The sequence below is a fragment of the Peromyscus eremicus genome, chromosome 16_21 (assembly GCF_949786415.1).
Source record: "Peromyscus eremicus chromosome 16_21, PerEre_H2_v1, whole genome shotgun sequence".
NCBI lineage: Eukaryota > Metazoa > Chordata > Mammalia > Rodentia > Cricetidae > Peromyscus > Peromyscus eremicus.
Genome location: NC_081432.1, coordinates 24,583,959 through 24,728,137, shown reverse-complemented (window position 1 = coordinate 24,728,137; position 144,179 = coordinate 24,583,959). Strand labels below are relative to the sequence as shown.

The following is a 144,179-nucleotide window of genomic DNA, read 5'->3' as shown; positions in this document are numbered from 1 at the left end:
TGACCCTCATTCTTGACTGGCCCAACAACTGATCTGAAGAGCACACTCATCCTGGGGATCAGCAGAGTGGCTAGAGACCACACACACCCCAATCCATTACTCTCAGGCCCCCTGCTTCCAGATCTACTAACGGCTTCTCAGGTCCACCCTCTGGCTCCACCTACCTTATCTCCTGATCGTCCTCAGAGTGATGATGTATGGGGCTATCAAAGGTAATTAATGCTGTACTTACAAAGCCATCCCAGTGTAATTATTGTGTAATTGGATCATAACTAGGCAATTCCCCCCAAAGTGCCTATTGCCTATTGGAGAAATCCAGGGACGTTTTTAACAAGTGATGGATGGCGGGTGCTGGAACCGCACAGAGAGACTGTGATAGTCTGAAGATGCTCTAATGGGGGGTCAGAGCTTGCATGCAGCCCTGGGTGGAACAAAGAGAGAAGGGAAGCAGATGTGCCCTGCATTCTTCTGGAATCCAAACCTGCCAGACTGACCGGAAGCCCCCTCTGCTCCTGGCTCCCCATACCTTACGAGCTTCTGCCCCCAGCCCACAGCCGGTTTCTAACTCCTGTCCCACTCAGTATCCTGGGGCCTCTCTGTTTTCAGTGAGCCTGCTCAGGTCACCTCCCCCAGCAAACCCTGCATCGACCTTTTTTCTGAGTAAGCAGGGATTCTCTCTCCCCACCTCACATCCACACGCTGTTGTTGACCACGGTAATAGGGCAGCTAGCAGTAACGGCCAACAGACAGACAAGTTCATAGCTAGCACCATCTAGGTGTAGCTGGAGAGTCCCAGAAGACCCAGGTCCATCCCCGGCTTGGTCCCGCCCATGAATTGATGATAGACCACTTTTGCACACCGTTGATGCCCAGACTTGCCTCTGCAGGCCACTGCTCACCTATGTGACCTGAACTGAGAGGGTCAAAACTTCCTGGAGCCTCGGTTTCCTGACTGGTTAAGGGGATGATCATAATTTCAGGCCCTTTGGAGTTCCTGATTATAAGCAACAGACACCCACACTAACAGAAAGGAATAGAACTGGGTTTGTAGGTCAACGGTAGGGCACTGGCATGGGCAGGGCTCTAGGTTCAACCTCCGACACCACTTAAAAAGTATTTTTAATTTTTAAAAATTAAATAACCTTCCAGAAGGCTGTAGGACCCACAGGAGGTTATAAGTCAGACTTGGGAATCTATGTATGAAGAAATCACAGAAATAAAAACCATCGTGCTGGCAATGATCTGGTGTTGGAGAGTGTCCCCTCCCCTCCCCCTAGGAAGACAGGGTAGCAGAGTGATCAAGACCATCCATGGGGTGGCATGTGCTCCTTGCCTGGGCTGGTGGACCACAGGTGTCTCTCACACACTCTGCCCCTCCACAGGCGTGCACCTCCCCCTACCCTCTGCCCCCCAGGCTGGAGTGGAGACAGCCCCCTGGGGTGGACTCAGGTGACCACATCACACTGGGTGTCTTTATTCTTATTCTTTCACTGATAAATTGTCCTCGTTAAATGAATGTGCCCAGCTTCCCACAGAAACCCCAGTTCTCTAAGGCTCTGGTCTAGGGCTGAAATCACCTCTTCCCACCCATCTACCCTGGCCATGCCCTGTGGGGGGAGCTGCAGTGTCACAGAGATGTCTGATGGGTCAGCTTAGGTCTGGCTCAGGTCTGTCCCCAGAGTAGACAGAGGGAGGTCATTCCCCACTTACCATGTGACAGCAAGTGCCTGAGTTGGCCCTGCCCCAGGGACCAGGAACAATAAGGGTGGGTGGGTGCCCAAAGGGAATTCTGGAAAGGTATGGTGGAGTGGTAAGATATATTCTCTCTTGAATCCTTCTGGACCAGCATTCTCAACCTTCCTAATGCTGCGACCCCTTATCACAGTTCCTCGTGTTGTGGTGACCTCCAACCATAAAATTATTTAGTTGCTACTTCGTAACTGTAATTTTGCTAATGTTACGAATGGTAATATAAATATCTAATAGGCTGATTATCTGATACTCGCCCCCTGTGAAAGCGTTATTTGACCCCCAAAGGGGTCACGCCCCACAGGTTGAGAACAGTTGTTTTTGGACTATGAGCAGTGTTACTTGGAGGCAGTTCCCCGTTCTCTGCCGTGACGTCAGTGATGACAGCCACTGCCCGTGGGCTTGTCAGCCAGAGCCCTGGGACCTCAGAGCCACGGATAGCCTCCTACCTACCACCTTTAGCGGCCACTTCCCAAAGTTCTCCCACTCTACAGTGTTTATTGAGCAGCTTCTATATGCCAGACCCTGCCCTGAGCACTGGGTTAAGCAGAAAGTGGAGACCTACAGACATTCCACTGTCAAAGCAACAGATGTGGTCACAAGATAATGTGCAGTGGAGCCTACCCTGTCACCTGAGGAGCCACTAAGAAGTCTGGTATTCGATGACTCAAGTCACCCTACCCTAAAGGAGTATACTTCTTCAGCATCTGTACCCACAGAGCCCCAAAGCATCCCAATCCCCGAGCACCCGTCCTAGCTGCTCATCATCAAGCCACCAAACGTGGTGGCCATTGGATGGGTGGGTCGGGGTAGCTCAGAGGATGGAGCACTCCCTGTGGGCTTCCTGGAAGAGGCTGAGGTGATGAGGATATCTCATGGTAAAGAGATTCCACATGATATCGCCTAGACCTGTGACCACACAGCACTCTTTGGGCTCTTGGGGAAGCTTCCAGGTGTGGCCTCCATGGAGCTGTCTAGGTAAGGGGTTCAGACATGGCCAGCCTCCTGGCCTCTGTTGGAGTCTGCCTGGAGCACACCATGCCGGAGTTTGGGAGGAGCTCTCTTTGTGTGCAGCACACACACACCATCAGACCTAGTCTTGGCCACCAGGCGCTTCGCCAGGAAGCGCGAACACTACGCCTATCCAAGAGCATGTCTCTTACCCTGCTTTCAACCCTGTCTGTAGTACACTTCCTGGTGCGTTCAATCTATTTTCTCTCTCTAAAAATAATACGCTTGAAAGCCGTTCTATTTAAGCACAGAGACTGCACGTGTAGCGTTGGTGAGCTATCTTTAGAAAAGGCACACCAGGGTTCCCGCCTGTCTCATGTCCCGGACCTCGGAAGCAGAGCCTGAGGCAAGGATCTAGGCCACAAGATGCACTGAGGCAACATGTCTGCAGGGACACCTCACGGGAGGGAGAGGAGCCAGAGAGGAAGGAGGCTGAGAGGGGATGAGGCACAGCACAGGCGTGGCCTGCCCTGCTGAGTCACAAGTAAGCTTCATCTCATAGAAGGGCTGTCACCTTCCCAGGGTCCGACCCCCTATGAGGTATCAGACCCTCCACAGGCTGTGACTCTGACTCCCCCATCCTACGGTTTCCTTCCATGCTTGATCTGCCCATCTGCCTACAGGGGGAGAGGAGAGAGGAGGAAAAGGATAAGGAGGAAGGAGGACGGGCGGACAGAGGACACACAGCCTCTAAAATACAGTCGGAGCAGGAAAAAAAAAAAGAAACTTGACATAGAGAGAGAATGAACACCAGGGGATCCCAGTGCCCAACCCCAGCTCCCCCCCCCACACACACACACAGCCCAAGTCCTGAGTCACTTGTAAGTCTGGAGGCTGCCGGGAGGAGCGACTGTGGGAAAAGCCAGGCGAGGGTCTGCCCACTGCATGGTTCCCGGAAGGTCATCTCCCTCAGTGAGAGCCACCTTCCTTCCAGGTGGAGGGAGTAAAGTCACTGGTCCTGCCTGGAGGGCCAATAAGGAAAAAGGACCATAATTGGCTCAGAATACAACCGAGATCAGAGTGGGAGGGGTAAGGGAAGGAGGGGTCTTTCAGAGAGGAGCTCCAGTCTCTCATTCACTCCCTGCCCCTACCCCCGCCCCCGGCATTTAATATCCATCAACACCATGCCAACAGGACTGTTACGCCCATCTTACAGATGAGGAAAAGTGAGGCCCAGAGCCCCAAGGCTATCCAACTTGTAAGTGGCACAGGCTGCACTCCAAATGGCCTTCACACATTAAATTCCTGTGCTTCCTACTATGCCAAGTGGGACTAGGAATTAATGAGGCCGATGTTTCAGAGGCAGTGAACCGACATCATAAATAACCTCAGAGGCCTTGGGCTTCCCTTTTTAAATCACTGTTGTAGCAAAGTCATGGGCATACAAACCATGCTATTCCAGCCTTTTTTTTTTTTTAATATCTTGTGAACATTTCCCTGTGTCATTAAAATATTCTTTTACTGGGCCATCATTTTTAATGGCTGTATGGTATTCCATCACACAGAGGACCCATAATTTATTTAACCAATCTCTGGGTTGGCCCTCTGAGCCGTTTCCGGGCTTTCGGCCTCATAAACAAGGCCGTGATGAGCATCTTCAGACATAAATCTTTGCATCCTCCATATATTGCATCCCTGCGGCAGGAAGGGTGCATTCTTCCACACGTCCCGAGGTTGTTCATTTTCTTTCCCTTGTTCTCAAAGATGATTAAAAAATTTTAACCCGAAATTGTTTCCATAGCCTATAGGTTATCAATCACATGATGTTGGGAGGCCACCTCTTTTCTCTGATCTTTTGCATGCCCATGTATCAAGCAAGGGTCCAGGTGAAAAGCAAGTCTTGTAGGCTTCCCGGATTTGGTTGGGACCACCCTTAAGAGACACACAAGGGGCGAGAGGTGCAGCTCAGTTGGTAGATTGCTACAAAACTTACATAAAACCCCCTAGATCCCGAGCACCACATACTCTGAGCATGGTGGTACGCGCCTGTAATCCCAGCATTTAGGAGATTGAGGCAGGAGGATCAGGAGTACAAGGTCATCCTCACCTACACAGCAAATTTCAAGTTGGCCTGAGCTACCTAAGACCCTGTCTCAAAAAAATAAAACTTTTAAAAATAATATACAAAATTAAAAGATGCCTAGGGAATCAGAAGAGGCATGGATGAAAGAGGGATCCAACTGCCACTATCCTTGATTGGGCCAAGCTTGGAGAGGGACACGGAGAGGCCACAGAACAGGGAAAGAAGGACATGAGGTAGAAACAGGATGGTCCAGCCTGGGGTACCAGGAAATGGTTCCCAGAAACAGCAGCATTTATAGGATGGAGGGAGAAAACACAGGCATTCCAGTAAGAGCTAGAGAAAAGAGGGAGCCATCCACGACCTCCAAGGCCAGTCAGTGCAGGGCCGCGGAGGGAGGACAGGAGGGGAGAGGCTGAGAGCTGGCAGGCCGCTGGCAAGCCAGGTGTAACATGGGAAAGAAGGGCTGAGGCAGGAGTGTGCCCAGCTTGCAGAGAAGCGCAAAGGAAAATGAGAAGAGAGTAAACTCAAGAGCTGGGTGCCACAATGCCCATTTGTGGCCGTGGGGGTGCAGCCTGCCCAGATGTGCAGTGAGAGCATGTGACTGTCCCATTCCTCATAACCGGCATGGCCAGCCAGGACGAGGAGGCTGCAGAGAAGAGGGTCAGCTGTGTCAGGGTCGGAAGGTTGCAGGGAGACAAGACAGGCCCCGTAACTGTCGCCTCTCACATGCCACACTGGCCACCCAGCCAGATAGTCGGGGTACACACTCACCCACAGGGGTAGGTGCCCCTCCTGCTTGCCTGTGTGAAGGGTGGCCTTTTGAAATGCTGGCACTGGAGTCCACAGGTGACCTTCGAATGCAGCCCAGGTGGGAAAAGTCAGTCCCCCACCCCCACTTAGTAGATTCTGACCTGAGGGGGACACTGGGGTACAGCTCAGGAGCCAGGATGGTACACCAGGCTCTAAGCTGGCCCTTCCACTGAAGGCCTTAACGCCATCACCATACTAGGGTGGCAAGGCACCCCATGTGAAGATGGGGAAATGAGGCATGGACTCCTCTCCCAGGGCCACACAGCCAGCCCCTAGAAAAGGTGCTTCTCCCAGAGCCTATGGCCCACCCAGTTGAAGGCTCCCTAGGTTCATCTGATGCTGGTGGGAACCCCAGGGCAAAGACTAGGCCCAGTGAGATGTCTCAGTCAGTGAATGTCTGCCCCACAAGTGTGAGGACTTGGCTCCAATCACAGAGCCCATGTCAAAAGCTGCAGATGGTGGCACATTTGCTTCCCCCATGGTGGGGAGGTGGAAATAGCCCTGGGGCCCGCTGGCTAGCCAACCCAGACTCTTCACTGATCTCCAGGCCAACGAGAGACCCTGTCTCAAAAAGCAAGATGGATGGCACCAGGGTTGATCTCCGGCCTCCACATGCACACATTTTAAAAAGGAGAGACAGAGACAGAGAGACAGAAAGACAGAGACATAGGAGAAAGAGACAGAAAAGAAAGCGAGACATAGACAGAGAGAGAGAGAGAGAGAGAGAGAGAGAGAGAGAGAGAGAGAGAGAGAGAGAGAGAGAATTAAGACTCCCCCTGCCACCACCACAAACACCAGTTCGCTGACCTCAGCTAATCAAACACAGCAGCTCCCTGCCTCAGTTTACCCATCTGTACATCAGGGCGTAAGATGTTGAGCTCACAAAGAGATGTGAGAATCACAGAGGATGTTTTGAACGAACACAGATGTGCAGGGCCTGGCAGGCGGTGCCGGTGTCCTTATTAACGCCATTAATATCACAGCCAGGTGTGCATCTCCAGTCCACCAGGTCACGTGATAAAGAGCAGCGGATTGCTAATTTCCCCTCATGCTTGTCTGGCACTTGAAGCTCCTTAGGACCCTTCCAATCTGTTATCCTTTAGCCATCCCATAATCTGCCCTGGACTTGACACAGGGGTCACCTCTGTTGACACACCGGAGTCAGAAGTGAACACAAGGAGTCAAATCCAGTGTCTCCTCCAGCCCAAGTGGAGTTGCCGTAGAGGGCTGGACACGGGCAGCCTTGCGGCACAGGGAAGACAGCGCCCATCAGACCTGCAGGTCCTGCTGTGCCTCTCTGAGTGATGCCCGTTCTGTGGACTTCGGTATTCTCGGTTGTGAACAAATCTGAGAGCGTCTGAAAGAATACAGATTCTGCCGTCTGATAGATACGGGCTTAGCCAAGGCTGTCCCCTTTCCTTGTTTTATTTATCCAGGGAAGCAGCGCTGAGACAGAGTCTATGTAGCCCAGACTGACTTTGAACTCATCATCCTCCAACTTCTGCTCCCAAGTGCTACGGTTACAGGTTTGGGAGGGTGCCAGGCTGGGAGTGAGCTGGCCAGACTGTACAAGGCATAATTGACATATTGAAAACTGGGTCACTGTTTTCTGGAGGACCTGTCCCATCTTCTCCCCCCACCACTAGCCTGTTCCAGTCACACCCCGACATTTGCTGTGTTTGTCATTTTAATGTTCGTTTGCTGTTTTAATAAGTGTCTGCTCATAACTTACTGTAGCTTAATTTACCTGCCACTGGTAACATCTTTGTTGTTTTCAGCTTTTTGTGTTTTGAGATGGAGTCTCACTGTGTAGTCCCGGCTGGCTTAGAAACCCCTATATGGCTCAGGCTGGCCTTGGTCTTGCAGCCATCCATCCCCCTGCTTCTGTCTCCCAAGTGCTGGGTTCTCTGTGCATGTTTAGTGAATATCCAAGTATTTCACCCAATTATAAAACTGGACTCTTTGTCCACGGTATTCTGTTGTCCAAGTATTCACGTCCTTTCAAACACTCTTTCCACATCTATGGTCTTTTCACATTCTTACTTTTTCTAAGCTCAGAACTTCAACTCTCTCGCACACGTTACAATTTATTGATTGCTTTCTATTCCTAGATTGCTTGCTACGTTTTTTATTTTAAACTTTTCTCACCCTGCATCTGTGGAGATGACCACACAATTTTATTTTTCAGTTTAGTTCCCGCATGGCACACCATTGACTGATTTTGAAGTGGTTTGCTAATCTTGCGTTTCTGGGATATGCCTCATTCGCTCATGATGTATTAGTGTTTAAAAGTATTTCATATAAACTTTCATTAAAGATTTTCATATCTATGTGTGTGGTATTAACCTGAATTTCTGTTAGGCTTTGAAGCATTTATCTTCTGGTAACAAGATTATCCTGTGGTTGAAAAATGAGAGGACTAGTCCCATGTCTATGCCAAGCTATTTTTAAAAACATTTTAATGTGTTGGTGTATATGGTGTGTATGTGTAGGCATGCATGTGTGTATGTGCTCATGTGTGTGTTTGGGTATGAGTGTGTTGACACAGGCCTGTGAAGGTCAGGGGACAACCTTTTGTGTGTGTCCTCATTCTCCACCTTGTCTGAGGCAGGGCCTGTTCACAGCTGGACACTCCTGGCCACCTAGGCCTCTGACTCTTGGGAATGATCCTGTCTGTCTCCTCCCAGCTCACTGTAGGAATGCTGGGGTTACAGATGAGAACCCCCATGCCTGGCTTTGTGTGGGCCCTGAGGAGCCAGACTCCAGTCCTCATACTTGGGCGTGTTCACTTCATGCACCATGCTATCTCCCTAGCCGCTCAAGCCGTTCTCATAGAGTTCTAACTGCTTGTGTTAGCCTTCTGTCTCTGCGACAACATGCTTCATCTCTGAACTCACACCTCAGGGAGACCACAGGTCAAAGACGCTGCTTGCCACCTACCCTTCTCCCATCCTAGGTCCCAGGGGAGGGAACCACCAGGGCTCACCCCTGAAAACTATATATATATATATATATATGTATGTATCTCCTTCAAGGAAATTCCCAGGACCACACCCAGGATGCCACTCTCTTCAAAACAACAACAATGGCCACTGTCTGGGTATGACCTAGCCTTCCTGTACCTGTGTGCCTTGGTCCCCTAGGAAGAGGATTCTTGAAGTGGGGAAGGGGCACAAAACCAAGGGCCAGCCAAGGAACCCTCTATCCCCTCCTGTCCTGGTCCCATCATCTTGAACTTCAGCTCCCTCATCCTCAGATGCCAAGCTGTTTCTTCAAAGCCAAGGGCAGGTATAAGGCCCAGGAGTTCTGAGCTTTGAAACCAGGGTACCAAACTCACATCAGCCTCATCCCACGGTTCTTGCATGGAAAGTATGTATGAAGTCCCTCACTGAATAACGGGGTTTCCCCCCTCCCATTTATTGGTTCATTCTGTATGTGGGTGTGCATGTTCCACAGCGTGTGTGTAGAGGTCAGAGGACAACATAAGGGAATCAGTTCTCCTCCCTGTACTATGTGGGTTCTGGGAATAGAACTCAGGTCACCAAGTGAGTGCCCTTATGCACTGAGCCATCCCGACAACGCTGGGTATTGTTTTAACTTTGTCACTGTGAATAACATCATCTGTAGTCACCCCATGTCATCCTGACTCTGAGAGAGATGTGTCACACAGTCAACTGCTAATTCTCACGGCATATGGAACAGACATCATAATGACACTCGGACAAGTGGGAAACTGAGGCACAGAGATGTGGGCTAATTTGGGTGGCGCTCCAGAACAAGGAGACCAGCAAGGCTGCCCAGCTTCCGGCTCAGGGAGAACCAAGGCACCACGTCCGAAGTCCCTCAGCCAGCCCAGAGCAGAACCACTGAAGCTTGCTGGATCCTTGGAGTGGCCTCTCTGGCAAAGCTCCAATGAATGGGAGAAGCTACGTTGTTCCCATGGAAACCTAACTACAGTGAAAAAGAAACCTGCACAGACAGCGTCAGGTGTGGCTGCAGGAGTCGCTGGAGTGGGACCTACCTCTCACACAAGGTGCACGGCACTCTGGAGTTTACACACTCTTTCTTGTGTGCACTGAGTTTTTGACTTTGCTCCAGCAACAAGCTGAGCAGGCATTACTATACCTGGTTTGCAGATGAGGAACCTGAGGTTCCGAATAGTGACACCTGGCCCTCTGATTATCAAGCATTACATGGATGCCTCTGACAGGGACATGAGATGGCTAGCCGAGTGGCCCGAGGTGACCATCACAGGACCTGCCGGATCTCCACACCATTGGTCCAAAAGGTAGTCCTGAGTGGGGAACGGGGGGGGGGGGGGGAACGACACATGAGCTCAGCTGGGCCCTCTGAACCAGAGCCTATGCTAAGGACCTGAATGAGGCAGGATGTGCAGGGAGCCCCAGGGAGCAATGACCTGGAGACCTCTCTCTTTGGCACTAGCTGACACTGAGGTGGGCCAAAGGGGCCCCAGGATCTCTCCCACCGGCAGTAGTATCTATCTGGAGCCAGGCAGAGGCCAGTGGCCTTTTTCTGTCCTTTGCCCCTTTGACGTGAGCTCAGAGCAAGGCCTGGGTGGGACTGTCCTGGGAAACCTGGAATCGGAGCTCCCAAGGCAATTGCCAAGACCGACTCAGGCCATGCATGGCAGCAGCAGAACAGACAGCCGAGGACATCCTCTGAGCCCGGTGCTCTGAGGCCTCTTGGGAGGTCCACAAGCATCAAACGCGTGTCTGCCAGTTGTAGTGACCAGGTGGGCCAGGATGACAAGTGGGAGCGGACTCAGGGCCAGCTGAGAGTTGTGTCTGTCCTGCTTCTGCCTGAGCAGTCCACAGTAGCATCCCCATCTGGTAGACAAACCAAGGATCTGAGATGCTGTGACTGGGCCAGGCACACAGCTGGCCAGAGGCAGGCCACCAACCCAAGCAGAATGGACTCACTCTTGCTCCCCCGCGCCCTGCTTAGTACCTCTCAGTGATGAAACACTTTCCCCGGGCCAGACCGTCCACTGAACGCTTTCTGTTCATACTCCTTGGATTCCCGTAATCAAGCCTTGAAAATCAGACTGTAGCAGAAAGGTTAGAGACGAGGGAATGGCACAGAAAGGCTAAGTGGCTTGCTGAGACTCACATAGATCGGAATGTTTGACAGCCCAGGAGGCAGGGGCCTGAAGTTGATACGAGAAGCCGAGTCAGGCCAGCTGGGGAATGCACCAGCCATGAGAGACAAGTGGTTGAAACACAGTAGAGAGGTAATCCTGGAGGACCTTCTAGAGGAGGCAGACTCCGCAGAACACAAGGGCCACAGCACAGTCTCTGTGCTTGGCTCCCCCTACTCTGTTACTCCCAGGCCTCCGGAAGCTTAAAGGAAAATGCATGTTTCTGGTTGAGCATCCAAACCTGGCAGGTCAAGATCCTGTGTTTCCACGGCAACCGTATCCTAACAGCATCCAATAAGGACATTATTTGGCTGCTAGTAAGCACACAGGATCTTTTGATTTTTGCCGAAGGTACTGAGAGTCTCCCTCCCTCCCTCCTCCTCTTTAAGAGACTCTCTTTCTCCTTGGAAAAATAGATGCTGCCCCACCAAAACATGGGGGGGGATGGAAAGGAGGGAAGTCTTTATACAGAAGAGGAATAAATGGGGGGTATCCACACTAGTAAGAACAGAGGTGCCCAGTCAGTGCTTAGATAACAGGAATATCTTCATTTTCCAGAGCAAAAAAAAAAAAGTAATTGCTCACTAATGGTGCAATTCAGAAATTAATTTATGCTACCACCTCCAATACGCCATCATTAATCAGCGGGCCGTGGGCGGTGGGAGGAGGTTCACTAGGGTCTGCTGTGTTCAGGGTTTGACCCGTATTTGATGGAGAGTTCCATGCTGTGGAGGGAGCTCTCAGCTGGGACTTGGGTGGCTCTAGGTCACTGCTTGTCTGAGTGTTGACCAGAGCTTACCTTGAGCAGAGCTCTCCCGGCTGGCTTTCCCGGCTGGCTCTCCCGGCACTGCCCAGTCCATCCGCGCACAATGCTCACATAGGCAAGATCCTGGCTGTAGCAGCCATGACAGCTCCAAGCCCCTCAGTTCTGCCCACTGTCCCCAGGTGTGGTCTCTGGGGCTCGGCAGAGCACTTGATTGCCAAGGCGTGAACCTTCAGGGAGATCTCCATAGTCCTAGCACTGCTAAACAGCACCCCACGCGTGGTTCAGCTCCTACATGGACTCTCTGGGCTAGCTAGGAGGAGGCAGAAGGTTCACAAGAGAAGGTTCACCTCGCCCACCCTCTGTACCTCCAAAGCCTAGACTACAAACTGGTCTTCAGTGGGTGCTTAATAATTGCTTGTTGTGTGAGTAACAGTTTGGTGTTAGGCTACTAGAATGTGTAGAGTCAGCCAAATAGGAGGGTCCCGTGATAACGGGCCAAGAGCCCGGGTGGGTTTGACCTGTAGGGAATGGAGGGCAGAAGGGAAAGGGCCGAAGGGGTCAAAGGTCAGGTTGGGGTCTATGGAAAAGATATGCCCTGGTAGGCCACCAGGCGCTGGAGCACAAAAGCACAAGGGGGTCACTTCAGGCTGGTGGTGCCAGTCCCACTCAACGTGTCTCAACATACTGACCATCTCAGGGACTCCTCCCCAGAACCCACAAAGTCAGCTAGAGTTGGTGCCAACCATATCCCTCCCAGCTCTGACTAAATAACTGAGAGAAATAATTTAGTTAGAGGGTGGGAGGTTTTCTAAGATTTGTTTTAGTGTGCAGACGTGTGTGCGCATGCGCAAATGTGCCTACAAAAGTCAGAAAGGGGCATTGGATCCCCTGGAGCTGGAGCTGCAGGCACCTGTGAGCTCTGTAAACCAAAAATGAGTTCTCCACAAAAGCTGCGAGCGCCCCTAACCACTGAGCTATCACTCCAGCCCCAGGAATTGTTTAGCTCACCGTTTCAGAGAGGGATGGGAAGGGATGGGAGCAGCATGGAGCCCCCAAGGAAAGACCCCCCAGTGATCCACTTTTCCTCCACAGGGTCCCACCCCCCACTTTCACTGACTCCCGGTATCCCACGGTGCTCTAACCCTTTCAAGGGACCGCTCCACTCATTAGGTCAGAGCCTCTGGGAAGCTAATCGTCTCTGGGGATGTCTTCACAGATACCCCCAAGCATGGGCTTCATGATCTAGGCATCTCTCAGTCCAGTTGAGTTGTTGACAATAAAAAAAAAAAAATCAACATCACACTATTGTTCCCTGTTTCACAGGTGAGAGGTGGCTAAGGGGCACCCTGGTACAAGAGCCAGTTGTGACACCAGACATTGTCACTCCAAGCACCTGCATGTCCACATTCTGCAGCATCCACAGTGACGAGCGAGCTGCTAGGCAGGAGGTATAGGTAGGACTTCTGGACAGAGAGAGGAAGTAGGAGATGAATCCAGCCAGGGGTGCAGGAGAGGCCAAGATTCAGAATGAGTCAGACACACAAAATGGGAGAGAGGTAAAAGCCACACGGTAGAACGTAGATTAATTAAAAAAAAAAAATACGGGTTAATTTAAGTTATAAGAGCTAGTGGAACAAGCCTCAGCTAAGGCCAAGCTTTCATAATTAATAATAAGTCTCCGTGTCGGTAGTTGGTGCTGGGGGTGGAGAAGAAACTCCGACTACACCCACCCGAATCTCTCCTGCTGTTGGCGAGGAACTGCAGAGGCATTGGAGGAGAGACGTAGCATTTGGTATGGTTTCCCTGACGACACCAACTGCCCACAGCCATTCTTACCCATGACAAATAGTAATTATAATCCTTGATGCCAATGGACACTCAGAGCCGTTCTCCATACCCAGGGCAGGGGGAGGCAGAGGGCAGGGGGAATCATACAAGCTTCAAAGCCTGGAGAGCCTTATCTAGGCTCCAGCTCTACCCCACCCCTGTCCCCTCATCAGTTAAACAAGAGTTCAATGTGCCAGACTCCTGCTAGAGGAAGCAGGTGAGGCTGCGTCCATCACTTCAGGCTAGTGAGTCTCTTGGTTTACGGCCCCCACCCTCCCACCACACTGACCTCCAGTGGGCACTGAGTCATCTCACCAAGGTATGATGGCACAGGCCTATTACATGACCGATTCATCACCTGCCCAGGGCTACAGATGCTGTCAGCTCAGAACGGCCCCTCAGGCTACAGCTGCCTCCCTCAGCACCTGCTCGGGCTGTAATCACAACCATGTTCCACATAGCCAGCCACACGCACACACCTACTTAAGCCAAAAACATAGATGCACACACCTGTTCACAGAGCTACGGCTGCCCTGGGACAGCCATGAAAGATGACCTATCAGTGCGTCTTCTAATGACGCTCAACCCTGGGGGAGGGGGAGTTGGTGAAAGTAAGCAGGAATATCACCTGGGCCGACCCCAGCGTCATCTGCCTAAGCACCCTTTCACATTACACAACTCCTCATCCTTCCGTCCTCCCCAGGGGTGCTCCTTCAACAATGAGACTTGCCAGTGAGGGACCTGAGGGGAGATCTCAGAGGATAGGAAGCTAGGTACCACAGGGACCCACAGCAGGCCAGTGGGAGGGAGGGTGAGTATGTTAGGAGCTTGTGCCACTGTAGTCTGTGAGGTGGCCAGGCTTCACTCCCCGGAGACTGAGTCTCCAATCCAGTGTGCTGGTCCTACTGAGACTCCCACAGTGGTCCTCCTCCTGAGGAAGCTGCCATTTTAGAACATGAAGCTCTCACCTCAGAGTTCAAGTTCTCTGCAGCGTAGCCTCAGAAGGGAGGTGACTTTGAGAAATTCAGGAACTTTGGTCTTCATCAAGCACAAAGCAAAGGAAACAGCTCACTTCCCCTGGGTCAAGGCCAGCTCCAAGTTGGGGGGGGGGGATGTGTCACCAACTCATGTGACAATTGTAAGCAGTTGCCCGGGAGATACTGTCCTCCTCTGTGCCATGGAGGAGGAAGGAAGGACAGTAGGTGATCTTTGTTGAGTCCTGCTTCAGAGCCCAGCCACACACGTGGTGGCCACAGAACAAGGGCAGGAGTGCTGTACACATTATCCTGTTCTGAGGTCTGGAGCTGTAATTTCACAGCAAGGGCTGCTGATTGTCCTCCAACCATTCACATTCATCAGTGCCCAGCCTCATTCTGGCAACAACCGGGAACCACTGGGGAACCAGAGCAATCTCAGGCACGGCACGGTCCCCACCCTGTCTCCAGAAGAAGACAAAACACACAAGACTGATTGATGGGCGTGGTTGGGTTGGGTTTGACCTATTACACGATTTGCATAAAGCAGCCCACCGCTTCCTGGGAGAGGCTGGGAGTTTCTGAGCCCACAGAGCTAGAGGGAATTGGTGGGGGGGAAAAAGGCCCTTTCTCTGTCCCCTGAAGCAGGTGATGTGGCCCTGGGGTGGGGACGAGAGCTGGAAGTAAAGAGAACAGCCCACACAGTTATAAGGATTGTGGGTAAAACAGTCCAAGCTGGTCCCAAACAAGTGTCTCGTCTCTGGCCACATTGATGGGGACATGTTGGGTTGTGGACCACCTGAAAGAGCCAAGGACCCACAAAAGCTCCCCCCAGAACACAAGGTCACTGGGAACCTAGTATGTGGGGCATCAGTGATGAGAACAGAGAAACTCCTGAAACCTGAGTGACCAGAAACCCCCTCCCCTTCTTTGTGACCCCCTCTGTCTCCCTTCCCCTAATTCCAGAGAGCTCAGAAGCAAAAAAAAGGAAAAAAATTCACAAGGCTAGCAAAGAAGACTCACCCTCCATTCAGGGGTCAGACATACAATGTGTCCAGAAAATGGGATGGAAATGCGGGCTGACCCTGAAAGTAAGACCCAATACAGAAGACAACAAATAGATCAGAAACGACGTAGCCAGTCCAGGAGGCTGAGAGACAAGGAGACCGGAGAGGACTGAGTTGAAAGGCAATGATGGAATCCTGTCCCATGTGCATCCCACCAAGGCTACCCCCTCTGTGTTAGAGAATTCCCCTGGGTGCCCGAACAAAGAGCACCAAGGAACTCAGTGGGTTTGCTCAGCTAAAGTTTACTTCTCAATCCGGCCAATGTAGCACGCACTTGTGATCAACACTGGGGGAGGCCTGAGGCAGGGGGATTGTGAATTCAAGTCTGGTTTGGGTCATACAGCAAGACCCTGTCGCAACAAAACCAAACCAAAATATATTTCCCCTTCGTGTAAAATCTGACCACAGCAGGCAGCTTTCTTGGCTGGATCTCTAGAAAGCAGTGACTCAGGGATCCAGGTTCCTTCCATCATCTTGAAGCTTCAAGATGACGCTGGCATCAGCCAGGTGTCAGTCTGGGAAAAATCTCTTAGAGGCTTATTCACCTAACACCAGAAATACCACACATACCTCCTGCTTACGTTCTATTGGCTGGAAAAAGTCACAGGACCAAGTTAAGACTTCAGTTCAGCTGGGAATTATATAGAATGATTACTAGCAGTCATGGTGCTGTATACTGCCAAGCTTATCAGCGGCTGCCTGTGAGCTAGGGGCTGTGCAAGCCCTGGGAAGACCACGGGAAAGGGAGGACCCAGGGCTTGTCCCCAGCAGAGATATGTCTGCGGTGCACTAGGCAAATAAATCAGAATAACATGACCTCAGCCTATGTGGGAAGTGCAGAGAAACCCAGGTGAGGAACTCCAGAGCTCAGGTGAGGTAGAAGTTTCCTCCTAGGCATGCAGGACAAAAGAAGCACCCAGGAGCCCTTGGCTCATCTGGTGCTCAGAGCTCTTTCCCTCAACCAGTCCAGATAGGGTCTGCCTGTGGAAAGTACCCATTCATTCATCCCATTCTTCAAGCTCAGTAGGTTAGGAGAGATGACCCATGTGCTCTATGACTTTGGACAAGTCAGTAAAAGTCAGCCCACTGATTCCCTCCCCCACCCAGGCCTTGACTTCCTACTGCTTGAATAAAGCACTTAGAAAGTTCTAGAAGGCCCTGTAACTCTAGTCTATGACTGATCAACCAGAAGCCCCTCCTTTCTATATCTCACCTGCTCAGTAGAGCAAGGCAAGCTGGACTGAGGAAGGGGAGGGAAGGCTGGGCTGGGACCAGGTGCTCTCAGGAGGACAGGGGTAGCAGGAGAAGCAGTTTGTCCCCCACCTTTCAACCCAAGCTTGTCACTAATGAAGCCTGACTGTGGAGTAATTAGCCTCAATCATAGTCCACATTAGGCAGACACAGCCTCAGTATGGTGGTGGCAGTTCTAGGGACGTGGAGCCCAGGGCTTTGAACACTACATTACGGCAGAGGATATGTCCTAATGTCATTTAATTACCTCTAGACAGCCTCAGATGTAATTGAGCCTAAATGCACTGGCAGGCGAGGAGGCTGATGTGTGGGTAATGATGGCACTTTGCAAGACAAAGCTGGCCTCAGTAGGCAGGGGCAGGAGTAAAAGCAGAAAGCTGAGGTAGCATCCAGGCCAGCACCCCTTTATTCCCCAAACCTGGAAGATCTTGACACTAGGTTGACCAGATGTCTTCATATATCTACCTTAATCAGTAGGAAATTGGGGGGCAAGCCTTTGCCTTGGCCCTCTCATCTAGAGATCAGTTTCCCTCTTTGTGCTTCCATTTTGTTCCCCAAGAATGGCAGATAACATGGAATGGGGATCAGTGGGTAGAAAGCCTTGCATGGTTGTCCTTTCCTGTAATTCTAGCATTGGGATGTGGAGAGAGGAGAACCAGGAGTTCAAGGCCAGCATCAGCTGCATACAGAACTCAAGGCCAGCCTGGTCCACATGAGACTATCTCAAAAAACCAATAACAAAAGTCCTGCTTTACTAGTAGAGAGATGGGAAGGGTCTGCAGGTGGAAGTCGGGGAAGGGCAGTTTCAAGGGTCAATGATCAAGAGGATAGAGGTGACAGTCCTCAGGGATGCTGCCTAAGATGAGGAGGAAGTACTCTGTGCTATCAATCTGAGCCCTGAGCCTCAAGGGTAGACTCTACAGATGGCTGCCGCCATACAGCGCCCTCTGGAGGCCCGAGAGCCAGCAATACAGCAACCTGGGATGCATGGGAGGCTCTCCAGGGAAGAAGCACATTGGCCTCACTTGAGTGATCCCAGCTTCTAGCATGGAGCCTAAGGGGATATTCTGTGGCATGAGTATGTGACTGGATGCCATTCACTCACGGGTCACCTCAACATGTTCCCTTCTGGACTTCAGTGTCTTCCCAGGGACATGGAGCCTTTGAGGCACAGCTCATCTTCTGGGGTGGAGATGGCAGTAGCAGGTAAGCCCCAGACAAGTGGGGGGGGGCAGCTCCACATGGGGCCTACTTTCTGTCTTGCCTCTTGAGTGAAGTCTCACAGACCATCTCAATCCAGACTGACCTCCTGAACCATAAGCAGCAAGGGTTCTCTTTCAATCCCTGTCTCTTTCTTAGACCTGCCATGGCCCCTCTGTGGATGCGGCCATCTCTAGCTATGGTGCTTCTGATGTCAGGGATGGCCGCTATGGGGGGGGGGCTAGTTGTTGGGGGTGTCCCTGATTAATCACGAGGTGGGGACATGATCTCATGTGGTGACAGAGCAGAACTGAGGGTGGGGAGTTGGCCCACACTGAATTCAGAAGGCCAAGCAGCAGCACGTACTACCACCAAAGACCTTCATGCACTTGAAACCTATAGATTAGCCAATGAGAGGGAAAGGCTTTGGACGACAAGCCACCTTCTCGGGGCATGCGCTCGTGGGTAGGAGAGGTGGCCAGAGACCTCAGGCTACCAGGCAAAGAACAGACAGGGCAGATGAGGGGGTGCATCTTTAATGGTAGTCCAGAAGTGGGGACTCTACCATCCCTTCTACCACGCCTGACCACAGCAATGTAGTGAAGGCTCATGGGCATACTCTTCCCTCCCTCTGGACCTCATAGGATCTTTTTAGTAATCTCTGTCCATGACTTGCTGTGTGACTTTGACTAATTCAATAACTCCCTCTTGGTCTGCACAAGGACAACAAGCCATTTGAACCAGGAAGTTACTATACACTTCTAACTTTGACATCCATTCTGCTGGTCACACAAATGGGACACTGAGAGGTGCTTGCTCCCCTGGGGGTCCTTGTCCCTCTGTCCCAGAGTTCCCATGTTCCCCCGCTAAGGGCCCAGCAGTGACTGGGATCCACAGTGACATTGAGGAACATGCAGCTCTCTATCCTGCCCAATGGGCCATGTGCCAACACCTGCCTCCCTCCCCAGGGCCATCTGTCACTGTCTTGACATGTTGGTAGGGAGATGGCTTCATTAGCTCCCCCTGAGCCATCCATCCTTGGGTGCAGAGAAAAATGAAGCTCTCCTATGCCCCCTCCCCTGCATCAGCCCAGAGAGCTCAGAATTCTCAGGGCTCAGGGGCATCTCTGTTCTCTGCACAATTCCTCCACCCAAGGGCATAGGAGGAGAGATGCCTCACCTCTGTCACCATGCCCAAAGCACCCACTGTTAGGGGAGTCACTGAGTGAGTTCAGCCTCCATGTGTCTATTAAAATGCACACAGCCCTGGCAGGAGGAAGAATGGCATAAGCTTGGGGCCAGAAGACAAGGTAGTCCTACCCCTGCCATGGGACCTGGGTGACTACCTTCCCCTTCATAGGGGAGCCTCAGTTTCCACATTTTCTAAATGAAAGACTATCTAGAATTATAAAAAAGGAAACAACTAATCAAGTCTGATCATGACTTGAAGCCCCCTTTTTTTTTATTGTCTCAAGACAAGGTCTCCCCGTGCAGCCCAGATTGGCCTGGAATTCACGATGTAGACAAGGCTGACTTTGAACTTTCAGAGGTCTGCCTCCTCAGCTCTGAGATTAAAGGTGCGCATGGCCTGGCACGGCCTCCTGGAGAGCTACAGAAGACACAAGCCTGGGCTCAAAATCCTAGCATAAGAAGCTAGAAACAAGGGTAAGGTGAAGCCTTTGTTGCCCATTGAAGAGCCCAGAGGGTCCATTCAATCGGAGATCAGAAGTGGAGAATTCTAGGAGGGAGCAGGGCAGTGGGGATGATGAAGGACCAAGGAGCATGTCTGAGACCAGGGTGAAGGCTCTCTTCACTAGAATGAGAACTGCACGAGAGGCTGGAAGTGGCCACAGAGCGCGTTTGGAGCCTGGCTACAGAATCCATACCTTGTTCTTCTAAGCAGAGAAAAACTGTTAAGAGCTCTGTGGAGCAGAACAGGCTTGAGCCTGAGAGTCCCGAGAGAACACCTAATCCAGCCCTTCACATCACAGGTGGAAACCCGAGACCCAGCAGGAGGATGGAACGTGCTGAAAGCCAGCCGTAAGAACCACTGCTTGACACAGTAAGCTTAAGCCACTGTCTCCTCCATGTCAGAAGTAATTATGTGCCCAGCCACTCCAGCCTGGGGACAGTAGATCCCTTTGACAGTACACAGGCTGTGAACAGCTCCTCTTGGATCTGCAGGAGCAGTGGGGAGGTGCGTGGGGCGGGAGGGGGAGGTGTCGATGTCAGCACCAAAGCTCATGGACAGTTCCAGGCCCAAGGCATCTCTCCCAGTGAGATATTTAGATCTTTGCAGATGTATGCAAACTATGGACACCAGTCTCCTAGTTTGAGCCCTGGAAGGGAGCAACTTGGAGAGGGTGGTATGTTGACTTCTGTTATCAGTGGGCCCAGATGTAAAATGAATGCCTGTGATAGTTATCCATCGCTAATAATAAGTGGCCTGATTTGTCAAACAGGGACAAAATCAAAGATGTCAATTAAGAAGAGGGGGAAAAAAAAAGAAAAAGCCCAGCTGTGCTTCTGCTGTGCAGATGCTTGCTGGAGAAACAGGCTACAGAACTTGAGACCTGCAAGACCTCACCCCTCCAATCCCACTCACACCTTCTTCCCCGCCCCCCCCCCTTACCACGTCGGCCTTTCCTTTGTCTCCATCTCACTAGCTCTCCCTTCAGGTCTGGGCCCCACATCTTACTACACTTTGTCCCTCTACCCCTTTGTCCCATTCTCTCCTCCATCTTTCCTCTTCTCCCTCTCTCCTACTCCACTGAACTGCCTATCTGTCTCATTTTGGCTTACCAGTCCCCTCTCCCCCACACCAATTCCCTCTTCTCTCCTCCCCGGATGCTCCTTTTCTCAACTGCTGGTTGCTCCGGCCAGTGCCGTTCCAGACTGGCCTCTTTCCATAATCTCAGATCATAAAGCATATCCAGAGTCTGTTTCAGAGTAAACAGACGTAAACCGTGGAAGGGAAACTGAGAGACTCAACCCTGGAGTTTCAGTCACAAGCCAAGCCAATCTCTGAGGGGTTTCCCTTCGGAAAAGAAATAAAATCCCATCCTAGAAAAACCACTGGACCAAACCTCTGCCACCTAGATTTGTCACCTGCACCTAAATCTAGGCAAGGACTTCTCAGCTCAGTCCTTCTTTTCCTGGCCCCACACTAGTCATGCCTGGGTCTGGAACCTCCAGTGCAGATCTCTCCCTCACAGCTGAGGGCTCTAAGCAGCACCAATGATCCTCACCCTGCCTCTGGGGTCACTCCCATTGAAAAAATCGCAGGGAGACAGGCCCCTAGCATGGAAACTAGCCCCAGAAGCCATTGCACTGTAAGTGTGATCCCAGAAGCGGAGAGGGGATAAAGAGGTGCTGCCTAGTGGCATCATGGGAAATTGTCAGCCTGTTCTGGAGAACATAACCCCCACCCCCAGACATCCCAAGTTGGGGGTGCAAGAGATGCTTGAAGTTCAAGTTTATATACCATGTCTGTGTTATCTGGGGTTGGAGCCTTTGGGAGATAATTAGAATACCTGAAGACATGAAGAGTGGGGCCTAAGGGACAACATGGTGCTTTTAATGTGAGAAGAGAGGTCCTGGGCAACGTGTTAGTTCTGTCTCACCAGGTAACGCCCTCATCATGCTACAATGCATCATGTCACCAAGTGTTCGTGACAGGCTTTTGGATTTCCCAGCTTCCAGAACCGTGACCTAAACAAACCTCTAGTCTTTATAAATAATCCAGCCTGTAGTGTTTTGTTACAGCACCAGAAAACAGACCCAGAGGCGGGTATCATAAAGAGGTGATTGTCGCAGCCACCACCGCCAATGCCCACAGGTCTGTAGACACTCACTGGGGGCTCAGTTGGCGCTCAAGGAGTCCAGGAGTCTGTGGGTTAACCCTGTGGAAAATGGCTCTGGGATGGTAATCCAGTGACACTTTCTACAAACCTGCATCTTGCTCCTTTTGACACTTGCAAAACTCATGTGTGTCCATCCATAGGCACGCATGTGACAGAGGTGTGCCTGTGGGGGTCAGAGGACAACTGGCAGGGGTCACTTCTCTCTCCCTACCTTGTGGGTTCTAGGGATTGAGCTCAGGTCCCCAAGCCTGGCAGCAAGCCCCTTTACCTGGAACATTTCTCGCCTTTCATGCCTCAACTCAACTTCCAACAAGGAAGGTCACTGCCAACCCCCCCAAGAAAAAGTTACTCCTTCCTCCCTGGAAAAGCTCCCAGCTGACCTGAGACAGCCTCTGTCTGTCTGTGTGACCCACTGCGGGGCCTTCTGGGTCTCCTCTCCCACAAAATGGTAAGCTCCTTAGGGTGAGAGTCAGTCTGTTGTAGTGGGTAGCCATTCCAGCTTTGATCTGGAAGTTCCAACCCCCATTGAGACTTCCCTATTGGCCAATCTGGCAGAGGCAATTCTTCAGTTGAGGTTCCTCTTTCTTTTCTTTCTTTTTTTTTTTTTCTTTTCTTTTTTTTTTTTTTTTTTTTTTTTTTTTGGTTTTTCGAGACAGGGTTTCTCTGTGTAGCTTTGCCCCTTTCCTGGAACTCACTTGGTAGCCCAGGCTGGCCTCGAACTCACAAAGATCCACCTGCCTCTGCCTCCCAAGTGCTGGGATTAAAGGCGTGCACCACCAACGCCCAGCTGGTGTCTAAATAAGAAGGTTCTAACCTAATACAAGACTATAGTCTGTCTCGCCTTTGGTTGTCAGAGTCTGTGTAGCTCGGGGGTCACACATGTGCGCATGTGGAGACCTCAACCTCAAGGTATTGCTTGGGAGCCATTCACCTTGGTTTCTGAGACAAGGCCTCTCACTGGGACCTGAGATTTGCCCACTGGGCTATGCTGTCTGGCCATGGAGCTCTACTAATTCACCGGCCCTGCTTCCCCAGTGTTGGGGTTACACGTGTATATGCCACACCTGGCTTTTTTACATCCAACTCAGGTCCCTTACCTTTCCTTCGCCAACCAAGCCATCTTCCTAGCCCAGGCTTTGTCTTTGCGTGGTCAGGACAACTCCCTAAGAGCTGTATCTTGTCTTTGCTAAGGTGGGAGGAGGCAGCACTTAGGGGCCTCTCGCATGGGCATGCTGGGCTCTGGTCTGGTCTTGGGGTCTTTCCCCCATGCTCCAACAGTTGAGCTCATTGAGTTCAGTGGCTGTGTGTGGTGGTCTGAAAGAAAATGCCCCCCAAAGGGAGTGGCACTTTTAGAAGGTGTGGCCTTGTTGGAGGAAGTGTGTCACTGTGGGGGTGGGCTTTGAGGTCTTTTTCTCAAGCTTCACTTAGTGTGACAGTCAACCCACTTCCTGTTGCCTGCAAGAGGTAGGACACTTGGCTGTTTCTCCAGCACCATGCCTACCTACACGCCGCCGTGCTCCCCGCCATGATGGACTGAACCTCTGAACTGTAAGCGAGCCGCCATAATTAAATGTTTTCCTATGTAAGAATTGCTGTGATCATGGTGTCTCTTCACAGCAATAGTAACCTTAAGACACTGTGATTTCTTCCCCTCCACCTACACCAGAGTCCTCTGTGCACCCACTTTGTCCCACGTGACTAGTGGAGACAAACACTGGGTTTGAGCACAACCGGATGTGGGCCCTTGAGCAAGGACAGGGGCTTTGGTAACATGGCCAGGGCCAGGGATCGTCAGGCAAGATCTCTTCCAGGGCCCACAGTCTGAGTACCAGAACGCTGAGTACCACAGACCTGGCAGTGAACCCAGATCATCCCTGCTCCATCCTGCCCCTCCCCGCAGCGTCCCCCCGCCCCTCCCCACCCCCCAGAAGGGTTCTATTAATAACTTGTGATACCATTAGCTTTTGCTGTCACCAGCACTGACAACTCGGAGCTGTCTGCAAAGACACAATGAATGAGAACTCTTAATTAACACCTCCCTTAACGAAATAAATTAATTTTATGCAGTCATGATGTCAGCGATGTGACTTGCAGAGATGGCTGAGGCGACTTGGACCCACCTGGCAGGGCCTCAGGGTGCACCAGGCTGGCTGGCTCTGTCAGGAGCCTGGGAGCACAGGGCATGAGTGTGGCCGCTCAGGCCAGCCTGGGGACGTCACAGCAGCGGGGCAGTGACACAGTAGAGGACCAGAGCAGAGGTTGGGGACCAATGGGAGCTTCTTCCAGCTCTGCCTGGGACTCCTGAACCACTTTGCCTCTGTTTCCCCTCTGGAAAATGGGCTTCATCGCTTAGCATACTATGTCTCAAGATTGTGAAGAAGATTAAAAAAGGTGAGATAGGAAGGAGTTTAATATACTGTAGAGTGCTGTGCACAAGTGAGATACCGTGGCAACCACTTCCTCTTGCTGCCAGAGTCAAAAGGAGAAGAGCCCTGCGTTTTCCTTGCCACACACGGACGAGACAAGATGGTCCCTGGAAGCCCCGAGTTTCTCTAAGGATACCCCAAAGACAAAGGGGACGTATCTGTGACCTTGACCCTCAGAAAGCCACTCTGCTGACAGGTGCTTACTACAAATGAGGTCCTCACCGTGGCTACCTTCCATCCAGCCCTTCGAAGGGAAAATCTACTCTTGTCTTAGGCTGAGTCTGCCCTGAACTGAAAGAGCCTCAGTCCAGCCCAGTCCTTTCCACGTTCAGGACCCAGGTTCACCCCACCTTTTACCCTTAAGCCCTGGACAGCCTCCACCCCTCAGCTCCAAGGTCAGCTCACGGGCGGGACTCACCCTGGGAGAGGCGGAGGCCTGCTTCCCCAGAGTTCATGCTGTCCTCCTACAAAAGGGAGTGTCCTCCTTCCCAGAGCCTGCTCAGCATTTAGCTGTTATTAGCCATTCTTCCCAGTTAGCACCATCCCCAGGCATCTGTGAACAGAGACATCTAACAACTCCCCTTGGGTCACACAGCATAGCTGTGGCCAAGAAATGTCTGAGATAGCCAAGCAGAGACCCTCTAGTGCCCCTTTGGGCTAGGAGGAATGCTGTCCTTATATCCCTGTTCTCACTTTCCTGGGCTAGGGGTGCAGTGGTGGCTAATTCATTCTCTCATCCAGCCACTCCAACATTTCCTGCATACCACACAGCTGGCCAAGTCCACAGGGGTCAGAGACTGACAAAACAGGCATGGTACCTGCTCTGCTGTGCACTTAGGCTGGGAAGAGAGAGAAAGTCCTTGGTAACTGCAGTAAGCATTCCACAGTAGCTGCCTCCCTCCCTCTGACACACACGCACAAGCTCCAGGCTGGCAAAGGGAGGGCATGCCCTGGAAGGAGCTGTAATGGGCCCAGTGGGGAGGGATGGGATCACTCTGTCCATCTGCACCGCTACCTGAAGAGAGGCATCATTGGTGGCTGTGGGAACACCGAGTGCTGCATTAGTAACCCAGTCCACGGGGGCAGAGGAAAGCAGTGATGTCACCCTGTCCCCAAGCCCACAGCTGACCCACGGTGACCTCACCTAGAACCCCACATCTCTGCAGCCGCAGCTGAATGGCTAGACAAAAGCCAGACCAGGGCGGCAGCCCCTAAACTTTCCCCCGTGTGAGCCCAGAGTGCCCTGGCTTGTGACATCAGCAGATCACAGACCCTTCCAGCTTGGCTTCTTGAAATAATGGAGCCTTGATCTCACGTTCCTTTTGAAGAAGCTGCCCTGTTCAGCTCACTGATTTCCCAGAAGCCTCCTCATCCCCTCAAACTGAAGTCACCCCAAGAATTTCAGAGGCAGAAGGCAATAGACCCTTGTTGCTCTCCCCATTTCTCATGAGCAGCTGTGTGGCCTTGGCCAAGATCCTGACCTCAGAGCCCCTAGCACCTCCTCTAAGAACTGTGACAGCCTACAGGACCATCTCACAGGGCTGTAGCACCCTTAGCTGTTCTTGGAGTGAGGATAGCCTGACTCTCACAACGGAGATCTAAGGTACATAGTCACATCGAAAGTTTCTTTGCCCAGATCCCACACAGCTCTTCTTCTGGCTGACTTCAGGCCTCTGCTGCCATTCCCTGGAGGATGGAACACTTCTCTACTCAGAGAAGGCTGTGTAGGCTAGTTCTGTGCCTTCCTGGGCCAGCTTCATGTCCCAAAGACCTACCTAGTCCTGGTGACTCCCACACCTGTGACCATCACCCAAGCTGAGCATCACATTCTCTGGGCTTTTAAATGTGGGCATCTTGGTAAAAGCAAACCTGAGGACCGGGTCAGCACAAGGTGTCCCTTCCCATTTTCCCACATTCCACTGTCTTCCAGCCCCTTCCCTCATACATGAGCTCTCCTGATGTCTAGAGCCTCCAAGCTCTACTCACAAGGCACTAAAAGAAATCACATCCCCAAGGAGCATTCCATCTCCTGGCTCTGTAGATCGAGAACTACAACTACTGACCTGAACTTCTCCAAAGACTGACTTCCTACAATAGAATTGTGGACATCAAGGTGTTTTAGAGACACCTTCCAGGCACACAACCCCAGGGTGCCCAACTCCTATTGCAGTGAGATTTTTTTTCCTACTGAGACAAAAGATGAATGTTCTGGAGTCTCAGCTTGCTCTTAGACAGGACACTGTGGCTTTAAGGAGCTCTGGGTTGGAGTGTGAGTGAAGAGCATTGATTTGGGGGTGGGGGGTCCTTCTGGAGATTTGGATCAATGTGGCAATCACCCGGCAAGGTGGGACAAGGCCGCTGGGCTGCAAGCTCCTCTGTACCCCAGACTGCTCTTGCCTTTCCTGGAAGAGGGCTCTGCTGTGTCAAGAGACTCATCCTGTACCCTAGGCCTCTTGTGACAGGCTCTTGAGAGGTCCAGGGCCTTGTCAACAAGGCAGGGCCACAGACTAGGCTTGGCTTAGTGGCAGGACGCCAATTTTCTGGGCCACCGGGTTTTTAGAAACCCAGAGGGAGACCCTGGAGACTCTCAATGGCCTGAAGATCAGTAAAGTGAGGGCAGAGAGGTGTCCATCATGGCCTGCGTCTGCCCGCTGACCATGCTGCTGGACCAGCAACTAGACCAGCTCATCTCAGTGCCCTCTAGTGGACCCCCAACTCCATGCCCCCAACACATACCTAAGGAAGACAGTGGCTGTAGACAAGCATTTCTCAACCTGTGGGTCATGACCCCTTTGGGGGAATTGAACAACCCTTTCACGGGGGTCACATATCAGATATTTACATTACAATTCATAACAGTAGCAAAATTACAGTAGTGAAGTAGCAATGAAAATAATTTTATGGTTGAGGATCACCACAACGCAAGGAACTGTATTAAAGGGTCGCAAGCATTAGTAAGATTGAGAACCACTGATCTAGAAGAACCTGGGGACACAGAGGTGTCTCTACAGAGCCCTGGAACTGCCTGGAAGAGACTCCGCAGACTGGGGCTCTGGCTTGTCTTTTCTGCTCTTCCCCTGTGCTGTGTGACATTGGATGAGTCCCCTCTCCATTCTGGGCCTACAAGTCTTGTCTATAGGAGGTAAACCTGGAAGGCAGGAATCATCAAGTAAGGTCAGGTAGGGTGACTCAGGTCCTAGGCTGTGATACCAGTAAGGATTTTCCAAAAGCAACATCCTGTGTTTTGGGAGATGTGGGCCTGGTGTCTGAGACAGGGTCATCTGCAGCCAGGTCCCCAGTAGGTAAGAGTCCTTTGAAGATTTGACCCCAAGCTCATTGGCTCTAGCTCTCTCCCCTGACTCCTGGCTGTGGCTATAGGATATTGAAGGAGCTCAGCTCTGCCCTGATGCCTTCATTTGAGCCCAGATCATGGTAGCTGAGCCTTGAGATTCCTCTACTTCCTCAGACTTTCACGGGCTGTTTCTAAAACATATCAGAAGGGTCCAGCCCTCCCTGAAGACATGGAGTTGGGAGTTAACATTGTTAGAGGCTGCTAATAATGTTAACTTAATAAGGCAGACATGGTTCCGCTCAGGACAGGAGCAGCAGGGTGAACTCTGAGTCTGCCAGGGAAGGTTTCTAGAGAGCTGAGGACTCCCCTAAGTTTTTGGGATGGGACCAGAAGGTGGTCAAGTGAAGAAACCAGCAGGTGCAGGGGTGAGGGTGGGGATAAGAGACACAGACCACGGTGCCTGGCAGGCACCACAGCTAAACGAAGGGGTGCCGGAGCAGAGGAAGCCTGCCAGATGCGGGCAGGAGTTCGCACTAGCTGCCGCCCCCAGCATTGTATCAGCCAAGGTCTGTCTATCCTGCCTGGCAAGCAGGGGTCACCCTAGACCACGGATCTGCGTCTCCCCCTTGTTCTTCAAGAGGCCAGAGAGCCAGAGAGCTAGCTTCCCAGCCTCCACTATTTCCCCGAGGTCCAAATTTCTTTCCCTCGTTTTTCTTGCTAAGAGACGGTTTTTAAAAATGAGTCCCCGAGCTCAGCCCTTGCCAGCCTCGTTAATTTCGCGCCCCACCTCATTTGTTCCCGAGGACCTACTTTCTCCTCCCAGCTGCCGCCTTCCTCCCGCCGGCTATATTCGGGTTTCTGCTCCGTCCGTCCTCGGTAACCTTGTGGGCCACTTTAGAGTGCTGCATGTGTTTCTCTCTGCCAAGGAACTCTGGATTCAGAGGAACCGCAGAGGTCAGGCATCGGCTCACATCCAAGCCCTTCCTCACACCTGAAATCAAGATCCCTTTTTCTGTGTGCCGAGCCCAAGGTGATCAATGCAGGTCCCAGCTGCATTCCTACAAGGGCGGGATGCTTGCTGGCCATACAGCCTGCCTCTCAGCACATGGTGCCCTGCACTAAACCTGGCTTCTTCCAGGAAGATGGAGGCTGCTGGAGCCTCATTGTGCTCCCTTGACATGGTTGCCTCTGAGTGCTCTGTCTGTCTGTCTGAGCCTAGGCTGCGGGGGGGGGGGGGGGGGGGGGGGTGTCACATCTTCCTTGGTAATATTTGAGACCTGATGTTCTTGGGTTGAGCAGGGCAGGGGACCAAGCACCATCCTTGGCTTGTATCACAACTGGTACCAAAATATCCATCGCTGCCCCTTCTGGAGCCACTGCACTGGAGAATAGTTAGGGATCTAGAAACATCTTCCCTATGTGAGCTGGAAATTGCCTCTGGGCTCCCCCTGCCCTGGAGTCAGCAGTGCCTTTAGAAAGCACTGAGAGGAAGTAAGACTCCTTTTACTGAGACAGACCTACAAGACACTTAACAGCCAGCCCTCCGCAGCCTGATGGCATTACTGCCCTGTCCCCCACCTGCTTTTCCACCCTGAGCACCCCACCCACTCCCTCTCCATAAGAAAGTTTGACCCCATCCAAGGGGGTGGAAGCCTGGAGGACAGTAAGGCGGCTGCCACATGCCAAAGATATACAAGCACCTAGCACAAGCACCTAGCACAAGCACCAGCCTTGCTCCGGCTGGAAGTCACCAGCAGTCCAGTCCCAGAGGGCATTTTCTATAAATGTCCCTCAGGCTAGTGTTTGAGTGACCGACTCTCAGGCCTTGACGGTGAGTTTAGCATTTGTTGAACGTTGGTTCCAGTGTTTTCTCTGCCGTGGAAAGTTCTTTGGAACCTACAGGGGCTTCTCTTAGGAGATCTGTCCCTTACAGGCTAGTAATGCTCGAGTTCCTTCCTTCAGGGGGGAAACATAAACAGTGTCTACCCCTCTCTCCTAATGTCCCAACAATAAACCAAGGTACGATTTCACCAACGTTCACTCTGGGGAACCAATGAGTATATTTGGCCTATTTACAGGCAACTGGTGAGGGATTCCAAGGAGCCTGCGTGGCCTTAAAGAAGCCATACTGGACAATCTTCACCCATCATAGATGACTCCCCCAGTTCCCCCCCATGGATGTGTAGATGGAATCCTTCCATGCTTAGTATACACTAGCACTTCCCTGAGGCAATGTGCATTCAGGGTAAAATTGCGTACGGCTGGTTGGGAGGAATGGCTGGATACACCGGTCCCTGACCTGAAGGTCCCTGACCCACCCATCCCTCCTTCTATAAAGGAATGCCCACAGTCAACAAGCCATGATGATCTTTTACAAGAGACCCAACTGACCTGATGATGGTGGCGGTTTTGCCCCATAGAACACCGCAACCTCTGTCCTCCAGCTCCTACATTCTCTCCATCCCTCTCTTCTGCAAGGGCCCATGGTCCTCAGAGGGAGGAAGAGAGAGGTCTGACTGTCCTCCAACTCCAGCAAAGTACGGAACCCTCTCACTACAAGACACAAGTGAGGAAGAGGATGAAACATGGGGAACTATGCAAACAGACTGGCTGCAGTAATACCCTGCGGCTGCAAACACAAAACTGGTACAAGCTAGTGCACCTGGCCTGGCACGTCCATCACGAAGCATGCCGGACCCAGCAACCTTAGTAATAACTTCTGGCAGGCACTACAGGAGCTAGCTTGAAGGGACGAGACCCTTTTAGTTCAGCCTGAGCCTTCTTTCTCCAACTTCTGTGAACAACGCATGTGATGCCTTCAGCAGCAGGGCCTCGGCATCTGGTTCTGGAATGCAACCAAGAGCAGTGAGAGCAGCCTTTACTGACCCTCCCCAGAGCAGGAATTCTCAACAAACTTACAGCCCCTGGAAGCCCCTATTACCATTCACACAAGATACCCTCACTTACTCCTTAGCATTTACAGGCCCAGGCTGGTGCAGAACTCTTCCGCTTGGCACCCGTGATTTACCCAATCATAAAATTCCCATGAATGCTACAGCTACACCTGGCCTTTGTACCCTTTGTAAACGAATTTCCCATGCCTGCTCTTTCACACGCACTCCCGGGTCTTTCAAATGGGTTCCCCAACCTTCCATGCACTCAAAGGTTGGCATTTTGCCATCTGCATAGCAAATCCTTCTTTCAGAGGATGGGCTCAGCATCCCGAGTGGCCATTCCCATCACGAATAGTAGGGCTACCAAGATAACCCCGGGGAAGCACTCTGGAAGCTTGTTGTCATCCGTTCTGAGCATGGGTCGGGTGATTACTGAAGTCCAAAACCAAGATACCACACTAAAGTCGAAGCTAAGATCTAACACGGCACCGAAAGATTCCACCCATTTGTATCAACTGCTTCCTCGACTGATCGATGTTGGGGACAGTAGCGTGGACAGGAGGCACTAACTTCATGCTCCACAAACCTCAGTCATTCTCTCTGGGCTTTTCCATTTTAACGTTCTGGGGCTCTTCCATGGAGCCCCCTACATTTCTCCACTGGATGAATGCAGTGGGGCTTACTCAGCAGCCCTACCCTACGAGGACCAAGCGAGAATGAGGCCCCCACTCTTCTCTGCTGCACCCGCTGGTTACCTGGGTCCCAAGAGGCCCTGGGTTGGCACTGTGGCTGTGACTGTAGCTGCAGCTGTTTGCAGGCGTCTGCCACACCTGGCTGCCGGGGAGGCCCTGGCATCCCCACACCTAGCATAACCTTTGGCAGGAGGGCTATGCAGCCTGTTTAGCCTGGTGTGGAGGTGATAATTGCCCATCCCTGGGATAGGCTTAATCACCTTCAGCTGTGTTACTTTATCATGGATGCCTTCCTTGAACTGTTCCTCAGGCTTTAAAGCCTCCCCAAATCTCTTTAAAAACAATTTGGTTTTCTTTCCCGCCTCCCCTTAGGAACTTGGGCTCAACACAAATCTTTTGCCATTTGCCTTGGAATAGCCAAGACAGACCTCTCTTTCTCTGCTTTGCCCTTCTCTTTTCTCTAGGCTGCTCTCACTCTTTACACTCTTTACATGGTAGTTTAAGTCACTTCGAGCCCCCAAAGCTTTTCCTACTTGATAAAAATCTGTGACACAAAAGGACTCAGCAAAGCTGTTGACACTCCATGCCGGCCTGGCTGTCCTCATTGAATATGGTTCCTCAGGTTTCTGATGAACACAGTCTTTCCTGTGAACTGGGCTTCAGGCATCGCTTTTCTCAGTCCTAGATCCCTCAGTAGTGTCTGTCCCTACTTTATTGTCCTCCAGGCCCTGCTATCCACGGGGACCTCCACTGGTGATCACCAAGCATCTCTGATGACTCCTGTGAGCCAGTCCATCCATCAGGAACCAGATCCCCCTTTGTCCTGCCTGTCCTCACGCGTCAAGGACAGATGTGTGGTTATGTCGCTGGGTTGCCCATCTGCCTCCATATCCCACAGCCTCACAAGCCAGGCTATGTGCGATCGTGTATTGCTTGTTTAGAGCGTTCCCCTAACTCTGCAATTTTAGTCCTGAATATTCCGATTACCAGGGTCTCTCACACCGGACTGTTGCCCCTGTGTCTGCACGCTGGATCACTTTTTTTTCCTTTCTCTGTGTCAAAGGTTGGCCTCCAGGGTTGTCTTCTGTTGCCTCTATTTTGCTTCTTCCCTCTTGGCCACCTGACTCCTAGATTCAAGGTTTGGGGGTTTCCAGAAAGAGCTCATTAATACAGAAATGATCTGGATTCTCTGTCCACTTGGGCCTCCCAGCTGTGAGAAGGACCGAGCCAATACCTCCATCTCCCTGCTCGTCTATCCAATATCCCACAGGATATCAGTTGTGTGTCTTTTTCTCATTGCAAACCCCGCCCCCCATACCTGCAGTCACCCTCCATGCTGCCCCCTTGGTCTCAGATCCGTTATTACCCATAGCACGGCCAGGTCACCTCTGCAGCTGATTGCTGCTACTTCCACCCATGGTGTGCTCCTCTCGGGGCTTGCAACATTTGCACTAGACCTTTGGCTGTTCTCAGAACATCTCTATACTCACAGCACAGACCCTACCCATCAGGCAGATGTGCCATTTCACACCACCTAGAAGGTTTCCCCAGGAAAGCTCCTGCTTAGGGGGGCCTCACCTTAGTTACACATCTCACAACCATCTGTTTTGACCACGCCAGTGCCATGACTCCCCATAAGGCACACTGCAGGGGGACCCACCCCCACTTTTACCCCAAGGTACTCTTGAGTAGGGAGAAGTGAAAATATTTAGATAGAAATATAGAGGGAAGAGAGGCCGATAGAAACACAAGACAGCCTCGGGAGGGCCTGAATCAAAACCCACCAGCCCCTTCTGTCTCTTCTAAAAGGCTTTTTTAAAGGAATGCCAAGGGGTGAAGCAAAAGACCTTCCCCCAGCACAGCCAAGTGCAGACCCTTCCAAACACCTGGTGACCATGCCCATGGTCAAGCCATGCCCTCATGCAGCCCTGCTGGGTAAAGCAAGCTCAGATCTCACTAGGGAACCTCTGTGGGCTCCCACAGCACACTTGCCACATGCCACACAGGGACAAGAAGCCATGTCAAATTTCCCTCAGCAGACACTCCACTCTTAGCCTCAACTTCAGCTCTTTCTTCCCAAACTCAGATCTCAGTTTCCCTCAGATCCTGCCTATGCCGCCAACTGGAGCTAACTAAAACTCCTCCTCCTGGGGAGATGTAAAGAGAGTCCACCCCTCCTCCTACCTTCACAGTGATAAACCAAGACATAGTTCCACCAAAGGTCACTCACTCTGGGAACCGTAGGGTTTATTAGGATGACCCACAGAGCAATGAGCAGGGGATCATGGGAGGAGTGTGGGTGACCTTAAAGTGACTTCAGTGGAAGATCTGAACCCAGCATGAATGATGGAGCCCTCCCCCTTCATCCTGCCATGCCGAAATCTCTAGCCCTTCCCCTAGGCCCATGTGCAATTAGGGGGAAAAAATTGCATACAACGGGCCAGGGAGGCTGGCTGGATACTCAGGTGGGGGTCCTTCTGTGAAGTCAATAAACCCAGCTGTGATGATCTTTTGCAAGCAGACATCACTGATCTGCTGAAGATGTGGGCAGTGTTGCTCAGAGGTTAGTCCTGTACAAAAGGTAGTGCAAGTCGCAGGTCCGCTCATGAGGAAGGGGCTGGCAAGGTGGCTTGATAAGTAGATAAGGCCCTTGCTGCTAAGCCCGAGTTTGATCCCTGAAACCCAGATGGTGGAAGGAGAGAACCGACTTCCACAAGTTGTCCTCTGACCTCCAGCTGCACACTGTGGCACCTGTGTGGGCACACATGGGTGCACACACACACATCAAATAGATGTAATAAAGAATAATAAAGTGCCCCCACTGGAATCCTGTAGACAAATCAACATGTCACCCTACTCCCACCCCGCACCCAGGACCTCAGCACGAATGATTGACACTCAACTGTGGGGGGCCTACCTGACCCAGCTGCCCCAGAAGAAGAGAAGGGTCATTTCAGCCTAGTCCTCCTGCTGGAACTGGGATGTGAGTGACAGAGCTACAGGGCCTGGCTGAGGATGGCCTGAAGGAAGCCTGGGACAGGCCACCCACAAGGCACTAAGCCCTCTCTGCCCAGTTGCAGAGAAGTAGAAAGAAAGCACAGTAGCTTTCCACAGGCCAGCCACCTAAGCTGCTCCCCAAGCACCCACAGACAGAAAACGAGCACCTGAGAGGACTGGCTGAAAGCCAGGGAGGAAGCAGGAGGGAGCTGTGCTCCAGCCACACACCCAAACGTGCTGTGGGATGTCTTTCTGTATGCTGTGAATATGTGTTGCTCTGATTGGCTGATAAATAAAGCTGTTAGGCCTATGGCAAGTCAGGTTATAGCTAGGTGGGAAACTGGAGAGACAGGAAGAAGAAAGGCAGAGGGGAGAGAGACGCCAGCACCACCAGGAGAAGCAAGATGTGAAAATACTGATAAGCCACGGCCACGTGGCAACTTATAGATTAATAGAAATGGGTGACGTTATAGGAGCGAGCTAGCTAGCGAGAAGCTTGAGCCATTAGGACATAGAGTTTGTAAGTAATGTAAGCCTCTGTGTGTTTACTTGTCTGAGTGGCTGCAGGATGGGTGGAACACAGGAAAATTTCTGACTACACAAACTTCTGTTTTTCAGCTTTGTTTTGTATTGTTGAGACTTACTTATTTTATGTGTGGCATCTAGCCTGTATACATGTCTGTGTACCTTGTGCCTGCCTGGTGCTGGAGGAGGCCAGAAGAGGGTGTTAAATCCCCCACAGCTGAAATTACAGATTGTTGTGAGCCACCAGTGGGTGCTGGGAACTGAACCCAGGTCCTCTGGAAGAGCAGTCAGCACTCTTAACCACTGGGCCATTTCTCCAGGCCCTGTTGTTGTTTTAAGACAGGGTCTCAGAGAGCCCAAATGACCTCAAACTTTCTACGTAGCTGAGAATGACCTTGAGCTGGTTGTCCTGCCTTGGCTCCCCAGCTCTGCTCACATACCTTGCTGTTAAAACATCCTACCACTTCCCATGATTCCATTCAAGAGCATTTGCAAGCACTGGAAGGGTCTTCATGGCTGGCTGATAAGCATTTTGCTTGGCCACTCACACCTCCCCCATCTCCACCTCCAGGTTCACTGCATGCTCTTATCTATCAAGGCTTCTAACCCCTTGAAGACCCTGTTCACAGCCCTGGGCCACTTGGGCCAGTCCTTTGCAGCAAGTGACATATGTTGTTGGTTTTTCTTTTACTCTAGCCCCACGTTGGGTGCCAAAATGTTGTTGTTTCTTACTCTTTTGAAGGGCCCACCACCCAGCTCCCAAATAAATCACACATAGAGGCTTATTCTTAATTATAAATGCCCAGCCTTAGCTTGGCTTATTTCTTGCCAGCTTCTCTTGACTTTAAATTGTCCCATCTACCTTTTGCCTCTGGGCTTTTTCCTTTTCTTGCTTCTGTGCATCTTACTTACACTTACTCTGTGGCTGGCTGGGTGGCTGGCCCCTGGTGTCCTCTCCATATTCTCTTGTTCCTTCTCAGATTTCTCCTATTTTTCCTATTTCTCCTCTCTGCCTGCCAGCCCCACCTATCCCTTCTCCTGCCACGCCATTAGCCATTCAGCTTTTTATTAGACCATGGGGTGTTTTAGACAGGCACAGTAACACAGCTTCACAGAGTTAAACAAATGCAACATAAACAAAAGTAACACACCTTAAAATAATATTCCACAACAGACATATGCCCTTCATAAGCTGGTGAGAAGCCAACCAAGGATGAATACCAGCACATACCTGACTGTCCCTCAACTGCTGTCACCCTCACCCCTGCTTGATTCCCTAGGAAACCCTCTCCAAATCTCTAGGGCCTCAACTTACCGTTTACTGAGAGGAGGCAGAGTTTGGAGTCTGGGAACAGGGGGCATGGCGTGATACAGGTGCACACACAGCTCATGTCACTTGATGGTGGCCAACCACAAAGGGTGAGGAGACTGGACATGTGTCCCTGCATTTTACTATGCCTGGGCCCAGGTGACTCTGCTCTCAGCAAATGATCTCCTGAGCTCACTAGCTAACTGGCAACTGGGGGTATCCTCTCCCCATAGAAATGCTTCTCTGCCAGTGCTGCCCACCAGAATCAGAGTAGGACCCACAAAGGGACCAGATCTCTATGCACCAGGCCAGGGGCAGAGCTATTCAAGGCTCCCTGCTTTATGAACTCTGATGCTCAGTAGGGGTTAAGAATTATTGGTCTAGAAATGGCCAATAAGTCCTGGATAAAGAAAAGAGGACCCTAGGTCATACTGTCAGAGGAAGAGCCAGAATGCATGACCTCTGTTCCTGGCCCTGAACTAGAGATGCTCTCAGAGGCCCTGGGTTCCCTGGGATGGGCAGGATGCCCCTGAGGGAGGGGTGGGGCCCAGAGGGAGGGGCGGGGACTGCCTCCTCTTTGCTGCTGTCTTCCTCTTGCCTGGGCCCCAGATTGAGGCTGCCCTCCCCCTCCCCCTCCCTGTGTCCCCAGGCTCCTCCAGGCAGTAAACCTGTCTTATAAAAACCCATGAAAGGCCTGGCTGTCAGCCACAAAAGCCTTCTTGGTCCCGTGCTCCGGCCGCATGTGGCTCTCAGCAAAAGCAGGAGTCAGTGAGATGCAGGCATCCAGAGGCCCTGTAAATCTATCCAAGATCTTGTTTATCACTTCCCGACATGTCTCTAAAAGCCACTCCGCTGAGTTTACAAATTATGGAATTCATTCGATGTTGGGGACCTGGCTTCTAGCCTGGGTGAATCCAGCAGGGGAAGACAAGAGCCTGAGCTCAGCTCCTGTCCAGCTGGGTAACCAAATCAGGACAAATGTTTCTTCCTCTGCCTCTCTATCTGTAAAATGGGGGTGCAGGCAGCTGGACCAATGAAGCCCCAGGTGGGCAGACCCTGCTGGAGGCTTGGCTCAGATAAGATGCTCAATAAGCGAAGGTGACGTGATTAGGTTCTACCTAGAGTAAGAACTGGGTAACGAGTGGGGTGGGTACCTGATGCACAACTGAGCCTGAGGCTCCTAGCTTCCTCTTGCACAGTCCTGTGGCAGACCCTCCCTCTGGATTAAAGCCAATCCCACAGAGATATCACCAGCATCTTCCTCCTCTTCCTCTTTCCACACAGCCAGCAGTAGATAACCTCTCCGTGGGGCACAGCCAGATTTTGTCTCTCCCAAACTATTTTTGTGCTTAGAAATTCAAGCCATCCACGAACCGATCGGTTAAGGTTCGCTGGCTCTTACATTAACAAATCCTTGTTGATTGGTGATGTCTGGCTTTAGAGAGTGTGGGGCGGCCTCAAGTATGATCTCACACTCTGCCATCTCTCAATCCTACTCTTCTTATGCACAGATTAGGAAGCCGACATTGGTGAAGGACACATGCCAGCCTGAGAAGTAGGAAAGGGTAGCCTGCGATTCCTTGTGCATCCCCTATGGACCACACAGGCCAGTGGCCATGACACAGCAGTTGCTGGGTCCTCTGTTGGTTCCAGTTGTTTGGAGGGGGTTCTGAGATCTGGGGGGTGCAGAATTGGACTGGATCTGGAGACTCAAACAGCCAAGAACAACCCCAGGGCAAGTCCCTGGGGCAGCGACAATGGAGGCCTGGGAAGCAATTGGAGTGCCAGGCTGCAGGCTGTGGAGCCTCACCCGATCCATCCATACCGGAAGTTAGGACTACTTGCGGTGCAGAACTTTCTGACCATCACCTGCAAGGCAACCAGGGCCTCTTGTGGGTGGAGCTAGAGCCCCAGTGCCCTCCCACCTGAGCAGTGCTGGGGACTTCCCAGGGTACTGTCAGACCTGCAGCCTCCAGCAGCCGCTGGGAGCCCCCCCCCCCCCAACCCCCGAGGAAAACAAACACAGCCCATCAGCCTGCCCCAATCTATAAAGGAAGAAATAAAAGAGGGCAATGCCCTGCCTGGAGGCCATTCACTCCCCTTCCCCAACTCATGGATAGGCACTTGGTGATGCAAGTGTCTTTTCTGGGGTGACCGAGGCAGAACCGCACAGCGTCCTTTTCGGCTTGCATCTAGAGTGAGGAGTGGTTATCCTCTCCTGTGCGCCCCCTCCTCCTCCCCAGCATCCTCTAGCCCATCTACGATGCGCCCAAATTGTGGGGAGGGTTACTAGTGTCATCCCACCCACCCCCACCACAGTCTCGCCAAGGTGGGAGCCCCTCTTCACAGACTGAATCGAGGCTCAGAGCAGTTGTGGGTTCAACAGCAAGACTGTGATTTAAAACCTACTTTTGCAGCCTCCCGCTTCCAGGACTTTGGGCTCCCCAGCCTCCCGCACCCAACCAAGGACTCATATGCTGTGACTATGCATTCATGTGGTGATAGCCTGCATCTCTAAAAGTGGGGGGGGGGTGACGATGGAAGCACCCACCTCCAGGGAGACAGAGGGAAGTGGGGTGGTGACCGGAGTGTCCGGAGTCACACTGTTTGACCATCCTCTGTTTCTGTCCTAGCAAGGCCAGCCTGGTACAAGATGCTGCAGGCTTAAGTGATACACTGTGCTGTACCCAAGGCCGGGGTGGAAGAGGCTGGGCTGCCCTAGTGAGGCTTTGGGGATTGAGGGATGCAGAGAGAGGATGGATGGCTAAGGCTTTTGTTTCCAAGCAGGGTTTTGTGCGAGTGGAACCTACGAGGTGGTTGGCTTAGGGCTGAAGCTAAGCTAAGACCAGATCCCAAAGGCCAGGCCTGAGAGTCTCTGCCCTTGAGCCCAGGTCCAGCCTGGCCACCCAGGAGCCCATCTCTTGAATACGTATCTCCATGGGTTGGTTGGTTTGTTTTGGTTTAAGACAGGGTCCCGCTGTGCAGCTCAGGCTGGCCTTGATCTCACAATCCCCCTGCCTCAGCCTCCTCTAATGCTGTGATCACAGGTGCGTGCCTTTCATATCTGGCTTCCTTGGGATCTTAACCTTGTATTCTTGGGGCTTCTGTCAAGCTTAAGTAGCTGCCACCAAGCAGCAGCCCTGCAGGGAGAGGTTAGCCTATGACAGAGCAGGGGAGCTTCCGCCAAGCTCCTTGGCTCTCCCACACAGGAGAGTGACGGTGAAGATATTGAAGAAGGCAGGATTGGATGAGGGAGTGCATGAGTGTCCCAGCATCTCCATCCCTTCATCTGTGAACTGGGATGGTGGCCATTAGGAGATAAGATTGGCATGTACATCACAGCCAGCACCAAGAATACCACGCACAGTGAGCACTGGAGAAGTAGTAGTTATTTAGGCAAAGGCCTTTGCCCTTTGGGGATCATGAGCTAATTGCTTTCCCACGGTCGCCTGTCACCCCCAACTCCTGCAGGAACCGCAGGTCAACCTCTAGCCTCTGAGACTCAATCACTGTCTAATAACTCCCCGGGGCTCTGCAAGCGCGTGCCCATGCACAGTACACGCACACAGATATTGAGAGTAGAAAGCCGAGGAAGTTGGGCTGGCCCGGGTTGGAAAGCTTATATCTGCAGATATTTCTGAGTTTTGTTTTAGAAAACACAGTAACCATGGGTGACACAAATCGATGACACCCAGCACCCACCCCCCTGGGTGGCAGGAGGAGGAGATCACAGCCTGTACCTGCTCTTATGAACTTGGCAGGGATCATAGGCCTCCTTTGGGACCCAAAGGTCCGTTAAGGATAGAGTCCCTCCCCTCCCCTCATATCCCCCCCCCCCCCGAAAGAGACAAGGCAGAACTTGAGGCCTAGCACTTAGGATTCACTCCGCCCCGCTTCTGGAACCAGATACAAGTTTCCTGAGCCCTGACCCATGTGCCCCTCATCACCTCTCTCTCCATACCTGTGATTTCTTTGTCCCCATTAGAGATCAAACCCAAGGCTTCATTCACTGCCAAGGGCCTGGGGGTCTGGATGAGACCTCTGTGCCTCCAAGGAAGCTGGCTCAGGGGACAGTTACAACTGAAGGTAGACTCGGAGGCTGCTGCTACCCCAAAGAGCCTTGCTCCGATGACTTCAGACAAAGAAACAAGGAAAATGAGGGAGACGGGGTCCCCAGTCGCCTGTCTTTGCTCCTGATAGCATCACATTTGTCCTACTCTGCTCAGCCCAGAAGAGGGAAAGACCCAGGGAAAGGTGACGCATGGGTGTTACAGAAAGGAGACGATTCCTTCAGAGAGCGGGGAATTTCTCTCTCATCTACTCCTACCCATGCCAGCCAGCCCAGCACCCACAGCTCTACCTAACTCCTCACCCAGCTGGAAGTCCCACCCCAGGACAGCGCCAGAGCCTGGGCCCTCGGGGTAGCTTCATGCCCACCCATGATCAGAGAAAACAAAGCGTCCATGTGGACGTATATGACTTACGGCTTTAATCTCCCTGATAGAAGGCCTTTAAAGATTATTTCAGGGATGAAAAAAAAAATAATCCTGGGTAATGAATCAGGGTCTTAGGAAGCCGATAAGCAGGCGGGAAGCTGGCGGGGCCCAAGTTCCTGATTTAATTAAAGTCTCGAAGATACTCCCTGAGACAAAATCCATGGAGGCCATCAAGGTGATAAAAAAGACTCCAGGTCCCTTTAAAACCAATTCACCTGCTTCGTGAATCTTCTCTTGAGTGGAAAGGGTGGACAAGGCTACATCTTTAAGGACCCAAGAAGGGATCACTGTAGATAGCCAGCTTGGGGCTTGCTAAGAGGACCAGGGGGGCCGTGGGGGGGGGGACAGAAGGAACTACACACAGAGCTCAGGAGCCAGACGCAAGTCAGAACCCAGAGGATGCGGGAAACAGGTCGGATTTGGAGTAGGATGCTGTGTGCCTGTGGACTGTTCATTATCCCTCTCTGGGACTCAGTCACCATATCTGGTATCTGTCAGTGAGGGAAGAGGGTATTTAGGAAGTATTCTAGAGCTGGTTTTCCATGTCCAGAATCACATGTTCCTTAGTCAGGAAGAAGGAGGTGGGCAATGTCTCTCTGTAGGTGAGTTCCTCTCTTCCAGGGTTGGCTGGGTACCTAAACTACAGCCAGGTCTGCCACTAGGTTCTGCAAAGGCTCCAGAGAAAAGCTATAAGGGCTGAACCTGGAAGGATGGAGGGGGAGAACCGTGGTAGAAAGTCTCTGTGTCCTCAGCTCTAGCCCATCCTCCTAGAGGATGGACAGACAGACAGGTGTATGAGTATCCAGAGCAGGTGACCATGAGTTGACATTGGCAGCCCTCAGCCTTAACAACAGGTTGGGACTCTGGGCTGGGTATAGGGGTGTGAGTGACAGTGGCCCCTACCACTGCTGCAGGGTGGCTGGATGAATTTCAGATTGATGAAGAACAGTATGGAGTGTGTTTGTGTCCGAAATGCTGCATTTATTTGCCACCTCTGGCAACCCTATGCTTAAGTCCCCTGCACCCCACGCCTGGCCCAGAGCTGCCTCAGAAAGAAGCCCCATGTAGCTAGTGTGGACGGCCACCCCTTGAGGACATGGCAATGGAGCCTCCAAGGAGCTGGTGGGGGAGCAAAGAGTAAAACTGTAGGCTGGGATGGGCCAACCACAAGCCTGGTCACTGTTCTGAAAGTCCTGGCTAACGCCAGGGCAGCCAAGCACTTGGCTGCCACCTAGTGGTCAGATTGGGAATGACAGGCTGTGGCGCCCGGAGCCGCGGAAGTGTCCTATTGGCTCATTAGTATGTCCTATTAGCTTGTTAATATTTTCACCCACGTGACAGAAAGAAAAAAAACAAAGCTAAAGCTCAGGGTTGCAAATTCATCTGCCTCACTGTCCCTTTGGAGCTTAACAGGCTTCTCAAACTTCAAATGGACTCCTATCCTTAGCAACCCTCTCTTCTCTCCAGTTGTTCAAGCTGAAGAACTTGTGCTTTATAAACACAAGATCCCACTCACCACTGCCACTAGCCCCTGATCCCAGGGGACACCCATCACATTCATCACATGGGGCTTCTGGCCAAGGACAGACAGAGGCTCCCATGCTTCCCCCTCTCACCCCTGGGCCTACCTCCGGGCCTCCCGATGGCCTCCCTACATCTATCCTGGACCCTTCAGCCTCCTTCCTGTCTACATCTCATTTGAGGGCAGGCCACGTACCTCCTCCCTACTGTCATGGCGCCTTCACATGGCAAGTGTGATTCCAGAAGGGGTGTGTGTGTGTGTGTGTGTGTGTGTGTGTGTGTGTGTGTGTGTCAGAGAGACAGAGAAAGAGAGAGAGAGAGAGACAGAGACAGAGACAGAGACAGACAGAGACAGACAGAGACAGAGACAGAGACAGACAGAGACAGAGAGACAGAGACAGACAGAGACAGAGACATACAGACAGATGAGGGAAGGAGGGAGGGAGGGAGGGAAGAAGGTAGGGAGATCGATACTGTGCAGGATATAGGTCAGGAACTGTATACCTTGTTTTTGGAGAAAGGTCTCTCAATGGCCTGGGCTTTGCCAAGTAAGCTAGGCCGGCTAGCCAGCTGGTCCCAGGGACCCACATGTCTCTGCCTCCCCAGGACTGGGGTTACATGCACGTGTCACCGTGCCCAGGCTTCCCTTCATGGGTTCTGGGACTTGAACTCGAGTCCTGACACGCTTGTGCAGACAGCACTTAACCAGCTGAGCTGTTTCCCCGCCCCAGGAATTTAGCAGATATTAAGCAGAAGGTGTCACAGCTCCTTGCTGCTGGGCCCAGTCGGCAGCCTCAGCTGGGAAGACAGAGAGAGGAACTACCACATTCTAAGGCCACAGCGGGGGTAGCCGGGCCACCCTAGGGAGGGAGCCCTTCATCTGAGCTCTCCAAGATGACTTTGCTCGTGAAGCATGAAGGGAGGGGAGACTCAGAAGGAAGGATTCTCTAGGAGGGAGATGGCAGGCAGCGAAGGAGAGCCCATCACTGGACCCCCAAGGGGCGGGGATCACTAAAGGGGTTAACGTGGCCGGGGAGGGCATGGCCACAATCTAGTTCACTCCAAGAGCCACCAGGGCAGGTGAAGGGAGGGACCTGGAATTGGAATGTAACAGGTGGGTGGAATGCTCTGGCCCCTTCTTCAGGAGCCAGGCTTACCAGCACAGCTCTGGCCCAACAGAACAAGGGAACTGCCCCACAACCATGGGATCTGCTGCCAAGTCCAGGGAAGCATGGAGGCCGCGAGTGTCTTCTTCCTCGGGGTCCCCCAGCTAGGGAGGAACTCCAGCCAGCCCATTCAGTGCCGAGGGTTCTGGGCAATGGCCACAATGGCAGAGCTGGCCAGTCCAGAAGCAAGGGCAGCGTGAAGAACCTCAGCTGTCCTGCTGTTCCGGATGGGGCCACCTCTCACCGGGGGGAGGCCTCAGGAGCTCCCAGAAGCAGTTTCCAGGGAGATCCCAAGGGAACCTACAGCTCCCTGCAGAGAAATCTGGGAAGGCTCCCCAGAGGAAGGACAGGGGAAGCATCAGTGCACTTTAACAGAGGACAGGACCGTGTTTGCCTGGCCTGTGCGGTACCCACCCTCAGACAGGCTCAGGGGGAAGGCACTGAGGTCCAATAGAACATGGGAGACCAGAGGATTGTGCAGCCAAACAGGAAGATGGTTTCTCGATGATACCAAGGCTGCTGCAGCCATGCTTTCCACACACATACACACACCCGAAAAGTCTTCCCAGGAGGCCCCACAGAACTCAGGAAGCCAGAACAGGAGTCATCAGGGGCTGGGCGGTGTGGCAGGGGATAGAATAGGACAGAGGTGACAGCATATAGAACACTCTGGCATCTGAGCTGGGGACACCTAGTATTCTTCTCTGCCTTCCCCTCCCCTTAATGAGCCTCAGTTGCCACATCTGTTAACAGGGCACATGGTCCTCTGGTCAGGTGCCAGGCCTGCCAGAGGGGACCTGGGAAGGCTGGCATTAAGCCAGCCCTTCACGGAAGGCCTCACATCCTTCCAAGGGAGGAAGCAGGATGGGCAGGTGTTCCTTTATGCCCCCTCCTCCCAGAAACCACAATGGTCCCATTGTATGCCACCCATTGCCTTCCTTACTGGCCTGGTAGGAGCTTGAAACGTCCCTTTCTCACCTACAAGCCCACAGAGACTGACCTGCACCCCAGGTGCTCACTCTCCAAGGAGTCCCATGTTCTTCGCTCATCTCTGTTTGTTCCCATTTAGCAGAAGGAAAACCGAGGCTTCTTTCCCACTATTAAAGAGCTGGAAGGTACCAAGCATGGGGACGCATGCCTGTCATCCCAGGACCAGGGAGGCAGAAGCAGAAGGCTCAGAAACCCAGGGTTACCCTTGGCTAGATAGAAAGTTTGAGGCCAGCCTGGGCTGCATGAGACCCTTTTTCCAAATGTGTATATGTATGTATGGATGGATGGATATATGAGTCAGTCTGAGTTCTGCCCTCCCCCCATATTTCTCAGTAATGAAGATGCTTCCTGGGCCCTGCTCATCAGCCCAGGGAAAGTCCTTGGGGAAAGCCCAGACCCATAGGCTATCTCAAACACCCACAACAAGTAGGTTAGCCCAGGTTGGCCTGAACTCATACTGTACTACAAACACACATGATATTCAGGCTAGCACAGCAACACAGGCATCTCAGAACTTGGGAGTAACTGGGAGTATTCACTAACCTAAGAATGGCTAGAACTCAGAGGTCAGTGCAAAATACAGAAGCTAAGTATGGTGGCACATGCCTATAATCTCAGCAATTGAGAGACTAGGGCAGGAGGATCATGAGTTCAAAGCCACCCAGGAAGGAAGGAAGGGAGGGAGGAAAAAGGGAGGGAGGGAGGAAGGAAAGAGGGAGGGAGGGAAGGAAGGAGAGAGGGAGGGAAGAAGGAAGGAAGAGGGGCGGGCAGGTAGGATGGCTCTGTACATGCGGGGTTGTTGATTGTCACAAGCATGTCGCCATGTGAACACGCAGGAAAAGATCACACCACTCTGTGTAAATGTCTTCAATTGCTGTGTGTCGGTCACTTCAGTAAACAAATGAACTGTACCTGCACAATATTTCAGACAGTCAGGAAAGAATTTACAACTACCTGCTGCATTCTGCTGATGTTAATTCCAGCCGAGGTTCCCCCATGAGAACTCTGCTCCCTCTGAGCATGCTCAGTGCCTCCTCCCAGCTGCCTTTCCCAGCCTGGACTTTGGGGGAACTGGTGTGTCTGACAATGCCCTCCCAGGTGGGCGGGGCCTGCAAGGGATCAGTAGCTGTTGCTGGGCTCATCTGTGGACCACACACTCTCTCATCTGGCATCTTTTTACGCTTGTTTTTTCTTTTTAGTTTGGTTGCTTGGCTTTGTTTTATTTTATGAGACAAGGTCTCCCTGTGTAGTCCTGACTGGCCTCGAACTCACAGAGATCTGCCTGCCTCTACCTCCAAGTGCTGCATTAAAGGTGTGCACCGCCATGCTCGGCCTTGTTTGAGTGTTAACTGTTTATTTTGTTTTTTGAGATTATAAACATAATTATATCATTTCTCCCTTCCCCTTCCTCCCCAAACCCTCCCATATGCCGCTCCTTGCTCTCTTTCAGACACATGGCTTCGTTTTTCATCAATTGTTGTTAGGGGTGGATGTGTGTGTGTGTGTTGGTAAAAACACAAATACAACCTGCTCAGTCTGTATAATGTTACTCATGTGTGTTTGGCATATCTATCGTTGTTGTTCTTGTTCAGCTCATGTTTTGACAGTCATGTTGGTGAGAATTGAGGGATGTAACTTCTAACGTGACTAGGAACCACAATCTCACAGCAAACTCACTGATCCATCCGCTCTTACTGTCTTCCCACCCCCTCTCCTGCAAGGATCCCTGAGCACCAGGTACAGGCTGTTCTGGTTTTGAGACAAGGTTTCACTCTGTAGCCCAGGCTGGCCTCCGTTCATGGAGATCTGCCTTCCGATTGCTTGGATAGGCATGAGCCTAGCCTTCATTTGCTTTTATGACTACCCAGTGAGGTGTCACAGAAGGGAAACTGAGGCAGAGGGGGGTTGACATTTGCCTGAGAGCACATATCACGCTGCAGACTGGTCAGGACTAAACCCAGGGCTATCTCAGATGTGAATATTGTCTTCTTGGACTTCCCCTCTCCTCAAGAGCTGTCCATCTCTACAACCTCCAGAAAAGGTCCATCTGACTGAACACATTCCACATTCAGAGTCCAGGGAGCCTTTAGGCAAGTCAGGGAGCCCGTGAGAGGGAAATAAAGACTGAAAAACACATCTGTAATCTGGAATGTTGAGGCAGAAGGATTACCAAGGGGCTGGCGGCCAACCTCATCTCTACACAGCAAGTTCCAAGCCAGCCAGGGCTACATAGCAAGACCCTGTCTAAAACGCATGGGGTGGAGAGAGAAAGACAAGAAAAAAGAAGACACATTTGTAAGTCATAGAATCAAGAAACCCAATAAATGACTCAAATCCAGAATACAGAAGGGGTGGGACTGAGGATGTATCTCAGTTGGTAGAGTGCTTGTCTGGCATGCGCAAAGTCCTGGGTTCCAGCCCCATGAACTGGGCTTGGTGGTATCTGCCTGTCATTCCAGCGCTTGGGAGGGGGGTGAGGTCAGGAAATCAGAAGTTGAAAGTCACCCTCTGATACATCACTGGAGGCAGTCTAGAGACAGAGAGACAGAGACAGAGAGAGACAGAGAAGAGAAGAGAAAAGAAGAGGAGAGAGAGAGAGAGACAGAGACAGAGACAGAGACAGAGAAGAGGAGAGGAGAGAGAGAGAGATCAAGGAAAAATCTGACTCCAGCAAGACTTGCAAGGCCTCTCAACACAGGACGGTACAGCTATCTAACAAGTAAAGTGCTACCAGCGCCATGGACAGTCAAGGAGACAAACTAAAGCAACTGAGCAGCTGTGAGAGGCCATTACGCTTTAAAAAATAAAAATAAACAAAAAATAAATAAAAAAAAATTTAAAAAACCGAATGCTGCCTCCAAGTGCTAGCAGGGGTATGTAGAGCAATGGGGACTCCCCTGCATTGCTGATGAGAGCGATAATCATCCCAACTGCCTGGCAGACCAGTAGGCAACAGTCACTGAAGCTTAGACCATGACTATGTATGATCCAGCAATTCCATCCCCGGCGTTTACCCAATGGGAGTAGAAGGAAGTGACTGACGAAGGACATGCTCAAAAACTGTCATCGAAGCTTTACCCATGGTAGCCAGCAAAGGAGAGCAACCCCGATGCCCAGCTCCCATAGAGTGGATACATAAACCATCGTGTGATCTTCTGGTAAATACCACACAGCAACGACCAAGAATAAAGGTCGGTGCAGGCCCTGAGATGAGTCTCAGACATCACTGAAGGCAAGATCGTTCAGAATCGAGAATGTTCTCGGTGGTCTCTCGTGGGAAGCTCACAGATAGGTGGAATTAATTCTGAGTTCCAGTCTAAGTACTGGGGGAGGGATTATTGGCTGGGCATGAGGAAGTTTCGTAGGCTATCAGGACCCAAATCATGATATCAATCATGACATCTATCAGTATCTTGAACCCAGCATCACTCGGGTTCTATACCTGTGAAAATCAGCTGAGGCCTCTGCTTTAGATCTGAGAGCTTGATACCAAGGAAAAGCTCCAGTAAAGCAGGTTTGGTTTTGTTTTTTAAACCTCTTCAGGGGTTGGAAAGATGGCTGAGCAGTTAAGTAAGCACACTGCTGCTCTTGCAGAGAAACCACTTGGGTTTGAATCGCAGCACCCACAGGACTGTTCACAACTGTCTGTAACTCCAGTTCATTCCAGGGGATCTGGTGCCCTCTTTTGGCCTCTGTAGGCACTGCACACACACGGTACACATACGTACATGCAGGCAGGCACTCAAACACAAAATTTAAAAATAATTTTCTAATCCCTTCAGGTGTAGATAGAAACTGGAATAGGCAGGACCAGAGGGACCAGACAACCACTGCATCCTCCCAAGTGAGGAACAGAAACAGGTGATTGACATGGACAGCCAGAAGAAGGTGGAGCTGTGTAGTGGGTAGAGAGGCTTCCCACAGGGCAGAAAGGGCTCAACTGAAGCAGGTAGGGTCCTATACCATTGTGTTATGTCAAGAAATCATCTAGAATGGATCCCCATCCCGTCCCCAGACTGAGGAGTCTGTTCAACAAGGGTAAGAGGCCCCATCATCCTGAGTATCCTGCACTGAGAGCTTACATGGAGACCTTGTTTTCCCATTTTACAGAGAGGTACATTGAAGTTCAGAGATGAGGTAGAGGCTGGATCCAATCTGTCACTGGCTGTATGAATAGTCCCAGCACACCAGAGGTGAAGCCCACATGGGAAGGAGAATGTATCTGACAGAAGAAGGGGACTACTGAACAGAAGCAAGCCAGGATCCTGGCAGTCACAAGTAACCTTCAGTCACATACACACAAAGGTACTTCTCCTGTTCCCGTGACAAAGAATAGTCAGCTAAGAGATGCCATCCAGAGAGCCCAGTACACTCACCCAGCAGATAGATTCCCCTGCCCTGTGCGTCCTGGGAACTGGAAGAGGAATCATTGCCTGGTGAGTGAGGTCAGGTAACCAGGTCTAACCCAGGATAGAGTTAGGAGAGAGGAAGAAGCAGGGACCCAACAGGCTGAGTGGAGGACAGGGCAGAGGATGGAAGGACCAAGCCAGGGCCTCAGGAGGAGGTGGGGCTGCCAGGGGCCATCAGAAGAGCACTCAGATGCTGACCTGTGGCTGTGAAGTAGGGAAAAACTCAGGCAGCACACCTTCTGGGGGGCGCTGCCACCTACCAGCTGCCTCGCCCCTCCCTGACTCAGACCTGGCTCCTCCTTACTCCAGCTTCGCCCCTCCCTGCACCAACTCAGACCCAGCCAGCTGATTTTGTCCATCTTGGTGGCAGTGTAGGAGGGTCAGCGGGGCCCATGTGGGAGTTCCCCAGAGAGACTCCTCCCAACGGTGTGACCTAGAGCCTCCTTGCTACCATCTGGGCACTGGACTCCTCGATCTTGACAGCAATGCCCAGGCTCTGAGTTACCCAAGCATGTCTCCAGCCCACACTCCACTTGTACAAAGCAGCCCCCCTCTGCAGCCCTTCACCCCTGCCCAGCATCCCACGCCCCTGTGGAAAAGTGGTCGATTCCAGTAGCCTCCATCTTTCTCTACAAAGGATCCAACTAATTACTGTTCCCTGTATATCCATCCCTGGGGCCTTACTGCCCCCCCCCCCGCCCCGGCAACTAGTCTTTTAAGTTCTGGGAAGAGGGGTAGATGCAGAGGTGGGTAGAGGGATGCCAGGGGAGATCCATCATAGGGATCTCCTGGGACTGGCTGGGCTCAAACCAAGCTGTGCCTGGAATGGTGACCTGAGGCCCATCACACAGCCTCTCTGAGCTCATCTGTAAGTGGGGTTGGAGGGGGTGACACTTCATGACTGGATGCCCTGTGATGTGAGAAGCTCGTCCAGCCCACTAATGGCCTCAGAGTCTCCATATACTACGGAAAGACAACAACCTGGAGCCAGAAGACAAGGTATCCTAAGTGGGATTCCAGCCTCCTGAACTCACATCCAGAAAGACACACTGTCTCAGTCAGTGTTCTATTGCTGTGCGGAGACACCATGGCCACGGCAACTCTTATCAAAGAAAGCATTTAGCTGGGGCTGATTGGCAGTTTCAGAGACTTAGTCCGTTATCACCACGGTGGGAAGCATGGTGGCACACAGGCACACATGGCACTGGAGAAGCAGATGAGAGTTCTATGTCCAGATCTGCAGGCATCAGGAAGAGAGAGAAACACTGGGCCTGGAGTGGGCTTTAGTAACCTCAAAGCCCACCCCCCAGTGACACACTTCCTCCAACAAGGCCACACCTCCCAATCCTTTCAAATAGTGCCACTCCCCAAGCATTCAAATACATGTGCTTATGGGGGTCATTCTTATTTAAATTGCCACATGCCCCATGAGCAATTGAGATGGGGGGGTGCAATATGGAGAGACCCTAAGGCCAAGTGAAGCCAGTAACCAGCCTCTATCTCCTAGGCTAGCACTCCTGGATCAGAGGTGGGGTAGGAGGAGTTCAGAGGTCACCTCAAGTCACTCCTGCCTCCACCCACCAGGGCACCTAAGCTGTCAGGCAAAGCTAGGCACAGACAGAGGCAGCACAAACCACCAACATGGATCCACCGAGGGGCATGGAGGAATGGTCCTGGCAGAGCTGGAGGGGGCACCTGCAGGAGGAAGGCAGCCAACCCAGGCTGGGGCAGGAGGGTGGCAGCCTGTGCCCATGTCCTCAAGGCCCTCTCTTCTTCAGAGGTGCTAAGCTGTGATTCCGCTGTCACTGCCGCTGTGACAGCACCTCTGAAGACCACAAGAGGGAGAATGGAGGTGAAGGTCACTTGAGTCGAGGCCCCTAGACAGGCGGCCCCGAACCCAGCAGAGCCTCCTTGGGTCTTGAATGCCAACCAGCTGCCCTGTGGGTACTCAACCCAGCCCCTCACGCAGGTGGGGGCCCTGCTGGCGGCCCTGCTTAATGAAATCAATAAAACACCGCCGTGCAAGCCTGGCTGAGGGCCAGCGTTTTACAGCAGCACACCATGCCGGGCGGACGACCAGATGAAGAGCTGCCGCAGGAAGAGAGCGGAAGGGACAAATAATGACTGAGAGGAGAAGATGGAGATTAGTGGGGGACTGTGCAGAGGCAGGGTGGGCGTCAAGGACCTCCACTCTCTTTTTCCCTTGTTCGGGTCACCCCAAGCCCACAGTGCGGCTGCGAGAATGACTCTGCTATCAGTGATTTCCACCACAGTGAGAAGTTATAGAAGACATAGTGAGAAACTAGACGAGACTTCAGGTACCTGGATCTCTCTCAATTTGGAGATGAAAAAGTGGGGTTCTGAGAGGGGTGATGGCCGCAAGGTATACTCATCCATGGGCGGCCAAGCTGAGCACTTCCTTACCACAGGCCTGTGTCACGGCCTCCCTGGTACTGAGGCTGCTTCTGGAGCATCTCACAGGGTGGGTGAGACACCAACGTGTCCCCTCTGATGGCAAGGCTTGCCTTCCTTCCTCCCAGGCTGGCCCAGCAACTAACAGGGGATCCTACCACGTCTCTCTTCAGTGTTTGGGGACCTAGGCAGGGTGGGACCCCAAGAAGAGCCTGAGCGGACATCCGAGGACAAGTGGTCACAGATCTCCCTCCATACTGAGGTCCAGGGGTGGGGGGGGGCAGCTGCTAAGAAACTCAGCCATCAGGGGAGGCTCAGGGTCACCAAGGGCTCAGAATCCAGAACCGTCTGTGGCTTTCTACCTTAGTCACTCGTGGGAACTTCCTTGACAGGCCCCAGAACTGTGAGAGCCGCTACAGCCCCCGCCAACTTGCAGGGTACACCGCAGGGACCAGTCATGACTAGGAGCTCCCTCCAGTTCCCACATGGAAAATGGGACTAGCAACTAGCAGGTGACAGTGTGGCTTCTGTGACCCCAGGTATATTGCGGCCCAGGTGGCAAGTGGCCTCCGGGTTGTCCACCACTCCCTCAGTTCTCTGGGCTTCGTCTCTGAGAGTATCCTAGCACACTTAGTTCACAGCCTGTCCTACCAGCATGGCGGATAGTGCAAGAGATTCATGTCACTCAAGACAGAGTCACTGGGGATATTCCCACCGAGGGTGAACGGGAGAAGGATCAGGAGGGGGGCAGGAGCCTACAGACTACAGTGTTCTGACACCACTGTAGCATGAGGTAGGACAAGCTTCAGCAAGCCTACCCCTGACGACATCTGGCATGAGGCACTGTCCACTAGGGGATCCTGTACCCCAAATGTGGCCCAGCGCTAGGACTCCCCAGCTCTGCCACTGACTAGACAGAAGGAAGAGAGGCAGGGGTGAGTGCTGGGGATACCATTGTGGGGCAGGCTGCCAGCCACAGTCCTGGGGAAATGTCTCTTGAAGAGAGGGCTTCAGGCTATCCCCTCAGCCGCTGCTGTGGGTCCAGCCGATGTGCTGTACCCCAACACACACAGAGCCATCTATCCATCCATCCATCCCTTCCCCATCTCAGCCCCACCTGATACAGCCCAGCATCTTGTCTTCCCCCAGGCTCAACGGCAGTGCCATTAACTGGGACTCGTTCAGCTGGGCACAGCTCTGCCTCCTCAGCCTATCCCAGGGTCAGAAACCCATCACCCGCAAAGCTAGGTGGAGCCTCCAGACCTGCCAGATACTCAGCCCAATAGACCGCAAGGTGGGCTGTGGGCATGGCTGGCCTCTGTTGACCTAGCCTCAGCTCCTGTGATGCCTTGTGGAGAAGGGGGCAGCAGAGTCCCCACCCCTCCCCAGCTCTGCTATTCTCCATCCACAGCCATCAAAGGGGCTGTGGGGAGGATTAGCAGAAAAAAGGCTCTGGGTTATTTGACTGTGTCTGCCTTGGCCTGCACCAGACCTGGCAGCATGAACAGCTGCAGCCAACCGAGGAAGGATCCAACTTAGTGAGCAAGTGCCTGTGTCTAGAGGCTGGGGACTCTCCTGAAAGCCACAGGCCAACTCCATCCAAGTGTGCTGAGGACGGACTCTGAGGGATTCTAAGCTGGCCCTCCGGGCTCTCGTCTCTCAACATTAGCAAGCACTTGGGCTGAGCCTGGCTCAGGATGCACTTGGGATGTGATGGCAAAAGACAAGATGATGCAGCCTCAGTCCTGCCCTGTAGACCTGTTCTCAATCAGGTCCAGCACTCAGAGAGGGCCAGCCAGCAGGTTAGGGCCTGAGGGTGCCCGTTCAGGGACATGCATCACAGAAACTAGAGGCCACTGCTGTAAGCTCAGAAAGGTGCCCTGAATGAGGTCAGAGAAACAGGCCAGATTCTGAACTTTGGAGGCCAAGTTAGCTGGATGTCAGGAAAAGGAAGCCAGGATGACTCCCAGGCCTGTAGCTTGAGCAGCAAGCATCTGAGGCTTAATGTGCTAACCCAGAGTTACTTAAGCCTGGGCCTGGCTCCTTGTTTCTGCATTGAGTGTGGATTTGTATGCGAAAATTAATTAGGACAGTATTTGGTACCAAGTAGGTGCTTAATAAATACAGACTATTGTTAACATCATTGTTGTTATGAGGAAGGGATGGATGGATAGATGGATGGGATGGATGGATGGATGGATAATGAATAGATGTGTGAGTGGATGGATGGATAAGTGAATAGATTGTGTGGGTGGATGGATGGATGGATGGATGGATGGATGAACAGATGGATGGGGAAATAGATGTATGGCTAGATGAATGAATGGATAAGTGGGCAGGTGGATTGATGGGTAGGCAAATAGATGGACAGATAGATGGAAAGATAAATGGATGGACCCAATGAGGAGGACAGTAATCCTACATCAGAAAGTTGAGGAGGCAAATGATAGGATGATGTAATGTGTTTGTGTGGTATTGCATGGTGTGTGTGTGTGTGTGTGTGTGTGTGTGTGTGTGTGTGTGTGTTAGGCCAACGCTGTCTTTCTCACTTGCTCTCTTCATTAGGTGTTTTTGTTGTTTTCATTTTTTGTTGTGTTTTTGGTTTGTTTGTTTCAGACAGGGTTTCTCCACGTAGCTCTGGCTGTCCTAGAACTCCCTCTGTAGACCAGGCTGACTATGTTGTAGATCTGCCTGCCTCTCTCTCCCGAGTATCGGGATCAAAGGCATGTGCCACCAAAGTGTTCTGACTGAACTTGGGACTTGCCAATTCATCTAGGCTGGTCAGACAGCAAACTCAAAGGATCCTCCTGTCTCCACCACCCTAGCTCTGGAACGGCAGGTGCGTGCCAGAGACACCAGGCTTTTTAAAAAAATGTGCTTCTGAGGATTCAACTCAGGCCCTCATGTTTGTGCCTCGTAAGCCCTTTGCTGACTGAGCCATCGTCCCAGAACCTCACAGAGTGTACTGAGTGTCACCACAGTCTTTCCACCCACAACATCTGGGGTAGCTGGTACCACAGCTCTGAAGTTCTGAGCACAGGCTATGCTGGAAACTTGGGGCTCTCGGCCACAGAATGGGAGAAACCACAGAGAAGAGGAGGGGAGTGAGGGGGAGGTATGAGGGTGGGTGGATGGGGATAGAAGCCAGACTGAGCCCAAGGGGTCAGTCAGAAAGCAGGCACAATAAAAGGTGACAAAAAGCCGGGGCTGGAGAGATAGCTCAGTGGTTAAGAGCACTGGCTGCTCTTCCAGAGGACCTGAGTTCAAATCCCAGCAACCACATGGAAGCTCACAACGGTCTATACATCCAGTTCCAGGGGATCAAACACCCTCTTCTGGCTTCTGCAGGTACCAGGCATGCACGTGGGGCACAGACATACACACATGGAGGCAATCATCCATACACGTAAAATAAAAATGTTTTTGAAACGACAAAACTCCAGATGGCTTCAGAAGAAAGCATGGGGACTGCTGGGGACAGGGGCTCAAAGGTGGTCTTTGGGACTGACCTCTTCTCACTGGCTCTGTGTTCTTCCTTGCTGACCTGGTCGTCAAGCTGGTGCTCTGTGCAATGGCCAGGCAAAGAGAACTTAGTGCCATCCAGTGAGAACAAATCCATTTCTGTCCAACAGAAGCTGAGGCTGGGCTCAGCCCAAGCAGGCCTAGATACACACACACATTTCTGACACCACTGTCAATCAGACCCTTTGAAAAACAGGGCTGCAGACTGGTGGAGAGCAGGGAAGCCTCAGTGGTCGCAAGCAGGCACCCCTCTGCTCCCAAGTCACCAGCTGACGCCGAAAGTTAATGGAAAGGACAGAAGAGGCCTGAAGAACTCAGTGTCATGGACACCATGGAAAGATCAGGCTCCAGAAAGTGCAGCCACAGAACTGCCACTCAAATAACTCACTAGTAGTTGAGGGGCGCGGGCTGTCTGGGGATAGGAATGGGGCACCATGAACAACTGCTGCCACCTGGTGGGTCGGAGGGACATTGCATAGAGATATCCCTAGAGGGGACCTTTGGAGAACAGCGGAGAAAGATTAACTAGGACGAGCCAGGGAGAAGAGCAAAGCCAGGACAAGAGAGGAGAGGATAAGTGAAGGGAAGCCTGGGGAGGGTGGAACACGGGAGGAGGGTGAACAGGACTGAAGAGGGAAGAGGACAGACAGGGAGAGAGGTACTGCTCCTGGCCATCACCCTCCCTTGGCCCGCCCTCCCCTCCCTCCCTCAAGGCTGAAAGTTAAAAATAGGTCTTGTGGTAAAGGAAGACAGAATGGGAACAGTTGTCTAACAGAGGAGGCAATGAGGGGAGCTGGGATGGGGAGAATCCCCACGGGCCTCGTCAAGGGTGGAAAGTGACCGCTGCTAGCCTCACCCACAGGACGAAGCACCCTATGCCACACCAGCTGGCCTGTGTAGCGGTGGGCTACCTTACAACCCAACAGGGCCTGCTGGAGGACAGAGGGACAATACCACAGGCCCATGCTGTGCCTAAGCAGATCCCTGCCGCTGGGGTCAGCCTGGGGTCAGCTGCTCTTCCATGGCACAAATGAGAAATAGACCCTGAGCTACACACGTGTCCGTGACAGTCGCTGGCCACAGACAAGATGCACAAACCCAAAGGTACAAGCGGTGTCCTTCCAGTGACAGAGAGGACAAGGTAGCAACCTGAATCACGCCTCCCACTCTGCCACGCTACCTTCATGTCAGGGGAAACTGAGGCCCAAGAAGAGAAATCCAGCTGCCCCAGGGAGGACCCTGGGAACTGGGGGAGCGTTCTGTTCCCAGCCCCACCCACCCCTCCTGAAGCTTCGCTCTCACCTGCCCACCTCCTGGGCATACCGTGGAAAAGCTAATTAGAGGCTGTGCTGGCAACGCCAGTAAACAGCACTGAAGCCAGAGAAGCCCTGCTCAAGCTATGCCTCCCGACAGGGCAGCTCCCCCAGCTGACTTCAAGGCTGCATCACAGTGTGGGTGCTGTTAACGAGGCTTTCGTTTACGGGTGGCCTTTCTCTGAGCAGCCCCGAGAGCTGTGTTTTCCCCTTGTTGCTGGGAGGCTGACCACAAGGCACAGAGCATCATTTATCTCCATAGTTTGATGAGGCCCAGAGACGTTAGGCTTCACAGCAGCAAATCAGCAACAGAGCTGGAGTTGGTGTTGATAGTGGGGCTGGGGAAATGGGCTTAGAGGGGAACACGGCTCATGCTGCAAGTGTAAGGACCTGACCTGGGGTCCCCAGAAACCAGGGAAAATTCTGGGCGTGGTTGTATGAGGCTGTAACTCAAGGGAATAAGGTGGAGAGTGTTAAAGGGCACTTGTTGCCCGCCTCTGACCTCTGAGAGAATGTACATACACACTCACACACATACACACATGCACATCATACACACATGCACATCATACACACATGCGCACGCGCGCGCACACACACGTACACACATGCACACACATAAGTCATACACACTCACATGCATATACAGACAATCTCCTGGAGCCCTGCTTGGGCTACCATCAGCCTCTCTGTGGTCAACCAGGGAAAGTCTCCCCCTTGTGTATGTACAGGGTTACCTTTTCATATGACTATCTGATCAAGGCAGAGTTAGTCTAAACTCAGAGAAGTGGATGGACTTACTAAAGGTCACACATTCCTAAACATTTAAATACAACCTGCTCAGCTCATATAGGATGTATATATTCTCTTGGCTAACCATTTGGTATTGGATAACCAATTGGTATGCTCTTCCCTGGGAGAGACTACTACTCCTGCTCTCGATATCCCGTGGTTGCCTGTAGTTCTTCACATAGGGTTGAGGCCCTGTGAGCATCCCCTCTCCTATCGGTATCTGTCCGTGTCATCCTTGCTCAGGTCATGTTTAGGCAGTCGTGTGGATGAAACCTCATGGGCGGAGCTTCTCTGACATTTCTAGGAGACACGATCACACAGTGAACTTTCTGTTTCTCTGGCTCTTTCAGTTTGTCTGCCCCCCTCTTCCTCAATGACCCCTCAGCCTTAGCTTCAAGAATCGTGTTGAAGCCGGGCTGTGGTGGAGCACGCCTTTAATCCCAGCACAAGGGAGGCAGAGCCAGGCGGATCTCTGTGAGTTCCTACGAGACCAAGGACAGACACCAAAACTACACAGAGAAAAATCCTGTCTCAGAAAAAAAATTTAAAAAAAGAATTGTGTTGAAGATGTATCACTTGGGCCTGGGCACACAGCCGGGATGTAACCTCCTCAGCCTCACTTTGTCATGCCCCTCCCCTCTGAGTGGCAATCTAGAGAGCTCCTTTCTGGACAGCTCAAGGAGACTCCTCCTCCATGGGCAGCTAGCTGCCTTGTCTGTGTCTGGAGAACACTGTCTGCTTGGAGTCATCCCCACCCCTGGCCCTGGGGGTCTGTTTGTCCCTCTTCCATTACGTTCCCTGAGCGTTGAGAGGAAGGGATATGATATAACTCCACGTAGGGCTAGGCACTCCACAATCTTTTATTCCCTGCACACCGACCAGTTGTGCCCCCCCCCCCCGTGTGTGGTGATATTGTGTTCCCCAAAATATTGTGCATCCTAATAAACCTATCTGGGGTCAGAGAACAGAACAGCCACTAGATACAGAGGCCAGAAAACGAAGGCATACATGCCTTTAATCCTAGCCTTTCGAAGGCAGAGATCCATCCGGATCTCTGTGAGTTCAAGGCCACACTGGAAACAGCCAGGCATGGTGACTCACACCTTTAATCCCAGGAAGTGATGGCAGAAAGCAGAAAGGTATTTAAGGCATGAGGACCAGGAACTAGAGCTGGTTAAGCTTTTAGGCTTTCAGCAGCAGTTCAGCTGAGATTCATTCTGGATGAGGACTCAGAGGCTCCCAGTCTGAGGAAACAGGATCAGCTCAGGAATTGGCAAGGTGAGGTAGCTGTGGCTTGTTCTGCTTCTCTGATCTTCCAGCATTCACCCCAATACCTGGCTCAGGTTTGATTTTATTAATAAGACCTTTTAAGATTTGTGCTACACCGGTGTTCATGGCCACTTAATGCAAAAAGAAGTTTTCCCGAAGAGGGTTGAAAAAGTGCCCTAATCCATGAGTACAATGATGTCATGAGGAGCCGGCTTAATACTATGTCCGTTTAATAGAATAGTAGTAGTAGATTCTCGTCGTGGGCCTATGACCTGTCTAGCCACAGGTTCTTGGTGCTGGATATGGGTTCCACCTTGTGGAGCAGCTGTGTCAACATGCACAAGACCTGCTTAAGACCAAGCCACACAAACCGCAATGTGGAGGGGGAAGGTGGTCCCCAAGTCCCACCCCTATCTGTGGAGCTGTTGGCAATCGATGGCTGCCGGGGGAAGGAGAGTCGGTTTCTTTTAATGATGTGGCCACTAAGAGGCTGCCCTCACTCCAGTACATGGTCCAATATCCAAGCATCCAAGCATCTACTAGCAGCACTAAGAGGAGGACTCAGTGAGTACACACACACACACACACACACACACACACACACACACACACTTGGGAAGGAATAATGGGTGGGCAAGAGAGTGATCGTAGGGGAGGGAGTGGGTGGGGGTGGACTTGATCAAAACACATTATATACGTGACGAGATTCTCCAACAAAGAAAAGAAAACCACAGTTGCACCGAACAGCAGTGTGAAAGAAATTGATGGTTAACAGTGTTAAAATTATAGAATCACATTCCATTCTTACTAATAGAAATATGCTTTTACCGCTTAAGAAAAAGACAGACCCCGCCCCTTTGGAAACACTTCTTGGGTCTTCCTCTGGATAGACTCCTCACTGTCGCTGTGGAGTCCCCACATTCCTAGGGACGCATCCTGCAAATGACGGGGCTCTTTGTAGCTCACCTAGGTCCCAGAAGAGAGTCTGGAACTTAGAGACTGTCCTCTGGACAATGAAAGTTCTCACCAAGGGCTCCCTCCGCCTTGATTGCAGAGTTGCAGAGAATCTGTATCATTTCCTGAGGGTGCCCTGCCCCCTGTTGGCAGAAGGCAGCATTGCAGGATGCTTGGCCACCCAACCCGACTCTCCTGTTCTCCCCCCACCACCACCACACCCCCACCCCCACACCCACGGCAGAATTAAGAGCTGGGAACCAGTTTCCAGCTCTTAATATAAACATACAGACTTTCACCGTGCACCCCCCTCCTGACCCCTCCAGTCCCATACAGACCCTTCTTTCAGGACCCTCAGCTCCATAGTCTTAGTGTTGTTCAAGATGCCTTCTCTCCCGGGTCACCCATGAGCACTCCCCACCCCATCTCAGCCTGGCTGCCTCCTATGAACACTAAAGCACACGCCAGCCCTGCCTCCCCGCTGGCCACGCCAATAGCTGGTGTCTCTGCTCCAGGATGATCACGTGCCTTCTGTCTCAATACTTGTCACCTGCAGCACTGTGGGGACATCTCCTTCCCATGACCAAGAGGTCCCTGACAGCGTACTGTCGCTCAGCATGGCCAGGACACACAACTGAATTTGTGTGTCTCGTTCCCACTACTATTGCCAGAAATTCCTTCCGTCCCCCCCTTACCCCCCCCTGCCACCTCCCCACCCCCCCTTATCCCCCCCCCCCGCCCCCGGAAGACACAGGCTCCTTGGAAAGGGAGCAGACTTGGCTTCCTCCCTAACGACCTGACCTCTCCAGTTCTCCTTTTCTATCTTCTGTTTTGTTGCTGTTTGGCTTTTTTGAGACAAAGACTCACTCCACAGCCTTGGCCGACCTGGAACTTGCTATGCAGGCCAGGGTGGTCTTGAACCCCTGTAAATACTCCTGCCTCTGCCTCTCGCTCTATTTCTCACAGCCAGACCTGTGCTGTCCCATCTAGTAGCTGCAGCCACTTGTGACCGGTAAGCACTGCACTATGTACGATCTGTGACCAAGTGATATTTGATTTCATTTTAATTTACATTTGAATGCCTATACGAAGCACCAGGATGCCCAGCCCCAATTTTATGAAATCTAACTAAAGATCAAGCAATGCTGGTGAAAATTTGGTGTCTAATATACAAAGGGACATAGGCCTAAGATCCAAACTGTATTCCAGAAACCTAGTATTAGGGGGGGAAAAAAGGTAACAGGCTTCAATTTTATTCTGATTATATGATAAAATGATAACACCTGGGATCTGGTGGATAAATACCAGACACTGAATTAAATCTAATTTCGGGTCTGGAAATGTGGTTCCCTTGGTAGAGTGCTCGCCTCGCACACACAAAGCTCTGAGGTTGATCCTCATCCTGCTGTAAACCAGCTGCCATGAGGAAGGCCTCTATCTCCAGGACTCAGGAGGTAGAAAACAAGGATCAGAAGTTCACAGTCATCCTCAGCTAGATGGTGAGTTTGAGACCTGTCAGGACCAGTGAGACCCTTCCCGAAGGGAAATAAAGTAATTTCATATTTCTTTTGCTTTTTTGTTTTGTTTTGTTGGTTTTTTGAGACAGGGTTTCTCTGTGTAACAGTCCTGGCTGTCCTGGAACTCACTCTGTAGACCAGGCTGGCCTCAAACTCACAGAGATCCTCCTGCCTCTGCTTCCCGAGTGAAGGGATCAATGGCGTGCACCACCATTGCCCGGTTCTTTTGCTCTTTCTAAGTGAAACTACTAGAGAATTGGAATTCCTATAGAGCCCTCACCTGTGGCTCCTATTATATTTACACTGAGTGTAGTGGTACCGTAGGAGACAGAGGTTTACCAGCCTCAGCAGCTGGCGTCTGGAACTCCCCCAATACTGGGTGATGCTTAGCAGCATGTTTAGTTGGTAACCACTGGAGACCGTACCACTTCCATTCCTAGATATGACTATTGAAAATGTCTCTCAACACCACCAGCTGTCTCCTTGAGGAAGCAAGAGCCAACAGCACCCCAAATGAGAACTCTGCAAATCACATCCCTGTGACAGATATTTGTGCTGGGAATGGAAGGAAAGAGTGTAAGGTTGTCTAGGTAACGGACCAGAGGTGGCCAGTTCAGGACTGGTGGGGAGACAGGCACCAGGCAGGCACCAAACCTCGCCTGCTGACTCCATGGAGAAATAGAGCATGCCCTGGGAGTAGTCTTTGTTGCTGGGCTCAGAGGCTTGCTGTGGACGCCCTCTTTCAGAGCAGGCTGTTCACAGAGCTGCCAGTTCTGTGCAGGAGTCTGAGAAGGCTTCAGAGAGGACAAGAGAAGAAGGCATGAGTCATGGCAGTGACCCCAAATATAGTGAAAGTGAGGACCTCAGCTGGGCTCCTGAGGAGTGAGAACCCCCACATTGGGACTATACAAATCCCTGGGTTCCATCTTGGGAGGGAGGTAGTGCAGAGAAGAGCCCCTGGATACCGGTGACACTCCCAGAGGGTTGGAGAAGATTGTGACACTCCAGCATCCCAAGGGTGGAAAGCATCTGTATCCAGGATATTGTGGTAATTGACTCCCAGCACTTATTCTGAGACATTGTGGAGACCAGAGAAAGGGCTAGACAGAAAGGGAATGGGATGCAGCTCAGGGAGGCAGCACAGAGCAGACACAGGCCCAGAATCACTTCAGGGAAGTGCAAATGCTTTGCTCCACACAGCAGTCCTTGCAAGCAGCCCTAACTGCCTTTCAGGAGGGGACAGGGCTGTGACCTTCAGAGAAGCCACAGTCTTTCTAACCCACCAGCAAACAAAAGATCGAATGAAGTTCATCAGCAGGACTAGAGGGGAGAAAACATATTAAAATCCACACAGCTCCTGTGCACCCTGAAGGCCAATTAGAACTGTAATGGAAAAACATCCCACGTGCCATGGCCAATCCAGATTCAAAAAAAAAGGGGGGGGGGGAGAAAAGCAAATAAACAAGAAATGCCCATGTCTTCATATGGGGACACAACAAAAGCTTACTGAAGGACATGAAGAAGGCCTGAGTAAATGGAGTGATATATCATACTTGGGGACAGGGAGATGCAATAATATGAAGATGTCAATTCTTCCCAAATTAAATCTATAAATTCAATGCATAGCCAATCAGATCCCTAAGGGGATTTTTATAGAACTTGACAAGCTGACTGGAGAGCTCATCTGAAAGAGTAAACAAGCAAGAACATTTGGAAGAAGAAAAATGGGATGGAACTTGACCTACCAGATATCAAAATGAACTATAAAGCTGGAGAAATTCAAACACGTTAGAGCTGGCAGATCAAAGGGACGAGACAGAAAATGTGGGAGACCAATGCCAGGAAGATGGAGGAAGTCGGTCACAAAAGTCAATGTGTCTTTGTTACTACTTTTCTCATCACTGTGACAAAGATATCAACAAAAATCACCTTAAAGTAGGGGAGGGTCTATTTTGACTCACTGTGTGAGGGGTTACAATCCATCATGGCAGGAAGGCATGGTGGCCGGAACATGAGGCAGCTGGCCACTTGGTATCTACAGTTAGGAATGAGAAAGACATGAATGCTGGTCCTCAGCTCACTTTCTCCATCTTTCCTTTCTCATTTAGTCAAGGACCCCTGGTCATGGGACAGTGTCACCCACACTCAGGATGAGTCTTCCCTCCCTGGGTTAAAGTCCTCTGGAAAGACCATGACAAGCCCAGTGTCTCCTAGGTGACTCCAAATCCAGTCAATGACAATGAAAACTAACTAACAGCAGGTGTTCAGATCACTGGGGAAAGATGGAGCATTCAGTGCTGGGGATAATTGCTTATCTGCTGGGATGAGTGAGTGATAAGTGCTGAGGATGCTTTCACATCTGTGGGTATTGTTATTGTATCTCACACAATGCTCCTAAGTCAAAGCCTCCTCCTACGGTCTCAACAACACACTAAGGTAATGTGGGGGACCCATAACAGCTTGACCACACACCTGCCTTGACAGACTTACTGGCAGGTACCATCCGGTCCCCAGGAAAAGCCATAAGCTGATCCCACCCAGGGAGGGCCAGCATCTAAGTGGAAATACCTGACATTCCAAACGGTCTGTTCTAACCATTATATCACCAGGTGTCCTTTAGCCCAAGCACACACCCATTTCCCTTTTACCAAGATGCCCCTAGTCAATCAGGGTCCTGAATCCTGGAAATCCCCTCACCCCCAACCTCTACTATGATTAAAAAAAACCCCACCCTGCCCTGGCTCGGCACTCTCTGACCTTCCCCCTGCATCAGACACACAGAGAGGGTCCAAGCTCACGCTTGAATAGAGGTTCTTTGCTTTTGCATACAGATTCAACTCCTTGGTGATCTAGGCATAACAGCAGCTGTTGTTTCGCTCTAAGTACAATCCTGTATAACAGATTGACACGACTTTTAGCAACTGCTTTAAAAAAAACAGTTAATATAAAAAAATTAGGAGATCACAGACAAATCCCCTTTAATGTTGAGGTGAGGGAGTCTTCCTCAGCAAGCCACAGACCCAAAAATATAAAGTACAGCCAGACAGATTGGACTACACAAAAATTTAATCCTTGGGCTGTCTAAATTGTTAAGCTGAAAAACAAATGAGACTGGGAGAAATTCTTGGATGCAGATCATAAACAAAGGCTCCCTCCCTGAAAGTCTACGAGAAAAGGAGAAGCTTGCAGCAGGAAAGACAGTGGGGTGATCTAGGGGGTTCCAAGAAGTATGTGCACCTAAGCAGGCAGTCACTGGCTCCTGCTGGGGACCTGAGAACTGTGTGCAATACACCAGACGCTTCCTCTTCCTCAATCACTGTCCACCCAGGGACGGGGAGTTCACACCCTCAAACCTGTCTGCCTTTGTTTGAGAGGGGACCTTAACTCCTTGTACTTTGAAGTCTGTAAGGGCTGAGTAGAGAGAATGTCTGAGACAGAAGAGGCAGACTGCCAGAGGCAAGTAAGAAAGGGGAGTGCTGTTGTGGAATATTATTTGAACTGGGCAAAGATGTGTTACATTTGTTTATGCTGAGGAATAGTACTTTAACTGTGTAAAGGTGTGTTGTATTGGTTTATGCTGCATTTAACAATGTGTGTGTTTTGTTTAACAATGTAAGGATGTGTGTGTTTAATGATGTAAAGATGTGTGGCACTTGTTTCACCTTGCCTGCCTAAGGCACCTGATTGGTCTAATAAAAAGCTGACCGGCCAATAGCTAGGCAGGAGAGGGATAGGCGGGGCTGCCGGGCAGAGAGAGTAAATAGGAGGAGAAAAGAAAAGGGGGAAGAGAAAGAACAGAATGAGGAGAAAGAGAGGGACGTACCTGGGGCCAGACAGGCAGCCGACAGACAAACAGACACAAAAGAAGCAGTGAAACTAAAATATACAGAAGGAGGAAAGGTAAAAGGCACTGAGGCAAAAGGTAGATAAAGAGAAACAGGTTGATTTAATTTAAAAGAGCTTTCTGGAAACGAGCCTAAGCTAGGCTGAGCATTCCAAACAAGTAAGTCTCTGTGTCACGACTAGGGAGCTGGTTGGTGGCCCAAGAGGAAAAGCCTGATACAGAGTAAGTGGACCTGAGAAAAGATGCTAGACAAAAAGGTGGACGGGAATAGGAGGGGTGAGGGGAGGGTGGGGGGGGAAGGGAGAGAAGGGGGCAGGGAAGGGGTGTGGAGAAGGAGGAAAGAGAAATGTTGGATCTCACACTCAGGACAAATGGCTAACTAAGGTGCCTACTGGACGTATCAAAGCGGATGCTGGCCGCCAGCCTCTCTCAGAATGGCCAATACCTGGTACAGAGTCCTGGTTCCCCTCACACGGCACGTCTCACTCTGTCCCCTAGCCTCAACCTCTCCAGCCCTGAGCTTCACTCCTCCCCTCCCCCCAGATGCTCTTCCCTAGAAAACCCAGCCATTTCAGACCTTGGCCTCTTGGTGCTCATGGTCTCCTGGATCACGCCTGGTTCCTTCCTCTTCCTCTCCCCACCCCACTGGACCAGTTCAGTCTGGACCTTCTGGCTGTGCTCTTCCTCGTATTTACAATAAGCCTCTTCCACCATACCTAGGAGCAATCATGTCCTCACTTTTTTCTTTTTTGACTTGAGGAGAGGAAGGTAGGGGAGGGGGATGGGAGAAGATCTGGGGAGAGAGTAAAATCAGAACCTAGCCGATCCTCCAGTGGCGCATCCAAGGACCAGTTTCTTTTTCTCTTTCCAATCCCCCCTTCTCCACGTTTTTCAGTGGAGATGTTGGGAAACATTTATCTGGGTTTCAAAGGGTGTATCTATGTGACACCGAATCCCTGTCGTATCTCTGTGAGTCATTGCTAGATGTCCTGGTCATAGGAGTGCCTTCTGGAGTGTTCCCACTTCTGAGAGGCCCCAGCTGCTGTCAGAGGAGGAACAGTCAGGGGAACAGAGCCAGCATCCCGGGAAGTCCTCCACACAAAAAAGATGCAATGCTTGTGAGCAAATAATTTCGGATACTTTGTTTTTGAGACAAGGTCTCACTGTGTGGCCTAGGCTAACCTTGAACTCAAAATCCTCCTGCCTTAGTCTCTAGAGGGCTGGAATTACAGATGTGTGCCAGGATTATAGATGTGTATAACCATGCTTGGCTCATTTTCTGTTTTATTTTTATTTGTATTATTTGGGGTTTGTGTTTGTTTGTTTGTTTTTCCCCCAGGCTGGGTAAAGAATCAAATGCCTCAAACATGTCAAGTCTGAGCTGCTGTCCACCCTGAATTATGAATTGTGTGTGTGTGTGTCTGTGTGTGTGTGTGTTGTATATACAAGTTTGGATTTGTGGGTACATGTATGTGCATGTGAAGGCCAGAGGTTGATATTGAGTGTCTTATTTGATTATTCCCCACCATTTTTTTTTTAATGTGCACTGATATGAGGATTTCAGATCCCCTGGAACTGGAGTTACAGACAGCCGTGAGCTGCCATGTTGGTGCTGGGAATTGAACCCGGGTCCTCTGGAAGAGCAGCCAATGCTCTCAACTGCTGAGCCATCTCTCCAGCACCCCCCCCCACACACACACCTTATTCTTTTGAGACAGGGTCTCTCACTGAACCCAGAACTCACCCATTCAGCTAGGCTGGCTGGCCGGCCAAGGCCCTATCGTGCTGTTGCCTCTGCCTTCTGAACACAGGGATCACAGGCTGGTGCTGCCATGCCTGTTTCCTTCACACAGGTGCTGGGGATTTGAACTCAGGGCCTCAGGCCTGCACAGCAAGCATTTTACCCACTGAGCCATCCCCCCAGCTCCTGGCTTAAGATTTCTGGCTGGGGTTTTGTTTATGACATTCTGGAACAGGGAGCTGTAGTCAATGGTGCTGGCAGGAGTGAAGCCTGGGATATCCTTTCCCAGGACTTTGGAGAGAGGAGGATGTATAAAAATGTTTCATTGTTGTTTCCAGATATAAGAAAGGTTGGTCTGGTTTTGTTTTATTTTTCTTACTCATTTGGGGATATCTTTAGCTTACAACAATTTGGTAAAGAATACTTTTAAGCAAAATTGAAACATAATTTTCCTCATACTGGATCCATTGTCCTTTCAAATCTTAAAACTATTATTGAAGACTGTTACTTTATGGTGATACACTTACTTCCTTGGATTCCGTGAGAATCTATTTCTCTTGTGGTGGAATGCTCGCTTGATGGGCAGGCATGAGCACCTCGGCTGACTCTCCAACACTGCCCCCCCCTTCCCAAACACTATGGCAAACATTAAAATAAAGACAGTCTCTAAAGAAAAGAAACTCAGCTCTTGCTCCAGAAGCAGTAAGCATTTATCCTAAGCCAAATATGAGCAACCGTGGCTTTGGGTACCTGGATGATACCTCCACACACAGACACACACACAGAACCTATCAGAATTTCATTTTTTGTCATGGGCAGCCACCCAGCACAGCGTGTGAGAAGTCACTGTTGCATTCAAAGCGGCAATAATAAAAAGCAAGGTAGCACACATCTGTAATCCCAGCTCTAGGGAAGTAGGAGGAAGAGCATCAAAAGGTCAAGGTCATCCTGAGCCACACAGTGAGTTTGAATCCAATCAGGACTACAAGAGACGTTGTCTCAAAACCAGAAAAATAGCCAAGCAGTGGTGGTGCACGCCTTTAATCCCAGCACTTGGGAGGCAGAGGTAGGCGCATCTCTGAGTTCGAGGCCAGCCTGGTCTACAGAGTGAGTTCCAGGACAGCCAGGGCTACACAGAGAAAACCTGTCTCAATAAACAAACAAACAATGATCACAACCATAATGTCCCTCTGCTAACATGGAAAGATATTTGTCCAGCTCCTTTTTAGAAAATGCTGCCGGGTGGTGGTGGTGGTGGTGGTACACACCTTTAATCTCAGCACTCAGGAGACAGAGGCAGGCAGATTTCTGAGTTCGAAGCCAGTCTGGTCTACAGAGCGAGATCCAGGACAGGCACCAAAACTACAGAGAAAGCATGTCTTGGGGGAAAAAGAAAAAGAAAATGCTAATGCATGGTTCATAGCTCATTACTGTCATCCCACCACTTGGATCCTCCCCCTCTCAGTGAACAAATATAGCCTAAAAGAAATCATGGCTGAAGTTAGTGTACAGATAGCGGAGTGGCAGAAACTGTTTGCAAGATGGGAAGCTGATAAGCGGTGCTGTCTACACAGGGCCTCCCACAGAGCCAACTGAAAAAAGAAAAAGAAATCTAAAAGACGGGCAAAAAGGATATGAAAAGGCCACTCACAGACAGCGCACCTCCAATGCCGATAAGCCTGCAAAATCCTCACTGCCCTCCGTGACCAGAGCAACTCAGAAAATCCCCAAGCTCTCCGTCTTAGCTGCCAGCTCCCCAGCCCCCACAAACAAGACAAAACAGTCTGACGCTGCCAAGGGTGAGATGTGTGAGGAACCCTCACATGGCACAAGTGAGAACAGCTGTTGCTGTCCCCATTCTGGGAAAATCTGGAAGGTTCAGAGATGCACACCTGTGAGGGGAAGTGCTGGCCTTGCAGGTTGTGTTTGTAGGAGTCTGCCCGAGGGCTTTGCCAGCTGCTGAGGATGCAAAGGCAGCCTTGTCCTGGGGTTTTTGAGGGAACATCTGTGTGCGTGATGTTGGGGTGACCATGGTGTGGCAGTAAGTAGTAAGGAGCCGGAGACAACTGGAGTGGTCATCACCGGGAGGATGAGAAAGCAGGGTGGACACTTTCATTGCAGAATCCAGAGCAGCCGTTAGAATCTTTGCCACTATATTAAGTGTATTTGAGGCATCATGGATAGGACAGAACGTCTGACTTAAATGTTACGTTTTATACAAAACAATGTGTAATATAGTACTCTTGTAATCTATGTGTAACATAGTACATAAGCTAAAATAGATGTATATGAAGCAACGCAAGTTTTGCAAAAACAAATATGGATAGAATTTACCTTGGCACATCAGCTGCATTGCTACGGAGGGGAGAAGAAGAGGCATGCAGGAAGAAAGGCTGATAGAAAACAATGCTTTATGTGTTAGGAGACTTAGGTACCAGACTTTAAAACTTATTAAAAAGTTGTGGTGGTCAAGACAGTGGTGTGGGTGTCTCCACGGATAGTAGCTCAATGAGCGCCCAGAATCAACCTGTATATACACAGTCAATTGTTTTCCTAACAATAGTCCAGACAATGCAGTAAAAAGAGGAGGAACTGGGCTTATTGAAGTAGCTCAGAAGGTGATGCTTGATGACCTGAGTTCAATCCTTAGGCCCCACAAAATAGAAACAGAGGACCAACTCCTGCACACTGTTTTCTGATTTCATATATCCATGTGGCACGTGTGCCCACATGAATACACACACACACACACACACACACACACACACACACACACACACACGAGCGTGCGAATGTGATCATGCGAATAAATGTAGGTTTTTTTGGGTCTTTTGTTTTTTAATAAAGTTTCCTATTATACCAACCACAGGCTTCTTACGAGAGGGGAAATGGTGCTGTAGGGAGACCAAGATTATCCACAGTTCACTGAGACCTGTGTCTCCCAGTCTTTTATAGGCTGTGTATGTTGCCTGGGATGGGTCTGGCTGCAGCTCCGATTGCAGATCTGGCCCCAGCTGCAGCCCCGATTGCAGTGGCCTTCGCACCTGGAGTGGTGTTCCCTCAGAGTGACCAGAAAGCAGTCAATGCAGCTGGTCTGCTCTGCTGACCGTGGAGCCAGTTGCCAAGGAACCAAGGAACCGACAGCCCTCCCCTGCCCACCAGCTCAAGGCAGTCAGGCACAAAGGGCGGGCCTGTGGCTGTCGATCAAGAGGGGTGGCTAGTTCCCAATAGCTTAGCTTGTTTAAAGGCAGTAAAAGAAAGATCACAGGAAAATCCACTGAAGGGCGCACACGATAAAGACACGACACGGAATTAACATTCAACAGCACTTAACAGTGCTTAACTGCTAGCCCAATATTCGTAGGAAGAATCGGGCCTTCGGGGACTAGAGAGATGGCTCAGCAGTTAAGAGCACTTACTGCTCTTCCGGAGAAGCTGGGCTCCATTCCCAGAACTCACACCGGGTATCACAACTGCCTCCAGCTCTATGGGAGCCCGCCTCTGTGGGTACCTGAACTCGTGAGCACACCAATACATACAGAAACAAATAATGAACATGGAGAGGTGTATTTTTTTTTAAACTGTGGGCTTTAGGAAGAGCTGCATCCTTCTGATTTGTCTCATTACTAGGATTTATCTATTTATTTATTTATTTATTTAGACAGAGTCTCTGTAGTCCTGGCTGGGCCTAGAACTCACTATGTAGACCAGGCTGGCCTTGAACTCACAGAGATCTGTTGTTGGTTGTTTTATTCCTCTGTACTCTTTTGGCTCTTTGATCTTTAGGGGGCCCACCACCCAGCTCCCAAATATATCACATGGAGGCTTATTCTTTCTCATAAATGCCCGACCTTATCTCGGCTTGTTTTTAGCCAGCTTTTCTTAACTTTAAATTAACCCATCTACTTTTGCCCCTGGGCTTTTACCTTTCTCTTAGTTCTGTATGTCTTACTTTCACTTTTACTCCATGGCTGGCTGGGCGGCTGGGCGGCTGGGCGGCTGGGCGGCTGGGCGGCTGGGCGGCTGGGCGGCTGGGCGGCTGGGCGGCTGGGCGGCTGGGCGGCTGACCCCTTGCGTCCTCCTCTCCTTGTTCTTGCTCCTTGATCATTTTCTCTTTTTTTCTTCTTCTATTTATTCTCTCTGACTGCCAGCCCCGCCTAGCCTTTCTCCTGCCTTGCTATTGGCCGTTGAGTTCTTTATTAGACCAATCAGGTGTTTTAGACAGGCAAAGTAACACAGCTTCACAGAGTTAAACAAATGTAACATAAAAGAATGCAACACATCTTTACATCATTAAACAAATGTTCCACAGCAGAAACAAATGTAACACATCTTTAACTAATATTCTACAACAGAGACCTACTTGCCTCTGCCTCCCAAGTGCTGGGATTAAAAACATGTGCCACTGTGGTGATATTTTGTTTGTGTTCTGACAAATAAAGCTTGGCTGGAGATCAGAGTGTGGAGCTAGCCACTAGTTAGCCATAGAGGCCAGGCAGTGGTGGCACATACCTTTAATCCCAGCATTTGGGATATCATGCCTTTGATCCCAGCACTTGGGAGGCACACACACCTTTAATCCCAGCACTAAGGAGGAGGAAACAGGAAGTGGTATGGCTGGGCAGAGAAAGGAATATGAGGCGGGCAGAGACAGAAGCTTGGCCGTCTTTAAGACTGAGGAGTTGGAGAGGGAAGAGGTGGCTGTGGCTTGCTCCTTTGTCTCTCTGATCTTTCAGCATTTACCTCGGTATCTGGCTCCAGGTTCTTATTATTAAGACCAAATGGGATTCATGCTACATGCCACCATGCCCAGCTCCCTAGGATTTCCTAAACATGTGCCTGTCACACAACCCAGGTTTTTTCCACACCTACATATTGACTCCCCCCCAAAATGAAAGTATATGTTCATGCTAAGCCTTGCATATGACCACTCCTAATCACTTTATTTGTACTAGCCCTGTCAACACACACACACACACACACACACACACACACACACACACACACACCTCGCCCCCAAAAGGATAGAGCATATTCTGGAACCAAATGTGAGTGATGGAGGCCCAGGAACACTCAGATTACCCCAAATTCCATGTTCCAACATGGTTAATAGTTTCACAATGTTTTTCTACTAAGAGAACAAAGAAAATTTTAAAAATCAAGACATTTTTCAAACATGTTGGTGGAAGCATCAGGTAGATGAGTTCCAGAACAGTGGGTAACCTCAGCTATAGGCCTTACATGCCATCTGGCTGCCATTTTTAGCCATTGGGTTGGTGGAAGCCAGTGCTCTGTCTATATGCTTCAAAGGATTTACCTACCAGTCACCAACATGCTAGGTCATATACAGATGGAAACAGGTGGTTGTTAAGGGAGCTGAAGACACCCCAAGATGATCAGGTTCTGGACCTACAGCATTCCCAACTGCTCCCAGCAGTTCTCAACCTGTGGGTTATGACCCCCACAGGGGTCACGCATCAGATATTTAAATTGCAATGCGTAACAGTAGCAAAATTACAGTAAAGAGGTAGCAACAGAAATAATTTTATGGTTGGGGGTTGTGGTGGTTTGAAAGAAAACGGCCCCCAAAGGGAGTGGCACTATTAGGAGATGTGGCTTTGTTGGAGTAGGTGTGGCCTTGTTGAAGGAATTGTGTCACTACGGGGGTGGGCTTTGGGGGTCTCCTATGCTCAAGCTACTCCTAGTGAAACAGACCACTTCCTGTTGCCTGCAAGTCAAGATGTAGGACCCTTGGCTCCTTCTCCAGCACTATATGTCTGCCTGCATACCACCATGTTCCCATGATGATAATGGACTCTGAAAATGTAAGCCACCTCAATTAAATATTTTTTCTTTATAAGAGTTGCCATGGTCATGGTGTCTCTTCACAGCAATAGAAACCCTAACTAAGACAGGGGTCACCACAACACGAGGAACTGGATTAAAGGGTCCCAGCATTAGGAAGGCTGAGAACCACTGCATCAGTTAACCAACCTTGTAGAAGGCTCAGCAGAAGGGGTAGTCCTTTTCAGCAGCTTTCATTCACAGTCCAATCAGTGTTCTAGAAGACTCTAAGAGAAAGGGAAGCCCCCCTCCCAACAACTCACCTATATCCACCACCCCTTCCAGAGCTAAGGAAACAATAATTTTACTTAGCCATGAAAACAAAGAACTATTGGCACATAGAACATGGATGGACCTCAAAACAAAAAAGGAGAATGTATATTATATGGTTTTATGTACGGGATTGTCTAGAAAATGCAAACTACTCTACAGCGACTGAAAACGGTTGGCTTAGGAGGAGCCCTGGAAGGAGAGAGGGTACCAGGAGGCACAAGGAAACTCCAGAGCCCATGCTCATGATCTTGATTGTGCCAATGGTTTCCTAAGGGAAGCATACGTCTCATCCCGTTACTAGAGTTGTTAGGGTCAGAGCCTGGGCCCTGGCAGCCTTAAGGAACGAGGCTTGGACACCTGTTCTGTATGTCAACTAAAGAGACAAGTCATCGCAGGGGGCTGGAGAGATGGCGGGCACAGAGGTTCAGAGTGCAGAAAAATCTGAATTTGGCTCCCAGCACCCATATCAGGCAGCTAGCTCACAACAGCATGTAACTCCAGTTCCTAGGGATCCAGTGCTCCCTTTTGGTCTCCATGGCACCTACGTGCATGGGGTGCACATAAACTCACGCACACACGCACACATACATACATACATACATACATACATACATACATACATACAATACACCCTTTTGAAAATTAAAATAGTGGAATGCAGAACAAGGTGATGTGTTCAATATGGCCACACGGGGAAAGAGAAACGAAGAGGCCAGGATCCTCCAAGCCCATCTTCTGAGATAAGGCTCAGTTTTAAATAGAGGGCAGGAGGACCGCCTAACTAAGCCGTTGTAGCCAAGGTGTGATCACCTTCAAGGTGGTCTGGCAAGCTGTCAACGGTGTGAAATCTTTCCAGCAGACAAGTTTCTCTTCTGGCTGGCACCAGATCTCAGCCTTTTCCTTCTCCTAACATGAGATTCCTAGGGAAATTCCGGTTTCTTGGGGTCCACTGTTTGAGTAGCCTGACAGCCAGCCCCAAGGGAGGGACACAGTGTCTCCCTTTAGATATCTTGTCTCCTGTCAGGGCGATTACAACGGTGCACTTCACATGTGTGCAATTCAGTGTGTGTCACATTTATCTGGGTGGCTTTTGTCGTTGTCGTTGTTAATATAACAACAGGTCAGGCAGTCTGGCACTCCAGCAGTCCTCCAGAAGACAGGCAGCAGAGCGAGGTGCCAAAGCCTTTGCCCTGGAGCCCATCACGCAGCCGTGCTCACAAGAGCACAGGGCATAGAAAGCGCTCGAAGGGCGTGGAGCAAGGAGGACCCACGTTAATTATTACCCGCGGCAGCCGGATCTCTGCCCCGCCCCCGCGGTGGCCTGCTGCCTGCCGACTGCTTCTCCCTCTCTGCCGCCACCTGCTACCGGGCTGGACATGGTAAGCGCTCGGGAGGTATGGCGGACCCTGAGCGGGGATCGGGAAGTAGGGCGAGGGCTCCGATGCTGAGGGTGCAGACAGCGCCATCGCGCCAAGGCTAGGGTCACCTCGCCGCCCTCGGGGGCGCAGGGGTGCAGATATGAGAGGTGGCGGTGGTAGAGGGCCCGGAGAGACTGGAGCCTGGCCTGTCTCGACTCCAGGCCCTGTCTGCTGGCAGGCTTGGGCGGGGTGTGGCAGGAAGGCGGGTCTCCATGGCGCAGTCCTGGCCCTACAGGCTAGCTGGTCCCTTGTGGTGCCGGATCTGGCGGGGGCTCAGTTCTCTCTGCACCCCAGTGCTGCCCCCGGCCTTGCGCCCCATCCTAGCACCTAGCTGGGATTCTGTGTCCCACCTTGGTGTGGAGGTAGGTCAAGATCTTTGGTTCTTTGGAAAGGGGCGCCCCTGGAACTGCTAGACCCTGAAACTCTTAGCAACCAGAGCAATTCTCTGCACCCACTTTGGAGTAGTCGGGGATGGGAGGGTGTTTTGGCAGCTGTGGCCTGGGAAGGGTCATTGGGGACCAAAGGCACAGACTTGGATAATCAGTAATCCCTCAGCCCACACTGCCAGAGGCTGACAGAGCTTTGCTAAGTAAACAAGGTCCTTACCCCTCTGACCCCAGAGTTCAGTGCCTTGTCGTTCTAAATTTGGAGGTTCTGGAAAACTCTAAAGAGACCACCCTCTCCTCCCCCACACCTCCCCTACATCCCACCAGTTCACCTGTCCCCACCACTCCTTTGGGAGCCAAGGGGGTAAAAACAAAAACAATGGGTTCTGGTGCCCTGTTGCTATCTGGTTGCCTGGTTACAAGGGCCCAGCTTATCAGCCATCGGAAGGGCCGGTTCTGGAAAGACCTCCCTGTTAACCACAGTGCAGATCTCTGTTGCCTTCTCTACAGCCTTCCCTAGTCAGTGCAGGAGAGTGATGAGGTGGAGCCCCTTGTTTCTGAGAGCGCGCGCGCACACACACACACACACACACACACACACACACACACACACCAGTGATGGGTCTGTAAGCCCCAGTGCTGGCCTGGAACCTGTCATACAAGTCTTTTTGCCCGAGGAAATGTTTTTTAAACGTTACTTTGTGCTTGTAATCCCAGCAGTGGGGAGGCAGAGACAGATGGATCTCCGAGGCCCAGTGGCCAGCTGGCTTCGTCTACTTGGGGAAGAACTTGTCTAAAAATATACGGGGGGAGAAGGGGGCAGGGCTGGAGAGTCGTTCAGTGGTTAAGGACACTGGCTTCTACTCCTAAGGACTTGGATTTGCTTCCCAACACTCACCTAACAGCTCACAACTGCATGTGATTCCAGTTCTAGGGTACTGAACACACTCTTCTGGCCTCTTCAGGCACCAGAATGTGAAGACAAAACACCCTTACACATAAAATAAAACTTTTAATGAAACAATTTTTTAATTACAATACAGGCAAATAATATCTGAAAATGACATCTGAGGTTGTCTTCTGGCCTCCACACACATGCATGCACATAACATGCACCCACCCACACAAACACATACAGCACAATCAACCAACCAACCAATCCAAAACCCCGAAGCAAAAAAAAATAGGACCCAAGAGCCTATCAGTAAACCAGCCCAGACCCCACCTGCCGGCAGGGTGCTTCCCTGAAAACCTAAAGGCCTGCTGCTTGCTACAGGGCGCTTGTATCCACAGCAGCCAGCACCGGCTAAATTCTTCCCAAAGGTCTGGGGCAGGTTCTTGACTTAAAGTAGGAATGCCCTGGGGCCTCTGCTCTCCTTCTAGGCTGGCAAGGCACACAGGCTGAGTGCTGAGGAGCGGGACCAGCTGCTGCCAAACCTGAGGGCCGTGGGATGGAGTGAGCTGGAAGGCCGAGACGCCATCTTCAAGCAGTTCCATTTTAAAGACTTCAACAGGGTATGTGGGGTGGGGGGCTTACCAGGCCACACTCCGTGTTTATGCCATGTCCTGTTAGCCGAGGGGAAATACATTTCCAAGTGACCTGCAGAGAGAAGGGCCTTGGACCCTGCCTTCCTGGAACTCGAAGTCTTTGGAGGAGACAGTTAAGTGTATGTCTTTCTGAAGGCGCTTTAATAAACAGCAAAAAACTGGCAAATACTAACAGCCCATGCCACTTGTACCACGTTGAGGATGCTAGTAACTCTAACATCAGAATCAGGGGCAGGATGTTACAAGGCAGATGATTAGAGCTCCCTGGAAGCTCTCCTCCTCTATCTAGGTCATGATGAGGTCTGGGTCTTCCTTCATTTGATCAGGCTTTTGGCTTCATGACCAGAGTGGCCTTGCAGGCTGAAAAGCTGGACCACCACCCCGAGTGGTTTAACGTGTACAACAAGGTGAGTGAAGCTGTCCCCTCCCCCCACCCCCACCCCCATTCTGCCCCGCCCTGCACATCTCTCAGAACCCCAAGTCTTCCTGAAGGTGTGCTCTTGGACCCTTCCTCATCAATAAGCTGATGCCCACCTCTGTCTGTCTCCATCCTACAGCCAACAGAGACTCCCCACAAGACAGCCAGTCTCACTGCTGATAAGAAGTGCAAATTAAAACACTTGGAACGACTGTGGCCAGACATTAGGAAGGCAAAAGCCAGGAAGTGAAGCCAAAAGGAAGGGCATACCCACTGTTAGCAGCACCAATGGCTTTCTTCTAGATGGGAGAACGGGAGAGCAATAAATGGAACTCAGTTGTCTGTGCCAGCTAATTAGACTGTCTTAAGAACAGGCTAAGAGCTCCGCTGGACTGTTCATAAAAACATGAAGGATGTGTTTAGGAGCCCACCTTCGGTTCTGATTTTAACTTTTGTCTTAACATTTGTTTAGTGTATGTGTATGGGCACAGACATGCTGTGCACGTGGAAGTCAGAGGAGAACTCGTGGGAGTCGGGTCTCTGTGGGTCCTGGAGGTTGAACTCAGGTTGTCAGGCCGATTGGAGAGCGTCTTTTCCCACTGAGCCATCTTGCTGGCCCCTGGCTTTTGTTCGTTTTTTGCTCCTGATATCTGGCTTGCCAATGTTTTATCCTATTACTGAGGTCATCCTTCATTGTGGAAACTATCCAAGGAAAATGATGTGTAAGCAGCTTTGCACACCTTTCTTAGAGCGTCAGGAAAAGGGACCAGCTACTGTCTTCAGAAATGACTAGCAGCCAGTTCCTGTCCTCAGAAGGACTCAGAGTGACTAGCTATTACCCTGCAGGCCCTGGTGGAGCTGGGAGCACGGCTGGCAGGCCTCTTGCTCTTCCAGGGAGCGCACTTGCCTACCTCTGAACTTCTGCTCTTCTCTCCTTCAGGTCCATATCACCTTGAGCACCCACGAGTGTGCTGGTCTCTCGGAACGGGACATAAACCTGGCCAGCTTCATTGAACAAGTCGCTGTGTCTATGACATAGATCTGCTCCTTTCCGTATTTCCTGAGGGTGGGGGGGTGACCGAACAAGGAACCTAGGGAGGGAACCAAGGAGGCTGGCCCTTCGTCCCTGATGTTTGAAGTGCACACCACCTCCATTTCGGGATGAGTCCCTGTGCAGAAAGATGTCGGTGTCAATGACAACAGCAGGAACTGAGACCTTTCCCTGTGTCACTCTGCTCATTGGGACTCTTGTCCTTTTACCCTAATTTGAATAGGGTCTTCCTTTCTCCATAGGCTTCCCAGTAGCTGTAGTGTTCTTTCCATGCTGTATCTTGCTCCTGGTCCACCCTTTCTAGTTCATTTTCCAAGTGTCGGTGTTAAAGTATGACATAAAGTTCAATCTCAGACCCCACAACTAAAACAAGCCCCACTGTATTGTGGAAACATGCTTTTATTCCTCCAATAAAACTATGCTGTCCATTGGTTCAACTTCTAGAACCCTCTTTTCCACAGGACATGCCAAACTGAAATCAATCATGTTTAGTTTTTTTTTTTTGTTTTTTTTTTTTTGGTTTTGGTTTTTGGTTTGTTTTTTCGAGACAGGGTTTTGCTAGTAGCCCTGGCTATCCCAGAACTCACTCTGTATACCATGCTAGCCTCAAACTCAGCAATGCGTCTGCCTCTGCCTTTCGAGGGCTGGGATTAAAGGTGTGCTTCGCTGCCACCACCCTGGCACAACCATGTTTAGTTTTGAGGGTTTTTTCCCTGGGTTTTGTGGCTCTGGGGATCAAACCCAGGGCTTTGCACATGCGCGGTTAACAGGAATGATCTCACCAAGGCCATGGGCCTGTCCCCAGCCAAAATGCAATTGAAACACTGACTGGTGCGGGCACCCAGGTAGGGTCAAGGTACTGGGTAAAGGGAGGGCGCAGAGTACTCTGCCTTCAGGTTCATTATCATGTGGGGTAACGAGGCAGGAAAACCACCAGTTACCAGACAAGATGAGCTATGGGGACACAGCAAAGTAACAAATGCCGAGGAAGGAGTATGCCGGTTATACCAGAGACCAGAACTGCTGATGGGCATCGGAATAGGGCAATATGTGCAAACAGCATGTGAAGCTACGTCTAGAAAGGCAGTACGCAACTGTTCCTTCTGCTATCATGGTTAATTGGGTACGAATGAACCTAGATATGCCACGGGGTGCCAGACATTTGACCAAAGAGGATTCTGGGTGTGCTGGAGCAGAGGGGTTCTGGATAAGGTTAAGCTTTGAGTTGGTCCTTAGTAAAGCAGATTGCTCTGATATAGGTGAGCTTCATTCAATCAGCTGAAGGCTTATATAGAGCAAGAAAGGCTGCCTATCCTTCTTCCAATAGAACTCTGGACTCCTATTTCAGCTGGGATTATCAGTACTTTCCTGACTTCACGGGTCTTGAGCTCTAGGCTGGAACTGCTCCTCCAGCTAGCCAACTCAGCTTCCATTGTCATTGGAACCAGTTCCTTACCCCAAATCCCCTTCTGTGTAGAATGGTCATTTCCAAGACAGTTTCTAATATACTGGCCTACATCAGAAACCAACATCTTAAGACCTCCAGTTCCGAGTTTCTGCAATTCTCAGTCTTAGCAGAGGGCTCGACTGCTGTTACTCTAAAGGAAGGACAAGGTGGTGGAGGAATTAATGGGCTATTTACTACTGGAGCAGTTAAGGATAGTTCACACAGGTCAGGTCCCTGGCTAGGAATTCCCAAGGGTAGAAAATGCCCAAGTGACAAAATGCGAATGGGAGCCAAGCCCTATCTTTTCTACACCCGTGTGTATGCCATAAGACACCCAGGAGACACTGTAGTCCTCGCTTAGGACCCCTGGCCTGGAGCCTAGTTAGCCTAGATAAGTTGGTCCCGACCCCCGACCCCCACCCAAAGCCAGAAGAAGCAGAGTGTGGCACTGAGACATGAGCATGCTGTTGGGAGGGCTGCTGGGCCCTCCCCAGCCCACGCTAGTAACGCAATGGCAATCTGTCTGCACAGCTTAACATCAAGACCACCCAGACTCAGACGGTGACATCATCTGTTCCACTTCAGACAATGTTCCCAAGTGTGCTTGGATCTAACATGGGGTAAAGATAGGAAACATGGAGGCCCGGGCTAGGCTGTTAATGGCCTTCCTAGTCCACTTAACATAGATCTGGATTTGAAAATGAACGCCAACCCAGGCGGCTCCCCGTCTGTATGAGGCACATCTATCTACAAATGACAGGCAACAGCTTTTAGAAACTGGTTTTATTCCAGATCAACCCGGGTCACTGAAGTTCTAGGGGAGGGTGCTGAGCACAGAAGGGGTGAATGACAGTCACACGCAATCCCAAGAGGAAGGCCTGAATCTCCACAGCAAGAAAAGGCTGTCGAACTGGGGCCTGATGGCACAGGCCTGAAAGCCACCTACTTGGGAGGCTGAGACAGGAGAATCAAAAGTTCAAGCCTAGTCTGGGCAACTGAGTGAGAATCTACTTCACAATTAAAAATACAAAATAAAAAAGGGCCAGAACATAGCTCAGTGGTAGGACATTCACCCACTGTGCAAGAGGCCCTGGGTCCAATACCCAGGATGGGGGCGGGGCGGGGGGGGGGGGAGATATGCTGCCAAAGCTTGGCTTTTGCCCACCCAGGCTGTAACTGGTGGCCATCAGAGCAGGCCTGCCAATGCGTCTGTCACCACTGGGTATGGCTGAGGCAACTCAGTACCATCAAGAACCATACCAAAGCCGGGCGGCGGTGGTGGTGGTGGTGGCGGCGGCGGCGGCGGCGGCGGCGGCGCACGCCTTTAATCCCAGCACTTGGGAGGCAGAGCCAGGCGGATCTCTGAGTTCAAGGCCAGCCTGGGCTACAGAGTGAGTTCCAGGACAGGCACTGAAACTACACAAGAGAAACTGTCTCGGAAAAAAAAAAAAAAAAGAAAAGAGAAGAAGCACACCAAAGACAAAAAGGTATGCAGCCATCAGCATCCCAGCTGCTCTTCGTGAGTTCAGCCAGGTGTGCCCAGGGTGTACTGTGATCGATCATCATACACACACACACACACACACACACACACACACACACACACACAAATACTGTTGATCATCTTCGAGAGCACCAGTGACAATCTTAGGGTTTTCTGGTGACCAGGGATCTGGGCCATTTGTCAGGAACCACAGAAAAGATAACATTCTTTGCCCTCACTCTGTCAAAGTTAGAATGTGCTGAAAGTTCGTTGGTGTTAAAGCTGGGCTACCTGAACTGTGGGAGGCCTTCTCTTTCTTACTCAGAACAGAATGTGACACCCAGCACTCATTCATTAACCAGGAGTGTTACAGGCCCCCAAACCAAATAATGGACTTTTGACTGGACAGATCCACGTTGTCCAGCTGGTGGGGGACCACCCAGACGGCTAAACCATCAGTATGTTCTGGAACAAGTGGATGGAGAGGTCAGGACCAAGGCCCCAGAGAACTAAGGGCTAGGACTATAGACCTCCCGACAGACATAACAGCAGTTCCTGGAGACACCTAAGCTCCCTGCTGAAGTGCCTGGTGTCAACATATTCACAGCATACGAAGCAATACCCGCAGCAGCCTGGACGTGAAGGCCACTTATACCGCCACCAGGGATGAGGTGCAGGGGGATGGGACGGGGGACTGCTCACCAGGTTCCCATTCAGCACCTGCTGTACTTGTGATCTGTATAAAATAACGCAACCATCCAATAATTACAGTTTGGGATATTTAATGATTCAATTGCTTTTTAAGAGTTATTGCTGCAGTCAGGAAAGGGCATGGAGATGATGGGAGGTTAGAGAAGACAACAGAGTTTTCAAAGAGGCAAGTACCATTTTCCAAGTATAAAACTGGTAATATTAAAAGTGACATGGCAGTATATTCACAGTACTACCTACGTCTAATACAGAAACAAGACAGTACAGTGTTTGCAGAAGCTACTGTGGTACCTAAGCCACATGATACTAGACATCCTACCCACCCAACACCAGCTAACACGGCATGCACACACAAAGACACACACACAGTGAAAGGAAGCCTGGAGTCACACTAAAGTTTCTAATCATAAAGTGGCTACAGCAGGTCCCTCTGAAAAACACCATCACCCCACACCAGTGCTGTCACAAAGGAGGGAGGTGGATCCATTCCTGGTTCCTCTGAGACTAAGAGGACCTGCTTCTCCATTTTAGCCTCTGGCAAGCCAGTGGTGCCTGCTGGGTGGTCCCTGGTCCTCTCCAGCATGACACACTGTAGGCCCAGACGTGAGTCCTGCAAAGCTCTAACCACTGGAAGTCTCTTTCTGACACATCAGAACACCAACCATCCCTGGACCCCACAGCGCACTGCAGAGCACACAGAAATGGAAGTGGAAATACACACTTGCCCTGCAACGAGCCAGCTACTAACAGTCATGGGGTCAGAACAGTGCTGAGGAACACTTCCCAAGGAGGGGGAGAAAGAGCCTGGTGGTTTTGACTCTCGCAGCCAGCAATACTCAGGCTGAATACTCAGGAATCCCTGAGAAGGGGAGGGAACAGAGCAAGGCTCCTGCTGACTTGTCCTGAACACAGACACACCCCAAAGACTGGTCCATTTCTGCCAGGGCCTGGGTGAGGAGTAAGTTTACTACTCACTGCTGGGGAGAAAGGCACATGGGTATGATCATCAGAGCAGGACAGGGGCTCAGCCGACATCACAGGCCCCATCCCTGGAAGGGAGAAGCAAGTTGGCACAGGGCTTGGTCCTGTCCCTGCATCACCCTGAGCAATCGGTCTTAGGAAGGAACCCCAGGCCCCAGGTGTAATGGCTGCAGCCATGCCTTTCTACCGAAACACCTCTCTTGTCCTATGCTGCTTCCTTTTAGCGGGGGCTGAGGAACATCCAGTACCTGAAGCTCAAATGCCATCGTACCTTTGGAAGCTGAGTAAGGGGGGAAGGGCAGGAAGAACACACTGATGGAGGAAGTGTCCCCTGCACATCTTCACACTCACTGAGGAAAGTCAAGGGCACTTGGGGAGTGCTTCCTTCAATCAAAACAGATTCTCATTACATGATAGATTAAGGCAATGTGGAAGGGGAGGACCACTGCCCACATGGGTGCATAGGTGCTGACCTACACTGCTAGTCAAGAAAACATGGGGAAGGGTCTGGTTTCGGCTCATCAGGCCCAGGAGAGGGCTCAGGCATGATCTACCCTACTCCAGAGAGGCGGCACCGCAGCCGGAAAGCCCGAGATTCTCTGAAAACATGTTCTTTTCCTACCCTACAGAGATAAGAACCAACAAAGGGAGTATCACTGCCAACAGGCTTCTCCAAAGACGGCGGCAGCAACCATGGTCGTGCACAGAAGACAAAGGAGCACTTCAAAGCCTGCTAAGGGAACAGGCTCCACTTATGCACAAGAGAGTCCAATGACCTGGCCCGCCTGTGCTGGGGAAAGTAAAACAGGCTGCCATGGAAGCAAGCGGTCCTGAGAGACAAGTGACATCTCCTGAAGCAGAGGCTGAGTTCACCTCCTGCTTGGGACACAGCAACACCCACCTGGGGAACACAGTACATAAATGCCTCCTGCCTGACAGCCAAAACACTCGGCTGAGGTAGCAAAGACACCCTCTTGCTATCTCACCCTTTCCCTAAGCAATCAGGACAGATCAGAGCCACCGCACGATGATTAAGGGAAGATGATGCTAAAGACGTTAGAGAAGAATCCGGTTAAAACAATTCCTAGGGTAACATTTATAACCAGGGCAGACTCATTACGCAGTGGAATCCTTCAGGGTCTTCACATTCAAAGCCACAAAAGGAAACAAAAGGAGTCCTGAGGCTGAAGCTATCTTATGGTTTATCGTATTTGTGCTCTAAGGAGCAGGTCCAGACGTCAAGTTGTGTGTGGTCTGTTCCAAATGCCAGGAACCTTCTGAAGGCCTAAAGCTCCATGGAACTAACAAGGGTCCAAGTTCAGCGGGGCTTTGGAGAACCGTTCATCTGGCTGCCCTGAGTCACAGGGTCCGTACTGTAAATGCTGTCCAAGAAGACGGAGGATATTTCTGCAACCAGGTTCCTGTCAACAGTTGCCTGGGCCATGCCATAGATGGCACCCTGCCAATCCAACCAAGGACGTGTTATTAGTAGTGTAATATAGCCGCCATTCATCTGCACCCAGCCCCATCCTAGCCCAGGCATCCTATCTCTCCATCAGAAAAGCAGCTGCCGCGGGAGATTTTTCACAGGTACTTTCCAGCCTGCCCTCCCAAGTAAAAGAACTACTCTATGGGATTTACTGGGTTTTTTTGTTTTGTTTTGTTTTGTTTTTAAAGAGCTCATTGCCTTTTCTGTGTCAAAAGTTTCTTTACAAACAGACAGAGCAAGAGCACCCCTGCTTCGGTTCAGCAGCTTCTGCTTTCTGGCTCATCTGAGATAGAGAGCCAAGGGAGGGAGGGACCAGCAACAACATTAACTGTGGAGGAGAGTTTGGGCACACTGACCTGAGGCAGAAACACACTCCAAACAGTCTGATTATCTCAGGTGCCCACACAACTCCTGATACTTCTAAGTGGGGAGGCCGGGGTATCCTTACCATTCCTGTGGTCTTCGCTTTAGGATTCTTCATGATCTGTGTGATCGAGTCCCGGATGTCCTTCAGGAACTGGGTTGCCACTCGCTTCCGAGTGTGCACTAACGTAATGCAGAAGTGGATGCTGTTGGAGAGGAGAGGGAGAGAGAGGACAGACTCTGAGACAGAAGGGAACCCTAGAATAAAGCCACCCCGGGGGAGGGGTGCCCTGGCTGACTCCCCAAGCTGCTGCTGTTGCTGTTCCCAGCCCTTGGGTCAGGCTGTCAGATCCATGAGTTTTTAAGAGAGACGATCAGATTCTTCAGCATGACCAAGAGCCACCGTAACAAAATGAACACTGCTGGCTCTTCTCTCCTGTCCCCATCCCAGAAACTGTCCATGGTGGCTCCTTAAATCACATGTGTGAGTGCAATGGAGGGGAAGAGGCTTTCATTTTAGAGGGTAAGCCCTGGTGGGGAGAGAACCATAGAGCTGGGTCTTGAAGGACTTCGATGCTCCTAAGAAGCACTAACTCACTCTGGGGAAAGATGGGGTTGGCAAGGCTTGTCACTTGTGGAAGGCAGGCCTCAGGTGTGAGAACAAGCAGGCCTGCGTGATCAGGAACCTGTTAGAGGGCTTTGAGTGAAATACACATCACCCAGGTAACGGTATCTTAGAGAAGCGAGCTGACAGCTAGGGATAAGATGGATCACAGAACAGAGAGACCAGGGAAAGAACAGAGGGGAACCTTACAAGGGACATCCTGTCTCGGGAGGCTGGCAGCCAGTTCGACTAGAGCTTAAAGCAAAGCATTTTGTTTCTTATGTCTACAAACTCCAGTGGCTGCCAACGTGCTGGGCTCTAGAGGCTGAACTCCGTACATCAGGTTACCCTGCTACCTCAGCTCTGAAGGTCATGAAATGAAGGGAGGGGCAGAGGCTTTAAGCATTACCTTTTTGGGAACTGCAAGTAATTAAAATTCCACCCCTTAGCAGCCATCATATTAGATAGTCGGTAGATGTCAAAATCGTGGGAGCCCAGAGCAATAACTGACAATTGAGGATCCCCAAAAATGAAGATGCTTTTGATGGTTTCCAGTCTAAAAATAAGCAAATGAAAAAAGAAATTGAGCCACATCCATTCCTCTGGTCTTAATCTCAGTTGATGAACACAGCCTGCTCTCCTGGGACTTTAGTCTTCTACACCAGAGTCCAGGCTGGCATGGGCGACCCTTATGGAGATCAAAACCCCAGACAGAACATCAGGAACATTTCAAGGCCTAAACTCTATCCAGAACCACTGGCTTCTCCCAGTCTACCCCACCCCTAAGTCACAGCACAGAATGCAAGTGTCTCCTCCCCACGCACCATCTGGTAAGGGGCTGGCCTAAACCCCAGCCTATCAGGAGACAGTTAAGGAGTCAAAGAGTGTGCGACCAGGCAGAGAGATGCCTTGGGCCAACTAGGAGAAGGAGCAAGAGACAAAGCAGAACCCGTTTCCCACACATACTCTGACTTGAGGTAGCGAGCAGTTTTGATGATCTGCTTGGTAGCTTCCACATAGCCGTTCTCACCGAAGTGCATCAAGGCGGCCCAACAGGCTGCAATGATGCCACCAGGCCGCGAGCCAGCTATGCATGGAGAGGCGTAGATGCCACCTTGCCAGTCTGCACCAACAAAGAACTGGTACCTCCGGTACTTCTCGTCAGAGTACAACAGCACTGATGAACCTTTGGGAGCATAGCCGTACTGGGGGGAGAACAAAGAGGTCAGCGTGTGGGCGTGTCCGGCAACTGTCCACACTGCCACATACAGCAAAGCCCGAGTTCTCACTGGGTTCCGCATTCTCTTTGTCAGGGGTAAGAACCTGAGATCCAGAGGAAAATTAAGACTAGGCTTCCTCCCTCTCTCACTTGGCCTTTGACTTTCCTTACTTAAAATCTTTCCCTGAGAAGCAATAGCAATAGCATCCACCTAAAGTCCCAGCACTTGGGAGGAGGCAGCAGGAGGATCAGGAATTCAAGGCCATCTTTGGCTACATAGTGAGTTTCAAGCCAGCCCGAGCTATATAAATACCTTGTATTAAAAACAAAACAAAACAAAAAACTTTCTCTGGGACAGCATGTTAGTATGAAAACAAGGCTAAATTTCTAGGAAAAGCCAGGGGAAAAAAATGGAACCCAAGTCATTTGGAAGCTCCAATTATAATCTGAGCTGATTCCCATCTCCTTTGCTCGACATTACACTTCTTTTTAAGAACATATTGGTGTTCCAAATGCAAAACTACTTATTCCATCTTGGAATACACTGTGCAACTCGATTCCTGCAGGTTTCATTCCCAGACCCACACAGAAGTGGTCCATTAAAAGGGAAAGGACATAGGAGCTGTTCCAGTGGTAAAGCAGACACAGACTGCTTTTTACAGACTTTAGAGTCTGAAAAACAAGTCTTCACTATGATTTAGTTTAAAACAAGCTCTAGAAATATACTCAAAACAAGGTACATATCATTGTAGCCATTAAGATTTTTCTCCAGAGCTGGATATACTTTCTTTTTTTAAAATTACTTATTTAACTTTACTCTATGTGCACTGGTGTGAAGATATCAGATCCCCTGGAACTGGAGTTACAGACAGTTGTGAGCTGCCATGTGGTTGCTGGTAATTAAACCTGGGTCCTCTGGAAGAACAGCCAGTGCTCTTAACCACTGAGCTACCTCTCCAGCCTCCTGGATATTCTTTCAAGAGTTGCCAACTAAGACAGATTTCATTTCTGCCTACCAAGGGTGGCGAGCACAGACATATCAAACACTGTGAACCAGTTGCTCCTGAACACACAGGTTTCTTTTTTAAAAGAATTCTGCTATTAGCATACTGTCACTTAGGCTCAGGAACTCCAGTATCAATCCTCATCACCTTCAATAACCTTAAGACTTCAGAGACTTTGGGCACAGGGGCCCTGGCTGTACAGTCAGCTGACAGGGAAATACTCTTAGCCCGGTATGAGCAAAGGCAGATCTCCATGACTTGTCATCTCTGCACTGTAACCACCACCTCACGGCTGACCTGACGACTGTGGTGATTGTGTTCCCCCAAAATAATGTGCACCCTAATAAACTTATCTGGGGTCAGAGAACAGAACAGCCACTAGATACAGAGGCCAGAAAATGGTGGTGCACACGCCTTTAATCCTATCACTTGGGAGGCAGAGATCTATTTGGGTCTCTGTGAGTTTAAAGCCACACTGGAAACAGCCAGGCATGGTGACTCACGCCTTTAATCCCAGGAAGTGATGGCAGAAAGCAGAAAGGTATATAAGGCATGAGGACCAGGAACTAGGCTGGTTAACCTTTTGAGCAGTACAGTTCAGTTGAGAGGCATCCAGTCTGAGGAAACAGGATCAGCTGAGGAATTGGCAAGGTGAAGTGGCTGTGGCTTGTTCTGCTTCTCTGATCTTCTAGCACTAACCACAATACCTGGCTCCAGGTTTGTTTTTATTAATAAGACTCTTTAAGTTTCATGCTACAGACGACAGACAAGAGTCAGACTTTACTTTATACATTGCTATGTGTGCTGGTTTGAATGAAAATGGCCCCAGAGGCTTATAGGGAGGACTGGCACTATTGGGAGGTGTGGCCTTGTTGGAGTAGGTGTGACATTGTTGGAGGAATACATCACTGGGGTGGGGGTTTGAAGTCTCAGATGCTCAGGCCACGTCTTTCTGCTGCCTGCAGATCCAGATGTAGAACTCTCAGCTACCTCTCCAGCACCACGTCTGCCTGAATGTTGCCCTGCTTCCCACCATGATGATAATGGACTAAACCTCTGAACTGTAAGCCAGCCCCAATTAAATGTTTTCCTTATAAGAGTTGCCATAGTTGCTGGGCAGCAGTGGTGCACACGCCTTTAATCTCAGCACTCGGGAGGCAGAGCCAGGCAGATCTCTGTGAGTTCTAGGCCAGCCTCGTCTACAGCGTGAGATCTAAGACAGGCATCAAAACTACACAGAGAAACCCTGTCTCAAAATACCAAAAAGAAAAAAAAAAAGAGTTGCCGTAGTCACAGTGTCTCTTCACAGCAACAGAAACTGTAACTAAGACAGCACACGTGTGGGGAGATTAATGTTTCAGTCAACTCATTCTGCGGAGAATAGCTACAATCACCAACTGTCAGCAACTGGTCACTTTCTTGGCTCACCTTATGAGTATCTGCTGAAATGCTGGTCACACCTTTCACCCGAAAATCAAACTGTTTCTTCAGCGGGTACCCTGCTTTCTCCATGAAGACAATGAGGAAGCCTCCAAGACAAGCATCCACATGAAGGGGGATTTTATATTTGACAGCCAGCTAATTAAAAAGAACATATGAGAATATAAATAAACCCTTAGCAGGATGTGAGTGGAAAGATAGGCTACTCTGAACTATATCCCGTAGGTGTTAAAAAGTGGCTATTTATATATTTATTTGAAGACAGGGTCTCATGTATTCCAGCCTGGCCTTGAACTTTTCTGATCCTCCTGCCTCAGATGACCAGCATATGCTACCATGCCCAGTTTTATGGGGTGCTGAAGATCAAACCCCAGGCTTCACACTTGCCTGGGGTGCACTCTACCAACTGACCCTCAATCCCAGACCCCAAATAGTTACTTTTAACATTTTTAAATGAAATCTTATTTTTCATGTATATTTAGTCTTCAAAAGAGTCCATCTGCAATGTATTTCATGTAATTTGTATTTAAATATGCCTTGACCTCAAGCTCCCCCTACCCCTGCCCCTGCCCCATCATGTGAGAAGTAGCAGAGCTCTCAGTTAACAGTCTCTAGAGGGAAGGTCCTACTTCAGTCATTATGTGGTGGGCATGTTCCTAATGGCAGATTATTTCCTGGTAGGAATCTAAGAATCAGTACTATTTCAAAACACCTAGGTTAAAGGCAGCCTGGGTCATGTACTACCCTTCTCCTAACCCAGATGCCAGTGACTCCCAAAAGAGTGCAGGGGCTTGCCTTAGGGTTGCTGAGTACCAGCAATCCCTGATATGTTCAAACCCAAAGTCAGAACTCCTTCTCTTCACAAAGCCCTGCATCATCACATCTATCTTAAGTACTAATCGGCACAGCCCACATTTCTCACCTTGGCCACTTCAGGGATAGGATCTATCACGCCATGAGGATACTGTGGGGCAGAACAGACCAGCATAGCTGTGTTCCTGGAGATGGCGCTTCTCATTGCCTAGGGAGTTAGAGTTTAAGAGAAGTAAGAGTCTTGGTCACCGCTGCTCGTGTTTCAACTGTAAGGACAATATGGACCACTGGCTTAGAGTCCAGGTTCCCAAGGGCCTCCTCTGCCTCTACACCCTGGGAAGATGCCTTCTGCTAGGAAGGGTGCACACAAGTGCACACGGAAACACCACCTGAGAGCAACGCAACCGCTATGGAAACAGACAATACTGATCGAGGAGGCAAAGGAGCCAACTGTGAGTCCCTGCCCCACAATCCACCAGTGATGATTTAGTAAAAACTTGACTTAGCCGGGCGGTGGTGGCGCACGCCTTTAACCCCAGCACTCGGGAGGCAGAGGCTGGTGGATTTCTGTGAGTTCGAGGCCAGCCTGGGCTACCAAGTGAGTTCCAGGAAAGGCGCAAAGCTACACAGAGAAACCCTGTCTTGAAAAACCAAAAAAAAAAAAAAAAAAAACAACCAAAAAAAAAAAAAAAAAAACTTGACTTAACCTTGCAGCCCACGAGTTCCAATAATGGAACAGCTTCAATAAAATGAAAAGTTCCTCTACACATATGTGAGACCTAAAAACATGTTCAGGTCCATGAAAGGGAGTGTTGGGGCAAGTTCATCCATACTCATCTTACAAATGAAGGAAAGAAAGTAAAGGACTTGCAAGTAAACTCTGGCTCTACACCATCAGGGACCAGATCATCCACCTTTTAGCACTCAGCAACCTGGCTGGCTGTCACACAGCCAGTCTGGTTTCTGCTCTGGCTGCTCTAGTCTGAGCAGGGGAGTCCATCTGTGTGCAACTGGAGAGGTGTCCATGTGACGTTCTGCCCCTTGAACCTTCAGAGGACTCACCCGCACATCCACCTCCATGTTCTTGTTCTGTGCGACACGTACAATCTTCATTCCAAAATAATGAGCTGCTTTGTCAAATGCGGCATGGGCACTCTGAGGAGCCACACTAGGTGATGAGGGAAAAGGGGACTAATGAAACGGAGAGCACAACAGAACCCAGGAGAACACTGCAGCCAACCGTCACCAGTTCAAATTCGGATCATTTTTCCTCACACTACTATGTTTATATTTTCTTGGTGTAAACAAGAAGAGACGTACTGATTTTTCTGCAATTTCTTCCTACTATTTGGGACATTTAAAAATGTTCAAAAGGCAAGAGGAAGGAAAACTCAGAACACAAAAGGACACAAAGCCTAAGTTGCACCAGACAGGAAATGGCCATCAGACAGAGGGTTCAGATGAGGGTGTGTGAGGCAGACCGTCCAGAGGACCTCTGAGAGAAGCAAGACTCGGAGAGTAAGGCTGCCCAGCAGAGACGCAGAAGCAGCAGCCAGGCCTCAGGCAGAGGGGCCCGCCAGCCCTGACCGATCACCAACCTATGGAAAACTCAACTCTGTCTCTCCTACATGGTTACAAATCGTTTTCAAAGAGTGTGCAAAGAAGAAAGAGCCACGGTACATGTTTGCTTCCAGACATCCCCATTACTCCACTCTGGCCATTACTGTTTCCTTCAAGGGAGAAAACTCTCTACACTGACTAAGCGCCAAGCACCAAAGGTTGGCATGTGAAGATGAGGATGGCAGCCAGGTTGTTTTCCTCGGCAAAGTAAGTCAGTCTGACGAGACACAGAAGAAAAACTACTTAGTTACCTATGCTTGGACAAAAAACAAAAAACAAAAACATTAGCCCAAAAGGTATGGTATCAGTACCCTGTATAGAAGGTGGTCTAGAACCAAAATTATATCCACACCAATAGCAATAATAGTAACTAAACCTAAAAAAAAAAAAAAAAATTTTTTTAAATTCTTCCTTCTAGAAATAGCTCTCTGGGGGAAATGTTCCTGCAGAGCACTTGAGGTAGTCTAAGCTGCTTCAGAAACATTCACTGAAGTACAGGACAAAGGACAATTTCCTTAGGTTCTGGGTAAATTAACGACAGAGGACTCAGAGAGGTAGCCAGCCCTCTAGCTGTCTCCTCTGGGAAAAGGATGCCATTCTTACTAACAGTGTCCAGTGTGTTTAAGCTCATATAACTAACTGCTCCACTCAGAAGACTACTAGATGTGAAGGGATAAGGTAGAGGGGCTGGGCCAGGGAGAGAAGGCTGGCATTGTAGGAGGAAGAGAAGCAGCAGACAAACAGATTGGGCTCAGTTGGCACTGCATTGCCCAAAACAGGCAATATCAGAGGGGAAACAGACACACACACATACATACATTTCTGGAGTTTTGATCCCCTTCTCTAAGGCCAAGTCTCGATAAGCTTTGCAAGCCATCAGGATGCTTTCTGTGCCCCCAGAAGTCATCTACACAAAGAAAAGAAGACAGGAGTAAGTTAAGAGTAGGGATCAGGAGGTACAGCCCACTTTGACCTTAACAATGTTTGATGCAGAAACAGACCAGGGCATGGGCAATGCTGCAGAGCAGACACTGTCCAGAAGGTCAGTGTGGGTCAGAGACCACAGGGATTACAGGGTGTGCCAGTGTCCAGCCATTAACACTTTGGAAACTCAACTTGACGTTCAATAAACACACCCTATTACCTCACTATCTTTTAGTAACAGCTGAGCTTGAATAATTTCCTACGAAGCCAAAGGCTCCAGCACTGAGCCAGTAGGATCTCATCTTAGACTCAGCATCTGTAAAGAGTCACACACTCTTGGGTTCACCATTAGATCTGTTGATAAGAAGTAAAACTTTCTGTATTTTGGATTATACATTAATTAGAAATAGAATGAAGAATGAGTACTAAACTTTCCTAACATTTACATACAGGATAAAAATACCATTGAATCCCAGTGGTCTAGAGTTATGAAGAAGGCCAGGCAGTGGTGGCGCACGCCTTTAATCCCAGTACTCGGGAGGCAGAGCCAGGCGGATCTCTATGAGTTCGAGGCCAGTCCAATCTACAGAGTGAGATCCATGACAGGCACCAAAACTGCACAGATAAACCCTGTCTCAAAAAAACAAAAAAAAAAAAAAAAAAAAAAGAGTTATGAAGAAGATTAACTCGGAAAATTAAGTAATTTTTTTGACTCAGGAAGCTTTTCATAAAACATGTGACCATCCTCCCTAAAACAGCTCACAGGATGAGGACACAGGAACCTTGTTTGTAGATCTCTATGCTGGACAGACAGATTGCTAGTAGTTGAGAGTAACTCTGCTAATCAGCAACAATGCCCTGTGGTCTAGCCTAAAACCTCAGCGTTGTCACAGGAGACCCCAGGACAGCTGTGTAGAAAGCTGGGCAAGCACCAGGCCTTACACACTTACCAAGCCTGACAACGACCTAAACAAAAAATTCCCTAATTCCCAGCCATCCACATCATGTGTCCTGTCTTCGGGACAGAAATTTAATTACGGAGTAAGAAAACAGAGGTCGCAAGCCACTTGTGTCTATCAACTTCCTTCAAAATACATAGAAAGATCACTTTGAAGTATGTGTTTAAGAACACAAAACATTCCCTTTCAGTTGTGGCTGAACACAGTGGCATTTATTTATGCAAGCCAGACCACGTACCTGTAATCTGGTTTTTTAGTGTATGAATTTGCCCTCTTATCCACTGTGAAAGAGGTAAATGAATCAATAAATAAATAATAAATAAAAGGAGAAGGTATTTTGAAGCAGGAGAAAAAGGCCTCAGAAGTGTTCAGGACCCACAGCTAGGTTCAGTCTAAAGATTTCCCTTTAATTTGGCTCCATCTTCTTGCTTCTCTCAACAGTGAACCCGTTTTCACCAAAAACAGCTCATCAAGACAGACACACAGAGAGAAGCAGAGACAGAAGAGAGAAGGAGACTAAGGGGAGAGGGGGGGACAAGGAGAGCGCTCTATAGAAGTCTAGACACAAGGAGAGACAGAACTGGACATCGTCCTTCCTCCTGGTCCCTGCCACACCACGACAGAGGAGAGACAAGGTTTCACTGCAGCAGTGTGACCGTCCTTAGCTGCATTTGTGCATTACTATGGAAGACCTGAGAAAGGGAACAGCAGCAACCCAAGAGCTCCGCGATAATCACCACCAAGTAAGGGAAGCGAAATCTACGGGACAGATGTCACACACAGGCAAGGAAACAGCGGTACAGGACAGACTAGGAGGTGACAAGCACACAGTGCCCAGCCAATCCTGGAAATCAAGGAGTCAGCAAAGTCTTGAACAGTCTCATGAGCACACCCTCCCGGGAGCTCCATCTTCAGGAAGCAGAGCTCTCCTAGCCTCCTCCTTTCTCTGTGTAGTGGACACGACTGATGGGGAGAAAGAAGCAAAACAGCAAATCTGACACCTTTAAAGAGGAAAAAATCTCAGTGATTCGTGGTGGAGTAAAGCTCAGTATACTCCCCTCCTTCAACTGCGCAGAGAGAACCTGTCTCATGGAATCTCGGAAGGTTCTAACAGAGGAGCAACAAAGCTCCAGTCAGCCGGGCAGACATCGGCACAAACAGACCATCAGGAGAGACCAGGGCAAGAACCAAGACGAAGCAAACAGCGACCACTGTAAACGTGGGGGTGGGGTATGAAAACTAAAAGGGAACAGCTGAAGGTGCTTCCTCACAATGGTTTCTCACCCTAGCACTCCAGTTCTCACCTGTGCGTTGAGACCGTGGGAAACACATACATTTCTGACGGTCTTAGGAACCCCCAACCATCAATGTATTTTTGTTGCTACTTCCTCACTGTAATTGTACTGTGAGCGGTTGGTGTCTCACTTCTCAACCCACGGGCTGAGAAGCACTCACTGCTCCAGGGCATGATCATCAGAGCATGGTCCAGGACAACAGGGGACAAAGCCAGACGACAGAACAGCAGACGAGGGAACAGATGAACTCAGAAGAGCAAACGGCCCTCACTGAGGAGTAAATACGTCAAGAACAGCAAGAGTCAGAATAAACCCCCCGAAAATAAAAAATTCTGACTCGGAAAAAAGATCTGAGATACATTTAGTGAGTCCAGATGGTAAAAAAGACAACGACAGAGGGACCAACGCCCTCTACACTTAAGACCTGTGTGCTGCTGTCAATGCCTGGACAGCTGGAGAGCCGAGGAATCGTGCAAATACCTGGATAACCTAGAAAAGATGTGAGGGTGGGGCTGGAGAGATGGCTCAGGGGTTAAGAGCACAGGCTGCTCTTCCAGAGGACTTGGGTTCAACTCCCAGCACCCACACGGCAGCTCACAACTGTCTGTAACTCCAATTCCAGTGGATCTGACACCTTACACAGACATACACACAGGCCAAATACCAACACACATAAAAATTAAATGAATAAATTAATTAATTAAAAAAAAGATGTGAGGGCAAGAAGATTCAGAGGGAAAGGGCTTTCTATTGATTTAGGTGTGTCCCATAAGAAAAATATGATGTAACTTTTATTTCCAGCAACACACAGTAATAACCTAAGTAACTTTCCTAAGAAAAATCACTAAAAAGTTCGATAAAGCATTAAAAAAATTATATCCATCACTGAACTAACACTAAGAATTATCTAAACCCTACAACAAAGTACAACCCAACTTTCTACAAGACAATCTGCCAAAGCCAGATCTTCCCCCTAACAGTGTGTCGACTAGGGGTTTGCCCAAGGTCACAGTGCAACAGGAGACTGCAGAAAACCCAAACTCCCTGTTGTTCAAGAAATAAACCTCACTAGTGTGACAGAAGGTGGCTCTCTTTGCAACGTGACACTGAGGTTAAGAAAAACACTTTTAAGAAAAGAAAATGCAGAAAATGCCAACACACCTACAATCACAGAACTAGGGAGTGGGAGGCAGGAGTTTCAGGAGTTCAAGGTTACCCTCAGCTACAAAGCAGGTTCGAGGCCAGCCTGGGCTGTGAGACAATCTCAAAATACCAAAAGGAAATGGGGGTGGGGGGGTTAGGATAAATGCCAATCTATAGGATGCGTAGTGAGAAGAGAAAATAGCCAAGCAGAGAGATGTGGCAAAATATCTAGGGACCCACAGTGTTCTTTAAACTGTCCTAGAAGCTTTGTACAGGCTTAAAGATTTTTGAAAACATGAAGCTGAAGAGTAAAAATACCAAGAATATATATACCAAAATGTTGACACTCAACATTCCAAAAGCACAAGGAATATTTGAAAATTGCACTTCCTCTAGATCATTCTACAATAACAACCTAGTAACTGTATAACAAACTATTTTAAAACTTCTATTAGAAGCCACTTACACATCCACAGGAATCTGGTCCCCCATTGAAGAGGGAACAAGTCATCCTTACAATTTCTGCCTCTAACTTCCGTAGGCCGGGGAAGATATCTGGATGCAGTGGATTGCTCCACGCGAACTCTCCATAAGCCTGCAAAGAAATGCAGAGGTGTAATATAAGATAGGCTGTTCCACTAAACGACAAAGAAGCACTCACGAGTAAGGTTTTCAGATATTGGGTCCAACAGTAAGAACTGGAAAAAGGGTACGAACTATTCCCCAACTTAAAGATTGAAATACAATGGAAGAGATAGACATCTATATTTTTTACAATGTGGTAAGGGAAGAAATATAAATGCAGTTAAAAGTATTAAACTCTAACACCAACAGATCACCATCGCTTTGAATTCATACAGCCACTGTTACTGAATTAATATATCTGTATGTGCTAAGAGATCCTGATGAGGGGACTGCTAACATCCTGAGTGCTCTAGAGGTGCTGGATGAGAGGAACATCAAGAGAGGAATGGAAATTCAACCTATGGAACAGGAGGGAAAGAAATGTGAACGATCAAGACATGTATCTACACGGAAGGTATCAGGGATAATTAAAGTAACAGGTAGCAGTTGGAATGTAAAGAGACACGTCATTCCTACTGCATGAGAATTTGACCTTCATCTACAGATAATGAAGAGTTTAAATAAAGAATTATGACCAGGACATTATGCCAAGACATAACTAAGTAAACCCTCTAATACTAAGGTGTGTGTGGTTGCACAGTAATAAACACAAGGCCTGAAAGACCACAACTTTAACTGTAATTTCATATAAGAAATGGCTTTCAAAACTAAGCTTGATTTCAAATGGAAGAAGCTACATCCCGTTCTAAAGTCAGGATCACCTTATGGGTTATGCTTTGATAACACTATGATCAAGCAGCCTTGCCCTGACTCCTGTATCAAACAACAACACTTCTAGCATTAAAAATCTCAAATGAAGCCCAGCAAAGTGGAACAGACCGTTAGTCCCAGCACTCAGGAGGCAGAGGCAGGAGGATCTCTGTGAGTTTGAAGCAGCCTGGTCTACAGAGTGAGTTCCAGGACAGCCAGGGCTACATACAGAGACCCTATCTCCAAAAACAAAACCAGTATCCTCAAAATCCAGGCTCCTTCACTAAAAATATGGCTTCCTCAGAGAACCTAGTAAAGACCAGAGATATAAATGACATTTCACCTTTTCACAGTCTGAAGACTCATTTGACATTATTATGCACAGTCACCTGTTTACATGAAAAGAAACTTCTAAATTGCTACGGTGTTATTTCAACAGTAAACTTCCCTTAAATGATGTTACTCTTATGATTACGAAAAGGACATTAAACAGTTCAGTGAACTGGGAATGGCGCCTGTGCACACAAGCACCCAGTGTTCACCTGCACCAGCAGCTCTGTGAGTTTCGGCTCCCCACTGTACACAGCTCCTGAGGCTTTCCCTTCTTGCCAGACGGTATCTGCAGAAAAAGTCAAGGTCCCTCAGTCAGCAAGCAGGCATCACTGGGAAGACAGGTATTAATACAGACAGGACAGACAAAAAACGTCAGTGCGCATGGGAAAAAAAATTCCAGGAACCAGACATATGGCTCAGCAGTTAAGAACATGCATTCTCTTGCAGTGGACCAGAGTTCGGATCCCAGTGCCCACATCAGGCATTTCACAACTTCCTGTGTCTCCAGCTCCAGGGGACCTAATGCTGCCTTCTAGCTTCTGAGGGCATCTGCACTCAAGTATACGTATTCCCACACAAACACCCCCCACACACACAATTTAAAAAATACTTTTAAAGAGTAAAAGAATAAGTTGAGTAGAAACTCAATGCTGTTCTTATATTAAAAACAAAAAAATTCAATAATGATTTAACACAGCAAAATAGAGATCAAAGGCCATTCGTTAATTGTAAGAAAAGACAGGAACTGCATCAAGGTATAATAAAGACAGACAGTGATGTCGCCCTCACCCTCAGCTACCTTCTCAACATCAAAGCTGCCCTTTGCCTCCATGTACTTCCTGGTCTCCGTATGACCTTTCTCTGTGGCAGCTTCCCCATCCCTTCCTTCCCCAATCCAGTCACAGGAAGTGGAGGAACTGCTATAAGCAGAGCTGACAGAAAAGAGCAAGTGTGAAATCTCACTACACAAACTCCAGAGCCGCAGCCTGAGCACAAAGCATACCAATGGAGGAGCACCTCCCGCTCAGGCCCCTCTTGTTCTTCCAGGCCTGGAAATACTGCAGTAGCCACTTGCCCATGCCATAACCAACGCTCAAGAGCAGGCATGGAAGTGACCACAAGACAAGGCGAGAGGGTTCCCCCCAGAATTCCGCTTGCTGTCCCAGAAACATTCTATATATATTCACAGATCTGCTGAGATGGGTCCTTCAGGTCTTCCTGCTCCCACAAGGCTGCACCCTAGTGAAAGAAGTCTGGGAGAGGGGCGTTGCCGAAACACACTAACCAAAAAGTACATGGAACCACCGGCCCTCCAAAGCAGAGTTCTCCAGTTCTAACAAGAACAGAAGGCTGAACAGCAAATGGAGAGGCAAAGCCCTCCTTCCCACAGCCATGTGTCATTTAGTCTGACTTTCATTCTCTTCTTACAGGACATGGCTGTGTACCATACGTCACCATGCTTAAGGATAGACAGGGTGCGTGGTTTCACACCCTCCTCTTTGACTATTCCAAAGAATACAGATGGGTTAGGACATAAAAAATGAAGGCAGGACAGCAGCATATGCCCTGAGAAACATGGAAATCTAGACAATGCAGGTCCCAGAGCTGCTAACACCTGTTCCATTATCATTGCATCCTGGACCAGGAGTGCTCAACCTTTTAACTATATGGCACTATTATCTATAAACGTGTTGAGCCTCATTCAGGGCTACCTTGGGAAACATGTTTCCATGGGCTACAGGTTGGACATACTTGTTCCAGACATGTAATTCTGTACCACACAATATCAAGAAATCTACATGTATCAATTATAAACTTGAAAAGCTGTTTGTCAAAATGCAATCTGAACTGGGCCCTAGAACAGAAAAATGGGTATGAGTAGAAAAAACAGAATTTGTTCCTAGTTCCTAGTGCTGTACTGGTGTTATTTTTCTTCTTTTGACAAATGTAACATGCTTTTAATTAGGGTGAGAAGCACACAGGAAATTGCTATACCATTTTTGCTACTTGATTATAAACTTAAAATGTCAAACTGAAAAGCTTATTTGGAAGGAGATGTTGCCTAGCTGGTGAGTGCTTGACTGGCATGCACTGGGCCATGGCTTCAGTACCAGCACTGCATAAACTGGCAGTGATACACCCTGCAATCCAAGCTCATGGGAAGTGACCACAGGAAGATCAAATATTCCAGGTCATCCTAAGCTGTATTAAGAGCCTGTTTCAAAAACCAAAAGGCGGGCTGGAGAGATGGCTCAGCAGTTAAGAGCACTGACTGCTCTTCCAGAGGTCCTGAGTTCAATTCCCAGCAACCACATGGTGGCTCACAACCACCTGTAATGAGATCTGGTGCCCTCTTCTGGCATGCAGGGACACATGCAGGCAGAATACTGTATACATAATAAACAAATAAATCTTTAAAAAAAAAAAAAAGGCTTAAGTTTTTAAATCCTACCTATAACAGACATGCATGTGTTTATATTAATAATAGCAGCAGTAATACTTAACATTTATCGAACAACTATTATATGACATATGCTAGACACTACATGTTTCCATGTATGATGTCCTTTAATCTCTTAATCCAACTTTTAGGGAAGTAGAAATTGTAAGGATAAACTGAAGGACACAGAAGGTAAAGATCTCTCCCAAGGTCATATTGAAGTTGAACGTCCAGGCATTTTTGAACCCAAGTAATTCTCAGGATATGGTCTTGAGCATGAGACTATATGGTAAGTGCCAATACATATTTGTATAGCTCAGTAGGTATAAACAAACACACACCCATACAGATCAATCATCCATTCATCCATCCACCTAGTCCTTTTTTTCCATTTATTTATTTATTTATTTATTTATTTATTTATTTATTTATCTATTTATTTATTTGTGTTTATGTTACATGTGGTCTGGGACAAGTATGTCCAACCTGCAGCCCATGGAAACAAGTTTTTGTATGTTTGTTTTTATGTTTGTGAGTGTTTTCCCTGAATGCCTGTCTGTGTACCCATGTACACGCCTCATGCCATGGAGGACAGAAGAGGGACCTGGATCCCCTGGAACCAGAGTTACAGATAGTTATAAGTCACCAGGTGGGCGCTGGGAATTGAACCCCAGGCCTCTGGAAGAGCAGCCAGTGTTCTTAAGCACTAAACCATCTCTCTAGGCCCTGCCTACTTATCTCTATCATCGGTGTTCATCTTCTTCCATTTTTAAAATTTTGCTTAGTTTATTTTTTGAAACAGTACCTATAGAAGCCCTAGCTGGCCTGATACTACAAGATCTGAGCTGGTCTTCAGCTTGCAGCAATCCTCTTAACTCAGCCTCCCAAGTATTGGAATTACAGGCAAGTACCGCCACACCCAGCTTTGTGCTCATCTTTGGATGGTGGAGTTACAGTAAATGTTTTTTAGTAATCTGTGCCTTGAAACAGTTATCACAATTTTCACAGAAATCTGTATTTCATCTGCAATATGCAATCTGGTCTTTGAAGTAGGGAATCGGTCCTCCTGTACATGTAAGCGCCAAGTGACCCTTGACCTACGTCAACATTAGCCAATGATAAGGACAGAGGCAGCACCCTTGGGCCGAGGCTTACCCATGGAACTGTACTCCTTGAGTCTCTCCAGAACCTCAGATGTGCTCAGACCCTGAGCAGGTAGAGCTTTCACATACTCTTTGTCCACCTTCAGGAATGGCATGTTCTTGATGACGTCCTTCTTGGCCTTATTCAAATGTTCTTCGATCTTCAAGGATAAAGGAAAACAAAGTTAACTAGAGGGTAAAGGAGTGAGGTCCAGAGGGTAGAAGGCCATCTCTGAGATCCAGTCAATGCTCAACACCAGGCACTGCAGAGGTGCTACTGAATTAGAAGGGGCTTGTCTTTTTTTTTTTTCCTCCAGGAAATTGAACGTTTTATCCGTTTAGCCAGCCAGCATATACAATGCCCCTCAGAAGTTTAAAAAGCCAGCTTTCCTTCTAAAAGTCAAAGATGCATTGAGTTTCCCCCTCTGGCAGCTGTGCTGATACCACCAACACTGCGCTGCACTTGGTGTGAACTGACTTAAGGCAGCACTAGCCCGAGTGCAACATCAGGCCTTGGTTGCTGTGTTGTCCACAGTGATACTGTGATGGACAAGACAGTCGTAAAACAGGCCAAGCTACAGTCAAAGGGGATCCTGCTGTTTTGCAATTGATGAATAACTTCAACAGACATCTGCAATGTACCACAAGTATGGAGATCCACACAGCTCCCAAGGTACCCACACGGACCTAATAACTGCCAGGATGACTATACTACGTCTCCTTAAGCTGCTATGGGCAGCTTGACCCATCTGACCCAGAAGTGCTAGGAGGAACTAAGGGCCTTTCTGCCATGTAATTTACCAACTATGATTCTTTTTCCATCCTCATAGCTACACTTTCTCAGTCACTTCTTTCATTCATTTACTTACTCATTTTGCTCAAAAAATATTTCCTGAAATACTACTACAGGCTAGGGATACAGCTATTAAAAAACCAAAAAAAAAAAGCTGGGCGGTGGTGGCGCACGAACTAAATGCCTCCCAGCACTCGGGAGGCAGAGGCAGGCGGATCTCTGTGAGTTCGAGGCCAGCCTGGTCTACAGAGTAAGTTCCAGGATAGCCAGGGCTGCTACACAGAGAAACCCTGTCTTGAAAAAACAAAACAACAACAAAAAAACAACCAAAAACCAAAAACCTAATACACATTGTAAAAAAAAAAAAAAAAAAAAAAAAAAAAAGAAAAGAAAAAGGAAAAAAAAAAGCCCTCATCTCATGAAGCTTATTTTTAGTAAGAGAGACAGAAAATTCTACTAATGGTGCTCAGGAGAGAAACAACAGCAAATTATGGACACAAAATGGCAGGAGCTGCTACTTTTGAGACTCTTGGGTGCTAGGTGTAGAGAGAGAGGCTGTATGTTATAATCAATCTATATGCTACAGTGCTGTGCCTCAGCAATATGGTCAGTGATATAGTCTAATGCCCAAGATCTTACACCAGGATTTAAATTTTTCTCAGTCCTGGCCACAGATGAACAGAATACAGAGGATCGTCTTACATGTGGCCCGCAGTGAAGCCACTGAGAAGCTACCCCTTTAAAGCACGTCAGCACCACAGGCAGCAGACAACTGGGCAATGCTGAGTCACGTTCTGTACATTTTTAAGTTATAAACAGAAGACCCTGCTGCATGTACAGTGACCACACAACAGGAGCACACTATGAAAGCCGGGTGCTCATAGACAGATCACACTGATGCCGGGTGCTCATGGACAGATCACACTGTTGCCGGGTGCTCATGGACAGATCACACTGTTTCAAGAAGGGAAAATGGAACCCCCCCCACAAAAAAGAAATCCCACTGGGAAGGATATTAAAAAGCACAGCAAATACTTCCCCTCCCCAATTCTTACATCTATTACATTACAAAATTTATTTTTTATGAATTTGTAAATTTTACATTTATATAAAATTTATGTATTTATATATAAATTTTTATATTTTTATAAAATTATAAAATGCAAATGTTATGTTTGTTTGCTTTCTGTCTTTTCTACTAAAATGCAAGTTCCACAGGAGGAAGGACTTGCTGCTCATTCAACTAGCACTTTAAAATGGTAAAACGGACTAAGACTGAGGAAGTGCGTGTGTACCCACAAAAACTTCCTGTCTCTAAGCCTCAGAATCTGCTTCTGGAAAATGAAGGCACTTACATGGCCTCTAAGGATCTTCAAGTCTATACTTTCCTAAACTTAAGAATGGGTTCTGGAATCCCAGCATTTCTTTGTCTCCACACTTGCGAGGGGCGAGGGCGGCAGGTCAGCAGTGGAGTGCCTGCCCAGCCGGGTTGGGGTCCCACGTGTGGTGACTATCGTCACCACTGCTGCCACCATCACCTTCTCCACCGTCACCTTCTCCACCATCACCACCACCACCACTGACCAGGACACCACCGCCACTGTGACTCCCAAACCTTGAGAAAAGGGACACCGTACTGCAGCTCAGCAGTCAAGTGACTGCCTTGCGTTGGTCAGGTCCCAGAGTCCATCCCCAGTCCCCCACTACCACCACCAAAGAAGGGGTTTTCTTTGGGGGATCCAGCTCAGTAGCAGAAAGCTTGCCTTTTCTGTACGAGGTACCTGATCTGATTCCCAACACTGCAAAAATCAATCAATCAGTTAAATCATTCTTGGAAGTGAAAGAGAGGTGGAGACATTAAAATCACAAGGAATACTTACTAACGGGGAGTCCTCCTCCCCTTGGTGACACAGCAGGCCTTTCACAGTAGCCCCCCTCCCCTACTCTGGGAGACTCAGAGTCAAAAGTGTAGAAAAACCGGAAATTAAGTGAAGCTGGGAGAAGTCAGAGAGAAGGTGGGAGGCAGGTCAGAGCAGGGCACTGGGGCTCTGAGGACACTCAGGATTCACAGGCCTTTACACCTTGCAAGGAGCCTGTCCTGCTAATCTCCCCTTGATAAAGAGCCCAGCCCTGAGGAGGACTATCTTATCCAGTATGAGTGATAGCAAAGAGGACACAGTGAAGACAGCAAGTCTACAAAAAGGAGCAAAGAGCAAGAACACAGCTGTTATCGCTCTTGAGCTTCCAACCTGGGATCAGGGAACTATTGCAGAGGCCCACCTGTTTTTGTGAATACAGTCTCCCTGGAACATAGGCAGGTTCATTCCTTACCTATCATCGTTCTGGGACCCACAGACACAAGAATGTTTCCTGTCTGGATCTTCACAGAAAGTTTGTCAACCTGTGATCTACTCCCCAGATGAGTATCTAAATTCAGTCAGGCCAAATACTGTCCTAAAGCACAGTAAGACTTCACTCAGTCGGGTTTTCTAATTTCAAGTTGTTCCTTAACAGACTCCTCACCTCTCCTTTGGAGAAAGTGTTAAGGTGAGGTTTCTCAAATGTGGCCTTTCCAACATCTTAAGCCAGATACACCTGCTGGGGGGCATCCATACCATGCACTGGGAAGCATTTTACAGCCACCCAGCCTCCACCCATAGATGCCAGGAACCTGTCACTAGAACTACTGCCAACCTGACCAGTTTCCAAACACTGTCAAGTGCCGCATAATTTTGGGGGACAAAAAAGTCACTCCTCTTCCTTGAGAATACTGATCTGGCAACAGAAAGAAGAGGTATACACACTAACCAGGGAAAGACCCGCAGATTGTGCCTACCTTGCGTCCAATAAATGGCATCTTCCTTATTAGCTTAAATAATTTTTTTTTAAACCGTGACCACAAACCTACAAGAAACAAATAGTTCTATTAGTCACATGAAATTCCATGGATTATAACCTACTAGTCAACGGACAGCAATTATTCAGCTGTCTCTTACAACTTCACTTCCTCCAGAGGGAATGTTTCTTCTAGTTTTTGAATAATATATTTATGTGGCCCGAGATTTCAATAAATAAACACATGTGGTAATGTTTCTTCACCCTCATCTCTCCGCCCAGACCTCATCCTGCCTTTACCTTACACACACTTTGTTTCCAGCATACATTTCTAGAGTTTGATATATTTACCAGTAACAGTAAACATAAAGCCCCATTTATTTCTCTCTTTTACTGAAGAGGTAGTATAGTCTGCATAGTAGACCTTGTTTTTCCACTCAGAAATATTAAAGATTAGCATCTCCTCATTCATTCCTGCTGTGTATATATAAGGTATGAGCAGATGTGTGCTCACGCTCATCTATGTGCCAATGTGCATGCACATGTGCATTCCATGAAAGTGTCACAGTCTAGTTAACCTTCTCCTCACCGAAGGACACATAGGTTCTTCTTAATTCTTGCCGTTACAAACCATCCTAAAAAGAAGTAACTTTTAATACACGTCATCCTGAACACACAAAAGTATGTCCACGGGCTGAATTCACAGAAGCAGAGTTGCCAGTCAAATGACAGATGTATTCCAGAGTTCCTGACCTTCCCAAGGGTTCCAAATATGCAGACATCTCTCTACCCCCAAAGCACATGACCAATTCATGCTTCCCTCCAGGACTTAAATACCAGTCTCTCAAACAACACTGACCCTGACAACATTTTCCAGACCTAAAAGGAACCTGAAATCATGGATGTCAGAGTCCACTTTGAGGCAGTTACAAAGGACAAAGAATTCTGACCCTGTCGACGACAATAATTATAAATCAACAAGTTGGCAGGCCGCTTGTGCATTCACACTGAATACACTTCAACTGATCCTGGAAGCAGCATTTTAAGGCTGGGCTAGGAGGCTTTACAGGGTATCTAAGAAGGACAGACATAAAAGATAACTGAGGATCGGAGAATCAGAACTTGTTCAATGCACAGTTCAGAGCAGTGAGAGAGTAGGCGTTAAGTGAAGTCTTCACTTTTTCAGTCTAGGACCCCCAGGACTCTACCCTGCTTCAAATGCAATGTAGAGACTCTTTTGTTATCCAGGCGTAACTAGGAGACCCTAGGCCAGCTTTCATCCGAGGCATGCACTGAATATGGACCTTTGCATTCCGAAGGGACCTGGGTAGGGCAACTCCTAACTCGGTGCCACACGGGCACGTCTACTCCCTCAGCTGGTACTCCTCAGGGCCTGTCTGCACCTCTGCTTTACTGTGCTTGCTTTAGGTGACACTGTCCTACTACTACTGTATCCCATTCACACTGTCAATCCTGGCGACAAAATCACTGAGACCCAGACTACGATAAAACAACACTGAAGCCACTCATTTGTTTTCAGAATATTTTCTTCTAGACACTGTAATGTACAATTAAATATTTGTACATGAATTAGCTATACCCCTTTTCTATATTAAAAATTCTTGCTGGGTATGGTGGCATACGCCTTTGATCATAGTACTTGGGAGGCAGAGGCAAGCAGATCTCTGTGAGTTCAAGGCCAGCGTGGTCTACAGATCAAGTTCCCAAACAGCCAAAGCTGTTACACAGAGAAACTCTGTCTCAAAAAAACAAAACGAAAAGACAAAAATTCTTCTGGACCAGTGAGATGTCTCAGCAGGTAAAGGCACTTGCTGTCTCACTACCTGAATTCAATCTCAGGAACCCACATAAAGGTAGAAAGTAGAAATTGACACCAGAGTTATCCTCTGACCACATGTGTGCTGTAGGACACACACACACACACATCATATATACACCCAGATGTACATACACACCCCCATAATAAAATCAATAAAGATTTTAAAATGTCCTTCCCTCCGAGTGTGGTGGCACATGCTTTTAATACTAACTTGGGAGGAGGCAGAGACAGGCAGACCTCTGTGAATGTGAGGCTAGTCTGGTCTACACAGTGAGTTCCAGGCCAGTCAGGGTCACACAAAACCGGGACTCTACATAAATATAAAAAGTGAAAATTTCTTTTAATATATGTGGGGGAGAGATGGACATGGCACTTGTGGAAGTCAGAGACCAACTTCAAGTAATGGTCCTTGCCTTCCACCTTGAGACAGGAGCTCTTCTCTGCTGTTCACTGCTGTGCATGCAGGCTATGGATTTCCAGGGGTTCTCCTATCTCTACCTCCTGTCTTGTCATAGGAGCACTGAGATTACAGACATACCAAACGGTACCTGGCTTTTTTACGTGGGGGCTAGAAAGTCAAACCCAGATGGCCAGGTTTGCACAGCAAGTGCCTTTACGTAACTGCAGAGCCACAGTTAAAATCAACAGTACACAGGTGTACACTGTGAGCTCACGTTCTCAGTCAGCAGTAAAGAAGAAGAGGCACCTCAGACAGCTTGCTGACCCCACCGTATGTTCTAGAATTACCCTCCCTACCCTCAGGAGGAGAGCAGAGTTTAAAGATCAGTCAGATTTAACACTAGGCTGGATTTCAGATGGTCAAGTACACTACACTAAAAGTATTGTGTGTGTGTGTGTGTGTGTGTGTGTGTGTGTGTGTATTTTTGTTTGTTTGTTTGTTTTTTGAGACAGGGTTTCTCTGTGTAGTTTTGGAGCCTGTCCTGGATATTGCTTTGTAGCCCAGGCTGGCCTCGAACTCACAGAGATCCGCCTGGCTCTGCCTCTCGAGTGCTGGGATTAAAGTCATGAGCCACCACCGCCCAGCTCCTTCCTTCCTTTCAAGACAGGGTCTCACTCTATAGTCCAGGCTGGCCTAGAACTTGCTCTGTAGTCCAACCCACTTCCATCTGCAGATTCTCTTGCCTCAGCCTCCTGAGTGTCTGAGATTTCAGGCATGAGATACAATGTCTGGCTTCTGAAGGAGTAACATTCTTATCTGTGTCCAACATTCCATTTGGAAGTTAAAAATAAAAACTGGTGTGGGTATTATGGTAAGCCAAATTAAACTGTCAATGTCCACCTAGTTTTAGCCTATAAAAACTCCATCTTGCCTGATTCAATCTATTCAGATTAGAAATAGACAGCCAGCTGTGTGACGGTTAATCTCGATTGCCAGCTCCTTTGTATTTGGAATCAACTAAGAGACAAGCCTCTGTCAGAGCATTTCCAGGAAGGATTAACTCAGGGAGAAGAACCTCTCCCAGGGTGGGCCACACCCTCAGGGGCCCAGATAGGATGTGGTTTAGGGAAAGGCAGAGCTGCGGCTTTTGCTGTCGCCCTTCTCAGCCACTGGAACCTATGTCTTTGGCCTTCCCAGACAGACTAAGGCCAGTGGCTCTTGTGTATCCTCTAGGCAGGCCTGGAGCATAAGACTGCTGAAAGACCCAGCTTCAGACTGAGCAGCTACTGGGGTCTCAGTCTTCCAATGCCAAGACAGTCATTAATGGACCTACTCAGTACCTATTATGTAAACCAATCTAATTAATCTCTTTCATTTTATTGGTCCGGTTCCTCTAGGAACCCTGACTAATGTAATTCTCTAGTAGTAAGATTTTAATTGGACTCAGTGGCTTATCTATATTGTATACATTTCCTACAATGAGCACAGACTCCTTTTTAATGAAAAATCATATTAAAAGTTAAAATGGCTTGGAGTTCAACCCACAAAGACTTAAATAACATATCTTACTAATATGTTTTGGTAGTTTTCATATGGAATTTTCAGGATCAGCAAGTAAGCAAGCACCAGGACCCAAGATAATTGTGTTTCTGCTACAAGTTCAACAAAATGCATGGCACAGCCAAATGACAACTGAAATATCTAACCAAAGAAAACAGAGGTAATGAATGTTAACTAGCTCAACCTGGCCATTATACAATATATACATACTTCAAAACAGTATGTTGTACTAAATAAACTTTTTAATTTAAAGAAGTAAATACCTAAAACTAATACTAATTACAATAAATAGGTAAAAATGTCAACAGCTCTAATTTTAGTCTGGTTTTATAAATATACAATTTTAAAATGAAAAGTTCCCAGAATGATGATTTTTTTCTTTCTTTCTTTCTTTCTTTTTTTTTTTGGTTTTTCGAGACAGGGTTTCTCTGTGTAGCTTTGCGCCTTTCCTGGAACTCACTTGGTAGCCCAGGCTGGCCTCGAACTCACAGAGATCCGCCTGGCTCTGCCTCCTGAGTGCTGGGATTAAAGGCGTGCGCCACCACCGCCCGGCTTCAGAATGATGATTTTTAAGGATTAGGGAAAATGGAGACTTTGAAATTTTCTGGGTTTTGAGACAGAGTCAATATAGTCCAGGCTGACTCCAAACTTATAATCTTCTTGCTTAGCTTTGCAAAGGGCTGAGAGGTCAAAGTTGCACCACCATGCCTAGCTCAGGAATTGTTTGCTTGTTGAAAGTTCAATTTAGACTAAAGAGAAAATTCTGAAGAGAGAGATTGTACAATGTGAATTAAGTACGAATACCACTAGACAGTATACTTTAAAATGACTAAAGTGAGAGGCTGGAGTATAGTTCAGTGGTAGAGTACTTGCCCAGCATGCACAAGGCCCAGTGTTTGATCCCAGCAAGCCTCTTCCCAAGCTTAAAAAGGTAACGTAAGGCATGAACATGGTGCACAGACAGGTATGTAAGCAAATACCCACACATAAAATAGAAAATAATTTTAAAAGGCAACATAGATGTAAATGTACTATCACAGTAAAAAAGAAAAAAAAAAAAAGCCAGACATGTGGTATCCACCTGTAATCCCAGCATTCAGGAGGACCACTGTGAGCTACAAGCAGAAGTCTGGTCTACACAGTGAGACCCTATCTCAAGTTGAAACAAAACAAGACAAGACAGATGAGAAGAGATGGAGGAGAGGAGGGAGGGAGGGAGGGAGGGAGGGAGGGAGGAGGGGAAGTCAGAGAGCATAAATGAATAGATGAATACGATGGGCTCCTTGCCACTGACTCAAAACACCTCCCGGGTAAGGAGTCCACCTGAATAGACAACGAAGGCTACAGCCACACGTAAACCATGAGCCGAAACGAAAGGCCAGTCTCATCAACAGTGTAGGAGGAAATCCAGCAAGGAAGAGGACCAGAAACTGAAGACAGTGTGTTAGAGCTGCAGTGAACTGTAATTTTAGACACGACAGTCACGGCTCATCTCCACTTTAATTAACAAGCTCTAAAGCAGTGGAACTTGCCTCTCGGCTGTCAGGTTTTGCAAAATTTATTTTGTTTTAACTGCAATGCTACTAAAATAGATCAATGGCTACATGATAAAGAGATAAAAACAAAGCGCACACATGCACACACACACACACACACACACACACACACACACACGCACAAAACGGGGGCTGGAGAGATGGCTCAATGGTTAAGAGCACTGGCTGCTCCTTCTGGAGGACCCAGTTTCATTCCCAGCACCCACACGGCAGCTCACAACTGTCTGTAACTCCAGTTCCACGGGATCTGACACCCTCACACAGACACACATGCACACAAAACACCAATGCACATAAAAATAATAAGAATAAAATCATTTTTTTAAAAAGGATAAAAACAATCTAGTTTCTAAATGGACTTTCCCAGGAAAATGAAAAAAGAACAGTTAAAGTGCCCCCAACAGATAGCATTAAACAATGGAGAAATATCAAATAAATGAAAAATAATTAGATTTTCTTCAGAGTTATTTACTTCTTCTACCAAGGAAGCTACCCAAGATATTAGTAAGTGTGGGGAGAGCCCAGAGAGCATTACAAAATACCTACTGCCAACATCTACGATTTGGTTATAAATATAATCAAACAACTTCCCAAACACAGCAGCCTGTGGAAGAAAATAACTCATAGGGTTACGGTCACAGTCACCTAGAGGTCTAGGTGAGCAAGAGATGGGTGTGTAGGAAAGGTGCTTATGCCTTAGGAAGGATGGGACATTTGCAAGCCAATCACTGAAAGACATCTCATCCTCTGCAGCCCTGAGGAATGGCGTCCTTCCCATGTCCACCTGAGAAGTCACTACTACTGTCCTTTAAGAGAAGTTCAACTCCAAAGGAAGAGGAGCCATACATTACCACGCAGACATCCCTAGGGCCCACTTGGCAGGCAAGCGTTAGCTCTAGAGCACTGCTCCTAATCTTCAATGAAAAGGAAAGCCATAAATGAAAGCAATACATTTCTACTCTGGGATAACACAACTATGTTCTAGGAAGAAACTGGTACTAAAAAAAGTGTAACTACACTCTGAGACACCTGTGAATGTTTACAGTAACTAGTATCTCAGGAACGTTTATGTCAACTACAAATGAAAAAAAAAAAAAAACAACCCACAAAACCGTAAATAATAATAGTTACCCAAAAGTACTAACAGGACTTCCCATCTAAATAGATTTTCAAAGGCAGAACTAAACTCAAAGAGATGCTTCCAACCCATGACCCACGGGTGACATTCCAGCCTACCTTTACAGAAGGGGCAGCATACTTACTCTCTGGCTGGAAGATAAGCTCATACACCCAGACTATCAGCAGAGTACACAGGACACTCCACGCAATTAGCTGCCAGGGCTCGTATTTGGTGCAATACCCGTTCACATAATTCTTGGCTTTTGTGGAATATGCTTCCAAAATCTCCAAGTAAGGCTCAAAGTCCTTCTAGAAATATAAGAGGAGAAACAGAAACATTACTAAACTCAGAGAAAGGAAGTCTGTTCTTGGTTCGTTCTTCAATCCTCATTTTTCAAGGGCAAAGTGTTATTCATGATGTGGCCGCACCTCAGCAATAATCTTATCATCTTCTGCAGCCCTCAAAGTTTCTACACCAGTTGCTCCCATCAAACAGTGCCACGTGGACTTTGATACAATTTTTGATCTGCTTATTCTGTAAAATAAGAGGACTAATCTTGATCACGTCGGTGTTAGCTGTCACCTTTATCTCACTGCTAGGCCTCTGAGACGGTTTCTCTCTTAAACAACTCTCAATGTGAGCGCCACTTTTCCTGTACTCTGTATGAATTTCATTTCCCCTTCTGGGCAGATCCAGACTGTGACGATTTTAGGTGTGAACCGGTTCTGTTACATCTGCTCACCTCCGTGTGCTGATGAATGTGGCGGGGTTCCTACACAACTTAACTATATGCACACTGAAATCTGAATTTCATTTTATTCCCATATCACAAAATACTCTTTTTAGCCAACAATCTGAAAATGTAAAACCAAGCATCATGATGGTTCATGAAAACAATCCTAGCACTCAGAGGCTGAAGTAGTACCACAAGTGTGAGACCAGCCTGGACTACATAATGAGACTCTGTCTAAAAAGAAAGTAAAAATCATTCTTGGACCATAGCGGCAGATTCGACTATGAGGTTACTGCTGGTTAGTCCCTGCTCTAAAAACTCACTTACCCACTCTTGAAGTCTGGCACAGTAGTTTATTACCACTGTATCCCACACCGTACCTGACATAAACAACAACGAAATCTCATCTGTAAACTGACCACACTCAGTCACAAGCTGAGATGGAACCTAGGACCTCCTTCATGCATGCCAGATCCAGGTAAATATTCTACCACTGAGCGACATCCCAAGCTCTTCTTCACTTTTAATTTGGAGACAGGGTGTAACTAGGTTGCCAGGCTAGTCTTGTACTCCCTTTATAGGCAAAGCAGCTCTCAAACTTACATCCTCTTGCCTCAGCCTCCCAAGCAGCTGGGATTACAGAACTGAACCACTAAGTCTGGACAGATCTCACTCTTAAAATCTCATCTCTCTCTAAGTTTCTGTCAAGTATTAATTTGTGACAGGCTTATCACAACCTGCCTTGCAGTCTACTCTTCTATTTCTTATCTCCCTGACTACAAGGTGAGGCCCTTTAAGACCTGTTCTTACGCCTATTTACGAGGCCACAGTGCCTGGCAAAATTTAGTTCATTGGATACTTTGTTATTCATTCACTAACAGTTTTTTTGGCGGGGGCCAGAGTCAGGGAGGAGAGGTGAGAGGGAGTAGGGTGGGGGAGATGGAGGTGGTGTTGGTTGGTTTTTCCAGACAGGGTTTTTCTGTGTAACAGCTCTGGCTGTCCTGGAACTTACTTTGTAGAGCAGACTGGCCTCGAACTCACTCACAGAGATCCACCTGCCTCTACTTCCCTAGTGCTGGGATTAAAGACATGCGCCACCGCCGCCCAGCTGAGAGGATAAATTTTAAGCTAGTTAAAAAGGTAAAAGAAAATTCTACAGGACATTTAAAAAATGGTTTAAAAAATGGCATATCAGGAAGAATATAGCAGCTGAAAATGCATAAAAAGAACCCAGGAAGAGCACAAGTTCTTACCATGTGTAAGAGTGAAGTACACGGAACAGGAACCATTTCTGTCTTACCCACTGCGAGTTTCCACCATACAGCAGGCAAACAGTCTTAACTGAACACGACTGTGGACAGTGGAGGGAACGGGATGTAACAAGCAAAAAACTGAGGCAAGGAGGAGTTAAAATGAGCTTGGAACCCTGGCATAAAAGCACACCGCACCTACAATCCCAGAATCTGGAAAAATGAGGCAGGATAGGAGGATACTGATTTGAGTTTCAAGCTAGCCTAGTCTACATAGTGAAACCCTTTCTCAATAATGATATGATAATAATAATGATAATGATGATAATAATAAAAAATAGGCATAGAGAAAAATAGTATAGAAGGTAAAATTACAAATCAATAAGTTTTGGTAAAGTTAATAGATGGCATCTACTAACATTGTAAATCTTTATCTACTTTGACCCAAAAACACCACTTTGGGGCTTCTGTATTGTTCTCTCATTATGTTCACAGAGAGAAATGTTCAAGTGTGTTCCTCTCAATGTTCTTTCTAACAGCAAAAGAAAAATTCAAGAAATAGAAATGGCCGGGCGGTGGTGGCACATGCCTTTAATCCCAGCACTCAGGAGGCAGAGGCAGGAGAGTCTCTGTGAGTTCGAGGGCAGCCTGGGCTACAGAGTGAGTTCCAGGAAAGGCATAAAGCTACACAGAGAAACCCTGTCTCGAAAAACCAAAAAAAAAAGAAAAAAGAAAAGAAATGTCCACAGATAGAGAAATGGTTAAACTATAACATATTTTATGTACCCATGTTGAAAGACTAAAAATAAAGATCTTTTTATAAAGAAAAACTTAAGGAAAATAATACTGAGTAAAAGGAAACAAATCAGGACAATAAAAAACAGATACAAACTGTTGAATATGCAAGTAATTTTTTGCTGATTATTTGGTGAAGATGACTAAGAGTAGATAGATATCAGCAACAAACAGTTCAGGTGAGTGATTGCTAGAAAGGGAGAAATGAACTGGGTTTGCCCTTACGTGATATAACATTGGGAATGTTGTATCAATTTCTTATCAATTTGATAAGAAAAAATACACATTTTTGCTTTGTGCTTCCTATGTTCAGATGGAAAAACAAATGTGATAGCTAGCTTTTGCTCCTGGCACATTTCTTGCCTTCTTCTACCATGATGGACTCCACCCCTCTGGAGTCATAGCCCTAGACAAATGTGTCTCTCCTCATTAAAAAAAAAAAAAAAAATGAAAAATTGGGGTGATTTGTGTTTTGTTTTAAAGACAAGATCTCAACACTATAGCCTAGGCTGTCCTAGAACTCACTACATGGCCTAGGATAGCTTTAGCCTTGAACTAGCAGTAATCTTAATAATCCAGCCTCTACATGCTGGGATTATAGATGTAAGCCACCATACCCAGCTAGCAACACAAATCTGAAAGACATTTCTGAAGGTGCAGAAACTGGATTTAGTGACTGTCACAGTTAGCTTCAACGTCAACCAGACACACAGCTTAGTCATGTAAGAAGGGAGTCTTGAATGAGGGATTGCCTACCCTGGCAATCGGGCCTACGGGCATGTCTGTGGGGAACTGTCTTGGCTGTTCCTTGGTGTAGGAGGGCCCAGACCATGGTTCCACTATCCCCTGAGTAGGTAGGTGTTCTTGGGCTGCACTCAGTTAAGCTTGAGCCTGTGAGTAAACCAGCAAGCAACATTCCTCTGCGGTTTCTGCTTCAAGTTCAGGCCTGGACTTCCACCAACGATGGTCTGTGACCTGGAAGTATCAGCCAAATAAATCATTTCCTTTCCTACGATGCTTTTGGTCAGTGTTTTATCACAGTAACAGAAAGGATACTAGAACAAAACCTTTCAGCTATGAGAAATTATGGAGTGAGAATAGTACAAACAATTCCAACTTTTCAAGTTCAAGTTTGAGAGATTAGTTAAGTGTTTTACAATTAACTATGGTAAGACTAGAAGAAAAAGAAAGCTAAAGGAGTAGGAAGATGGCTTGAAAAAAGATAGTACTGGCTTGCATTCTGTTCCTCTTGGGTATCAACTGTTGTTACGAACACGAAATCTCACAAATAGAACAGGTACTTAAATCCTTCTTGACCCTACTAAGGACTAAATGCTTACATTCCCCACATAATTTCTAGCCCCTCAAGTTAGTGTTATCAGGAGGTAGAAACGTTTAGAGGTTACAAAATCATGGAGGATCCTCCATGAGTACAATTAGTTCCCTTACAAGAGACAGACCCCAGAGAGTGTACTTGCTCCTTCTAAGTGAGGTCACAGCAAACAGACGCTGTCTAGGAACCCCTCATACGAACCCTATTCTGAGTGCCACCTTCTAGAAGTGGGCCCTCAACTTATGTCGCCTTAAACTTAGACTTCCAGCCTCCAGAACTGTCAAAAAAAATGAGGTTTTGTTGTTTATAAGCCACTGTTTAAGGCATTATGTTAAGCATCCCAAATGGACTAAAACAATACCTTTCGTAATTGGACTAATAAAAGGCAATTAACATTAGGCAAGTTTTAGGTTCCCTGAGGGCTACCCATGGAAACAGCTTATCTACAACAGGTGGCCATTCCCCAGAGTCCACTGTTGCTATCAACAGCTTCGATCCTACAAAGCAATGGCAATTCCAGCAAAAAAAATTGGGAAAGACCAGAGCAGTCTGTCACCATCAAAGGGATGCAGGGATGCCATGATTTCTACCAGAGGAGACTTGGGTCAAAACTGTGATCAAACCATATAGTTATGCAGTGTGTTTTGAGTGGTGGTACTAACTCCTAATTCACATAGAAATTACATGTTAGCAATGTCCAAAGATAACATCTGATACTGATTCTTCATAGCATTGAATGAAAAGGAACATTAGAGACAAAGCGAAGAACCAGGAAATGAAAAACAAATGCTCAAAAGCCTTAAAATTGTATTATATACACAGTCTTCATTAACTCAATTACAAAATTAAATTCAGCAAAAACATACTTTCTTAGTGACTGCGTCGATTCTTTTTCAAAAATTATTTTTAATTTTCAAGTGTGTGTAGGGGGAGAGTTGGAAACCACCCATCGTGGGTGCTGGGAACTGAACTAAGCTCTATAACAGCAGCTCCTGCTCTTTGCCCTTGGTCAACTCTCTAGACCCAACTCTGTTGATTATCAGGAAGAGAACAGGAATCCTGGAATTCCATTTCACTCTAAATTCTCTACCTCCAAAGACAGAATAACAACAAAGTAAGATGGGTCATGACAAGCGTTTTGTAGGCAACGAAGTAATAACAGAAAGTACTTCTGGCTTCATGCTAAAGCCCTTTTTGTGTTTCTACAAACAAGCAACAGGCTAGTCCCCAATGAGGAAGCACCTCAGCACACAGACGACTCACTGAACAGCTCTGTGGAGTAACCTAGCATCATCTCCCTGAAAAAAGGCAGCTCCTTTGGGTCTTGAAAATAGTACAAACCCCAAGTTGGGTCCTGATGCAACACTCTAACACAGAATCTAGGATCTAAAGGGAACCTTAGTGACCAAGTACAACATAAACATTCTCACTTTATAAGCAGAGGTCCCATGGGTTTGAAATGATGTGCTTACGATCCTACAGAAAGGTTTAGGACAGAATCAAAGGTCAGAAACCTAAGTTTCCTAAGTCAATATTCAGCCCTCTCCCCTCTCTCTGTTGCTATTGCAGTTCTGGGGACTGAGCCAAGCTTGAATACCAGGTGTACATTCTACCACTGAGCTAGAACCTTTCCAGTCTTCTTTCAATGCTGGATTCTTAGTGTCCCTGGGCAGAAGACTGCACACTGCATTCAACGGTACCCCAAGAGCTTGCTGTTTATAACTCAGGTTCAGGGAAGACTCTATTTTGGATATACGCTACCATTCACATCTAACTAAAGTTGTACATCTAGTCCTAACTACCTATCAATAGCCGCTGGCACAAGAACTTAATAAGGACTAATAACCCAAAAACCCCAGGTGAGCTGAGAAACTCTAGAACAGGTAAACTGACACACTGAAAACATCTTCAGGATGTTAGGATCCAGGGATTCCGAATAAAAAATCAACACACCAACTTCCACTGGTATTTATAACCTCAAGACTGCAGAGGAACAGCTCTGCATGTGGAATCTCCCACCCCAAAAGTTCCCTTTTCTGTCCTATAAAGCCCCGAGCCTCCTGCACCTGGGCACACAGTCTCCATTCCCTCGTAGAGACTTCTGCCCTTCGTTGTTCTGATGAAGGAAAATCTATTTCCATAGAGATCTGTCTCCTCTTTTATTTTCACATCAGCTCAATCAATCCCAATCTAAAAGTTAATACCTACTGGCTCCTGTAACAACTGGCTACTGGTTTTTAAATAGCGGAATGTAAGCTAAGATTGTATGGTCAAAACCTCTCAAATTGCCTGTTTGTTCCAAAGCACACATCTGGCCATAAGTGAAACCTTAGGCAGAGAGTAGGTCAGTCACACCTAGGAAGATATTCAAACAGTAATGATTTTCTTGATCTCTATAAATCACTATAAAATTAGTTCTGGGAAAGCTACTTCCCAACAGAAGATTGATCCTTATACCACAGCACAATGCACTTCTAATGTGCTAAACATCTAATATGCCTTGAATTGGTCAGTTTTTAATGTGTCAGTCACAGTCAAACTGCATTAGCCTAGGGGCACTGTAGTTTAATCTGACCTGGAGCAAAGCATTCAACCCAATGAGGAAGAACAGTCCAAAGATTTTAATCCATGGTCTTCTGGTGTTAGTAAGAATATAAATAAGCTGGATTAACCCCCTATCTGCTACAATACCCAAAAGAGCAGCTTTACCATTGTAGGAAATCAACACTTACTCAACTAGTGAAATAATTATAATGCTTATATCCTTTAGATCAAGTTTTGCAAGATCCTAGAAATTTTACATCTCTACCACTAAGCTGTTCAGGGCACAATGGCTTTGGACTGACTATGGAAAAGAAAGGCCAGTCGTTTGTAACTAAGCTCTGTATCCACTCAACTGACAAGCACACCAATCACAGTATCACAGGTCATCAGAGCAGATCTGTCCTCCACAGGCAAAGATACTGAGATCCAAAGATCACACTGTAAAAGGTGGGAGGGGGCAGGGGAAAGGATACAAACCTGTTTCACTTTTCTTTCCCACCACCTCGTTTTTCAGCATCTAACTCTGAGGGGTGCAAACCCGGAGATCCTCAGTTCTCACAGTTCCTCCCACTTCGTTTGTCTGAACAGTCAAAGTCAAGTCTCCCAGCTTCACCACCCCACGACCAAGAGACAACACTGCCAACGACCAGAATGGCATCGACAAAGGCCGAGTACCTCAGACTACAGGCTTACACGCCTGCTACCTGTTTCTAAAAGAAATGGACCTCTACTGAAAGACATTAGTTCAAAAAGTCCTCTGGGGATTAGGGAGATGGCACAGCAGTTAGGTGAGTCTGCTGCTCTGGCAGAGAAACCAGGTTCGGTTCCCAGCACCCACACAGCTGCTTACAACCATCTGGAACTCCGGTTTCAGGAGATATGACACTCTGTTCTGGCTTCCACAGGCACCCATGTGGTACATATATACATATGGGCAAACATCATACACATGAAATTTCTTAATTTTTTTAATTACCGACTTCAAAGTCATTAAAAAGTTGCTGTTTGAAATAATCTATCTACTCCAATCTCATTTCGATGTTGAAGAGACTAAGGCTCAAAGACTAATCTCAAAATGTATATCCCTTAGCTCAGGCCTGCAAAAGAATCTAATTTCTGGTTCACCACTTTCTACTAAACCAATGGAGTCCATCAACATTACCCAAGGGCTGTGGCATAGAATATCCCCACTAGAAGTTTACTTTGTGCAGAAGGCCCAGAAATATGTATTTTGAAATAGGAGCACCACAAGTTCAAGGCTAGTCTGGGCAATTTAGTGAGCCTGTCTCAAAATCAAATAATAAAAACAAAAGGTGAGAGGGCTGAGCTGGTGCTGAGTGGTAGAGCACTTGACTAGCCCTAGGTTCAGTGTCTGGTATAAGGGGTGGGGAGGAATGGGGGACCCTTTCCCCATCCCTTTCCTTATAGGGAAATAGCAAACAGCCCACTTATATTACTGAGATCCAATTACCCAGCTCTTGGGAAGGAAGAAGAGGAAATCCCCCAAGCTTTCTCAGGAAGCAGTAAATGAGCCCCATCAATCCACCAGGTCAACTGGATCAATTGTTCCTAGTATTTATTTCTTGGACAGATGCTATAGAAATTTGGATCTTCTACCTTGCGATCCTGCAAAGAAAGGCACAGAAGTGGAGAGCCCTTACGTAGCATCACAAGGCCCTAGATGCAACCTCTGCCAGAAACGAGTCATTACCAGCTGTGTTTGGTACGAAGCACACTGAGCACTCATCAGAAAAGCACAGATCAGCAGAACTGGCCCTTCCCCTAGCTGGCAGTTGGCTCGGCGCTCAAGAGTTCTTTACTGATCGTCCCCACTCGGAAAAGAAGATAAGGCTTAGAAAATTAGATAAGGCTCTGCATCCGAACGGATGGGCAGTTTAGAGAGGGGTCCACACTAGAAGAATGTGAAGACTGTAACTCTGAAAAACCAGCCTAGAGGGAAAAGAGGGCAGAAATTTCTCACAACCGGGGATTCCAAAAACCACTGTCTTGAACAAAAGCACAACACCAGCCATTTTTGCCTTTTCTCTATGCCAGTGTCCTTTTCTACAGAATTATATAGTAAAAACTGTTTCGCTCTGTGAGTTCAAGGCCAGCCTGGTCTACTGACTGAGTTCCAGGACAGCCAAGGCTATATAGTAAAACCCTGTCTCAAACAAACAAACAAACAAACAAACAAACAAAACCAGCGTTTTGCTTTCACCAGTAGAGGGAATGTGTTATTACAAAGTGAAGGTTCTGTTTCTCACACATTCTGATAAAGAAAAATAACTGACTTTTGGTAGGAAAAGTATTCATTTCATCTTCCCACTCAGTCATTTGTCTTGTTTCCCACCCCATACCTCAGCAAAAGGCTGAGCTTTAGAGCAGAAATCCACTACCAAGGAAAAGAAAAACCTGTTTTACCCAGATCAAATACCACTTTAGAGTTCCATGATCAAGACCCAGAATCTGATTCTCTTACATGATACAGTCTATAAAACTTCAAAGTACTAAGTAAACAGGTAAGAAAACATTATCTCTAGGAGCCTCAAAAGACAGCAGAGTTAATCAGCAAAAGCAGATGATAAGCCCAAAGGGAAAACTCTCTGGGGTCATTAAAGAAGTGAGAATTGAGCAAGACACCAAACAGCCATTGTGACCAACTAGCTGTACACAGAAGAAGCAGGCTCCATCAAGAGCAAACTGCACACTTCCTCTAAACCTCCACTGCAGGAGTCAAGGTGATCAGTACCTGAGATTCATCTCAGAGAGCACAAAGGTCCGAAGGTTCTTTCCAGCCACCCACTGTCAGGTCAGACTGTATGCTCAGGATTATTCCACAAGCACTTCTGAGTTTAACTGTGTTCTGCTTGCAGCCCTGGGGTATTGAAGTAAAGCATTTCCCTAATCACTGAGATATCAAACAACCCTGACCACAGGAAGGAGAAAGAATACAAAGCTTCCAAGTCGCTGGGAGTACACCTATGGAAAAGTAAAGCCTTTTAAACTCACAGAAGTAGATAAGCCAAAGTACTGTAAGATGTATACACACACACACACACACACACACACATATATGTATGTGTGTGCATGTATGTGTGTGCTTGCCTATGTGTACAATCAGGACAAGTCACCAAAAAAGACAAGATGATTTCTTTGAGTAACAATTCTGAGTGTCTCTCTTCTGAAATTCATCAAAAAGGTACTCCAGGGGCTGGCAAGATGACGTGTCAGTTGAGAACTGCTCTTGCAGTTTGATTCCCAGTGCCCACATCAGGAGAATTAAAACAGCCTGTCACTCCAGCTCTAGGGGGCTCCAAGGCCTCTAGCTTCCACAGGCACTGGACTTATTTATAAGTACATACCCATACATATACAAATTTTTAAAAATATAAAAATACATCTTTTAAGCCGGGCGTGGTGGCGCACGCCTTTAATCCCAGCGCTCGGGAGGCAAAGGCAGGTGGATCTCTGTGAGTTCGAGGCCAGCCTGGTCTCCAAAGCGAGTTCCAGGAAAGGCGCAAAGCTACACAGAGAAACCTTGTCTCAAAAAAACAAAACAAACAAACAAACAAAAAAATACATCTTTTAAAAATGTACTAGAAGGAGCTTAAATTAGGTAAAGAAAAAAATGCATAAAACTAAATTCAATTAGCAAAAGAAACACTGAAAGATGTAGAAGAGTATTATGGAGCCAGGTATGACAGCACACTCATATATACTGTCAGACCTTATCTCAAAAAAGGTCCCCAAATTTAAAAAAAAAAAAAAAGATTTCAGAGAGAAATACTCTCTCAGCCTATGCAAGCTTCCTCCAATCTGTTATTAAATGTGCTCCGAACTATATTAATCATCATTAAATGGCTTACTATGTAGATCCAGCCAGGTTGCCCTTCAAAGCAAAAAAGTATATTATCCTTTTGTGGTGATCTGAATGAGACTTGCCCCAATAGGCTCATATGTTTGAATGCTTGGTCCCCAGTTGGTAAAACTGCTTTGGAAGGATTAGGAGGTGTGGCCTTGTTGGAGATGTGTAACTGAGTTTGAGGTTTCAAAAGCCCACACCGTTTCTGGTTAGTTCTCTCTGCCCCTTACTTGTAGATCAGATATAAGCTCTTAGCTACTGCTCCAGACCATGCCTGCCTGCTTACTGCCACGCTCCCCGCCATGACAGTCGCACACTCACTCTCTGAGCTGTAAGCCCCCAATAAACTCTTTCCTCTATAAGTTGCCTTGGTCATGTTGTCTTATCACAGTTACAAGAAAGTAACTAAGACCGCTTTGAAGACTAGAAATGTGAATTTATTGAATAAGCAAGGTCCGTTAAAATAAGCTATATTCTTCATGAAAAAAAGTTTTAATTTCTTGGAGCATATTACAACTGAGAAAGAAGTTAGCACATAAGTTAAACATAACTACCATACTAGATTATCTTTATTACTAAGTTAAGAAGCCTAGACTTCTAAAATTTTTTTAAAGATTATTATTTTTAATTATGTGTACATGCATATGTCTGTATGGGATTATTCACATGCGTGTAAGTGCCTGCAGAGGCCAGAAGCATCAGATCTTACTAAAGCTAGAGTTACAGGTCGTTGTGAGCCACCTGATATAATGCTGGGAACTGAACTTGAGTCCCCAAAAGAAGAGCACATGCTCTTAACTGCTGAGCCATTTCTCCAGCCCTGACTTTCTAAATTTTTAACCATTTTTGGAACTCTTCTTCCTACAATAAGTATGCTAGTATCAGAGAAAGATATTTTCATATGCACTACCTAACAAAATCACGAAGACACCGGGAACTTGCAATCCTGTTCACAAGAACAAAGCAGGGACTTGATCCTGCTCTCTGACCTACCACCTACATAGACACCCTTTGGAAAGTCTACCGTCCACTCTTAACACTGAAGTAAGCAGTGAGAGAACTCAAGCTAAAAGTAACATCTGACAGAGTTTTAGGTATTTTAATAATCTGTGAAAAGCAACAGAGAAATGTTTGCTTCCAATGGAAAGCCAGTATTATCTAGGTCACCCTCTGGGTTACAGCTTCTGACCCTAAGGTAACATTACAGTTCACCAACCTGTAGATAACTGATGGACAGGCACATAAATTTTCATATATAAACAACAAAGTTTGCCAAGGTTCAGTAAAAGTTCTAACTTCCATTCCCACTACTGAAGAAACTAGTCTGGTCTCCACTCACACATTCTCTTTTCTTAGTTTTTTGTTTTCCTTTGTTTTGAGATAGGGACTTACTATTATGTAGCTCCTGGTTGACCTGTTACTTAACATGAAGCCCATGAAGCCCATGAGGCTGGCCTCAAACTCACAGAAATCCTCTTCCATCAACCTCCCAATTGCTGGGATTACAGGTGTGTGCCCTCACACTGGGCTCATTTTCAATATCCCTGCTCTATAAATATATGTGTTCTTTGGATTTCTCTTTTGAATTAATTATGTGACAAGTTTTCCTAATATGACCAAAAGTCTTTTATATGTTCATTTTATATTTGTATTATGAATCATGATTTTACCTTATTAAAGCTTTTTTTTTTTTTAAGCACACACTTTAAAAAATATACATTAAAATAAAAACCCAAACTGGAATATCTCCTCCCCTCCCCCTTTATCCTTCATCCCATTCTGGAGAAGTAGTAGACTTAAGTTCAGACAGCAGGAGAATTTCCAGCACTATAGTTTTTCTTATTCAAAAATCTGATTCAAAAATCTGTTTAGTGAGAGAGGTGTGATGGCGCACATCTTTAATCCCAGCACTCAGGAGGCAGAGGCAGGTGGATCTCTGTGAATTTGAGGCCAGCCTGGGCTACAGAGTGATTTTCAGGACAGCTGGAGCTAAGTAGTGAGACCACTCCCATCTCAAAAAAATTATCTATTTATCAGGTGACTGTCCCCATTAAAAAAATTGAAAGGTTAAAAATAAAAAATACTACTGCCTTTGCACAGAGTTTCATGGGTATTAAATGCTATTAGAAGAAGAAAATAAAGGCCAGCAAGATGGCTCAGCAGGTAAAGGCATTTGCCAAGTAAACCTGGTGACCTGAATTCAATCCCTAGAACCCACATAAAGGTATAAGGAGAGAACTGACTCCACAAGCTGTCCTCTGATTTACCTGTGTAAGTCTCTCTCTCTCTCTCTCTCTCTCTCTCTCTCTCTCTCTCTCTCTCTCTCTCTCTGTCTCTGTCTCTCTCTCTCTCTCTCTGTCTCTGTCTCTCTCTCTGTCTCTCTCTCTCTTTCTCTGTCTCTCTGTCTCTCTCTCTCTCTCTCTCACACACACACACACACACACACACACACCATGTACAAATATACACCATGCACACAGAACACACACACTATTCACACACACCATGCACATATACACAAAATAGTATTTTTTTTTTTTAAAGTCACTATAAAGGGGCTGGAGAGATGGCTTGGTAGTTAAGAGCACTGGCTGCTCTTCCTGAGGACCCAGGTTCAATTCCTAGCACCCACACGGTGGCTCACTACTGTCTGTCACTCCAGTTTCAGAGAACAGAACACTTTCTTCTGGTCTCTGCACCAGGCACACAAATGGTGCACAGACATATATGCAGGACACGCACGCACGCACGCCCGCACGCACACTTTAATCACTGTAGAAGCTGGGCATGGTGGTTTACATCTATAAAGCCAGCACTTGGGAAGCTAAGGCAGGACCATTTTGAGTTCCAGGCCAGTTGGGGCTGCAGAAGGAGTTCCAGGCCAGCCTCACCTACAAAATGAAGACCCTGTCTAGAAAAACAAACAAACAAAAAAGGCCTTAAGTAGTTTAATTTCTGTGCGCGAAGTTTTATTTTTGTCACAGAGAGTAATAGTAGAATAAAGCATATGCTTTAAAGCAATAAAGCGCCCCTGTTTGGTAACAAATACATTACATCAATTTTTAACCTTCAATATCAAATAAATCAATCAGAAGGCTGCAAGTGCCCTTTAACCTACCAACAAAACAGAACCAAGTCAGCTAACTACTAGGCTTGCAGATCATAACCCACATGTTTCTGACAGCCAAATAGACTGCTGGGAAAGTGTGTGAAAACACTTTCAAAATGGACTGAGCAAAACAATCATTGGCTTTCTTCTATTCTGCCAAAAAAAACAAAAACAAAGTACTAGACAAAGACCAGGTCCACCAGGGCATCTTTGCCCTAGACTTTTCTACTAGAATTTGAAAACAAATTTTTGCCTCTCATGTTTTTAAACCTGGCAGCCATTAAGACTGAAACTCAGTAAATAATTGATCTATTCCATTTTAGACCTATCTGCCAGATGCAGTTCAAAACAGTGACTACATACTTCAGAAAAAATGTCCAGAGAATACAGTCACTCCAGTTGCAAATAGAAGGGGTTCAAGGACAAAGATTCAGTGATACTCTATGTCTTGGTTGAGTTTTTACTGCTGCGAAGAGACACCATCACCAAGGCAACTCTTATAAAGAAAACATTTAATTGTGGTGGCTCGCTTACAGTTTCAGAGGTTCAGCCCATTATCATCAGGACAGGGAGCACAGCAGCATGCAGGCAGATGTGCTGCTGGAGTAGTAGCTGAGAGTCCTACACCTTGCAGAAAGTCAACTGAGACACTGGGCAGTATCCTGAGCATAGGAAACCACAAAGCCTGGCGCCCACTTCCCCCAGTGATACACTTCCTCCAACAAAGCCACACCTCCTAATAGTGCTACTCCCTATGAGATTATGGGGGCCAATTACATTCAAACTACCACACTCTGCCTTAAAAGTAAATAGAAAGAAATTAAAGGGTGGGGATGTAGCTCAGCTGGCAAAATTACCTAGTATGCATGAAGCTTTGGGTTCAATCCTCAGCACCACATAAACTGGGTGTGGTTGGGACATGCCCGTAATCTCAGTACTCTGGAGGTGGCAGCAGGAAGAATAGAAGCTAAGGTTATATTCTCAGCTACAAACGGAATTGAGAACATCTCAAAAACAAAAATGAATGAAGCAGCGACAGTGATAGATGCAACCCCAGCACTCAGGCAGTGAGTTCAAGGCCATCCCGTGCTGCAGTGTAACAAAGAGAGTTAGGTGTGGGGGTGGAACATGCCTGTAATTCCAGCACTTGTGAGACAGAAACAAGAGGATACAAAGTTCAAAGCCAGCCTTGACTATGAATGAAGTGTGAGGCCAGCCTTGACTACATGAAACCCTGTCTCAAAAGAGAAAGGGAGAGAAAGGAAATCAAATAACAAAAAAGAAACAAGAAAAACCCTATAGAACTCTAAATTTGTTTAAAAGTTACTATAGAAATCTGGCACCCTATATTTTGATATAATGGGTTTTTTTTCATGTTTACAAAAAGACAAGTTCAAGAATGTAACAATGTCATTCACACCAACCCAAACACTGGAAACAAATGTTCACCAAGTATAAATGGAATAAATTGCAATGTACTTATACATTGTAATACCTACACAGCAACAAGAAGAAACAATAGACATAAAGAGACAAAACACTGACCAAAATGGCCACTCACAAAATAACGTATGCCTCCACTTAAAATTCTGAAAATCAGCATCGTAATCTAAAGTGAGAGGAATAACCACCTGTAGTAGATACCAACTAGGAGTGGAAGGACATGAGGAACTGCTGGAGTGCTGGGAATCCTTTTGTTGTGATCTAGGTAGTAAGAATAGTGTATGCATATATAAATTATTTATTGACCTGCACAATTACGATGTGCAGCCTTTGGGGCTGGGAAGAGAGCTGAACTGGTAAAACGCTTGCTGCATGTTCAATCCCCAACACCCACATACAAAGCAAGGCTTGGCAGCAGCCACTTGTAATCCTGGAGCTTACTGGCCAGCCAGCCTAACTTAATGGGCGAGCTCTAGGTCCCAGTGAGAGACCCTGTCTCCAACAACAAGGTGAATGGCTCCTGAGGAACAACATGCTAAGGTGACCTCTGGCTTCCACATACGCAGACTTCAAGCTCGTGGGGTGACACATGCCTATAACTCAGGGAGTGGGTGATATAAGAAAACGGTAAGTGCTAGGCCAACCTGGGCTACATGGCCAGACTGTCTTGGGGGGGGGGCGGGCAGTGAGCAGTACTGGGGAGATATAATAAGGAAGAGGAAGAGAGGGGAGGAGAGGGGAGGGGAGGGGAGGGGAGGGGAGGGGAGGGGAGGGGAGGGGAGGGGAGGGGAAGGAGTTCAGGTTTCTAAAGGCCCTTCACAAAGGTAATTAAAATTCTATGGACAGTACCAGGACAAAGCCGCTCTGGGCTAGCCAGAGCTGTCGCTGCCTGTGATTCTATCCTGTTACTAACAGGTCCACCCTGTCCATTCTCAATCTTCTGCTCAAACACTAACTCCTCTCTGGCTCCTGTGAAAACTAACCTGACTTCAGCATTCTAAGCATTCCTTCGCCCTCAGTTCCTCCAGCAACCCGTTCTAGCTCTACCATGTTCCTCACCAGGCTGCCTCAATGAACCAAATTCACTAGGCTCCTTTTATCCTCTGGTGTCTGTTGGGGAACACCAACTTCATCGGAAAAAGCAGAGGGTGGGAAAAGTTTGCTTCCCTGGGTCCTGGCCAGGCCTCCCAGTGGCTACACTCCTACAGGATACCTGGTGTTCCCCTTCAGCTCAGCTCCCCAGGTTCTAAAAATAAATACTCCTCGGCTATCTTCTCAGGCCTAAGAGAGACAAAGGCTCCCTATCTGCCAGAGCCAGGATGTCCCAAAGTACTCCCTGTTGGTTTTTTGATAGCTATGATTTTGGTCTTTGTTCTGTTTTGTTGACACTGTCTCACCAGGTGGTCCAGTTTGCCTGGAGCTCAGTGTTTAACTCAGTCTGATCTCCAACGAAGGATTCTCCTGCCCCTGGAGTTTGAGATGACAGGTGGGATGTCTATTCTTGGTTGTCAACCTGACTACATCTGGAATTAACCAAAAACCCAAGCATCTGGGCACACCTGTGAGGGAATTTTCTTGATCAAATCATGTGAGGTGGGGAGACCCACCCTAAATCTGGGCCACACCTTCTCATGGCAGCCTCTATAAAGCACAGGAAGCAAGAAGCTTTTGCTGTTCGCTTGCTTGCCCTCATTCCCACTGGCAAGTTCATACATCCTGCCACTGAGGCACTCCTTCACTGGTATTAGAACCTATTTCTTTGGGACTCCAAGGTATACTGAAGACCAGCTGAGATACCCAGCCTCATGGACTGAAGGACTATTGGATTCTTGGGCTTTTTGTCAGGAGACAGCCATTGTTGGACTAGCTGGGTTACAGCCTATAAGAATCTCTAACAAATCTCAGATAGATAGATAGATAGATAGATAGATAGATAGATAGATAGATAGATAGATGGATGGGTGGGTGGGTGGGTGGGTGGGTGGGTGGGAGGGAGGGAAGGTAGGTAAGTGGGTGAATGGACGGATGGACGGACGGACGGACGGACGGACGGACGAACAGACAGAAAGATAGACAGACAGACATAGAGATTCACTCTATCAGTTCTGTTCCTCTAGAGAACCCTGACTAACATGTACCACTACTCATGGCTCCCCTCTCGTTTTCTTTTTTTTTTTTTTTTTTTTTTTTTTGGTTTTTCGAGACAGGGTTTCTCTGTGTAGCTTTGCGCCTTTCCTGGAACTCGCTTTGGAGACCAGGCTGGCCTCGAACTCACAGAGATCCGCCTGGCTCTGCCTCCCGAGTGCTGGGATTAAAGGCGTGCGCCACCACCGCCCGGCAGCCCTCTCGTTTTCTTTAAGCCTGCCCTGCCTTGATGAGCAGTCCCTAAAACACTCAAAACACACAGCTGGAATATGCCAGATGACTGATAAAGCCATACCACTCTGGCCTTCGCTATTCCATTTACTGCATGGATTTTTCTCTCAGTAATTGGACTCTGTGTATTTATACATGAAGACTGATTCACTGCAAATCAATTCTCCATGGAAAATTCTGGTTCTCAATTCTGCCACCTATGTGTACAAATGTATGTAATATCAGAATAATGTTTATTAATTCATAAGGTAAATGTTACTTAAAATTACTAGCACAAAGAATGCAAAGTTAAGCCAAATATGGAATTTATAGCTTATCTATAATTCCCCTTTTCTTTAGACTAAAGATTGGAGAAATTATTAGAGTTCTGCTTCACCCTAAGAGACTGGAACAGTATCAAATATAGTATCCACCCTACAATTACCTCTGGGGTGCTCACACAATTTTAAATGTCCTGTCAGTCATATGAAATTTCCCTTTCTTCCAATTAATCCTACAATCAAGAAACCAGGCTCAAATAATAGGAAACAACTTTTAGTGTCAATCTCAATTTATTCTTAAATTCCATTTGAGATGCAGAAAGAAAGTATCTCAAAAAAATGGGAGTCAAAAGTCAGGGCTGGAGAGAGAACTCGTAGTTAAGAACACTGGTTGACTGTCCAGAAAACCGGGTTCAATTACCAGCACCCACATGGTGGCTCACAACTGTAACTCCAGTTACAGGAGATCTGATGCCTTCTTCTGGCTTCTGTGACACTGTACACACACACAGAGCCTACACATATTACAAACGAAACATCTATACACATAAAATAAAAAATACAAGATATTTAAAACAATTTTTAAGAGTCAAAGATCATGGATCAAGTTCAAAGACCTGGAAAGATTTGATTTTTTTTTTTTTAAACATGATGATTTAACAGATCAATGTGGTGCTCTTGTGCTCTCTTCGGACCAGACAATCAATCAATCAATCAAAAAAAAAAAAAACCATGACAGGTATTTCACCTGCATGTATGTCTGTGTGTACCACTCGCATGCCTGGTTAGGAAGAGGCCAGAAGACACTGAATCCCCTAGAACTAGAATTATAGTTGTTAGTCACCATGTGGGAATCAAACCTGGGTCTTCGGGAGGAATAGTCAGCGCTCTTGACCACTGAAGTCATCTCTCCAGCCCCAAGACTTTATTTTTGAACCAAAAATAAAAACTGAAGGAGGCCTGATTTCAAAGGGTGCTGCAAAAATGTTGACTAGGAAGGCATTAATTTCTTCAGGATGTCCTTCTCCTGCAGACAGGCACACTATATGGATTCATTCAGATATATCCCAAGATAACAAGGCTTGAGCCATGGGCAAAACAGCTTAAGTAACACTGCAAGTACTCCCTACTCACAGGAAATAAAGCCTGTAGATAAGCAGTTAGCCACACTAGAGTCCTCTGACTGGGGTTCTCAACCTCAGGACTGCAGACACTCTTTAACACATCCCTTCGTTTGGGAGGTCATGGTCATTACTGGACACTTGATTTTATTGCTGGCTTTTGTCTAGTAGATGTCAGTAACCAAGAAGGGTTTCCCAAGATCGTCCAAAGTCTCTCAGAAGCAAAACTGCCAGGGTTAAGAACGTATCTAAATGAACAATTATCAGCAGGGTGGTGGTGGCACTCACCTTTAATCCCAGCACCTGGGAGGCAGAGGCAGGTGGATCTTTGTGAGTTCGAGGCCAGCCTGGTCTACACAGAGAAACCCTGTCTCAGGGAGGGAAGACACGGACTATGACTATCAAAATAAGGCAAGCTTGTTTTACCTAGAATATCTAACAAACTTATTCTTCATCTTTGGACAAGAGAAAAGACACCTGTCACCCGGCTTTATGAAGTAAAATTTCCTTTTAAAACTCTTAACGTACTTGACAACTGACAAAGTGATATCATTAGGTGGAACTGGAACTGAAGAGAATATGGGTGAAAATGTTGCCCGAGTGAAGAAAGGCTGCTACAAAATTGCCTAACTCATATTCCCTCTTGAGATGGTCTCTGTAGAGGAACATGCTCATTTATTCTCCCTAAGACACAGATGGAAAGTGTTACAGTCCCAGGACATGTCACATGTGACTAAATGGAAAAAGGGCAGGTAAACCACCCTCACCAGACAGCCAGAGCTGAAAACAGGAACACATGGAGCTCAAACTCCTCGACGGTATGCGGACTCTAGGTGGTCTTCACAGTTTCTCTCCAACACACTGTTCACACAGTGGCTTTCTGGCCTGTCACTCAATATCCCCTTTGCAGTAATTACTTTGACATCATACGTAGAGGCACGAAGTTCAAAACGGCAATACCGTCCCTGCTACGTAAAGGAAAACACGCAAGGTTTTATGATACATCAGGGACGGTCAGGAAAGATACCAGGAGACAAGAATCCTCTCCCCACATGCACTTCCCAAGTGCCCCCCAAATAATGCCAATTTCTGGTCTCCTCAAACCCTCTGCTGTCAGCCACAATGATCAACAAACCTCTACCTCTCAGAAATTTGTTCCAAAGGCAGTTTTATAAAGGTGAGAGGGAGGGATCTTCTGAAATCCTTTCACTGGAGGTAAAAGAACTCCACTACTTAACCACTGTGGAAGTCAGTGGAGGTTCAGTTTTTCATTTATTAAAATAGGGTGGCAGAATGCTTTTCAGAGGTTCTGGTAAAAATTTAATAAGTATATAGACTAGCTCTTCCTGTATACAATAGATTCCTTTTTTAAAAAATAATTTATGTATTTGTAGTTTATGTGTATTGGTGTTCTGCCTACATGTATGTTTGTGTGAGGGTGTCAGATCCCCCAGAACTAGAGTTACAGTTGTGAGCTGCCATGCTGGTGCTGGGATTTGAACCCAGGTCCTCTGGAAGAGCAGCCAGTGCTCTTAACCACTGAGCCATCGCTCCAACCCCTCTAATACATTCTTGATGTGAGTTGTCTATTATTCCTTATTCCAGAATCCACTTTATACTGATTTCCTACCTACTGTTAATCTTATTCTGCTAGCATAAAGGATGACTACTTGGATTCATGTACAATATTAAGCTCACGATATGACTTCTAAGATTGTTTTAAATCAGGGTCTGGTGAACAGGAAGATTCTAAGTTCAAAGCCTGACTGAGACATTTAGTAAGATCCTGTTTCAAAATTACAAAAAAAAAAAAAAAAAAAAAAAAAAAACACCAAGAGAAGTGATGAGGTTTAAGTAGAGCACTTGCCTAGCATGTAAGACCCTGAAGCCAACACACACACACTCACACACACACACACACTCTCTCTCTCTCTCTCTCTCTCTCACACACACACACACACACCTTTTTTTTTTTTTTTTTTTTTGAGATTCTGAGACATTCTCCTGTACTGAGGTTGGTTTTTTTTTTTTTTTTTTTCCACTTTCTTAGGTCCTTTCTTCCCAGTTGGAGTGTCAGTTTTATACATCATAAAAAGAAGAAAGAGAACCTTGAACTCAGATCATAATAAAAATGTAGTATCCTGGGGCTGGAGAGATGGCTCAGCAGTTAAGAGCACTGGCTGTTCTTCCAAAGGTCCTGAGTTCAATTCCCAGCAAACACATAGTGGCTCACAACCATCCGTAATGAGATCTCGTGCCCTCTTCTGACCTGCAAGCATACATGCAGGCAGAACACTGTATACATAATAAATAAATAAATCTTTAAAAAAAAAAATGTAGTATCCCACTGAAAACTTTAATCTGTTTTTTTTTTTTTTTTTAACCATTTAGCCCCAGGTAACAATACCCTACAGTCAGAAAGAGATGACAACTTTTCTAGTGAAAGCGTTTTATGCAACCTCTATGTTATCTTCAGAAAATGTGTCCAGATCACTCATATCTATCCTTATGGCAATAAGCAGAACAAAATCCCCATTATAGAGCACCAGGAAGTCATCAATGGGTATGAGGACAGCTAAAAAAATAACTCAGAACAAAAAGGATTCCAAATGTACTACAGGTGTAAAAGTTCATTAACCCTCCCCCACCCCCAAATAAGCACAAATCCTTACATGAAGAGATATTCTACTTCTGTATGGGAATTCATCATTTACATACACATCCAGATGTATTAGAGGAAAGGAAAGAAACCTCTCATTTGTTAGGAGCCATTCTCCATCCAATATGCCAACAATTGTCTCTTGGTAATAGTTGTTGCAAGGAGGAGGTGAGGGGGGATGGTGAGACTAGATTCCTTTTATTTAGTTTCCAACATTTCTAAACATAATTCTCTTCGAACAAAAATTTGAAGTTAATAAGGCTACTTATTACCTACTGGAAACTCATGAAATTTGGGACAAGAACCTATTTTAGATGAACTTTTCATTAGGCTCTGAAGACAAAGCAAGCATCCCCGTCTCTCATCTGAACTACACAGAGTTCAAGGCCAGCTCCAGCTACATAAGGAGCTCACAGACAGCCTTGTCTACTTAGTGATGATATACTGTCTCAAAAAGGGCCCCGCCTGATGGTGCACTTAGGAGGCTGAAGGAAGACGGCCAGCTCAAGGCCATCCTAGGCAACATTGAGAGAGTCTGCCTCAAGAACAAACAAAACAAGCTAGGCTTGTGGTTGCTCCTTTGTTTAATCCTAGCACTCGGGAGGCAGAGACAGGCAAATCTCTTGGAATTCCAGGCCAGCCTGCTCTACATAGTAAGGTACAGCCCAGCCAAGACTACATAGGAGAGACCCTGTCTCCAAAAACCAACCAACCAAGCAAAACCTAAAACAACACACACACACACACACACACACACACACACAAACAAAACAAACAAACAAAAAAAACACCAGCACTAGGAGGTAAAGGGAAGAAAATCACTGAAAGTTCAAGGCCAAGTTGTATATGCTGAGTTCCGGGCCACCCGGAGTCACACAGCCAGACAGTTAATTCAAAAACAAAACAACAGCAATTGCTCCAGTGGTGACCGCCGGAAGAGCTGAAAGCCATCTACAAGGACTCTCTGTAAAGGATTCCCCAAGACTTTGTAAGTTCTACATATGCTGCGTTCAGCCGTATTCATCCTGATCATCAACTCCAGGTTTTTAAAAAAGTGGCAGAGATGCTCAGCTTTTACCAAACATCAGAGGTGAAATCACCACATGACTCAGATCCTTCTGACTTAAGAGTTAGGGGACGAGGGTCTGCTAGGTCTGACTCACCAACTTCAGAAGGTCGGTACTCGGCATCTTCCTCTGCAGGAAGGAGTCTTCTCCGGACTCCGCTTTTTCAGCGTCTGAAAAGGGGAAACGCATCTGTTTACTCCAAGACTTGAAGGCGTCGTCGGGCACACTGCTGATCAGCTGCCTGGCCAGCTAGCTCCTGGAAGGCTCGGGATTTCACAGCCCGGGCTTATCCACACTCAAAACTCGGGCCGAACCAGAACATCAGAACCCAGAAGAACGCAGCCGAGGAGTCCACGGGGGGGGGGGGGGGGGGGGGGAACGGGGGGGGACACGCCCCTTCCCAGGCTGGGACACGAGATAGCTGGGTCCTCGGACCCCACGGCCCCACGGCCAGCCAGACCCCGGGCTGCTGCAGCCCGCTCGGCCACCCACCCCGCCCAGCCTCAGCCCGAGCTCGGCGCCACTGCTCAGCCGGGGCCTCAAACTCCCGCCCCTTAGCTCCCCTGAGCTCAGCACCCCTCAGCCCCCCTCCTCCCCGCTCAGCTCGCCCCTACTCCTCTCGGCTCGCACCCCACCCCCGCCCCGCAGCTCGCCCCTGCTCCTCTAAGCTGGGCCCCCCTCCCCTCCCTTCTCCTTCCCTCCCCTCAGCCCGGCCTGGCTCCCCCTCAGCCGCAGCCCCCGTCCGGCCCGCCGCAGCGGCTCCACCTCCTCAGGCCGGGGACCCGCGCCTTCTTCCCCCGCAGAGTGGCTCGGCCTCGCCGCCGCCGCACACCTCACGCGCCTCCGCTCTGCAAGCCACGGACCCGCGCCGGCCGCTGGACCCGAGTTCCCCCTTCCGCCGCCGGCGCAGAGATTGGAGTTATGCCTCCGCCGGCCCCGCCCCTCCCGGAAGTGGCCTTGGGGTACCCACCCGCCTTCGGGAGCCCCGGGCGTGCGCGGCCACGCGGCTGCCGGGCGCGCGCACGTCCCCCGACGCGGCGCGGAGCTGGGCCCCCGCACTCCGCCCTACGGCGCGTGCGCGCCGCCTGCTGGCCGGGGAAGGGCTGCGTCTCCGGGTCTCGCCTAGCGCCGATGTCCGGCCCTGTTGGGTTCCAACGTCTCCTTCAAGCAACCGTTTCATGTATTTGTCTTACGTTGTTTTATGATGCAGGACTTTACTCAGTTGCCTAGGCTGGCCTTGAGCTCTTTCTGTGGGGCAGGCAAGGCTTTGATCTAGGTATCCTCCTGCCTCAGCACAGCCTCCCAAGTAGCTAGGATGACATCCCTCTACCAATTCTTTGTTTTGAGACAAGTTCTGATGTAGGCCGTGCTGGCCTCAGACTGGTCGTGTATCTGAGGGTAACTTTGAACTCTCAATCTTCCTGCCTCCACCTCCCAAATGTTGAGAGTACAGACGTGGGACACTATGCCCGGCAGTTTGGGGGATGATTGTTTGAGACAGGGGTCTCACTCTGTGGTGAAAGCAATAACCTGGCCTGGAACTTGAGTCAATCCTTCTGCCTCAGGCTCCCAAGTACAGAAGTTATAGGCATGAAAAGTTGGTTGTTTAAAAGGGTAGCTTTGCCGGGCGGTGGTGGCGCACGCCTTTAAAAGGGTAGCTTGAAGGGACTAGCAAAAGAGGGTTCAGTGAGTTTGGTTCCCAACACCCACATAAGATGGCTCCCAAGTGCCTATAACTCCAGGTCCACAGGGTCTGACATTCTCTTCTGGCCTCTGAGAACCATACACACACACACACACACACACACACACACACACACACACACACACAAAGAAAGCAATTTGAACCTGGTGTGGTGGTTCACTCCTGTAATTCCAGCATTCAAGAGGCTTGAGCAAGGACCGTTTCTTCAAAGCAAGACTCCCACTGCCCCACCTCACTCCAACCCCCACATACCGGACACAGCTGGTCACTTTCAGCCAGCGGTGGCCTGCGCCCAAGACAGATCTAAGCCACTGCCTGACCCGGGCCTGTAAGGAAGGGCTTTGGGATTTTACTGAGTGTCTTAGTGTTACTATTGCTGTGATGAAACACCATGACCAAAGAAATTTGGGGAGGAAAAGGATTTATTTGGCTTAAATTTCCACAGCACTGTTCATCATCAAAGGAAGTCAGGACAGGAACTCAAGTAGGGTGGAACCTGGAGGCAGGAGCTGATGGAGGCCATGGAGGGGTGCTGCTTACTGGCTTGCTCATTTTACTTTCTTGTAGAACCCAGGACCACCAGCCCAGGGATGGCACCACCCACCATGGACTGGGCCCTCCCCCATCAATCACTACTTAAGAAAATACCTGTAGCCTGGATCTGATCTCATGGAGGTATTTCCTTTCCTTTTTCCTTTTTTGTTTTCTTTTGTTTTTTGAGACAGGGTTTCTCTGTATATCCCTGGCTGTCCTGGAACTTGCTCTATAGACCAGACTGGCCTCAAATTCACAGAGATACACCTGCCTCTGCCTTCTAAATGCTGGGATTAAAGGTGTGTGCTGCCACCACCCGGCCATGGAAGCATTTTCTTAATTGAGAGTCCCTCTTCTCAGGTGGTTAGCTTGTGTCAAGTTGGCATAAAACTATCCAGCACAATGAGTAAGCAAGGGATTGGCCCTTTGTCTCTTTTCTGTGTTAGATACCCAATTTCATCCCCTTATGATGGTGATACCTTTTGTTGTTGTTATTTTTGTTTTTTTGTTTTGTTTTTGAGACAGAGTTTCTCTGTATAGCCCTGGTTGTCCTGGAACTCGCTCTGTAGACCAGGCTGACCTCGAGATCCGCCTGCCTCTGCCTCCCGAGTGCTGGGATTAAAGGCGTGCGCCACCACTGCCCGGCGTGAACGGTGATATTTAAATGAGAGTGTATTAGCAGCAGCATCCTTATCTCCATCTGGTGTGTCTAGGATGGAACACTTTGCCCCCTCTGCACCCCATGGTAGCACCTCCCAGTCTCCCTCACAGCAGCAAAGACCCTGAAGAAGTCTGGCAAGTTGTGTAGATCTTTCCTCACCCTTCCACAACCAAAAGCCCCAGGCATCTCTCTCTGCCATCCAGATCCCCTGGGTCAGCCCCTGATGCCCACATACCCTTGCTGCTCTTTAGTGTTTCCTCAGGGCTGTAAGGTCGAATGATGTCGGCATCCCTTCCATTGCCTGCTCTTCAAGAGTTACTTCAGGCTGGCCGTGCATCCTCCCCATCCCCTGCTTGGTTGGTTTCTTGTTTTTTACTTCTCCAGGTCAGAGGTACTGCCCCCAGCTGTCTCCTTACCTGCCATCTGTACGTGTAGAACTATTTAGTACTTCTGAATAGCCCCCCCCCCCATGTGTCCATGTCTGTGGCCGTGCATAGCATGCATGGGTACAGAGGCCTGAGGATGATGTGTGGACATCAAGACCCTGTGATCCACCTGTCTGAGCCCCCTACCGCCACCTCAACATTAGTGAGCACGGCTATGCCCAGCCTTTTGCATGGCGCTGGGGATTTGAACTGACGTTTCTCATGCTTGCACCTGCTAAGCAATCTCCCTAGCCCTCACCCTTGAATCTAGAATTCACGTTTCCAGGTGACCGGAGGGCAATGTCTGGTTCCACACCCCCCCAACCCCATGCATCTGATTCTTCACAGAAATACAAACCAAGTCAACCATTTTGACTGATCTTTTCTTTTGGCAAGAACTATGCTAAGCGTCTCCACGTACAAGCTCATTTTCTGTCCTGGCTTGTCCAGATCCCTTGACTTTCAACCCCTCCCTGGCGACTGACAAGCAAGGGCACAGAGACCAGAAAAGATGACGTCTTCCAAAGACACATGAGGGGAAATGGAGTTTGGCTGCCAAGCCAAGGCTTCAGGCTTCAAATGAACCAGGGGGAGACTTGTTGGTTATTCGTATTTATTCATTAGAAACAAGGAGTGAGAGGGGCATTCAGCTATTTGTCTGAAGGACTCCAGAGAGCACACACAGCACACTGGGGCTGGAGAGGGCGCAACTCCTGGCAGTTCTCAGTAGAGTCGAGACTATAACACAGGTCTAGGCTTGCAGGCTTGCACTGGCACAGTCCCTGCCGGTCCCTAACGTGACTTGCCCACCCCTCACCCCGACCCGTGTGTGTGTGTGTGTGTGTGTGTGTGTGTGTGTGTGTGTGTGTGTGTGTGAGAGAGAGAGAGAGAGAGAGAGAGAGAGAGAGAGAGAGAGAGAAAGAGAGAGAGTAGGGATGGAATGGGATGGGGGAAAGACTAGTCGAAACCTAAAGCTCTGGGACTCTCCTCCTCCCACCCAGTCCTTCAATCTGTAAATAGCATCACGAGAGAGAGCTCCGCTGGCTGGGGAGAGGGAGAGGTAGGGCTGCCCAAATTGTCATTTCCCAAGAACAGCTTTGGCATCATCCGGGAACTTGTTAGAAACTCGGGGTTTAAGAGCCCCCAATCAGGCCTGAATCCGTACCTACACTTTAGCAAGCTTCCCAGGTGGTCTGTACATAACCAGATCTGAGAAAAACAAACTCACCCTGCCCACCCCTCACCCTGTTTGCAGAGATAACTGGTGTTCTTATGATGACGCGCTTGCTTGCAATTGTTTATGGAGTTCGATGTGTGTGAAGGGGGAACTAAGGTTCCCCCCCAAACTGTCATTTGATACCCTTGGTGCCTCCCTAGATAACAGGAGACTGAGAGAGACGAAAGGCAGCTGGGAACCAGTGAGGAGCTGGACATCCTCCTGGTGCGAGAGTTTGGGGAAGGAAGAGGCCACTCTGGGATTTTCCTGTATGGCGTCTTCAGGTTAGGCTGAGAGATCTCATGGCAAAGCCTGCACTACCAGTTGTGAAAAGCACTCACACCAGCACATCTGGTTCTGCTTAAAATGTTAGCCACCCATGGCCTAGTAAGTGATATCTCCTCCATATATAGGCACACGTCCCCTCCCCCACACACGACTTCCTCTTCTTCTCCTCCTCCTCCTTCTCCTCCTCCTCCTCCTCCTTTTTTCCTCTTTTTGGTTTTTCGAGACAGGGTCTCTCTGTGTAGCTCTGGAATTTGCTCTGTAGACCAGGCTGGCCTTGAACTCACAGAGATCCGCCTACCTCTGCCTCTTGACTGCTGGAACCACCGCCCAGTACACTTTTTCTTCTTGATAGGGTCTCACTGTGTAGCCCTGGATGGTCTGGGACTTACAATGTAGTAACCAGGCTGGTTTCAAACTTCTCTCCCAAGTGCTGGGGTGAGAGGCAAATACCACCACATTGGGCCCTGACTTCTATTCCTAATACTCCTTGTTCAGCTGGGGAGCTTTTGGGATGTGTGTGTGTGTGTGTGTGTGTGTGTGTGTGTGTGTGTGCATGTAGTATGTATATGTGTGTGTACAGGGCTGTGGGGAGATCTGAGATTTGTGACTTCTGAGACCCTGCTGAAAAGGAGTCTGGGAAGGTAAAAATACCTTGACAGTAGGCAGATAAACAGGAGAAAAGCCACATAATTATATCATGGGATTACAAGCAGGACCCCCACCACCACCACCACCAAATATGAGTCTTAAAGAAATCAAGAAAGTAACCCGCAGAATCCAACAAAGAGTTCATAAGCCGCTAGGCATGGGGGCACATGCCTTTAATACCAGCACTGGGGAGGCAGAGGCAAGCAGAACTCTGTGAGTTCAAAGCTAGCCTAGTCTACATACTGTGTTCCAGGACAGCTGGGAATACATAGAGAAATCATCTCAAAAAAAAAAAAAAAGAAGAAGAAGAAGTTCATAAACCCATCACGCCTAGACAGGGACCAGAAGCAGGCATACAGCTCCAGCAGCAGGCTGGGTTCATTACCGCCTTTGGAGACACCGACAAGATTAGCCAATGGCAAAGTAGATGGACTGCTGGGCGGGGGTGGGGTGGGGGGTAAGGGGGTGCCTAGAGAACAAAGCAAGTGCCTGGTCATTGCCATGTGACAAGAAGCAGAAAGAAGTGTGTCACTGCACTCGAGTGGCCCCTGTTCTCTCTAGGGTCATGTCTTGGGTACCAATCCCCAAAGTCATCACAAACCTGAGGCTGATTTTCCAAGGAGGCCCCACCCTTCCCAAAGATGCCGACTATGGACAAAAGATCAAAAACGGTGCCTTTATCAAAAGCCAAACAAATAGGAACTTCCTTTGGCAGAAGGAAGCCAGTGAGACCCACAACAAAACAGCTTTACAGACAGATGAGCTGTCCTCCAGACATACCGTGAGGTCGTCAGCCAGCCCCTCCCCCGCCCCTTACCCCAATACAGAGACTTTAAGACTTCCCAATAATTAGAATAATTTGAACAATAAAAGACATTCAGGTTAAACTGCATGTCGTGGCCTGACACACGGCTTAAAAAGCTTTACAGATCTTACTTTGGATGTCTGTGCTCTTACCCAGCATCCTCCTTTGCCAACACACAAGTTCCTTTCTTCCTCATGGCCGGCCAGCCAGCCAGGTGGATGTGAGGGGTGGATGTAGTGTTTGTTGCCAATGGGTTCGCTGTTCTTTGAGATGAAAGGGGAAGCATTGTCCTTTAAACTCTAAACTCTGTCCAACGTCTTTGCATGTGACAAAGTTATAGAGTGGGATCCAGTGAGATAGCTCAGAAAGACCCTTGCTGTCAAGCCTAATGTCCTGAGTTCGATCCCTGAAATAATCCACTTGGTAGAGAGAACCGACTTCACAATTTCTTCTCTGAACACACACACACACACACACACACACACACAGAGATGCAATTTTAAAAAACACACTGAAGTTACACAGCTGTCAGAAGCCGAATGAGAAGCTTGTGCTTGTAGAATGTATGCTATGGGCCTCATCCAACTCGCCTGCTTATTTCACTTGTTTTCACCGTTTTCCAAACAGGGTCTTGTTGTTCGAATGTTAAATATTCTTATAATAAAAAACCCAGAGCCAGATATCGGGTGAAAGCTGAAAGATCAGAGAAGCAGAGCAAGCCACAGCCGACCTCACCTCACCAACTCCACGAATCCTCTGACTGAAAGCCTCTGAGTCCTCACGTGAAAGGGTCTCAGCTGAACTGCTTTAGTTCCTGTTTCCTCATACCTTATATACCTTTCTCCGCCCTGCCATCACTTCCTGGGATTAAAGGCGTGTGTGCTTCCCGGTACTGGGATTAAAGGTGTGTGCCACCACTGCCTGGCTGTTTCCAGTGTGGTCTTGAACTCACAGAGATCCAGACAGATCTCTGCCTCCTGAGTGATAGGATTAAGGGTGTGTGCCACCATGTCTAATCTAGTGGCTGGCCCTTTCCTTTGATCCTCAGACAAGTTTATTAGGGTACACAGTATATCACCACAGGGTCTCATATATCCCAAGCTGGCTTCAAACTCACTAGGTGGTCAAGGATGACCTTGAACTGATCTCTTCCTCCTTCCACCTCCCAAGGGCTGGCATTACAGGTGTTGGACACCAGGCTCAGTTACACAGTGCTAAGAGTCGCACCCAGGGCTTTTGTGAGTGTTAAACAAGCATTCTACCAACTGAGCTATATTCCCAAGCTGTTTACTTTAGTTTTGGGGTGTGTGGGTGTCTTTGTTTTGCTTTTGTAGATAGGGTCGCATGTTGTCCAGGCTGGTCTTAAATTCTATATGTACCTGAGGATGGCCTTAAATTCTTGATCCTCCTGCCTCCCACTCCAGAGTGCTGGAGTCACATGCGTGTAGCATCATGTCTGATTCCACGGCGTCTTTGGAAAGCATTGAGTTTTTCTCTTTGTTTCTGTCTTATCAGAGTTCTTCTCCTCTCAGCAATGCAGGGGTTGTCAGACAGGTCTGATGGAGTAAGGTGCAGGCAAGTTGTTTAACTGTCTGAGCTGGGCTTCCATGACTCTCAAATGAGAGTGTATAACATCGCTCTCGGGGCTATTGTCACAGCTGGGCCCAGCACCCACACGGGGCCTGTCTCTCCAGGTGACATTTACACATTGTCACTCCACCTGCTTCCGCCACAGCCAGGTCCCTGTCAGAGTTCCAGGATGAGCTAAGCTCGGTCCAGCTTGTTGTGTTAGGTCTGACCTCCATTCTTTATGGACCTTATCTCAGCAAGCTGATTGGTCCCTCCCACCAGCCTCTCTCCGGGCCTTGTGAGACTTGTCTGAGTACCAAGCTATTGGTTGCCTACAGGTTTTGCTCCTCACAGATTAGTAAGTCCCTACCCTATCGGATCTGATACTTTCATTTTTCTAATTCCAAAATCACATTAAAAAAATGTTTTAGGCTTATGGATACATTTTTTTCAGGGGAAGCTGCATGCCATGATGTGTGTGTGGAGTACAGGGGACAACTTCCGGGAATAAGTTCTCCCCTTCCACTTATGTGTGTCCCAAGTATTGAACTAGGGCAGTGGGCGCCCTTAACTACTGAGCCATCTCTCACCAGCCCCTCAGAATCAATTTCCTACAAACCTCAGAGGAAAGGGTCTTGTTTTAACCTCCTGAAGGTTCAATGATTTATCTATGAAATGAGTTGATGGTAGGCAGATGAACAGGAGAGAAACCATACGATTATACCCTGGGATTCCAAGCAGAAGCCCCACAAATATAAGCCTTGAAGGGATCTAGATGATTGGCATTGGCCTAGCATCCTGAGCTACAGAGAGGAATGGAAGCTTTGGGTGTCTGCCGAAGACGATGGGACAATGCTTGTTAAGGCAGAAGTGAGGGAATGCAGTCAATGAAGGCTGTCTTGTGAAGCACCTAAAAGGTCCCGCAGGTAAGGAAAGTTGCCTGGGGCGGCCATTAGAACAGGTGATGACGTCCATGACACTAACCTCCAGTCTCTTCCCCCTCCTGGTAATCTGCCCTGGGTGCTGAGATTGCCGGGGAGGGAGAAGCATGTGACAGTTGAGTCTTGCCTTGGATCTCCAGGAAGATAAGGAACCTTCAGGGAAAGTGCCTCCCTGCACTTCTGAAGAGAAGGAGGGTTCGAGGCGGGAGCAGGAGGTCAGAAGCGCCTTGGTTCTTTTGTTCAAAGTACTCAGCGTGCCAAAGCAATAAAAGCCACCGGAGGCTTGTCACAGAACCCATAACACACTATCCTCCCGAAGGGGAGAGCCACACATGCAGGCCAGACAGAGGGGGTGTCTTGGTGACTCAGTTACTATGTGAGTTGTCTTGTCATAGGACATGTCATTTTCCAACACTCCAGAACAGACGATTCCTTGGGATGGAGAAATAGCTCAGTGGCTAAGAGCACTTGCTGCTCTTTCAGAGGTCCTGAGTTGGAGTTCCAGCATCCATGTCAGACAACTCACAACTGTAACTCCAACTCCAGCAGATCTCATGCCCTCTTCTGGCCTTTGCAGGCACCTACATGCACCTTTGTGTGTACACACACACACACACACACACACACACACACACACACACACGAGTAAATCTTTGAAAAATAAGAGTTGAGAAAATTTCAGACACCAGCTTGCAACACTGTAATTGTATCCCTTCCTGGAAGAGTAAAGAATAAAACCAGCCCCCCTCCCACAAAAAGTAAAATACCACTGCTGAGCATGACATTATACCCTTGTAATCTCAGCACTTAGGAGGTTGAGGCAGGAGGCTCACAAGTTTGAGGCCCATCTTGGCTAAGTTCCAAGCCAGCCTGAACTGCACATTATGGACTGTTTAAAAAAAAAAATCAACAAAAACAACAATGAACAGGAACAGAGCACTGCTTTTCATATGTGAAGTGAAGCTTAAATTGGGATCCTGTGCCTTAGAATGTTCTGGCAGAATGAATGATGCACAGGTCTTCAGCATGAGGGACTGTGTTCTGTCACTGAGCTCCAAAGGAACCTTCTGTAATTGTAATCACAAGTTTTCTCATTTCCAGGATGCTACAGAGGAAGCCTACCTGTCTGTCTGTACATCATGTGTGTGCAGTGCCCGCAGAAGCCAGAACAGAGCATCTGATGCCCTGGAGCTGGAGTTACAGATGACGGTTGTTGGGAAGCTCCGCTCTGCCACACCCCCATTCCAGACCCCCACCCTTTAGAAAGCACACCAAGGGGCCGCTCTTCCCCAGAGCTCCTCAAGACCACCTCACAGGGTATTTAAGGTCCAGCCCATATACTTGCCTTATGGTTTCCCCTCTTCCCCTGAGACTGCCGGGGAATGCTTTGCTCAGATTAAAACTTGGACTTTAATTCGGCCTGATCTGATTTATTGCATCGGCGGAGTATGGAAACCTTTCAGTGATGAGTTGTCATGTGGGTGCTGGGAACTGAACCCAGGTCCTCTGGAAAATTAGCCTGTGCTTTTAACTGCTGAGCCAAGTCTCCAGCCCCTGCTATACATTTTCGGGGGGAGGGGGGAACGACAGTGAAGGGGGAGGGGGTCACATGCAACCCAAGCTAGCCTCAAACTCACTATGTAGCCAAGGCTGGCCTGTCTCCAGCTCCCAAGTGCTAGGATTACAGGCATGTACCACCATGCCCAGCCTCCAAAGAGCTTTTCAAAATCCACACGTTGAGATTCTCCTACAAATAGAGTGAATGGAGACTGGAACCCTTGGCCATGTGTATATGGCCCACTTCTGAGTAAAAGCTGGTAAATTTGACTTCATCTCTTCCTGGGCCTTGGTCCTACAGCTACCAGAGACTGAACCCAGAATTCCAGATATTTAATCCCAGAACCCGGGCCCAGAAAATAGTTGTTTCTTGTGTTTCTCTTTGAGAATATGTGCGATATGGCTTTAAATGTACTGCTTACCCTCTGTCTAAATTTCCTCATCTCAAAACTGAGAGTGCTGGTGTAAGCCTGTAATTCTAGCATTTGGAAAGCTGAGGCAGGAGGATCTCCAGTTGAAGGCTTGAGTTGCACTGTGAGACCATGTCTTATTCTTTCCACCCCCACTAGGCAAAACTAAGTATCATAATGATTGTGTAGAGAAGGGGAACTACTCTCCATGTCTGTGGTCTAGAATTCTCTACGGCCTACTTGGGTTTCACTTCCCAGAGCTCTCTGTTGGGTAAACTCCAGGGTCCTAGGAAGGGCTGTCTGTCATGCAGTCATTTGGTGGAGTAGCATTTGTCCTGGTCCTGCTGGGAGGATGAGCAGCAATAAGGCCGGATGCCCTGGGAGGCCAGGTTGGCTCCCTGCCTTGTTAGCACAGACAGCCTCAGGTAATCTAAATCCTGGGTAAACAGAAGACCAGTAAAGTCATTGCAAACCTAGGCAACAGTTCCTCCTGGTATGCCCCTGTAGAACCAGTTTCCAGGGTGACTCAGAGGGGCTGGACTCAGGGAAGGCAAGGCTGTACCCAAGTCTCCAAGTTCAGAGGTCAGAGTCTGCAGTCACCCATCATACACGGTGATGGAAAGTCTTTTATCGTCTTTGAAGACTGAACACAAAGGCTGAGAGTATTTGGGGTGGAGGTGGAAGGACCAAAGCAAGTTCAAGGCCAGCCTGGTCTGGGTAGCAAGTTCCAGGCTAGCCAGGGCTCCACAGTGAGACCCTGTCTGTAAAACAATAAAAGGCCCGGTGGTGGTGGTGCACACCTTTAATCCCAGCACTCAGGAGGCAGAGGCAGGCAGATTTCTGTGTGTTCAAGGCCAGCCTGGGCTACAGAGCTAGTTCCAGGGCAGCCAGGGCTACACAAAGAAACTCTGTCTTGGAAAAAAAAAAAAAAGAAATAAAATTAAAAAAAAATGGCCTGGGAAGATGGCTCAGTGGGTAAAGTACAATCATGAAAACATGAGGGCCTGACTCTTTGAGCCCCCAGAACACCTATAAAAACGCTGGACACATAGCTAGGCAGTGGTGGCCCACACCTTTGATCCTAGCACTCAGGAGGCCCAGCCAGGCAGATCTCTGTGAGTTTGAGGCCAGCCTGATCTACAGAGCAAGATCCAGGACAGGCACCAAAACTACACAGAGAAACCCTGTCTCAAAAAACCAAAACCAGAAACAAAACCAAAAAACCACTGGACACAGACCAGAGAGATGATGTGAGCTTGAGAGCACCTGATGCTTTCACAGAGGACCCAGGGTCGATCT

At 48.4% G+C, this 144,179-nt stretch overlaps 2 protein-coding genes across 2 annotated transcripts; one reads left to right on the top strand and one right to left on the bottom strand.

Moving 5' to 3' along the window:
• The first annotated feature begins 73,139 nt into the window (after nt 1-73,139).
• Nucleotides 73,140-77,148, top strand: Pcbd1 (pterin-4 alpha-carbinolamine dehydratase 1). Its single transcript, XM_059281971.1, has 4 exons — nt 73,140-73,275; nt 75,084-75,215; nt 75,575-75,655; nt 76,607-77,148. Exons 1-4 carry the CDS (start codon nt 73,273-73,275, stop codon nt 76,703-76,705), a joined length of 315 nt encoding a protein of 104 aa, XP_059137954.1. The 5' UTR covers nt 73,140-73,272; the 3' UTR covers nt 76,706-77,148.
• Nucleotides 77,149-80,412: 3,264 nt separating this feature from the next.
• On the bottom strand, nt 80,413-132,949 carry Sgpl1 (sphingosine-1-phosphate lyase 1). The gene is made up of 15 exons (XM_059281716.1): nt 132,887-132,949; nt 132,218-132,291; nt 109,709-109,874; nt 103,092-103,159; nt 99,476-99,623; nt 96,090-96,166; nt 94,679-94,807; nt 90,710-90,798; nt 89,334-89,439; nt 88,381-88,479; nt 87,447-87,596; nt 84,762-85,000; nt 84,205-84,351; nt 83,277-83,397; nt 80,413-82,798 (listed from the first exon to the last, which is right to left on the bottom strand). Exons 2-15 carry the CDS (start codon nt 132,242-132,244, stop codon nt 82,658-82,660), a joined length of 1,707 nt encoding a protein of 568 aa, XP_059137699.1. The 5' UTR covers nt 132,245-132,291; nt 132,887-132,949; the 3' UTR covers nt 80,413-82,657.
• Between the last annotated feature and the right edge of the window lie 11,230 nt (nt 132,950-144,179).

Coding starts and splice junctions, on each gene's coding strand:
- Pcbd1 (XM_059281971.1), top strand. Junction 75,216..75,574: donor ATTTTAAAGACTTCAACAGG/GTATGTGGGGTG, acceptor TCATTTGATCAG/GCTTTTGGCTTCATGACCAG. Junction 75,656..76,606: donor GGTTTAACGTGTACAACAAG/GTGAGTGAAGCT, acceptor TCTCTCCTTCAG/GTCCATATCACCTTGAGCAC.
- Sgpl1 (XM_059281716.1), bottom strand. CDS start 132,244: ATGCCGAGTACCGACCTTCTGAAGTTG. Junction 109,875..132,217: donor GTACCGACCTTCTGAAGTTG/GTGAGTCAGACC, acceptor TTATATTTCTAG/AAGGACTTTGAGCCTTACTT. Junction 96,167..99,475: donor CAAGGAGTACAGTTCCATGG/GTAAGCCTCGGC, acceptor CTTTTTCTGCAG/ATACCGTCTGGCAAGAAGGG.